Source organism: Urocitellus parryii, chromosome 11, assembly GCF_045843805.1.
Source record: "Urocitellus parryii isolate mUroPar1 chromosome 11, mUroPar1.hap1, whole genome shotgun sequence".
In the NCBI taxonomy this organism is placed as follows: domain Eukaryota; kingdom Metazoa; phylum Chordata; class Mammalia; order Rodentia; family Sciuridae; genus Urocitellus; species Urocitellus parryii.
This window is the reverse complement of record NC_135541.1, coordinates 122,566,788-122,677,041: the sequence shown is the minus strand read 5'-3', so window position 1 is coordinate 122,677,041 and position 110,254 is coordinate 122,566,788. Positions and strand designations below refer to the sequence as shown.

Here is a 110,254-nt window from a genome sequence, read left to right as displayed (position 1 = left end):
GTGGCTTTTGGAATATTAGAAATAGAGAAAAGAAAGTACACAGAAATAGGAAAGGGCTTTAAGTAATCGTAATTAAAACGTACAAATCAAAGACACACCATCAGTGGACTGTAGGGAGTAAGTGATAGCTCACCTTCCAATTACCCCTAAAATTCTCCCAAACTGCCCCTCCCCCACCCCATGACTAAAGCACAAGCCACAGGGAAATTTAGAAACCATTCCTTTCTTTATTAAACATAGCTTGCAAGTGATAAATATTACAAAGTTTTTTTTCTTTTAATCCTTTCTCCAAAAATTAGCTTATTATTTGAATCTGTCACTGCTGAAATGATCAGCAGCATCTGAAACAGATGGGAGTGTATTTACCTTTTTTGAAAACCAGTTTCTATTGGTCTTAGATTTTTCACTTTATTTCCCAAACAATGCAGAAAATTAGAATGAGATTTAAAAAAAGAAATAAAAAAAAAAGAAAAAAAAAGGAAACAAAAAAAGGAAACTTAAGAGTTGTGCAAAAGGGTCTTGTTCCCCTCCCACCCACCCTGTTCAGGGAAGGCCATTTCCCATCCCACCTCCCTGCTCCCCACCCCCACCCCAAACCCCAATCCATCCTTCCACCTTCACCAAGGCCTCACCCATCATCCTGTACCTCTCCAGGCTTTACCAGCCAGGAAGTTAGAGAGTGGGAGTACTCAGCCCAGGCTAAGGGAAACTGAGCCCCTGAAGACGACAGACTGTGAAAAAGCTGCCTTTAGGGGTTCAGACTGGAACTGAGGGAAGGAAAGATGTGGGCTCTTGCATTTTGTCACCAAGACGACAGGGGAAGTTCAATATCCTGTAGCTCACAAAGGAAGTAACTAGACCAAACACTGGGCATCCAAGGTCAACCATCCTTAAGGGCTTTGTAGTTGGTTGAGATGGGCTTGGGGCCTGATCCCTGCTCTCAATTAGAAACACGAGGGCAAAGATATCACTGGTCTAACTGCCCTCCTGAACATCACTCTGCCACCTCTTACAAAAAAACTTAAAGCAAGGGACTGCCAGCTCTCCAAGGGCATTGTCACATATGTAACTACTTCAACATTAGTCGCTTTCATTTCCTCCCTATTGTCTCAGCCCAACATTTCCTTCACCTCAAGCTGATTTCTGTTTTTGGCAGGAGGGAAGGAAGCTCAGAATCTCAACACTGGTGGCCAGATGATTTCATCCTTCACAGATTAAAAAAACAAACAAAAAACTTGAGACCCACAAAAATAACACTACCAAAGAGCACACAGCCAAGTTAGGAGACCATAGATCTCCAGGCCATGTCACTCTTTGTACTGGTGTTTATCTTTACTTAATATTCTCCACAGTCCTGGACAAATCATTCCAGCATTCACAGGAACCCAACCTCACCTCAATTCATAGTCTAAAACTGTGCAGATAGCTGTGGCTCTCAAAAGGTGAGACCTCCTAAGGGGGTCCTTTCTTCCTACCATCCCCTGACAATTCACCTTCAAAGGTCCATTAGACTAGGTTCTTTCTTTTTGTGGGGGGGGGGGTGAGATGGGGGAAATCCCTTGCATAAGAAAGCTTGACACTGAATTTTGTTATATAGGTATATTGTATATATGCTGATGCAATCAGAGGGAAAAAAAACAGTGCAAATACAATTACAATTCATAATAATACTTGGTTTCGATGCCCCCGGGGAACTGCCCCATTCCTCGGCTGCCTCCCAAACCCCAGCACTTCCCCACAGTATCAACCTAATGCTGGGGGGCAGGGAGGGTGGGCAGGTTAGGGTAGGGAGTGGGCTCTGCCAAGGCAGTGCTGGTGACCCGGAGGGACTACTCCAGGGTGGGGAGGCAAGGCACAAATTAGGGGTGGGTGGTGGGGGAGGTGGCATCTCTAAGGAGGGATGGGGTTGGAGCAGCTGCCAGTCTCAGTGTGCTGGGCCCGGCCCACTCCCCTACCCACCCTCCACAGCCCTGCCTCCCTACCCCCTCCCCTTCCCCAGAAACCCTTTTGCACGGATCATACACAAACGGGCACATTACAAAATGACATAACACAGTTTCACAATATCCATGGCTAGGGCTTTTTTTTTTTTCTCTTTTTCAGGTTTTTTTTTTTTTCTACACAATGTACAATTCCTTTTAAATGGATCAAGAAATAGCTTATATACACGAATGAGTCCTTGTTATAACATCTCGGCAGCAAATATCATAAGCTAATGAAGATCTTGATGAGAGGGAAGGGAGCCTAGGACTGGGATGGGGTAGGGTGTGTGGAGAGAAGGGTTATGCCTTCGGGAGAAATGGGGAGAAAAGGGAATGGTTGGGGAAAAGGAACAAAAGTAAAATATCAAGAAGCATCTTTACAAAGCAGTTCTACAGCTAATTCCTTTCAAAGGGAAAAGGAAAGGTAACCAAAGCAGGAAAACATTTATCTGTGTCTTTAAAAAAAAAAAAAAAATGTCTACCATACATAAATCCAAAAATGTGGGGGAAATACTTATTCCAGAGATGGAGGGAGTCCAGATGCTGTGGTCAAGTGACAAAATAAAACTAACAAATAAGGACCTCTGTCCCCCAGTTTTACCCAAGTCTTACCACTAATCCACCTGTCTCAGGTTTCTAGGGAGTTAAGACACCATCCATGAATGAGTGCTTTTAGTGCCACTAGGTCTGGAGGAAGCCAGGCACAACTTGTGGGACCCTTACTCTAATAATACCTGGAAATTCAAAGGTCCAGGGTAAAGGACAACTCTGTGAACACAAGGTCTTTCCTCCCATCCTCAGGGCACAGGATTAGTGTCTACAAAGCCTAGGGATGCTAACAACACTAGACTTGGAGGGAACGAGACAATCAGATGAAAAAGCAGAGACTTGAGGAAGACAGAAGATGGGGAGAAGGAAGGTGGGGAGTGGAGGCTAATGCTTTACCATGATTAAGGAGAACTTGCCCCATCACTAATCCTTGGGAAGGGTATGAAGATGGGGTGGAGAGGGTAAGAAATCAAACCTCAGCAATTGAACAAAGGGTCACAGAGCTATACTAGTTAATAAGCAGCGTCTATGTAATCGACCCAGAGGGGATTAAAATAGGGAAGATTCTACCCTCTCCCCTATAGTCTCAGCACCTAAGCAGACATGGGACTATGGGCTTTCCTTCCCCACCACTCCCCATCTCTACACATCTTACTTCCAAATTCCATTTAAGGTGGCCTGGCTCCCAGGGCAGGGACTCAGCTCAGGGCAGGGACAGCCCCCAGCCAGAAGGTATTGCACATTCTCTGTTCCTAACTTTTAATCTCAACTGACAAACTTGGGCACCTTGTACCTCTGAGCACCTCTGAGCTGGGGGTCAGGGAGACATAACAGAAATGGCACTTCATCATGGGGGGGGGGGAGGCTGGACAGACATGCCACAAGGCAAAATTACTTGTAGGAAAAACATGAAGGGGAAAAAAAAAAAAGCTTCCAATTTTGTGGAAGAGAGAAAAGCAAAACCAAACGATTTATCCAGTGCTTTCAAAGCACAGAGGGCAAAGAAAAGATGTAAGAATATATCTTTATATATATATATATATATAATTTTAAAATAATCCCAGACCCAGTTCCATTAACCCCCCTCCCTCTCCCACCACTTACAGTCAGGGGTATGACATTCCCCAGAAAAATACTTGAAACGACCTGACACTACCTGGTACTAGCGTCTAGCCTTCAGATCATTTCACCCTTGGGGAGCCCAGACACTGGTTGTATCTCTGCTCCTTTATTAAGTGCTCAATGAAATTTGGGGGAAGGTAGGAAAGAAAAAAAGCCAGGATGGCCCGTAGGGCCAGTATAATCACCCTCAGTGGCACTGGGGTGTGGGGAGTAGAGGCCAGAGTGGGGGACTAAGCCTGATTTCAGCTCCTTTTCCCACCCTACCCCCAAATTTTATGGGGAAGATGTGCAGTTTGTGTGTATGTGTTAATTTTAAAAGTGCCTTTTTACTTTAAAAAAATTATTTAATTTTAAAAAATAAAAACGAGGGAACTTCCTCAGGTGGCTTTCAAGGGCAAAATATTAACTCCTCACACCACTCTGTTAACAGCGTCCCCAGCGCACTCTGGCAGCTTCTGGAGCTGGAGAGGCAGGTGGGTGTACACTACCGAGGAGGGCAGAAACCCTTCCTTTTAAGGGCCTTCCCTTACCTCAAAAAACAGCCTGGTCCATACCCCCTTCCCCCACAGTGTGGGCAAATGGGATGCTAATCTCCCTAATCCCCAGAACAGCAACATTGCACAATTCAATTCATTCTCTACATTAGTAGCACTTAAGAAAAAAACAAAAACAAAAGAGCAAAATTAATAGAATGGGGGGCGGGGGCGGGAGAAAGACAACATTTGTAGAGCAGAGGTCCAGAGTTGGTCTTGACAGTGAGCTGTTTGGCATCAAGCAGCTGGTTCTGCAGTCTGTGCAGCACAGTCAGGGCAGGACTCCAGGCTGATTAGGGCCCTTTCTCTTACCTCCCTGCACTTAGAGGGTGAAGGACAAAATGTATGACTCTCAACTGCTAGGAGAGAAATCTCTTCCTCTATTTTCAACTTTTGTCACTTGACTCATTCATACTCATATAACTTCTAGGACACCAGCAAAAAACAGCCTGGGAACAACCAGGGGCTGTGGTTAGCGGGGGAAGATTAGGATTTTTAAAAAGGGAGTGAGAGTGGGGTGGAGGGACAATTTTACAAAGGAAATTAGATGAAGCTATTTTGGGCTAGTTGGTTTGGAACAGACTTCCATACCCCTGGGGTCAGGAGACCAACTGTATTCCTCCAGCATCCAGAGGCCAGGACCTGGTCTCAGTCCTCCTTGGCTTGTCATTATGCTAACTATCATACTTCTTTCTTCTCCTTTCCTAAGTAAATTCCAGGGTAGTTGTTTTAAAGCTTCTCCTTGCAGGTTCTTTCCTTTCTTTCTTAGAGCCAAACATCAATACTAAAACACTGTCTCCTAAATTGCCCATCCCTAAAACACCCACAGCTAGGGTGTTAATCCTCCTTGCTTGATGCCACTCACCCCACAACTCAGGTTAAGTGCATTCAAAATCTTTGCCCCTAATACTCCCAGTCACGTCCTACTTGGCAGCTGAGGATCCTACTGCAATCTGCAATGCTCCTATCATTGAACTGAATGTCATTGTGTTTATTTAAAAAAAAAAAAAAAAAAAAAAAAAAAGAGGGAGGGAGGAAGGAAAAAGAAAAAGACTGGGGGGGGGGAGAGAAAGGTTTAACCGTCCACTGAACAAAGGGAGGACACACAGTATAATTAAAAATGATAATAATTGTAGCATAAAACAAACTTTAGAAACACACGTCAGAGGGCTTAAATTCTCCCCAGGACCTCCTTCTGACCTCTATCAGAGGCAAAGATCCACCTCACTGTTAAAAGAAAATCAAAGAGAAGATAGAGCGGCAGGAGAACAGATCGCAGCAGTGAATAAAGGGGAGGTGGCAGGGCAGGGCGTGTGTTTTCTTGTTGATTTCTATTTTTTGTCTTCTGTTTTTCAGTTTTGCTTTCCGTGTATGGTAGGCACCAGTACAGGCACTGCATGCGACGGAAGTTGGGGGTAACGGGAGAGGAAAGGGTAAAGGATTCAAGGTTGGGGTAGTACAAGTGGAACAGGCGTTATTTCTGTCCACTGATGGACTGCGATATAGACCGGGGAGGGATCATGTCTAAAAGGTATTCACGCTGTCGGTCTGCCAAACTGGGGGCTTTGTGTCCTCCAATGCCAGTGTTCAAATATGCAATGTTGACACCTAGACCCAGGAGAGAAAAATGGAAAGGTATTAAAAGAGGAAATGACACTGCCTTCAGTACTATACCTTGGGGCTGCAGATTTGGAGATGGGGAGGGAACACCAGAGTTTAACTACATCTATCTATGCTTGGCTAGCTTTATTTCTTTTCTTTCTTTTTTTTATATTTATTTTTTAGTTCTAGGCAGACACAACATCTTTGTTGGTATGTGGTGCTGAGGATCGAACCCGGGCCGCACGCATGCCAGGGGAGCGTGCTACCGCCCGAGCCACATCCCCAGCCCCTCTTTTCTTTCTTTTTGAATATTTTTTTTAGTTGTAGATGAACACAATACCTTTATTTATTTATTTATATGCAGTGCTAAGGATTGAACCCAGTGCCTCACACATGCTAGGCAAGTGCTCTACCACTGAGCTAGAGCCCCATCCCCTAGCTTTATTTCAATAGCAACTACCCTCTTATTCCAAAGCTTTAGGGAAAGAGATCTTCCTGAAATTTTAATTCTACTAGGAATAATGAACACATTCCTGATGACAGAGAATAGATTGATAAAACAGCGGTGAGAGAAAAATGATAAAGAGATGGAATCACTGAATCTGCTCTGATTTGGGGGCCAATGATTGTGAAGAAGCAACACTGGATCAGTTAAACAGGTTAGTTGGCCCAACTGTCTTAGCTAAGAGAAATCGATAACCACTTGCTCACTGAAGGCACATTAGATATTAAAATTTATAATGTTAGGGACTGTCGATTTCAACACCAAAACTGTAGTGTACCATGGCTGGAACATAATATAAATTTAGCAAACATCTGCTAAATAACAAAACAGTGAGGAGGTATACCCTAAGGAAAAAAAGGCAAAGGAAGGAACAATTCACCTAACAAGGCTACTAGAATTGTGGCCCCTAGGAATGTTCTCAGAGCAGCCCCTCTTACCTGGCATACCAAGGAGGCCACCTGGCACAGACAACTGGGGAGCCTGTGCAAAGTTTGAAAGCATGGAGCGGGCAGATGTGGGAATGCCACGCTGGAGGCTGCTCTGGGGCTGTGGAGCCTGCAACAACGAGGAGACAGTTAGTATAACCTTGTCACAGTGGAAAGTTAAGTAGGAGGAAAAGATCTAGGTATAGAGACAAAGAGTATGGTTTTTCTCAGAAAAAAGGACCAATGGGGATAAATGGCTGACAAACCCTGAGAGAAATCAGGATCAGGGGAAAGTTCCTCACCTGCCTAAGTGTATGATGTCTCATGATGGTCTCTTGTTTACTGACACTGGACACAGCTGGAGCCGTAGTAGGGGAAAGGGCTGCCTGCTGCTGTAATCGCTGTTCGATCTCCTGTTGGGAGTCATCAGACCAAGTCATCAGATCAAGCACCCAGTTTCCTAATCAGAACCTGAAGGAAGGTCTTATCGGTAATGTTTACAGTCAGATGAGGGAGATGGAAAAAGAAAAAGAGTTTGATGGGGTGGCTACTTTGAGATCTCTGGTGACACGCAACCTACATGTCTCACTTATTGAGGGAGGCCTCTCCCCAGGAAAGCTGGATTTCTGAGGGTAACTGGAGGAAGCTGGGTGGTGGCCATGGGCTGACTAATGTAGTTAAGTCTGATGAATTGCTGAGGTTTTATTTTTTAATTCTTGTCTATTTTCCAGAAGGTCCATGATGTTACCCAGACAAAGGACTCTGATGGGTGCTGGAGTGGGACGAGATAGTGAAAAGGATCTAAACTTCCCAACTTTCCTTTCCCCAAATATTCTTATTGTATAACTATGACAGGAGATGGTCATATATTCTAACACCACTACTCTTCACTGGGCTTCTTCATAATCTTTTCTTTCCTTTGTCAAGTATAGACCACAGATAATTAATTCTCTGAAGAGTGTTCTAGTACAAATATAAATCCCTCCCACCAAAATCCCTCCCTTTTTTGGTAGAGGGGATTGAACCCAGGGGTGCTTAACCACTCATCCACATCCCCTAGCCCTTTTAATTCTGAGACAGGGTCTCTTTAAGATGCTTAGGGCCTCATTAAGTTGCTGAGGTTGACCTTGAATTTGAAATCCACCTTCCTCAGCCACCCAAGTTATTATTAGGCATGTACTACCATGCCTGGCTAAAACTTATTTGAGGAGAAAATGAATTTGAGAATACAGAAATTTCTTTAGTGTTATGGAAAAATCAAGACTCTCTTTTTGCAGTGGGACCAGGGATTGAACTTAGGGGTACTCAACGTACTCAACCACTGAGCCACATCCCCAGCCCTAATTCGTATTTCATTTAGAGATAGGGTCTCACTGAGTGCTTAGCACCTCACTGTTGCTGAGGCTGGCTTTGAACCTAGGATCCTCCTGCCTCAGCCTCCTGAGCTGCTGGGATTACAGGTGTGTGCCACCATGCTCTCTCAAGCCTTCTGTTTCTTTCTCTTAACTTCAGCCATATGTTACTGCCCTTACCCAATCAGAAATAGTCAAATGGAAATGCGAAAGACAGAATGATAAAGAGGGGAGAATAAAAAAAAATTTAGGTCTCCAGGTCCAGAGGTTTGTGGGGATCACTTGGGTAATGGATAATTCCCCAATCTAGAAGCAACAACCCTTTGGGAAAAACAAACCTACAGGCGGTTGGTGAGTAGAAATCAGAATTCTTACCTGTTCCTGCTGTAGGGCTTTAACAAAAGCATTTTTCAGCCGGTTGGTGTGTTCAGCTTTTAGAGCCTTCTTCTGGTTGGAGGTCATACACTGTTCACACAGAATCTTACCATTCTTTTCTTGCTTCCAGTGAGGGGTGAAATCTGTGCGGCACTGGGCACACACAAAGGGTTCGACCCGCAGAAGTGAGGCACAGCTTTTGCCTAGATGTCAACAAAAATAATAATCAGTGGTTTCCTATTTCCTATCTCCTCTGTTTCTCTTCATCAAATAGATCTTTTCCAGTTGTTTTTCTGCTGAATTAAAGATGTGTCCATCTACAACTAAAAAAAGTTTTTATTTTATAAAAAATACAATTTAGAAAAACTTATTTCACTTAACTGTAACATCACTTTATAAGGAGTTTAGACAGTACCACCCTCGTTTACAAACAAGGAAACTAAGGCTAAGAAACACAGCTCCTTTTGGGGCTGGGGATGTGGCTCAAGCGGTAGCGCACTCGCCTGGCATGCGTGTGGCCCGGGTTCGATCCTCAGCACCACATACAAACAAAGATGTTGTGTCCGCCGAAAACTAAAAAATAAATATTAAAATTCTCTTAAAAAAAAAAAAAAAAAGAAACACAGCTCCTTTAACTGACAGAGCTGGGATAAGAATCATGTTTTCTGATTTCCTTGTATATTACATTGAGAAGAAAATGCAGTGTCAATTCAGAATCTAAGTACTCCATCTAACTCAACCAGTACTGGGGCTCGACTTTGGGCCTTGCACTTGCACAAGCACTCTACCACTGAGCTTCAACTTCAGCCCTTTTTTAAAATTTTAGTTTGAGACAGGGTCTTGCTAAGCCGAGGCTGGCCTCAAACTTACAATCCTCCTACCTCAGCCACCCTAGTAGCTGAGTTTATAGGCTTGTGCTACCCAAGCCTGGTTTAACCAATACTTCTTGCTTCTTAGCATCTCCTTACTTCATAGTGTACTTGTTCCTGTTTTATATACATTTACAATTTTGAGTTATCAATGTGCATTGGTCACTTCATGATCTGTTTAGAGCCAATACTGAGTCCTCTAGGTACATTCCACCATTCTAAGGTGTCCCCATAAATACATGTTTGGAAATTTAAGCTTAATAACTTGTTACTAGCTACACTAATAGAAGTTCTACTCATCACATTGTGCATGTGTCATGATATGATATTAGTAGGCTGTTCAGTACTGCCTTATAGTTTTATGTGGTCATATTTGGTTATTCACATCAGTGTGTATATTTCCTCAACTATAAGCATTCAAAAGGCAGGAACCAAATAATTCAGCACAGGGCTAAGGATGTAGCTCAGTTTGCAAAGTGCTTGTCTAGCAATGCACAAGCCTTGGGTTCAATCCTCAGCACCACAAAAACAAAAACGAATGACCATTTGACCCAGTCATACCACTCCTAGGTTTATAGCCAAAGGACTTAAAATCAGCATATTTCAGTAACACAGCCATATCAATGTTTATAGCAGCTCAATTCACAATAGCTAAACTATGGAACCAACCTAGGTACCCTTCAACAGATGAATGGATAAAGACACTAGTATATATATACACAATGGAATATTACTCAGCCTTAAAGAAAAATAAGTCATGGCATTTATCAGTAAATGGATGGAACTGGAGAATATTATGCTAAGCAAAATAAGCCAATCCCAAAGAACCAAAGGCCAATGTTTTCTCTAATATGTAAATGCTAATTCAAAACAGGGGGTGAGGGAGAAGAGAGGTATTTTAGACTAGACAGAGGGCAGTGAAGGGAGGTGAAGGGGTGTGGGGAATGATAGAACGAATCTGACATTATACCCTATATGCATATATGATTACAAGACCTGTGTAACTCTACATCACGTACAACCAGAAGAATAAGAAGTTACACTCCATTTATGTCTGATGTATCAAAATGCATTCTACTGTCATGCATAACTAATTAGAACAATAAAAATAAATAAAACAACAACAACAAAAATCAGCACAAAGCCACACTAATAGAAGTTCTATTCATCACTTTGTGCATGTGTAATGTGAGGTATCTTTTATTTTTGATATGTGGTGCTGAGGACTAAACTGATGGCCTCAGGCACTGCTTGGCACTGCTGAGCTATACCCCTGTCTAGCTAGGCACCATTTCAAGATCTAAATAATACACTGAAAAAATATAAAAGATATATAAATGGGCTGGGGTTGTGGCTCAGTGGTAGAGTACTTGCCTAGCATGTGTGAGGCACTGGGTTTGATTCTTAGCACCACATATAAATAGATAAGTAAAATAAAGGTTACGCAAAAAAAAAAAAAAAAAAAAAAAAGGATATATAAAATACAAACACACTACATGCACACAAAGCTCTCTGGATACTGTTCCCAAACAATCTATAAGTGATGGCAGGTGGTTTGGCAATAGTAAGGAAAGATTATTTAACATTACACAGTACTATGTGATACTCTGCCTATGCCAATCAGGCCTGGCAACCTCTTGCTTAGATAGAGACTGACCCGAGGAAACAGTCTTACCTTGGCTGTCAATGACACTCTGTACGACTTCTTCCAAGCCTACCATGTAGATGAACTCACTATTGGCTGCACTAGGCAGGAAGTGAAGCAAGGGAGCAGGAGGTTTTGGAGGTGGGATCTCCAGGAGTGTCTTTTCCAGCTGTTTGCGAAGGGCCAATTTGGCTGCAGCCTGTGAGTTGGCAGCATCGGTCATGGCGCTGGGGCTAGGAAGTGGTGAGGACACTCTGTTCACGGTTCCTGGCTGGATATGGGAGGCAAGGTTCATATAGATGGCAGAGGATGTTGTGCGCTGACAGGGAACAGAAGAACTTGACTGCTGAAACAGATTGAGATGATGTATCAGTGACGGTTGGTATGTGGGAGACCAATTCTTGCTTTTTATCAAAGGATAATATCTGATCCTCGTCTGGACTGCTTCATTTCCTCAAAATACAAAGTATTCAACTTATTCATTGAAAGAGAACTTTGGCATATAGGAAAAAAAGGATGATGATGTTTATGAGCTAAACTGACAAAAGAGGAAAAAATGGGATTCTGTCATGCATCCTTGTGCTTTTTATTACCTAGGTCCATTTCTTTCTCTTAACCAGATTTTTCGCTAATTCAGCTCTGCTATATAAGCTATCTTTTTTTCTCCACTACTATTTTCATAACTCCTCAAAGCTTCCACTTTGGGGAATGAATTCTATTCAAGCTCCACCTAAATCAACCTTGTTGTCCTAGTTTCTCTATGTACAAAAACTAAAAACCTTTGGCCCATTCAACAAGAAAAGCAAATAAAAAATTTCTGTTTCCACATTAGGTAGGGCTCTTTCTTACCGGTTGATAATTGATGGCGGGATTCATATTGGGTGTTGTGGTACGTACAAGGCCAGGCTTAGGCGGCCCCCGTTGACCCTGTAGCTGGGCTGGATTTGGTGCAATAACACGTTGAGACATCAACATGTGTGGAAGGGTGGTATTGGTCGCTGAACGGATGACACTATGACCCTAAAGGAGAAGATGAGGAAAAGAACCAGTCACAGGTAGTATAATGCTCCATAAAATGCAAAAGGGAAAATACAGTCTATAATTCAAAACTGAATAAAACCATTGGAATGTAAGACAGACTTGATAATTTCATCTAAAGCTTTATAGGATAAATTTATCAACTCTCTAAATGCTCATTAGTGGCTAGAAAGTCCTTGGCTGTTTGGTATAAACTAATTCTATATGGCTGGACAGTTAGAAAAAGTATGAACCCTCTCTAGAGAAGTTAGAGATTCTCTAGAGAAGAAAAAACAGAAGAGGATAGGCAGGGCACTCCAACACTAAGATCCTACTATGTGTCGCATACCTGTAATGTTCTCAAATTTTGAGGTTCCCCTTGTGCTCCAGGCCGGGAGGGAAGCTTGGATAAGCCCTGCTGTCCCACATGTGCAGGAGATGGCTGAACAATAGATGCTGCATTTTGTACAACTGGAGTCTGGGAGAATGAAGAGAAAATAAGACTGCAGAAAAGGACAATAATCAAAAATTGACTTTGGTGCATTTTTTAGACTTTTAAATTTCCTTTTCAGTACAAAGCTCCTGTTGACCAGGAGGAAAAACAGAATTCACACACACACTACTCCTAGAGACTAAAACCTGTGGAACCAGAGGATAATGAGCCACAAAGTTAAATCTACCAGGGCTAGGTAGTCTACTCTCAAACCAGCTTTTCTTCTTCTTTCCCCTAGTCCTTTATTTCTAGGGCACAATACCTTTTGGACTACATTCTCTTTCTGTAGCTGACTCTGTCTCAGTTTCTTTAACAGCACCAGTCGGGCTTCTTCCAATCGTAGCTCATCCCTCAGCTGCTTGATGAGCTGCTGCCGTTCCTCAATGCCTTTCCCCTAAATAAACATGGAGACTGTTAGAGTAGCAGGTACCCAGAATCCTTTTCTGCAAGAGATAATTGTACTTCTCAGGTCTGAAACTTTCATCTTCTGAAAGAAGCAAATGTAGTAATGGGGTTGTTATCTTTGTATCCCTGGGGAATGCATAATTCCTGGCATTCAGTATGTACTCAAAAAATGCTTATAGATTGAAAGGACAGACCATGTATAAATGCTAATCAGTCAGATTCCTGGCAAAATAGAAAGACCAAAGGGAGACCCTGTTTTCCTTTTTTTAAAAAAATATTTTTTATTTTTAGTTTTCGGCAGACACAACATCTTTGTTTGTATGTGGTGCTGAGGATCGAACCCAGGCCACACGCATGCCAGGCGAGTGCGCTACCGCTTGAGCCACATCCCCAGCCGGAGACCTTGTTTTCTTTCAACATGTTTTCTAAAATCTAAAAGCCACATTTCTCTAAGAAGCTCTTCATATTCTGAGATTCTAGATGAAGTATAAAGTGTATTCCCTTCTAGCCCAGTGTTTATGTGACTTGATTGTAAGGTTTTGTTTTCATTTTCCAAAAATGAATCCTACTGAGTATAATGGCTTATATATACATGCTTTTTCAAACTATCTTCTCCACTTGATTATAACAGTTCTCTCTTAAAGGGCATACCCCTGAAGTTCAGTATCATCTCAAAGAGTTTCCATCAATAAGTAGTTATTTACATTTAAAAAATAAACAGTGAAAAACAAAAGTAGGGCCAGGAGTGATGGCACATGCCTGTGATCCCAGCTACTCAGGAGGCTGAAGCAAGGAGATCACAAATCTGAGGCCAGCCTTGGCAATTTAGCAAGCCCTGTCTCTAAATAAAAATGAATAAGTAAAGAAGGGTTGGGGATGTATGTCAGTGGAACAGTACTCCTAGGTTCAATCCCTAGTACCACAAACAAACAAAAAGAGAACTAGGACTCTTATGGAATTAAAGAGAATAGAAGGAGCCGGAAATAAATCTTTCCTTTTACCTTAAACATCTCCAGGTTTGCTGCTTTGAGTCTTTCTTCCATTCGGGAGCTGGAACGAGGACTGGAAGCCTCATTGTCAGACAAAACAATGATATCTGGAGAGGGAGTTAGCCTTCCTCGGTCTGGCTCACTAGACAAGAAAAGGAAAAATTACAGCATTTTCAACATTGAAGGTTTAATAAAAAAGTTACCAGATTTTTTTTTTTTTTTTCCTACACTGAACAAAAAAAATCCAAGAGAATCCAAGGTCTGGGACACTGAACTCCTAGGATACCAAAATGTGATGGCAAAAGGGGCTAGGGTTGTAGTTCAGTGCAAGAGCACGTGCCTGGCATGTGTGAGGCAATGGGTTTGATTCTTGGCACCACATATAAATAAATAAAATTAAGGTCCATAAACAACTAAAAAACATTTAAAACAATAACAACAACAACAAAAATCTTAGCAAGGCATTTTCCTCATCTAAATTCCTCATAGAAGGGGCTGGGGCTGTGGTGTATTTGCCAGGCATGTGTGAGGCACTGGCTTTGATTCTCAGCACCGTGTATGAATAAATAAAAAATAAACGTCTATCAACAACTACAAAAATTTATTTTAAAAAATTCCTTATAGAGGATTAAGGCACAAAGATACAAGGATCAGGTATAAGAGATAAATGTTTTTGTCACAGATTTTAATTTTAATCTAACTCTTCTTTGGGCTATTGTGAGTTACAGGGAGGCTCAAAATGGAAACAGTCCTACAGGGAAGACAGTGGAAAGATGTTAGAGCCTAGCCATCTATTATGGGTACGGATGATAGCTGATAAGGAAGCAGCTCATTATATCAACAACATGGTCCTGGCTAACCCAGGGCTTACAGGAAAGGAGGATATGTGAAAACTCCAACGACAGTTGTTCGTGGCTTAAGAATATGAACACTGCCGATTATAAAGTCTACAATCTTCTGGGAAAGGACCGACCCTCCAGAAGTAAATACACATCAACTTTCTAGAGTATTACGTAGCACTCTCCCCCAGAAAGAAACTGACCAGAAATTACTTTTGACATTTAAATCTTTCACATTGGCTCATATTCCTAACCCTATTTCTTTCTGTTTTTTTTAAAATATTTTTTAGTTGTAGTTGACACAATACCTTTATTTTATTTATATGTGGTGCTGAGGACGGAACCCAGGGCCTCGCACATGCCAGGTGAGCGCTCTACTGCTGAGCCACAACCCCAGCCCCTAATCTTATTTCTTAGACAAGCTGGAGTTAGCCTTTTTTCTGTAAAGTAATGAATAATGGCACTTAGTGCTCAACATCTAGCTAATACAAGAATCCTGGAATCTCTTGATTGCCTTAGATCCAAATTATTGACTATATCTTCTAACTCTCTTCTCATTTCCAAGATCAATTCCCAGACTCTACTTTTTGAGACTGTCCTGGGAGCACATAGGTCTATAGCAAATTTTAAAATTTGTTCTAATTAGTTATACATGACAGTAGAATGCATTTTGACACACCAGACATAAATGGAGTATAATTCTTATTCTTCTGGTTGTACATGATATAGAGTGACACAGGTCATGTAATCATATATGCATACAGGGTATAATGTCAGATTCATTCTATTATCATTCCTACCCCTATACCCCCTCTTCTCTCTTCACTCCCCCCTGTCTAGCCCAAACTACCTCTATTCTACACACCCCCACCCCATTGTGAATTAGCATCTGCGTATCAGAGAAAACATTTGGTTCTTTGGGATTGGCTTATTTTACACTTAGTATAATATTCTATAGTTCCATCATTTCTCTGTGATTTCTCTTGTCTCAGTTACTTTTGGGATATGGAAGCGGTGTTTTCTGTATTGCTGGGATTGAACTGAGGGCCCTTTTCAAGGAAGGTAAGTGCTTTGCCACTGAGCTATGCTCCCAGCCCGTGGAAGTCTTCTGAACAAAGCATATCTGATAGAATGAGCATTTAATTTCTCAATAGGATACGTCTGATTAAAGTCAACCAAGTTTAGATGAGGAAAGAGAACAGGAGGACAGAGTGAGAATAACTATCTTGTGAACTATTAAGCCTGGATTGCTTTCAACTACAAGCTGAGAATGCAGAGTTACAGAGAAAGAAGCCACTAGAGGGAGAAAAGAGCTTTTCATTTTCTAATCCCAAATTCTTGGAGTAATGGTCAGTCCTAAATAAAGTGCTCAAATTCATTTCTTTGTGTGATTTATTTATCATTTCTATTTTGGAACCATGGATTGAACCTGGGTGTGCTCTACCACTAAGCTGCAACTCCAACCATTTTTTTTTGAGACAGCCACCTAAGTTGTTCGGGCTGGCCATGAATTTATAATCCTCCTGCCTCAGCCTCCAGAGTTGCTGGAATTATAGGGATGTGCCAAGGCATAGCATCACTTATTGTTTCTATATTCCTTCCTACCCTTACCCCTAAGATTAAAATGGGTGAATTTTGAGTAATGGAAGAATTCCCATTCTCTCCTTGATTTGCCATCACCAGTAAGTAGCTTCTCCCCCAGACCCGGTTTCTCTATATTGGCAGATATCCTCAAACTTCTGAGCTCAAACAATCCTCCTGCCCCAGCATCTCAAATAGCTGGGATTGGAGGTGCATACCATTCAATTCAGAAGACTTAAAAAACCGTGGCCCTAAATCAAGTGTAGTATCACACACGTGTAATCCCAGCTACTTGGGAGACTAAGCCAGGAGGATCCAAGTTCAAGACCAGTATGGGCAACTTAGTGAGACCTTGTCTTAAACTAAACATAAAAATTCTGGTTCTGGCTAGACACAGACATTACAGAAAACTGTTTCTAAGAGTAAAACAATTTTCTTTGGATAGAGGATGTAGATCAGTGGTATAGTGCTTGTCTAGCGCACGTATGAGGGCTTTGCTTTGATCCCTAAGCACTGCAAAAAATAAAAAATCAATATTCCTTGTTCAAATCAATGTTAATGACTATTGACGAGACTGTTCATTCCCAAGAAAGGCAGAGACATTCCTGGACGGAGATTTTGAAATTGTATGACATTATCAGAAAGTTACATCTGAGAGCCACCCAAAATGATATTTATTCCCAGATACAATCAGACTTACATTAGATAATACAGACAAGGCAAAGCCCAAGTCAGGTCTTGTTCCTCAATTTTTAAAAAGTTTCACCTGGAATTCTAAGCACATTTCTTAAAACATTCCAGAGAAAAAAATTACTTTGTTCCTTTCCTAAATGTATCTATGATTTATAATATTTGTTTTTTATAGTGTTGGGAATTATACTCAGCACCTTATGCATGCATCCCCAGCCCTATTTGGGTTTCTTAAGGATGAAATCTTCCGTATTAGTGAGAGATTATTCAAAGTCCAAGTTGCTAATGAACTTCACTTATGACTCAGAAGCTATAAAGCTCCTAATTCTTACCCCATAGTAAAACCAACTAAAAAGAAAGGGAACTGTTGTTTCTCTAGCATTCCAAAATATGTATAGTACTGGTTTCACAAATATTTATAGATATAAATATAGTTACCTATAAATCCACAGATATTATAACTTGTCCAACTAATGGCAAAATAATATATGCAGGCAGTTATGACATAACTCTCATGTTAAAAATTTCTCCTTCCTTCTGCTTTCAATTTATTTCTTCCTTTTATCCCATAGTTGTTCTTCCTGGGAATTGATTAATTTTGTTCATTTTTATAGAACAGCTTGGAGCCAATGGAAATAGCTGTCCATATACCTGGAATCCCCAGCTTTTAAAGGATTATGTTTCAAAAGTTCATCATTGGAAAAGAAAATTAATACAATGGTTGGGTTTTCAAGAACAATTCCATTTTCTTTCTTTTAGATGCTCTATTATTGGTCTACATCCTCAACCCCCAAGTCTTGACTTTTTAACATATAATGTATATATAATACAGTTTAATTCCAACAGCCCTAAGATTTTACCAAAATCTGTCTATGAAAATGCACTTAAGGGTTTCAGTTTCACATGTGAGGAATCTACCTAGCATTTTGCCTCTTCTTCTTCCCTAATGAAGTGGATTTTAGCCACTTATTCCAGAAGAGTAAGGATGATTAAGGGCAAGTGAGTTGTTCAGTTATATGATCTCACTCACCCAATTCCTTTTGTTCCAAAGAGCTAAAGATTAATCTACTTAACATAATATTCCACTGATACTACCTATAACTTTCAAGGACTTTTCTCCTATTCCAGAACCATTAGGGAGTTTATCTGAGGTTTACAAAGGGTTTTTAATACTATTACCAAGAATAATATTCCCTTAAGTGATGTGGTTTAAAATACAGTCCTGGGACAAGACTTACAAGTAAACATTAAAAAGCAAAGAAACACATCTAAGGTTATAACCAGTCCTTTCTTCTTCCATCTCATTAGTCCACCTTCTAAAAATCTTGCTTTGCATCAGTCTTGAACAAAGTCAGCAAGACCTTTTGGAGGGCAAGTCAACATTGAAGAGGAATTCTCATGTCTATTAGCTGTTTCCAAACTTTTTTCTTTCTTCTTGCTACTGGGGACTGAATCCAAGGATACTTTACCACTGAGCTACATTCCCAGTCCTCTTTATTTATTATTTTAATTTGGGGGAGGGTGTAACTGGGGATTGAACCCAGGAATGCTTTACCACTGAGTCACATCCCCAACTCAGTTTATTTTAAGGCAGGATCACGCTGAGGCTGAACTTTAACTTGAAATCTTTCTGCCTCGGGCTGGGGATATAGCTCAGTTGGTAGACTGCTTGCCTAGCATGCACAAGACCCTGGGTTCGAACCCCAGCACCACAAAAAAAAAAAATCTTTCTGCCTCAGATGCCTGAGTTACCAGGATTACAGGGATGTACCACTGTACCTGGCTCTGCACTAAAAATACTGAGTGTAATTTATTAAAACAAGTTGAACTGAAGCCAGGCATGGTGGCGCACACCTGTAATCCTAGCAGTTCAGGAGGCTGAGACAGGAGAATTGAAAGTTCAAGGCCAGACTCAGCAAAAGCAAGGTGCTAAGCAATTCAGTGAGACCCTGTCTCTAAATAAAATATATATATAAAAAAATAGGTCTGGGCATGTGGCTCAGTGGCTGGGTGCCGCTGAGTTCAATCTTGGGTACCCCTCAAAAAAGTTGGACTCAGAAAATCAAAGGTTCAATGTTTTCTCTCATATATGGAAGCTAGAGCAAAGTGAGGGGGAGGAGAGGGGTCAATCTTATGAGAATAGAGTAGGAGGAAAATGAGGGAGAGGGTGGCAGGACAAGACAGAAAAGGCAATGCACAATGAGTCTGACAAAATTATGCTCTGTATATGTATAAATATACTATGAGGAATCTCACTTTTATGTACATCTATGAAGCACCAATTTAAATAATGTACTAATAAAAGCATTAAAAAAAAAAAAAAAAAAAAAAAACACCCGGGCTAGGGATGTGGCTCAAGCGGTAGCACGCTCGTCTGGCATGCGTGCGGCCCGGGTTCGATCCTCAGCACCACATACCAACAAAGATGTTGTGTCCGCCGATAACTAAAAAACTAAATAAATATTAAAAAAAAAAAAAAAAAAAAAACCACCCTAAATATTCTTAAAACTAGGGTTGCCAGCATAAGGCCCTGGGTTCAATCCCCAGCACCAAAAACAAAAACAAAAACAAAAACTAGGGTTGCCTACTCTGTGATCCACTGTCCAGGCTGACTCAACACTCAGCCAGCTCCAGGTAATTTCCCTTAACATGTGCATTAGTGTCAAGTAATCAACCTTGACAAACACCAAGAAAAAAGGTCTGTAAAAGTGTTTGTGTGTGTAACAGAGCTAAAGTGAGAATATGAGTATGTGTGTTTAAAGGAATGTATATGCATAGGAATATTTAGAAAATGGGAAAAGTGGCACAAAGCAAGAATGTAGAAACTTACCACATGAAGATTTTCTGACATAAGAAAAGCCAGGACCATGCTTTTTGATGTAACAAAAGCTGAGACTCCATAATAAAAAGATCCTAAAACTTCTGGAATGATCTGAAGGAAAGACTGCTTTTTTCCTTCTTATACTGCCATAATTAGAATGAAGGTGTATATTAATTGGGCTATCAACTCTCTAGTGCTCCCTTTCATCCAGAAATGACCATTTTAAAGGTAAGAACTATGATCATCTCAGCATGGTATAAGTAAATTTGAGATACCTAGGTTCATTTACAAAAAAGCGGAGAAATTCTGGTAAGATATATCTTCTTTTAAGAGTTGTGGGATGAAAAACACCCTCATTTGAATTCATTCTGTTTTCACAGGCTTAGTTTATGAGAATACCCTATCTCTGGAGGCTGCTAAACTGAGCCATACCTCCGTCTAGCACTCATATCCACAGGCTCATCATTGATGTTTTCTTTGCCTGGCCTTCCAGCAGTCCTGTTGTCTCCATGAGGCCTGAGGTTCCCATTGAGTTTTTCTTCATAACCCTTGACACCACTGCCATCCTGTTTGGTGGGTAACTCATGTGGCACCTCAAGATTTGCCAAATCCTTCCTTTTGAGCAGTGCCAACATTTTCAGACGTTCCATGGCCTCATGCCCCTCCATTTTCAGTCGTTTTGCCAGGACATCATCTCGCTCATCTGCTGGGTCCAAGCTTCGCTTCAAAAGATTCAGTCGAAGAGCATCTTCTGTCATTCTATCCATTCTATGGAAAGAAAAACACAAGTGAGATCAGAATAAAGTCCTTTAAACAGTCCATAAGGGAAGAGAGTGGAGTGGTAAAATTATTAAGAAGAATCTTTTTTCTTTGGTGGTGCTGGGGATCAAACTCATGGCCTCATAGAGGCTACGTAAGAGCTCTATCTCTGAGCTACACTCCTAGCCACCATTCCTAAAATGTACATATATGTGTAAATTCAAAAGTTAACTGAGCTAGCTTCCCACACTATACTGTCTTGTAACATCTATATTACCGCTGAGTCACAACCCCAGCCCTAATTTTGATGAAGTCCAATTTGTTTCTTTGCCTGTGTCATTGGTATATATCTAAGAAATCATTGTCTAACTTGAGGTTACAAAGATTTACTCTTTTCATTTTAAGAATTTTATAGTTTTAGTCCTTACATTTAGGTATTTACCCCACTTTTACTTAATTTTTGAATGTGGTGTGAGATAGATGATCCAGTTTCATTCTTCTGCATATAGACAGCCAGTTGCTGTCCTTTCCGTGATTAAATTATCTTGGCATTCTTTGGGAATCAGTTGATAAATATTAGAGTGTATTCCTGGGCTCTAAATTCTATTCCATTGAGCATATGTCTAACTTTATGCCAATACCACACTTTATTTATATCCACTGTATTTTTCATCTCAGACACTAGTTTTTAAGCTTGCCATGAATCTTTCTGTATATTTTCCACTTCTCTACTTGACATTTTGAGTATCTGGAATACAGTCACAATATCTCTTTAAAAGGCCCTTTAATTTTAATAAAATTAATTCTAAGTAAGTAGATTTCTGTTGCTTGATTTTGTACCTCATGGATCATGTTTTGCTGTTCTTTGCATATCTGGCAATCTCTGATTAGATTCTGGACATTGTTAATTTTATATTTTTGGATGTTGGATTTTTTTTAAATTCTTTTTTTCCCCCCTGGCAGGAGGTGGGGTACTGGGGATTGAACCCAGGGGTTGATTTACCAATAGCTACATACCAGCCCTTTTTATTTTTTTGAGACACAAATGAGATTTCTCCAGTCAACTTTAACAATGAAAGTAAACTTCAACTACACTGTAGTTATCAAAACCTTTCCTGTAACAGACACTTAGAGCCAAACTCTAACCATCACCATGATGGTCCATAGGAATCTTATAACTCAAAAAAAATTAATACTGAAAGTAACTCCGCATGCATACTTTAAGTCAGATGCTTCTGTTTTAGTTTTCATACCAAATTTTTCTTCTGGAAAAGAATATTATTTTTTAAAAAATATTTTTTTTAGTTGTAGATGGACGCAATATCTTTATTATTTATTTTTATGTATGCTGAGGATCAAACCCGGGGCCTCACACCCATGAGGCAAGCACTCTACCACTGAGCTACAGCCCCAGCCCCCTAGAAAAGAGTATTCTATGACTGGTAAGTTCCTTAGTTCACCCAAGCCTATCTTTGATAGGACTTTTTTTTTTTAAAGAGAGAGAAGAGAGGGGCTGGGGATGTGGCTCAAGCGGTAATGCGCTCGTCTGGCATGCGCGGGATGCTGGGTTTGATCCTCAGCACCACATCAAAATAAAATAAAGATGTTGTGTCCACCGAAAACTACAAAATAAATATTAAAAAATTCTTAAAAAAAAGAGGAGAGAGAGAGAGAAATTTAATATTTTATTTTTCAGTTTTTGGTGGACATAATATCTGTATTTTTAAAATATTTATATGGTGCTGAGGACCAAACCCAGTGCCCTGCGCATGCCAGACAAGTGCATTATGGCTTGAGCCACATCCCCAGCACCCCACCCCTAGCTTTTTTTTTTTTTTTTTTAATTGATGACTGAATCCAGAAGCACTCTACCACTGAGCTATACCCCTAGCCTTTTTTATGTTGAGATAGGGTCTTGCTAAGTTGCCAAGGCTGGCCTCAAACTTCCAATCCTCAGCTTCCCCAGTAGCTTGGATTATAGATATGCCCAGCTAATTGCCCTATTTTAGGGGTGGAGAAATAGGAGAAAGATGAACTAGACAAAGGGCATCTACTGGGAAACCTTAGTTGTTTGGATATTCCAAATACCAGAAGGGCCTGTTGTTCTTTGTCCCAGTTCTATATAGATAAAAATTCAAGGGCTAAGGATACTGCACAATGGTAGGGAGCTTACTTAACATGCTCAAGGGCCTGGGTTCAATTCCCAGTAACCCCCCCCCACACACACACAACACACAAAATACAAATTCAAAATCTTAAGACATTTTGCTTTTCTTAATGAAGAATTCCTGCACTTAGTCTGTTAAAAATATTTTCTCTATTCACACAGCAAAATTATTCAAGGCAAAATTATCATCACCTTCCATTTTCTTTCTTATTTTTTTAAAAAATTTTTTTGAAGTCGTATATGGACAGAATGCCTTTATATTTTGTTTATTTTTGTATGGTGCTGAGAATAGAACCCAGTGCCTCACGCATGCTAGGCAAGCATCTGCCACTGAACTACAGCCCCAGCCCTCTTTTCTTATTTTGTACTAGGGATTGAACCCAAGGGCACTTAACCACTGAGCCACATCCCCATCCCATTTTTTATTTTTGAGACAGGTCTTGCTCAGTTGTTTACAGCCTCACTAAGTTATTGAAGCTGGCTCTGAACCTGTGATCCATTCTCCTGCCTCAGCCTCTGAAGGTGCTGGGATTACAGGAGTGCATCACCACACCTGGCTTCATTTTGATTTTCTTATACTAATAAAATCTAAATGCAGATTTAGATTTTCTCCAACATCTTCAAATTTTGGGCTATTGTCCTTGTAGAAAATAGCAATGATGAACTGGGAAAAAAAAACTTTTTGAGTGATAAAAACAGGTTCAAACTGCTACTGAATTTTACCAGGTTAAGTTCCTTCCCTCTTCAAGTCTCAAATTCATCTGTAAAAATGGAGTACTTAGAAGGTACTCAACAAAATTTGATTTCTATGCCCTAGGGACATGCCTTTCACATGTGAGTTATGAGATGGGTTCAAAAATTCAGACTCAAGTAGCAACAGGACAGAAAAGACTACCAACATTAACTGGTTCTCTTGCAAAGAAAACTGTAGTTCAAGGCAAAATAAGGGCCAATTCCATCCCCCAAACCCCTGTTATAATGGGAGGGGAAAAAAAGGATAAACAAAATTTCTAATAAGAGAAAATATATCTTCTAGAGACCAGATAAAAAGTCAGGAGGCTAGGGATGTGGCTCGGGGTAGAGTGCTCGCCTAGCATGCATGAGGCACTGGGTTTGATCCTCAGCACCATATAAAAATAAAGATATCAAGCCCTCTAAAATTAACAAAACAAAACAAAACTCAAACTGTGAATCTGTGGGTAATATTCACTAATTCCCTCTTTTGAAGAATAGCTTTATCAAGGTATAATTCACTTCCATACAATTTACTTAAAGTGCACAAGCAGATGATTTTTAGTATTTTCACACTGCAAATATCACCACAATTTTAGAACATTTTTAATTATCCCCCCAACGCAACAACAACAAAACAAACCCCATGCCCATCAGTAGTCACTCCATTGTTCCCTCACATTACCCACTCTAGACCTAGAGAACAATGAACCTACTTTCTGTCTCCATATTTGCCCTTTCTGAACTCTTCATACAAATCATAGAGTACACAGTCTTTTGTGAGGGGCTTCTTTAATTCACCATTATGTTTTCAAGGCTCATTCATATTGTTATTAGAATTATATTATTACTATATCCCTCCTGCCCTCAAGTACTGGGGATCAAACCCAGTAGAGCAAGAGCTCTACCATTAAGATCTATTTCCTTTTTTTAAGTCTAAGTAGTACTTCATTGTATGACTATCACATTTTATCTGTTCATCAACTGGTAGACAAATGGGCTGTTTTCACTTTTTGCTATTATGAATAATATTGCTCTGAACATTCATAGATAAGGTTTTTTTAATTGGGGGGGGCACTGAGGATTGAACTCAGGGGCACTCCACCACTGAGGCACATTTTATGTGTGTGTGTGTATATATTTTTTTTTTAGATGCTGAAAACCTTTATTTTATTCACTTATTTATATGCGATGCTGAGAATCAAACCCAGTGCCTCACACATGCCAGGCAAGTGCTCAACCACTGAGCCACAATCCCAATCCCTTATTTTCTATTTTATTTAGAGACAGGGTCTCATTGAGTTGCTTAGCACCTCACTTTTGCTGAGGCTGGCTTTGAACTCACAATCCTTCTGCCTCAGCCTCTCAAGTTGCTGGGATTACAGGACTGCACCATGGAGCTCAGGCATGGATAAGGTTTTTGTGGACATAATATTTTCAATTCTCTTGAGTATATACCTAGGAGAAAAATTGCTGAGTGGTATGGTAACTGTTTTAACCCATCATGTCCCATTATCTTATATAAGACACATAAAAACCTGTAAACTTGCAAGGTGCGGTGGCGCATGTCTTAGGTAACTCAATCAAGATATAACTGAGAATAGAATAGGGAATTGCAGAGGGTGAGCAAAGACTGTTGCTCAACTGACTAGACACCTAGATGCAAAAAGTACTTTTAGAAAAGCACACAGCAAGATATACAAATGAAGGGTCTGGGGTTGTGGCTCAGTGGTAGAGTGTGCCTAGCATGCATGAGGCACTGGGTTTGATCCTCAGCACCACATAAATATAAAATAAGGATACTGTATTTACCTAAAACTAAAAAATAAATGTTTTAAAAAAAGGAGAGGGGCTGGGGATGTGGCTCAAGCGGTAGCGCGCTCGCCTGGCATGCGTGCGGCCCGGGTTCGATCCTCAGCACCATATACAAAAACGAAGATGTTGTCTCTGCCAATAACTAAAAAATAAATATTAAAAAAATTCTCTCTTTATCTCTCCCTCTCTCTCTCTCACTCTCTCTTTAAAAAAAAAAAATCTTAAAAAAAAAAAAAAAGGAGAGAGAGAGAAATGGAATGAGTCCAGGTGCGGTGGAGCACACTTGTAATCCCAACCTGTAATCCCAGTGAGTGACTCAGGAGGCTGAGGCAGGAGGATAGAAAGTTTGAAGCCAGACTTAGTAATTTAGCAAGGCTGTAAGTAACCTAGTGAGACCCTGTATCAAAATAAAAAATAAAAAGGGAGGCGGAGAATTGTTGATTCAGTGGTAGAGCTTGCCTAGCATATATGAGGTACTGGGTTTGATTCTCAGCACTACATATAAATAACTAAATAAAACAAAAGTCCATCAATAACTGATAAAAATATTTTAAAAAGACATACAAATGTAAATTAATTCATTACAGTGTTTGTTTTTGCCATAAATTATATTCATGAGCACAGAATGTATATAATAAAACAACAAAATAATAAAATAACTGGCATGGGGGCTGTAGCTGTGGCTCAATAGCACAGCATTTGCCCTGCATGTGTGAGGCGCTGGGTTCGATCCTTAGCACCACATAAAAATAAATAAAGGCATTCTGTTCATCTACAACTACCAAAAAAACAAAAACAAAAACAAAAACCTGGAATTAAGTTTGGGTTGCCATTATTACCCTAGCTTCTTGAACTAGTAATTATGCAAGCAGCTGAAAGTAGTTCAAATCATTTCCCCTCATGCTCCAATGGTACAAGGAGGAAGCTGCTGTACTTCAAATTAAGAGAAACCAGAATCCAGATACTTTAATGTCTGAAGTAAGTAATCTTTCCCAGCTGATGGCTTGAGAACCTTGACCAATTTTCCCATGCCTACTTTTGTCATAACTGAGGTATCTCGGCTTCATGCACTCAGTCATAAATGCCTCAAAATCCAATGTAACAAGGATGAATGTACAGTTTCACTTAAATAAAGTACGCAGAGTTAAAAAGTAGAATACAAGTATCAGCTATTGGGGTGGTAGTAGGGAAATAAGGAATTATTGTTTAATGAAAACAGTCCCTGGGATAAAGAAAAAGTTCTGGAAATGGATAGTGGTGATAACTACACCACACTGTAAATGTACTTAAAGCCCTGAATTGTATATTTAAAATGGCAAATTTGATGTTGCATAATATTTTAATACAAAAAAATTGGGGGAAAAGCTAGAAAACAGTGATCAATTACAAATGGGCATAAACAATATTTTCAGAGTGATAGAAATACACTAAAACTAGATTGTGGTGATAATTATACAACTGTGTAAATACACTTTTAGAAAAAGTATTAATTCTATACTTATATTCTACCCCAACCAAGCTTAAAACTTCCTTAAAACTTCACAAAAATTCCTCCCCAAGGGCTGGGGATATAACTCAGTTGATAGAGTGCGTGCCACTTATGCACAAGGCCCTGGGTTCAATCTCCAGCACTACCAAAAAGAAAAAAAAAAAAATCTTCCAAAAAATAAAACAAATATTATGTAAAATGAATACTGATGTTCCCTTTAAATGCCTGATATGTAAGGAGAGTGGAACTGCCAAGAAAGAATGAATATATAGTTAGAGGGCCAAGGATAGAGTCTAAATTTAAGGATTAGTTGGTCAAAGAAAACTAAGACACTAGGGGGGAAATTAGGAGAGCATGACATTTCAAGAAACTAAAGGAAATTTTCAAGAGAATAATTAAAGTGTCAAGCAAATGACCAAGAAAATGTCTAGCTTTAAATTTACTGTTGACTGCTGTAAGAAATAATAACGGTCAAATGATAATATAGCTCTAGACACACATGTGTCAAATTTTAAACTCACTTCCACACTAAAATCCAGATCTGCAGCAAAGACTACCAAAAGGTAGAGAATGAGGGAACAGAGAGGGTGAAAAAAAATGAATTAACATTTATTAGTGTTTGTATTGCCTTGCACTACACAATACACAAAAGTCCTTTATATTTGTTCCCCAATTCCATTAAACACAGACAATTAAGAGGAAAATATAAATTGTTAGGTGAGAAAACCACTAATTTTCAAGAATGATAAAATTTAAGCCTATAGTTTATTATATGTATATATAATGACTTTAAAATTTAAACATAGTCTTTTTTTTTTTTAAAAAAAAGAGAGAGAGAGAGAGAGAGAGAGAGAGAGAATTTTTTAATACTTATTTTTTAGTTTTCGGCGGACACAACATCTTTGTTTGTATGTGGTGCTGAGGATCGAACCCGGGCCGCATGCATAGCAGGTGAGCACGCTACCGCTTGAGCCACATCCCCAGCCCCTAAACATAGTCTTAAGATCGCAAAATGTGTTGACTTTATAGAGCTCTCCATATTTATGACATTTTAAATTATCTTAAATATATCACATACATTTATTAACTTATAAGACACAACAGTCCTTACAAAATGGTATATAACACATAAAAAATAAAATTAAAAAAGTACAGTTTCAAAATCCTAAATAGGAATGAAAATACTTTCTTTATGTGGTGCTGAGAATTAACCCAGTGCCTCACACATCAGGCAACCGCTCTACCACTGAGCCACAATCCCAGCCCCTTGTTTTTAGTGAAATAAAATATTATAGATACAGTTGAAGCATCCTCTCTGTAAATTCATTCCCAATTCATTCTCTATCCTCCCACCTCCTTCCCTTCTCTGACAAAGACAGTAGGATGGGATTATTGTTACCATTCTCATGAATAATTTTCTAAGGGTAATGTGTAGTTTGTACATTTTTTATTTTACTTTATTTTTTGGTACTGAGGAGTACTCAACCACTGAGCCACATCCCCAGACAGGCTGTCACTGAGTTGCTTAGTACCTCACTGTTGCTGGGGCTAGCTTTGAATTTGAGATTCTCCTGCCACAGCCTCCTGAACCGCTGGGATTACAAGCGTGCACCACTGGACCCAGCAGTTTGTACTTTTTTTTAGTTGTCGACAGACCTTTATTTATTGATACATGGTTCCGAGAATCGAACCCAGTGCCTCACACATGCCAGGCAAGTGTGCTACTGCTGAGCCCCAGCCCGAGCCCCAGCCCCAGCGTGTACATTTTTAGAAATTACTTTTTAAAAGGTAACTCTTGAGGGCTGGGGATATAGCTTAGTTGGTAGAGTACCTGCCCCGCATGTACAGGACCCTGGGTTCAATCCCCAGCACCACCACCAAAACACACACACACACACACACACACACACACACACACACACACACACGGTAGCTCTTGAACATATCCTTTCTTTTAACATTAAATTTTTTATATTTAAGATTTATCCAAGTAAATGCGTAAAGCTCTAGTTCAATTGTTTTAAATACTGTGCAGAATGCCACTTTCCAAATTATTATTATATTCATGAATTCTCTAATTCAACACTGATATATCAATTTGTTGATGTTGAAACCAATGCTACAGTTTCCACTTCCAGCCAAACTGATGTACACGCCAGATTTACCCTCCCACTTGAAATAACAAGAACAAAAATCTTCCAATAGAATTTCCAAGACAATGGACATCAGACAATGAAGGACAGTGATCCCACAACTGCTCTCACTTACTGCCTTAGGACATGATTTAGGACAGGGAGCCTGAGGCAGAGTCTGACAAACTCCTGAGTTGAAGAGATGGGAGCCGAGAGTATGGTGGGACAATGATAGTAGCTAGATTTCAAAGGACAGAATATCATGTAACAGATAGTTACAAAAAGGAACCCAGGGATCTGCAAAACACTACTCTCAAATACTGAAGGAATCAGAGAACTGATTAGTATATGCACATGAGGAAACTATTTGAAAGAACTATTAGAAACCATCTGAAAGGAATACTGCCTAGTATCCACACACAGTGTCAGTAACAGCGCCGTTCTTAATAACCTGATTGGAAAAACTCATTATTTACCTGGCACTGGGTAGAGTACTGAGGAAAGTCTTACCTTAGTAGTAGTACAGAATTTTTAGTACTGCTTCAGAGTGGCCTGACAAATCCTAAGACAGACCCAAAAGGACCAGAGTTTTAATCACACTGACTAAATTGCAAAACAAACTTCAAGAAGATTTATTTTAAAAAGAAAAGAAAAAAAAAAAAACCACATGTGATACTACATATGTATAATCTCAACAGCTCAGGAGGCTGAGGCAGGAGGATTGCAAGTTCCATGCCAGCCTCAGCAACTTGGTGAGAGGCCCTAAGCAACCTATTAAGACTCTGTCTCAAAATAAAAAATAAAAAGGGCTAGAATGTAGCTCAGTGGTAAAGCAACCCTAGGGTTCAATCCCCAGTACCCCACCTCCTGCCAGGGGGAATAAAAAAAAAAAAAGAATTTAAAAAAAATCCAACATCCAAAAATATAAAATTAACAATGTCCAGAATCCAATCAGAGATTACCAGATATGCAAAGAACAGCAAAACATGATCCATGAGGTACAAAATCAAGCAACAGAAACCTACTTACTCAGAATTAATTTTATTAAAATGAAAGGGATATTGTAACTGTATTCCAGATACTCAAAATGTCAAGTAGAGAAATGGAAAATGTACAAAAAGATTCACAGCAAACTTCCATAGATTAAAAACTAGTGTCTGAGATGAGATGAACAATACAATGAATATAAATAAAGTGTGGTACTGGCATAAAGATAGACATATGCTCAATGGAATAGAATTTAGAGCCCAGGAATACACTCTAATGTTTATCAACTGATCCCTAAAGAGTGCCAAGATAATTTAATCAGGGAAAGGACAGCAATTGGCTGTCTATATACAGAAGAATGAAACTGGATCATCTACCTCACACCACATACAAAAATTAAGTGAAAGTGGGATAAACACCTAAATGTAAGGGCTAAAACTATAAAATTCTTAAAATGGAAAGACTAAATCTTTGTAACCTCAAGTTAGACAATGATTTCTTAGATATATACCAGTGACACAGGCAAAGAAACAAATTGGACTTCATCAAAATTAAAAATTTTTGTGCTTTCAAGGATACCATCAAGAAAGTGAAAAGATACCAACAAAATGGGGAAAAAGAATTGCAAATCTTACACATCTATTGAAGAACTTGTATCCAGAATACAAAAAGAACCCTTATGACTCAACAATAAAATGTCAAATAGCCCAAATTTAAAATGGGCAGTGTACAAGGCATTTTTCCTAAGAAGAATACAAGATAAGCACACAAAAGATTCTCAATGTCATTAGTCACCAGGGAAATGAAAAATCAAAAGCAAGAGATCTAACTTCATACCTACTATTGATGGCTATAATAGAAAAGACTGATAATAACAAGTAATTGGGACTCATGAAAAAACTGGAAAGCCTCATATACTGCTGCTGGCAAAGTAAAATGATACAGCCATTTTGGAAAAGAGTTTGGTAGTTCATCACAAAGTTAACCATGGAGTTACCATATCACCCAATAATTCTCTTGTAATATATATGCCCAAGAGAACTGAAAACACCATCCCACACAAATACTTTGTCCACAAGTAATATTTATAGTAGTACTATTCACAATAGCTAAAGCATGGAAACTACCCAAATGCCCACTATTTAATAAGATAAACAAAATGTGGTATATCCATAAAATGGAATATTAAAAGCCAAAAAAAGGTAATGAAATGTTGATACATGATAAAACATAGATGAATCTTGAAAACATTATGCCAAATGAAAGAAGCCAGTCACAATAGGTTATATATTTTACATTAACAGTACTCTTACCTTTGGTTTTGCTTTCCACGATTTCAGTTATTTGTGGTCAACTGTGGTATGAAAATACAAGTGGAAAAATTCCAGAAATAAACAATTTCTAAGTTTTAAATTACATGTTATTCTGAATAATGTGATGAAATCTCACACCACCTCACTATGTCCTGCCTGAGACTTGAATTCTTTGTCCAGTGTATCCACACTGTACACATTAATTGCTTATTTGTTACTTGGTGACTACTCTCTATTATCAGAAGACTATCATTATCTTGCAGCATTTATATTTAAATAACCTTTATTTTATTTAATAATGGCCCCAAACCATAATAGTGATGCAAAGGAGGCACCAGGGCATGAAATATGGAAGGGCAGATTAACTCTGGCACTATGTGGCAATGTGTAGAGCATATAAGAAAAACCATTGTATACAGAGGATTCAATACTATCCTTAGTTTCAGGTATCTACTGGAGGTCTTGGAACATATCCCATGTGGATGAGGGGTAATTACTGTATATGAAAAGTAAAAAATAAGTAAAAATCTATAAACAGAAAGATTAGTGATTGCCTAGGGATAGGGGGAGGGCAAAAAGGGAATGGACTGCTAACGAGCAGGGAGGTTCTTTACATGAAATGCACTAATTTTAGGTTGTAGTAAGGATTGCACAACTCTGTGAACACATAACTAGTGAATTTGTGGACTCTAAATGGACAAATTATATTGCTATATTAACCTCAATGAAAATTTTTTTAAAGTTATGAATTTCAGCAGATTAAAAAATACCCATATATTTGCAGAGCAGAAGGTACAGCAGTTAAAATTATCCAAAATAAAACAAAAAGAATAAAAATAAGAGTGTCAAAGGAATAGGGACAACTTTAAACAGTTTAATATACAGACAATTCAAGCCTCTCAAATACAAGACAGAGAAAGAGTGGACAGAAAAAAAAATAAAGAACAATGGTCAAAATTTTACCAAACTTTGTGAAAACAATAAACCTATAGATCCAAGAAGCTTAATAAATCCAAAGTACAATAAACATAAAGAAAATATCACCGTGACATAATGAAATTGCTCAAAACTACTATAAAAAATCTGGTGTGGTAGCAGACACCTATAGTCCCAACTACTTAGAAGCCTGAGGCAAGAAGATTACTTGAGGCCAGGAATTAGAAGACAGCCTAGGCAACAGGCTGTCCTGACTCTGGAAACAACAATAAAGTACCATAACTCTTAAAAGCACTCAGAGGTGGGAAATACAAAAGGCATGTTATATAAAGACAGAACATTAGATTTCTCATTTGAAACAACACAAAGGGAGAAGAGTAACATTTTTAAAATATTGAAAGAAAACAAAAACTAACAACTTGGAATACCATACCTGCCAAAAAACACTTTTCAAATATAAAAGGTTAAAATAATTTTAAATTTCCCTTTTATACGCTGGGTAGAGTGGTGCACAATCTTCTCCTTTACAATTTGCACTTAGTTCTATCTTAAGAAGTTTCCATAATATATTTTTTGGCCTTAAATCTCATTTTATCTTCATATTAATATGGGGACATCAACTTTCTGGTTAGCATTCAAATGGAACACTTTTTTTCATTCATTCTTTGCTGTGTGTGTGTGTGTGTGTATGTGTGTGTGTGTGCGTGCGTGCTGGGGAATAAAACCCAGGGCCTATATGTGTTGCTCTACCATGTTATCATCTCAATTTCAACTTTAGTGCCTTTATGTTTTCAACAGTGTTTACCTGAATATTTTATTCAATCTGATGGTTTTTAAAAAAACTGTTCAGTGCATTTTTTATCATGATTAGTAATGTTTAATTTTTTATTTTATCATAAATATTTAGTTTCTACTTTCTTCTGTTCATTCTATTTACCTTGCTTGTTTTGTGTTTTTCTTCTTTTATGCTTTCTATTGGACTAATTAAAGTTTTTGTTATTTTTTCACTATTTCCTGTCTTGTTTTTAGCTCCTGTCAAATTAGTCATTATCAATAATGTATTATATACATATAGTCAAAGCAAATTTAGATATATCTACAATTTAAAAATTTTGCCCACTATTTTTATTTTTTTTCCTGACATATGTCCTTTATTAGATTTTTTTTTTTGTGTGTGTGTGGTGGTGCTGGGGACGGAACCCAGCATGTGAGGTAAGCACTCTACCAACTGAGCTATATCACCAGCCCTTATTAGTTCTTTTAACAGAACTAAGGTGTAAACATGATCAGGTCTTTGAACACATTTTCATTTCATTACCACTCCAGAATAAGCAGAGTTCTAATTGCCTTATTCTCTTAGAGCAAATAATTTCCTGCCGTGTGTGTGTGTGTGTGTGTGTGTGTGTGTGTGTGTGTGTGTGTTTGTTTGTTTGCTGGGAATTGAACCCAGGGCTTTGTGCATGCAAAGCAAGCACTCTACCAATTGAGCTATATCCCCAGCCCTTCCTGCCTTCTTACTGGTGTTGAGAAGTTTTGAGTCTGGTTTTCACCTTTTTGGTTGCTTTCATGAGCTCTTTGGTTTCGGTTCTCTACAAAACTATATCCAGTATCATTTATCCTTTCAGGATTCAATGTTTTTTTCCTAAAAATTAAAGATTCATATATTTACACTGGGGATCCTAATAAGATATATTTCATGTTTGCATAAATATGTCAAAATATACTCTACTGTCATGTATAACTAAAAAGATAAATTAAAAAAAGATTCACACAGGCTGGGGTTGTGGCTCAATGGTAGAGTGTTTGACTAGCATGTATGAGGTACTGGATTCGATTCTCAGCGCTGCATATAAATAAATGAATAAAATAAAGGTCCATCAACATTGAAAAAAAATTTTTTTAAATATTCAGGAGCTGGGGATATAGCTCAGTTGGTAGAGTCCTTGCCTTGCATGCACAGGCCCTGGGTTCAATCCCCAGCCACACACACATACAAACACAAACACACAAAGATTCACATATTTAGCATTTCTAGAAAATTCTCTGCCATTATCTCTTTTGAGTACTGCTACTCACCATTTTGGACCATTTATTCTAGTTTCCGTCTCAATCTTTTTTTGTGGGGGGGCGGGGGGGGGGACCAGGAATTGAACTCAGGGGCCCTCGACCACTAAGCCATATCCCCAGCCCTACTTTGCATTTTATTTAGAGACAGGGTTTCACTGAGTTGCATAGCACCTCAATTTTGCTGAGGCTGGCTTTGAACATGCAATCCTCCTGTCTCAGCCTCCCCAGCTGTTGGGATTACAGGTAGGCACCACCACGCCCAGCTCAATCTTTTTTATTCTTCACATTTTCTATTTTTTGTTATTTTTATGTTGCAGTCAATGTAATATCTGCCTATTGTTACCTTCTCTTCATCTGTGTTGAATATACTGTTTAAGCATACAGTGAGATTTAAATTTCACTCATCTACAAAGAACAGATCAACTTTGGATGCACATTAGAATCATAGAAGGAACTCTTAATATTGATACCATGGACTCAACAAAGATTCTGATTCAAGTGATCTGCCATGAAACTCATGCATTTGTCCTTTTATTGGGGGGTGGGGGATAATGGGGGTCAAATCCAGGGGTGCTCTACCACTGAGCTACACCTCCAATCGTTTTATTTTGAGACAGTTTCACTATGTTGTTGAGACTGACCTTGAACTCATAATCCTCCTGCTTCAGCCTCCTGAGTAGCTGAGATTACAGGTGTGTGCCATGGTGCCCAGAGCATCCATCCTTAATAAACTCCCTCTCATGTGATACCATTATTCAGCCAGTGTTGAGAATCATCCAATTCCCATATCAACTGGCACATTATTTCTCATCTTGAAAAAAAATCTGTCTATGACCTTCTGTCCTATTTCAGTTACTGCTTCATTTGCCTGAACCCTTAAACAGCAAAAATCTTTGAAATAGTGGGATACTCAAAATCTTCCTCCTACTTTCTCTTGAAACCAGTTCAGTTCAGATTTTGTTCCTATTGATATATAGACTACTTTTTTCCAGGTCAATTAACATCTTCTTGCCAAATTCAATCACTATTTATCAATCATCCTACCTGAACTTTCAGTGGCATTTAGCCACATTAATATTTCTTCCTCTTCCTCTTCCTCTTTTTATGGTGCTAGTACCTTGCAAATGCTAGGCAACTACTCTACTTCTGAGTTACACCCTCAGCCCAATATTCCTTTCTTTTTGAACTACTTTTTCAGTTGGCTTTCAGGACTTCATACATCTGGGTCTCATCCTTCATTCATATTTCTACTCATATTCCTATCTTCTAACTGTAAAAGTGGAGTGTTCCTCTGGCTGTAAAAAGCATATATAGGGGGGCTGGAGTTGTGGCTCAGTGGTACAGCACTTCCTGGCATATATGAGGCACTGGATTTGATTCTCAGCACCACATATAAGTAAACAAATAAATAAAACAAAGGTCCATCAACAAACTTATTTGTATATTTACATTATATATCTTTTTTAAAAAAGCATCTATGTTTATTACCAAATTTATATCTCTCACTTACATCTCTCCTCCAACACTATTTCTCTTTCTGTTCAACTGCCTAACTGACATCCCCATCTGAATATTGTCTTAGTCTGTTTAGTGCTGCTATACTAGAATACCTGGGTAATTTTTAACTTATAGAAATTACTGACTCACAGTTCTAGAGGCTGTGAAGTCCAATATCAAGGTATTGGAATCTGGTGAGGGGTCTTCTCATTGTATGGGAACATGACAGAAGGGCAAGAGAGACAAAAGGGGACAAAGGGGGACATTAAGCTCACCCACAAATAGTCTTCATGGCCTGATCAACTCTTGCCTCTAAGTACTATTAAAATGCCAATAAGGGGCTAGGGTTATAGCTTAGTGGTAGAGTGCTTGCCTAACATGCGTGAGACACTAGGTTTGATCCTTAGCACCACATATAAATAAATAAAATAAAGGTATTGCATGGTAGTGCATGCCTGCAATCCCAGAGGCTTAGAGGATCACAGGTTCAAAGCCAACCTCAGGAATGGCAAGGTGCTTATTAGCAGCTCAGTGAGACCCTGTCTCTAAGTAAAATACAAAATAGGGATGGAGATGTGGATCAGTGGACAAGTACCCTGAATTCAATCCCCAGTACTCCCAAAAAATTAAAAATAAAAAAATAAAAGATATTATGTCCATCTACAATCAATTTTTTTAAATGACAATTAAATCAGAACATGAGTTTTGGAGAGGTAAAATAATCAAACCAGAGCAGATTATCTAACATGCATTTTATAATCATATGTCTAAAACTGAATTCCTGAAATCTCCAGATTAAAAACTTTCTCAAGTTTCTGCTATCAGTTGGTCAGAACTGGCCAGGGTTTGTAGTCCTGAAGGCACAGGATACTACAGAGTGATGACTTAAATCCAAGGTCATGGCAAAACATCTGAAGTTCACTGCCCAGACTGTGATAAAGGAAAGGAACATGGAAGGTTCACAAAGGACCCTAAACAGAATCTCACCATGAATGGGCTCTCTGAAGACATTAGGTAAAGAAGGTACTGTGAGATACCTTGCCACAGTGACAGTGGGAAAGCTATGAAACCTGCCAGTGTATCTACAACATGAAAATGGCTTGAAAGATCAACTTGTTGATGCAAAAGATTCAGGTAGATCTGTGGCAAAGCTGCTCAGGCCTGGGCAGGTGTATGTGCTTGTAGTCCCAACACTTGAGAGATTGTGTCAGGAGGATCACAGCATCATTTCTGCTATAGAAGGCCCCACATCCAGTTTGTCTCCACTTCTTTTCTTTCTGTGTCCTTTCTCTACAATAAGGTCAAATCAACCAAAATGCGAGAAGACCTGCATATATAGAAGCAACCCCACTGGTCAGCCGTAGACCCTCTCTCTATTAAGTGAAAGAGAAACTGAGTCCAAAAGTAGAAGTAGAATGGTAGAAGTCAGGAGACAGGGGAGGGGGCAACTAGGAAGACTTGTTTAATGGGTACAGATTGTCAGTTTGCAAATCTGAAAACATTCCAAAGACAGATGGTGGTGGTAATGGTTGCAGAAAAATGTGAATGTGCTAAATGCCACTGAACTATACACTTACATAGTTGAAATGATAAATTTTGAGTATTTATAATAAAAAAATTAAGTCTAGCAAAGGCAAGGGAAATTTCCAAAATGTGGAATATATCTACCAATTTCTACCCAGTTTTATGAACACTAAAGCAAAATCATATTAGGAAAGCATCTATTACATTTTACAGAATTACCTGCCCCCTCCATGTAACTGTCAAGAGAAGAAGTATGTATGTATTTGAAATACTGCTTTTAAAAGGAAAAACAATAACTTTCTCTTCCCCTAGTGTTTTCCACCTCAAGAAACACCACCACCATTCAATCAATTGCTCAAAACAAACACTTTGAAGTCCTTTTGGTTCTTCTTTCTCACACCTTACATATATTCCATGTGTAAATTCTATCAGAACTACCCCCTAAATATATTTTAAATTTGCCTAGCCAGGCTTGGTGGTACACACCTATAATCCCAGTCTCTAGGGAGGCTGAGGCAAAAGGATCACAAATTCAAGGCCAGCCTAGGCAACTTAATGCAACCCTATCTCAAAATAAAAATGGCTTGGCATATAGCTCAGTGTTAGACCACTCTTGGGTTCAATTCCCAGTGCCACAAAAACAAATCTTATCCCTTTATTCTCATGTTATCACCTTAACCCAAAATATCATCTCTAGCCTAAACTACTGCAATACTTTTTTTTTTTTTTTTTTTTTTTTTAAAGACTGGCTATCACTGTTGCCCTGGTTGGTCTCAAACTCCTGGATTCAAGTGATCCTCCTGATACAATCTCTCAAGTGCTGGGACTGCAAGCACATACACCATGCCCAACTTGCAATACTTTTGAAATCTGTTCCTCAGAGAAACTAAAGTTGTCTTTAAAAATACTTGTATGCTCAAAATGCTTTAATGGTAGTTGTGGCAGTTTAAAAACAGTCCCCCCAAATTCTCTGAAATGTCTTACATCAAGTGGTCAGGCAGGGCAGGGTGGCACATGCCTGTAATCCCAGTAGCTCGGGAGATTGAGGCAGGAGGATCACACAAGTTCAAAGCCAGCCTCAGCAATTTAGCAAGGCCCTAAGCAACTCAGTGAAACCCTGGGGATGTGGCTCAGCAGTTAAGTGCCCCTGGGTTCAATCTCTGGTACCAAAAACCAAACCAAAACAAAAAAGAGGTTGGGTCTGTGTTCCCTTCCCTTAAATCTGAGTGTATCTGTGACTGCTTAAACTGGTGGAGTATAGCAGAAATGATGCTGTGTGGTTTTTGAAACTGGGTCATAAAAAGCAATGCAGCTTGTTTTATTTGCCAGAACACTCAAGTTTAGAGCCCTGAACTGTTAATAAGTGCAACTATGCCAGGAGTGGTGGTGAAAGCCTACAATCCTAGTGATTTGGGAGGCTTAGGCAGGAGGACTGTAAATTTGAGACTAGCCTCAGCAACTTAGCAAGACCCTTCTCAAATTTTTAAAAAAGAACTGGGGATATAGCTCAGTGCCCTTGAGTTCACTCCCCAGTATAAATTTTTTAAAAAGGGCGGGGGGGGGGAGAAGTACAGACTGTTCTATGTTAAGAAATACATAATCAAGTATACAAAAGTTTGATCTTTGATTGGACCTTGGTTTAAAAAGAGCTTCAGAACATTCACTGGAGAAAAGACAGTCTATTCAACAAATGGTGCTGGCAAAACTGGAAATCCATATGCAGCAAAATGAAACTAAACCTCTCTCTCTCACCCTGTACAAAAATCAACTCAAAGTGGACCAAAGACTTAGGCACTAGAACAGAGACCCTGTGCCTAACAGAAGAAAAAATAAGCCCAAATCTTTACCATGTTGGCCTAGGATCAGACTTCCTTAACAAGACTCCTAAAGCGCAAGTAGTAAAATCAAGAATCAATAAATGGGATAGATTCAAACTAAAAAGCTTCTTCTCAGAAAAAGAAACAATCTGTGAGGTGAATAGAGAGCCTACATCTTGGGAGTAAATCTTTACCCCTTACACATCAGATAGAGCACTCATCTCTAGGGTATATAAAGAACTCAAAAAGCTAATCACCAAAAACAAACAAACAAACATACAAACAAATAACCCAATCAATAAATGGGCCAAGGACCTGAACAGACACTTCTCAGATGATGATATACAATCAATCAACAAATATATATAAAAAAAAATGTTCATCATCACTAGCAATTAGAGAAATGCAAATCAAAACTACTCTGCGATTTCATCCCACTCCTGTCAGAATGCCAATCATCAAGAAGACAGGCAACAATAAATGTTGGCAAGGATGTGGAGAAAAAGGTATACTCATACATTGCTGGTGGGAATGCAAATTGGCGCAACCATTATGGAAAGCAGTATGGAGATTCTTCAGAAAACTGGGAATGGAACCACCATTTGACCCAGCTGCCCTACTCCTTGGTTATACCCACAGGACTTAAAATCAGCATACTAAAGTGACACAGCCACATCAATGTTTATAGTAACTCAATTCACAATAGCTACACTATGGAACCAACATAGGTGTCCTTCAATAGACGAATGGATAAAGAAAATGTGGTGCATATAGTCAATGGAATACCACTCAGTTTTAAAGAACAGTGAAATTATGGCATTTGCCAGTAAATGGTTAGAGTTGGGGAATATCACGCTAAGCGAAATAAGCCAATCCCACAAAACCAAAGGCCGAATGTTTTCTCTAATATGCGGATGCTAATTCACAATAAAGTGGTGGCGGGCAGGGGCACTAGAGAAGAACAGTATTACCTTAGATTACATAGAGGGAGGTGATGGGAGGGAAGGGAAGGCGATATGGGGATAGCAAAGACAGTAGAATAAAACAGCACTATTACTGTATGTATATATGTGACATGACCAATGAGATTCTGCAACATGTACACAGAGAAAATGAGAAATTATATTCCATCTATGTATGATATATCAAAGTGCATAAATGCACTCTACTGTCATGTATAACTAATTAAAACAAACTTAAAAATGTTTAAAATAATAATAAAAAGAGCTTTAGGGGCCAAGGTTGTGGCTCAGTGGTAGAGCGCTTGCCTAGTATGCGTGAGGCACTAGGTTCAATCCCTGGCACCACAAAAAAAATAAAATAAAGATATTGTGTCTATCTACAGCCAATATTAAAAAAAAAAAAGAACTTCAACTACAACTCAGATGATTAAGAATTTCCTAATAGAAAACTCTGCTGTTTTAATTTTTTTATATATAATTGTGATAATTAGCACATTGTAAGACTAGAAACCTTTGCTCTTAAAGTTTATTTTTGCTATTTCTTTTTCACTGTTTATCACACCACCATTGGTTTCATAATGTAAATACTATACATTTAACAAATTAAATGTCAATTTTTTATTACTATAGTTCATGTTAATAGTGGGACTTTCAGGTGTTTAGGAATTTCTATGATTAACGGTCATTGCAAAGTATTAGATGGTGTATAACTCTAGAGTTGAATTTCAAGGGATTCCCTTTTGTCTGAAATAATAAATAAACTATAATCTTAAAAGTGCCTGGAAAAAAAAAAAAAGAGGTTCAAAACCTGGCATGCTGGTGTGTATTTGTAGTCCTAGGAGGAAAGGTTAAGGTTGGAGGATCACTTGAGTCCAGGAATTTAAGACCAGCCTGGGCAACACAGTAAGACCCTGTCTCAAATAAGTAAACAAAATAAAAAGAGCTACAAAGATATTAGAAAGAATAAGTAAATTTTCAAATGGACTGGGAACATTAGGGAATTATTGTTAATTTTGTTAGTTATGATAATGGTACTGAGGCTGACTACACTGTCCATATGTTTCTTTGAGAAGCAAATGCATTGTTCTCCATGACTGCTGTAATAAATTATAATTTAGTGGCTTAAGCAATATAAATTTACCTTTCAATCTGGAACACACAAGTCCAAAACAGGTCTCACTGAGCTAAATTCAAGGTATTGATAGAATTCCTAAGTTTTCTTCTGGAGTCTCTTGAGAAAAATTCATTTTCTTGCCTTTCCCAGGTGCCTGCTCTCCTTGGTTTATGGCTGCTTCCTCCATCTTCAAAGCCATTAATGCCTGGCCTATACTTCCCCATGTTACCATTTCTGTTTCTTTTGCCTCCCCTTTTTAAGGATCTTGTGATTACATTGGGCTCATCTGGAAAATCCAGAATAATCTCCATGTTTTAAAGCCAGCAAATTAGCAACCTTAATTCCATCTACCTTCATTAATTACTCTTTGCCATGAAACTGAACACATTCACAGGTTCTGGGGGTTAGGTTGTAGACATCTTTGTGGAATGAACACTTTTTGCCTACTATTACCATCTTTTTTTAATAAGGAGAGTTCTGCTGGGCATGGTGGTACACACTTGTAATCCCAGAGGCTTGGGAGGCTAAGGCAGGAGGACTGCACCTCAATAACTGAACGAGGCCCTAGGTAATTTAGTGAGACCCTCTCTCAAAATAAAATAAAATAAAAAGGGCTGAGGATGTAGCTCAGTAGTAAAGTACCCCTGGAGTCAATCCCCCGTTACCTCCCTCCCCCACTAAAAAAAAGAAACAGGCAGGCAGGCAGGCAGGCAGGCAGGTACACATACATGTACACACACACACACCTACAACACATACTACATTGTCCTGCCTGAACTCTTGGGATTGAGGGATCCTCCTGCCTCAGCTTCCTGAGAAGCTAGTACCACAGAAAAACATGACTGCACCTGGCTTACCAAAGCAATCTTAAGTATTCAAAAGTGAAGTCTAAAACTTACTTTGAAGTGGTTTAGAAAAAAATGTTTATGTCCTATATCAAGGAAGCAAATGTTCATTGTTGACTCATGTAAACATTTTCAATTAAAAAACCCCCTTTTTAAAACCTTTATAAATTTCCTCTCCCAGTACTGCATATCAGACACAGGGTCTTGGAAATGGTTGGAAGCTATATCCCTAAGCTTTTATTAAAAATTTTGTTCTGGCTGGGGATGTGGCTCAAGCGGTAGCGCGATCATCTGGCATGCGTGCGGCCCAGGTTCAATCCTCAGCACCACATACCAACAAAGATGTTGTGTCCGCCGAGAACTAGAAAATGAATATTAAAAATTCTCTCTCTCTCTCCTCTCTCACTCTCTCTTAAAAAAAAATTTTTTTTTTTGTTCTAAGACAGGGTCTCGCTAAATTGCTGAAAGTCTTGCTAAATTGTCAAGGCTGGCCCCAACTTGCTATCATCTTCTCTTAGCCTACTGAGTAGCTGGGATTTTAGGCATGTGACACCACACCCATTTTGATTTTTTTTTTTTTAAAGCAAAATAGAGGGCTGGGGATGTGGCTCAAGCGGTAGCACGCTCACCTTGCATGCGTGCGGCCAGGGTTCGATCCTCAGCACCACATACAAAACAAAGATGTTGTGCCCGCCAAAGATTGAAAAATAGATATTAAAATTCTCTCTCTCTCTCTTTATTAAAAAAAAAAAAAAAAGCAAAATAGAATGAACTACTTTTTCACCTTTAGAAAAACCTTTCCTCAGCTTGACACCCAGAAATGGAAAGTAATGTGGCAAAAGAATACGAACAGTATGGGAGATTTATTTATTTATTTTTCCCCCATCAAAATATATTTTATTATGATAATTTGAGTTATTTCACTCTACTATACTAGCAGATGCTATATTTCTAGATGGCCTTTCTCTACCATACTTTTTAAAGTTTTTAATTTGTTCTTTTTAATCATATATGACGGTAGAATTTATTTTGACATATCAAAACATACATGGAGTATAACTTCCCATTTTTGTGGTTGTACATGATGTAGAGCTACACTGGTATGTGGGAGACTGAAGTGAGCATAATAAGGTGAATAGCATGTAGCTTGCTTGATACTATGGGTTTGTTGGGTCTGAATGGCATTAAGTCACTCTTTACATGCAGATGATAGGGGCCCACCTAAAGTGTCAGATCATTTTCTGTTTACTTCTTTGGGAGAAAAAGGCATTAGATATGAAATGTGAGCTCCTGTCTTCTTTTAATATTTAAAAAAGAATAAATAAATAAATAAATAATATCCTTTGTTTCTTCTTTGTGGCAGGGCTGGAGAATCAAGCTCAGGGCCTCAAGCATGCTACTAGCCAAGCACCACTATTGAGCTATACACCCCAACCCTGCTTTACAATTCTTCATAAATATAACTTTAAAAATCACGTTGCTTTGGTTTGCCTTTCCTACATCATCCCTTCACAAAAAAGATTTGTCTTTGAGCTGGGTATGGTGGGACACACCTATAACCCCAGTTACTTGTTTCAAAATAAATGAAAAGGGGTCAGTGGTAGAAAGCTGACCTAGCATGTATGAGAACCTGGGTCTGATCTCTAGTACCACAAAAAAAAAAAAAAAAAAAAAAAATTAAAAAATAAGATTATCACGGGCTCGGTGGCGCACACCTATAATCTCAGTGGCTTGGGAGGCTGAGACTGGAGAATCGTGAGTTCAAAGCCACCCTCAGCAAACTCAGTAAGACCCTGTCTCTAAATAAAATATAAAATCGGGCTGGGGATATGGCTTAGTGGATGAGTGCTCCTGAGTTCAATCCTTAGTACCAAAAAAAAAAAAAAAAAAAAAAAAAAAAATCTTTCTATTGTAGGCACTATTTAAACTAGTGGCATGTGATATAATTTTCATGTTGACAAAATATATAAAAGTCACTATATTCATCCCAGCAAACAGGGTAGTAAAAAGGAGAGAGATTTCTCTGGAATATTCTTCATATTAAGTCTGTAACACATTATAAACAAAAATGCTGAAATCATCAAACATTTTTACATATGAAAAAGAGGTACTTGTGGTTTGCTTTCTGTCAGGGGAACACATTAACCAGGCAGAGGTCTGCAACCTGTTTACTGGCATGCAGTACTTTAAATATCTGACAATCCAATTAAGATGGAAGGTTGGAGGCAAAGAGAACCTCCACCTTATTATTAAAGGGGTCAAATGAAGACTATCCTGAAATCATTGTTTTGAAATACCTACGATACACATATTTAGAAATATAAATAATTTGAGGATGAATTTAATAACAATATAAGTAACTGGAGAAATCTGAAGATGTAGTTCCCATTAAATAGAGAAGTGTCCTAATACACAAATGTAGATGACTTCAAGAATAGAATCTGGGTCTCAAACAAGATCTGATCTCCTTCTCATTCCTAAAAGGTTCTTCTTGCTTCTGCTTGGTGAATTAAAGGAAGGAAAAGATACTTCCTTATACCCCCCCTTTTTAAATTTTTATAGTAGATGGACACAACACCTTTATTTTATTTTTATGCGGTGCCGAGGATTGAACCCAGGGCCTCACGTATGCGCTCTATCAACTGAGCCACCACCCCAGCCCCTTACATCCCTTATCTACCTTATTTCTCTTCTTATATTTCATTATTTAGAATAACGATACCATAATTCCCTAGATAAGTTAGGAACACTGAAGTCACATAAAATGACTCCTTTCTTCCTTAGTTACTCATTCAATAATAAAATTTTCATAGATTTATCTATGGTACTGGGGATTGGACCCAAAGGTACTTTACCACTAAGCTACAGCACCAGCCCTTTTTATTTTGAGACAGGGTCTCATTAAGTTGCTGAGGCTGGTCTCAAACTTGGGATCCTCCTGCCTCAGTCTCCCAAGTCCCTGGAATTACAGGCATGTGCCACCACACCCTTTTTAAATTAGAGATTTATAATTACACACACACATTATTTTCTCACATTTTAAGCTGATATCAGAATATGTCATATAATCAATGGCTTCTAACAACTGGCAGCATTTTTTCCCTCTATTGGTTCACAACACACTGATGCAACTTAAAATCAATGGCATCTCAGGTTCAATGAAATAAATACATTTGAGACGCATACTATTTATTTTTAGCACTATTTGAGGAACTGAGGATACTGAACTAACTCTCCACCTTCATGGACTTATGGGGGGGGGGAATAAAACAACTTTGATTTGTGTAAAAGTAGTTTTAAGTATCATGGGGGGGGGTCAACATGCAAAGGGGACAGAAGTAATGTTATGGTAGGGACATAACCTATTTAAAAAGTATGGTGAACAAAGTCCTGTCTGAAAAGATACCATTTGAGCCAAATACTCAATTAAGTGAAGAACTGAGCTATACATGTATCTGAGGGAAAACAAGTAGAGGGAACAGCAAGGATGTTACTTGAGATATGTTGATGTTTATTATGTTTAATAAACAGTAAAAAGATAAAGATGAAATGTTTTATCCAAGAGGGAGAGTGGCAGGAAATGAGGCAGGACAAAGAATTCAGGGGCCAAATGGTGTGGTTTTGTATCACAAGTACCAGTTAGAATATATGTTGAAAGAAGGAGAATAGAAATGTTGATGTACTGAGCAATATCTCCAGTCTTTTTCTTATTTTGAGACAGGGTCTCACTAAGTTACCCAGATTGGCCCTGAATTTGCTATCTTCCCATTTCAGCATCTTCAGTTATTGGGATTACAGGTGTGTGGCACTGTGCCTAGCATTTTCATTTCCTAAAAAACAACACTACTTAAAGTGGCCCACAGACTCATGTTGATCTGTGAATTCTTTGTTATCACTCTTCCATAAGATAAGCTCACAAAATGAAAGTAAGCATTTAGAAACTTTTTTTTTTTTTTAAGAGAGAGTGAGAGAGGAGAGAGAACTTTTTAATATTTGTTTTTTAGTTCTCGGCGGACACAACATCTTTGTTGGTATGTGGTGCTGAGGATCGAACCCGAGCCGCACGCATGCCAGGCGAGCGCGCTACCGCTTGAGCCACATCCCCAGCCCCAGCATTTAGAAACTTTCATGTTAATTTGACAGTAATTTTATGTCTGGTCACTCTAACAATACAAAAATACTGAGCTTGGATTTTAGGTTTCTTTTTGTTTTTATAGTAATTTATTCCACTGTATTTATAATAGTATTAGTCCACGCTATATTACAAAACAAAACAGAATAAAAAATTAGTCCTTTATCTCAGAAAGTCTGTGGAGAATTATCACTATAAAGGATAATATAGACTGATGTGTAACCCATGGATGGAATGCAGAAAATTTAGTCTTTTTTTTTTTATTTTAAATCAATGTCTGTCATTTTAGACCTCCTACATCAGAAACACTTCAGCTCTATTTTAAATGCAGTTTCCTAGGGCCATTTCACAGTAATAAATGTGTCACGGTGGGCCAAGGAACCTTGATACTTAAAACTACTTTTACACAAATCAAAGTGGTTTTATCCCCACCCCCACCCCCCCCCCCGCATAAGTCCCACCATTTTACCAAGCTCTCCTGGTAATTATTAGACACTCTATAGTTTGTGTTTTTAATTTCTTTCTTTCTTGTGTATGTATGTGTGTCAGTGCTGGGGATCAAACTCGGGGCCTCACACATGTCAGGCAAGCACTCCACCACTGAGCTACATTCCCATCCCTGATGCTATAGTTTTAAAAATGTGCTTAGCCAGGCACAGGGCACACTCCTATAATTGCAGCAACTTGGGGCTGAGGTAGCAGAACAACAAGTTCCAGGGCAGCCTTGTTAACTTAGCAAGACCCTATCTCAAAATAAAAAATTCTGGGGATGTAGCTCAGTGGTAGTGTGCCTAGCATGTGTGAGGCTCTGGGTCTGATCCCCAGTAGAGGGGGCAGGGGGAAGTGCAGGGGGTCTCACAGAAGAATCAGGCAAATAAGGAATCTAAGCATATCATTCAATAAAGGAATAGTAGTTAGCTATATTCTTCTAACCTTCTCCAACACATTATCTTTACTAATAACAATGGGTGCAAGGAGAGATGAATTTAGAATAGTTGTGGATCTTTCACATTGCTTTAAAAAAAAAAAAAAGAACTTAGCTGGGCGTGGTGGTACACGCCTGTAATGGGACTGGGAGGCTGAAGCAGGAGGATTAAGTTCAAAGCCAGCCTCAGGAACTTAGCAACTCAGTGAGACCCTGTCTCTAAATAAAATATTTAAAAAGGGCTGGGGAGGGCTGGGGTTGTGGCTCAGAGGTAGAGCACTTGCCTAGCATGTGTGAGGCACTGGGTTCGATCCTCAGCACCACATTAAAAAAAAAAAAAAAAAAAAAAAAAAAAAAAAAAAAAACAGGTATTGTGTCAACCTACAAATAAAAAAATAAGAAAAAAAATGTTAAAAAGGGGGGGGGGGGGCTGGGGATGTGGATCAGTGGTTAAACATCCCTGGGTTCAATCTGTGGTACAAAATAAACTTTTAAGACATTTACTTTCCCATATCACTAATCATGGATTATAATTTTATATCTGCTCAGGAAAGTAGCATTACTGGGTAACTACAGCATCCTGTGGAGAACTTCAATGTTTGGTCACTGTGATGAGCTCTTGGGTTTCACAAGTACCACATGTCCTCTTTGAAATGACTTATATTACACTGCTCTTGAAAAACATGCTCTCCTATTTACATTCTGTACATACATACACAGGAATGCCTTCTCAGATAAACCATTTTCCAATGACATACTCATCAAACAATAGTTAGAGGAAAGTTCATACCAAAAGGAAGAAAAGTAAAAGGGATGTATTAGGGGACTGGAGGAATGGGAAATAGGAAAGAGGAGATCAGCTTTTGAGTGAGAATGCTAAATACCAGAACTGTGAGTTTAAAAAAAAAAAAATCATAGAAAAATTACTCATTTAATTATCAGAACATTCCTATGAAGTTCATATTACTCCCAGCCTATGAAAAAAGAAACTGAGTCAGGAGTGGCACACACATGTAAACCCAATGGCTCAGGAGGCTGGGGCAGGAGGACTGCAAGTTCAAAGATAGCCTCAGTAACATAGTGAGGCCCTAAGCAACTTAGCAAGACCCTGTCTCAAAATAAAAAAATAAAAACAATTATGGATATGGCTCAGTGGTTAAGTGTCCCTGGGTTCAATACCCAATACCAAAATTAAAAAAAGATCAAAGAAGAAAGGAGAAGGGGAAGGGGAGAGAGGAGGAGGGGAAGGAGGAGGGAGAGGAGAAAGAAGAATGGAGGCTGGGAGATACTAGATAAACCTGCCCAGGATCATACGACAGTGATGATTAAAAATCTATGTCTGGGCTGGGGATGTGGCTCAAGTGGTAGCGTGCTCGCCTGGCATGCGTGCGGCCCGGGTTCGATCCTCAGCACCACATACCAACAAAGATGTTGTGTCCGCCGAGAACTAAATAAATAAATAAATATTTTTTAAAAAAAATCTATGTCTACTTCTAATGACCAGAATACTGCCCCCTTCTATCACAAGGATGGTAAATGGGTTTCAACTCTCAGCCAATTGTTGCTCATGCTATTGATGATTACCTGTAACATTGTTTCATTAGTAAAAAAAAAAAAAAAAAAATTAGCCAATTATTGTATGACACAGATACAATAGAGGAAGACAGCATGCATACATACACACACACACACACACACAGACAAACCATGTATTTAACACATCACTCTCATAATCAGATCAATAATTCTAGAGGCACCTAAATGCAGCAGTCTATGAGGGTAACCACATTTTATACTTTATAGAGATATAGGAACTGGGATGTGGTCATGACAAGGAAATGGCAGCCATTTAAACCTCAGAAAAGTCTCACAAAATTTCTCCAAAATATCCCTCAAGAATATTCATAGCTCTGTATATTAAATTAGTCAAATAAAGAATAATGTTTAAGTATAGCTAATCCAGTAGTAGCTGAGCTAGAAAATTTATTCCAGAAAGAGTGGACCTTAATACAGTTTCTTTAACAACAACTTGTATATTTAAAGTGGACAAAATAATTATCCAAATAAATTCTATCTCAAATGTGTTTCAGAGATTAGCTGACCTATGCCCTCTACTTGTAACCTTATAGGAAAATAAAAGATCATTTGTCTTCCAACCAAACTGGAAACAAAAATGTACTTCCAGGTCCTAACAAAGATCACAGAACAATGGTCTCCTTTTTGTACCATCTCCCACCTACCTTAATGCAAACCACACAGTTGAGCTCCTTTCAAGCTATCTAATGTACTGACAATCATTTCTAGCATTTAACTCTGTAATTCCCAAGAACATCATCTCTCCATTTCATTTTCCTAAAGGAACTTACAAAACATACAAACCAAAATACAAAACAAATTCCTCAAATGATATAAAAGCCTCTGACAGAAAGCAAAATAGCTATAGAACAAGTTTCATTTTAGAGGCTACAAAGAGTGAAATTTAGTGGAATTACTTTGGAGGTTGCTTTCATACCATCCTAGAAGTACAATCTCTGGAATTTAGCAACTGTTAAGAGTGAAATACAGACATGCGCTTGAGAAGAACATAGGCATCACTGTGGGTATCTGAATGCTGTTAACTATTTCTCATTAAGAAGAAATTTAGATACCTGTAATCCCAGCAGCTCAGGAGGATACGGCAGGAGGATCAAGAGTTCAAGTACAAAACAGGGCTGGAGGTGTGGCTCAGTGGTTGAGTGTCCCTGAGTTCAATCCCCAGTAGCTCCTACCACCACCACCAAAAAAAGAATATTAGGCAGGGTGTGGTGGTACACATATGCAGTCCCGGTAATTGGGGAGGTTGAGGCAGGAGGTTTGCAAATTCAAGGCAGCCTGGGCAGTGTAGTGATACTCTATCTCAAAATGAAAAGTAAAAAGGGCTGGGGATGTAGTTTAGTTATAGAGTGCCCCTGGGTTAAATCCCTGTATTGCCCTTTAAAAAAAAAAAAAGTCTCAAAAAAAGTTCATTGCCAGGCATGGTGGTGCATGCCTGTAATCCCAGTGATTTGGGAGGCTGGGGCAGGAGGATTGCAAGTTTGAGGCCAGCCTCAGCACCTTAGCAAGGTCCTAAACAACTTAAGTGTCTCAAAATTTAAATAAAAGGGCTGGGGATGTGGCTTAGTTGTTAAGTGGCCCTGGATTCAATCCTCAATCCCTCCCCCAACCTCCCAAAACGAATACACTAAAAACTTTGAAACTTTTAAAAGTACTCCTTTTCTAACTATAAGACCAGATTTTTTTTTCAAGTAATTCAACCAAAATATATCACACCAGACCAAATGCAGAATTAAGGAATTTGTAAAAATATTAAAAAAAGCCACTATCCTTAGTTATTTTTCATAAACAGAACGATTTATTTTTCAAAAACAATATTGTTAAATGTGGAATGATTCTGTTATTTGTTAATGAATTGATATTTTTTAAAATTCTGTTTCTACTCTGATGACTACTTTAGTTGTGGTCCACACAGCAAAATCTCTTTGGTGTCCCTTGAGTTTTAAGAATGTCCTCTTAAAGGGATTCTGAGACCAAGAAGTTTGAAAACCACTAGAGTATGTCTAATAGCTCCAACAAAGACCCCAAAATACAACTTTCTGAAACAAGATAGAAAGTATTTCTTTTATATAATTGACCAACTTTTAACAATTCCTGTTGCTGTATTATTCAATGTAACTGAGGAACTCCAGCTATTTTAGACTGATTTTTTCTGCTAATCCCTACCATGGTTCTCACATTTTAGTGCTTACTAGAACCATCTGAAGGGCTTTTAAAAACAATTCCTAGTTCTTATTCCCAGAATATGTTTCAGTATGTCTGGGGTAGGATTTAAAAACCTGTACATGGGCTGAGGATGTGGCTCAAGTGGTAGCGAGCTCGCCTGGCATGCGCAGGGCACTGGGTTCAAACCTCAGCACCACATAAAAATAAAATAAAGATGTTGTGTCCACCGAAAACTAAAAAATATTTTAAAATTCTCTCTCTCTCTCTCTCTCTCTCTCTAAAAAAAAAAAAAAAATCTGTATATCCAACAAGTTCCCAGAAATTGCTCATGCCACTGGTAGGAGAATCACATTCCAGGGCACTATCATCCTTTGCAAGGTCAAAGCTGGGTTGCAGTCAAAAGGAAAGGGGAAAGAATATGGAAGTGTTGGCCTACTGTTTTTCAGTTCTCAGCCAAGAAATGGCACATCACCTCCTCTTTATTCCCTTGTCAAGAATTTAGCCTACTTCTCAACAAGGGAGGCTAGGAAATATGCATTTTTTTGAAAAACAATGTGGAAGAAAGGGAGTTAATTTTGAGGGCCAGTAAGCAAAAATATCATTAGGACATCAGGAGAATAAACACGAGGGAATATATTTTATCAGATAAAGGACAGTTATTTATGTAGATGCATGGGAAAAGAAGGTTTAGAATGGTGGTGTGTGCAAATATAGAACTGAGACTGTTTTAGGGAAGACTGGGACAAATTAGCTTGGTTAGGAGGGCAGAGCTGGGATGCCAGGCAAAAAGTAACTCAATACTTAAATAGAGCAGGGTTTATGTGAAAAGGTTAATGACCCTTTGTTTTTAGTGTGGATCAATTTAAGTAGGACCATGATACTATACCTAAGAAAAGCCTGAGACAAATTGTAATTCAGTGTCCTAAAATTTTTGCAACTTTATTTTAGAGAAGTATGATTTGGCTCAGAGAAAAGTTGGTAAAGTGAGTTGTACTTCTCTTTGAACCCCAGCTTTCTTCTTTGCAGACTTGATAACTTTACCTTATAGCACTACTAGTGATGTTTATAGTAATCTGTCAGTGTCTTCCATACTTGTGTCAGGTTATTTTCTCTAATTTGCCAAATTTCTCCCTTTCTTGTGATACTAGGATTATACTGGAGACCTCATTCACATATTTTACCACTGAGCTATAGATCTAGCCCACCTAATTTCTTTCTTTCTTTACTTTTAAGTGCCAGGGATTGAACCCAGGGGCACTTAACCACTGAACCACGTCCCCCGCCCCTTTAATTTTTTATTTTGAGACAGGGTCTCAATGAATTGCTCATTAGGGCCTTACTAAATTACTAGCTTTGAACTTGTGATCCTCCTACCTCAGCCTCCTGAGTCCTGGGATTACAGGCATACACCACCACACCCAGCCAACACCTAATTTATTTCTAACCTTCTGGCTAATATCCTTGATATATTAAGTGTAATTAGCACTTTTGGTCTGATATGTTTGATAACATCCTTTGTGTTACTACCTTATACAGAGATCATGGTGGTTTCTTGTTTCCTTGTTAAATAAATCTCTTCTGCTGTTGCTGCTTCTTTGTCCCCACCTCCCTTTTTTTGTGGTGCTGGTGATCAAACCCAGGGCCTCACACATTCCCCCCAATACCTTTTTTGATACTGGATATTTGAACCCAGCGGCGCTTTACCACTGAGCTACATTCCCAGTCCTTTGGATTTTTTGAGACGTGGTCTCACTAAGGCTGCTGAAGGCCTTGCTAAACTGCTGAGGTTGCCCTCAATCCTCTGATACTCCTGCCTCAGCCTCCCAAATCACTGGGATTAGCAACAGCACCCAGCCTTTTTTTTTTTTTTTCCTTTTTTGACAAGGAACACCACTATGTTATCCAGGCTGTCCTCAAACTCCTGGGCTCAATTGATTCTCCTGTCTGTCTCCTAAGTAGCTGAACCACATGAGACCATGCCCAGCTAACAGAATTATTATTAAGAGTATATTCTTTTTTTTATATACATTTTATTTTTTATTTATGTTTATGTGGTGGTGAGGATTGAACCCAGGGCCTCTATGCAAGGTGAGAGCTCCACCGCTGAGCCACAATCCCAGCACCAGAAGAATTATTGAAACCAAGAAACAGTGTTGATATACTAGTATTAACTACTCCACTGATCTTACTCAAATTTCACCAGATTTCTTACTAATGACAGAACCTACAACTCCAAATTGCATTTAGTTGTCTTGTCCCCTTGGTCTCCTTCAATCTTTGGTAGTTTCTTGGTCTTTCTTCACCCTATTTTTTTTTGGGGGGGTGGTGGTGGTGGTATTTTCTCAGTACCAGGGATAAAACCAGGGTCTTGAAAATGCTGGGCAAGCACTGAACTATGACCCAGCCCTTCTTATTTTTATTTTGAGACAGGGTCTCCTTAAGTTACCCAGGCTGGCCTCAAGCTTGTGATTCTCATGCCTCAACCTTCCATGTAGGTGTGGTTGCAAGAGTGCACTACCATGCCCAGCTCACCTTAATTTTGAAGATTAACGGCCAGTTCTTTCGTAAAATATCCCTCAACTTGGGTCTGACTTTTAGACTGAGGTTATGCATTTTGGGCAAGAATATCAAAGAACCGATTTTGTGATCATCTCAGTGTTATTTTTTTTAAAGTATTTATTTATTTTTTAGTTATTGGCGGACACAACATCTTTGTTTGTATGTGGTGCTGGAGGATCGAACCCGGGCCGCACGCATGCCAGGCGAGCGCGCTACCGCTTGAGCCACATCCCCAGCCCCATCAGTGTTATTTTATGAGCAAGTACATGGGGTCAATACAGACAATCCTGATTTACAACTGGTTCTTTATCTTTATTATGGTGTGAAAATAATACACATTCAGCAGAACCATACTTCCAATTTTTTATCTTTTTCTGGATAGTGACATGTGGATGATATTCTCTTGTGACATTGGGCAATGGCAGTGAGCCACAGAGCTCCAGTCATCTGTGAGATAACAAGGGTAATCAACCAATCTGTAGTGTATTGTGTTGCTAAGCTATGATGCTCAGTAAATTAGGTGGAGTTGTTTTGTTTTGATACCTGGGATTGAACCCAGGGGTACTTTACCACAGAGCCACATCCCCCAAAGTGCTCATTTTTTGAGACAGGGTCTCACTAATTTGCTTAAGACCTCGCTAAATTGCTGAGGCTGGCTTTGAACTTGTGATTTTTCTGCCTCAGCCTCCTGAGCCACTGGGATTACAACTAACCTGCTATCACGCCCAGCAGGTTAGGTGTTTTAAACACATTTTGACATGACATTTTCAGCTTATGATGAACTTATCACTTACATAACCCCACTATTAAGAAACATCTGAATACTGTATTACTTGTGATAGTAACTTAAACCACTTGGGTAAGTTTATCTACTGAAATATTGTTAAGGAGAGACACTTAGAAGCTATACAAATATCCTATCTCCCATCAAACTTCTGTCTACTAGTTTTATTACTCACAGATACTTACTGCTTACAAAAATTCTAATTATAAGCCAGGCACAATATACTGGGAAACTGTCAAATTCATGGCAAAGTATATAAACTTTAAAAATTCTAGATTTTGGGCTGGGGATGTGGCTCAAGCGGTAGCGTGCTCGCCTGGCATGCGTGCGGCCCGGGTTCGATCCTCAGCACCACATACAAACAAAGATGTTGTGTCCGCCGAGAACTAAAAAATAAAAAAAAAAAAAAAAAAAAAAATTCTAGATTTTGTTCAAATTTTATTGCTGTCTACATAGCTGTTTTCCTTGGAATTTTTCAAAAAGTTTCCCAAAACTCAAATCAAACACACCATAATCAGTCAGTTGTTCTTTCACCAAAAGTGTTCTATGAAGAAAGCAACTAGTTAGCTTGCGACCCAAACAATAATACCTTTTCCTTTAGACAACAATTGTACTTCAATATACAGCAGGAAGAGAGAAGCTCCCATTTTATCACTCAATAATATTTAAAAGCCCTGTATAAAAAGATCAAGATTAAATAAAATGAATGTTTACTACATCATCAACAATATTCTTAAATAAGGGGCTGGGGCTCAGTGACAGGGCACTTGTCTAGCACTTGTGAAGCATTGGGTTCGATCCTTAGCACCACAAAAAAATAAACAAGCCAGGCATGGTAGTACACACCTGTAATCCTGGCAGCTAAGGAGACTGAGTTAGGAGGATCGAGAGTTCAAAGCCAGCCTCAGCAAAAGCAAGGCACTAAGCAACTCAGTGAGACCCTGTCTATAAATAAAATACAAAAAAGGGCTGAGGATGTGGTTCAGGGGTCAAGTGCTCCTGAGTTCAATCCCCTCCCCCAAATGCTACATTTATTTTATTTATTATTTTTATGTTGTTGTATTATGTTATTAGTTTATGTTTATTATTAGAATGTAGATGCTATCCATCTATAACTACAAAAAAATCTTCAAAAAAGAACATCCTCAAATAAAAATAAATCTGGATTATTATTTATTTTTAGATGGGCTATCGCTATGCTGCCCAGGCTAATCTCAAACTCCTGTGTTCCAGTGATTTACCAAGCAAGTATTACAGCCATGCCCCCACATGCCCCAGGCTAAATATTTTAGGTTTTGTTTTGTTTTTCCTGTGGTGCTAAGGTTTGAACACAGAGCATTGAGCATGCTAGGAAAGCACTATACCTCCAAGTCACATCCCTAGTCACCTCTCTCTTTTTTAAACTGCAAGTTTAAACTGTACAGCAATGAAAAATACGGTGACTAATAGTACAGTTTGGTACTACTGCTTTAAGTTTCACTAAGGTGCCAGGTGTTTTAATCACCAGTGCATTTGCATCAGTGAAAAAGGCAATAATTAATACCTTTGTGTTATTATGAAAATTGTTATGATTGCACAGGCTCAAGAAAGAGTTTTAGGGATTACCAAGTTCTAGAGACTACTAACAAACTTGAAACCTACATTGAAAACTACTAACCTACTCCAACAGACCTGAGACCTTATTTTCCAAGTTTAATGCAAACTTCTTGGCACAAAACCTTTCTTCCTTGTACTCTTCTTTTATACTATGATGAAATGCCCCTAATATACTACGTAAATATTATTAATGTCTAACCAACTCCCAATAGTACTTTTCTTCAATTAATATTAGCCACATCACGGACCCTCTTCCTATAAAATCTTACTCCTAAATCCAGGCTAATCTCAAACTCCTGTGTTCTAGTGATCTACCAAAATCCTATTCTGAAAAACCTGAAAAGATATTCCTTATGGTCCATTTAAATCTAGTCTATTTGAATTACTTCCCTTTTGATTTCTAGAACTTGCTTGAGTGCCCATCCCAAGAAAAATGACTATCTAGAGCAAGATCTTCAAAAATTTTTTTCTGTAAAGGATCAGATAGTAAATATCTTAAACTTTATGGGCAAATTACTAAACTCTGCTTTTATAGGCAAGTACGTGTGACTGTACACTAAGAAAATTTTATTTACAAGAACAGACAGCAGTTTGTTTTTGTAAACAGGTTCCTAACCATAGATTAATCAACACAAAATATCTGCCAAGAATAAAAAATGGAAGTGGCTACACACTGGCTTAAAGAAACTAAGAACACTGGAAACAAAATCAATAGATAGGAATATTAGAAACAGAGGCTAACATTCACTGAGCTCTTACTATTTGCTAAGCACTGTGCTAAAATGTTTTACAATGCATTGTTTCATTTAAGCCTTTACAAAGAGGTAAATAATTATCCCCCTTTTAGAGAGGAGAAAAGACTAACTAATTAATTTCAAGGTATCAATGTGTAAATGGCCAAGTCTGGTTAAAATACAGGTCCAGAATCCATGTTCTTTTTCTTTCTTTTTCTTTTTTAAATACTTCTCAGTTCTCAATGAACCTCTATTTTATTTATTTATATATGGTGCTGAGGATCGAACCCAGTGCCTCACACATGCTAGCAAGCACTCTGCCACTGAGCCACAATCCTAGCCCCTCTGTTAAAAACAAAACAAAAACCCCCACAAAAAACAGGAATTGCATGGGAGGATTAGACAAACTCTAGATAAGGCAATAGGGCAAAGGGGTGAGAGGGGAAGAGACGGGCATGGGGGTAAGAAGACCATGGAATGAGATGGACATCATTACCCTAAGTACATGTATGAAGACATAAATTGTGTGACTCTACTTTGTGTACAACCAGAGATATGAAAAACTGTGCTCTATACATGTAGTATAAATTGTAATGCATTCTGCTGTCATATAGAACAAATCAGAATTAAAACAAAACAACAACAACAACAAGAAAAATAGGATTTGAACCCAGAAGTTCTTAACCACCAAGCCACATCCCCAGCCTAGTCCATTTTACTTTTTATTTTGAGACGGGGTCTCACTAAGGTGCTTGGGGCCTAAACTGCTGAGGCTGGTGAAACTTGGAATCCTCCTGAGCTGCCAGAATTATAGGCGTGTGCCACTGCACCCAATAGAGTCCATGCTATCTATATTGTCATTTTTAAAATAAACTAGACTAGTTTAGACTAATTCTAAACTAGTTTAGACTAAGTCTTTATCTAAACTAGGCATGTTGGTACAATCCTGTAATACCAATGACCCCGGAGGCTGAGGCAGGATGATCACCAAGTTGAAAGCCAGCCTCAGTAACTTAGTAAGACTTTGTCTCAAAGTAAAAAAGTTAAATAGAGCTGAGAATGTAACTCAGTGGTACAGTGCCTCTGGGTTCAATCCCCAACACACACACACACACACACACACACACACACACACTCATGCACTAATTCTAAACAAAAATGAACAGATCATTTTTGTTTACTTGCTATTTATTGTATTGTCTTTTTTTATATCATTTAATTTCCTACTCAAACATTTTGCTCACATCCTTTTTTTTTTTCATTATTTAGAGAATACTTTATTGGTTTCTGTAATTAAACCCACGTAGATAAGACCTTACATATTTAATACAGTGCGTTACCCCTGTACAAATGGAAAAAAAATTAAGTTTAATGTTTCTAGACCAATATGGCTGTTAATTTCTGTACAATGCCAACTCAACACGGTAAACTTGAATACTTTTTCCAAAGTTGACAGCACAGCTAAAGTTTCCAAAAATTCAAATTATCTATATGTGTGTGTGCATGTATTTGTGTGTGTGTGTATATATATATTTATATAAAAAGACCAATAATAGCATTATGTTCTACATCAGCAACAGCGTTTCCAGGTTCTGTAGTCATCTGAACAGAATCATAGACACACCCAGCACACTCCATTTAAAAAAGGGAGGAAAGTAAAAAAACAAAAACAAAACAAAACCCAAGAAAACAGCAAAGTTCTGTTACTGTTTGCTCACATCTTTGAATGGAAGAATCTGAGTGACTTTTATAGTAGGTGACATACTTTTTAGCAATATGCACTAAGGATCATAAAGGCCCCTATGCTTAAATGTGACAAGCTAGGGGGCTGGGGATATAGCTCAGTTGGTAGAGTTTGCCTCACAAGCACAAGGCCCTGGGTTCAATCCCCACCACCACAAAAAAAAAAAAAAAAAAAAAAAAAGTAAAAAAGTGACAAGCTAGGTAGGATATGCAGTTTAAAAGCTAATGGATAGGACGTAAACAGACCTCTCCCATATCACCTTGTAATAAATTAACACAAAAGTTCTGACAGAACAAATATCTGCCAGATACCAATTAGGTGGTATAAAAATGAAGGGAACAGAGGTGGTCAAAGGGCAGATTTTATATATCCTTCAAAACTACTCTTCGGACATTTAAAAAAATTTTTTTTGGTCGTTGTAAATGAACAGCATGGCTTTATTTTATTTGTTTCTTCTCATGTGGTGCTAAGGATCCAAACTAGTGCCTCACCACGCAGGATAGGCAAGCACTCTGCTACTGAGCTACAGCCCCAGGCCCTCTTTAGACATTTTTAAATAGCAACCTAGGACTTATTGAGAGATTTAAAAAAAAAAAATTAAGTATAAGTAAACATTAATAGATTGTATAGCTTATAATAGAATGTATAGCTTATGCTTCACTGATTATGACCACATAATCACTAAGATTGGTTCTAGCAACCCAAAGAAAAATTAAAAATAAAGAATGCAAAAGCCTTAACTGAAACCCTTAAGATCAGAAAGCAAGCATCCCAGAATCTTAAAGAAGATGGTAAGGAACAAAATAAGCCTTACATTTCCCTTTGATTTATTGTAAACCCACATAACAGATAAAACATCACCATGTCACATATGGATAACTTGTAAGATGGCTGGTTTCCATGGAGAGCATTACCACACAATACTGAAAAAAAATGATATCAACTCAAAAAGTTAATTACTCTAAAGGCTAGGGAATCCCACAACTCTGTATAAATCTTGATCTGGTCTCAAGTTTGAGAAACTGGAAAATAGCTGGAATGTTGCTATTTTCTTTCAGTATTCAGCCAACTGGGAAACACCTTCCTTAATTCATTTATGAAGGGAACATGGATAAATGGGTTCTAGCAATTGGGGCAGGGAAATAACTGGGCAGTCTGAGAGATAAGCAAGCAATCATTCTAGTAGGTCCCATCCTGAAATCCTCAAAAGTATAGCCTCACAAGCAACTCCAACAAAAGGAAACAAGAATAAAACTTTACACCAAAGCTCATATATTTAAAAACATTCAAAGATTGTTGCTTGTGAATATGTGGCAAGAACACAAATTCACAAGCTTTAACAAAAAGATATAAGTTCCCAATGAAACTGAGGAGTTTCTTTTAGCCTGTAACTTGACAAGCCCTTATTATAGGATGAACTGGTACAAAAAATTTCCTTCATTCCAAACTTACCCTACCCAATCCTTGTACTGCTCTGCGTTAATCTTGCATTATTCTGGTCAGACAGAAGCAAAAGTAATCTCACATAAATCCTACTATAACACTACAACCCTCTCTTGATCAACAAATATAAATTCACATTTTCATCTAACACAAAGCTGCTTCATGTTACATCACACCTAGAAAGCACATAACGGAGATTAAGAAGAAAGGCACCATAATAAATTGAAAAAATGAATTATAATTTCTAACTGATTGTAGAAATCCATGGCCAATGGAAGACAATCATCAATGAACCCCAAAATTGGAACAGCTGAAATGTTCAGATGCTTGGAACAATCTCAGATTTTTTTCCTTCCTTCCATGTGCTATTTGACTTTCCTTTTGTACAACTCTAACTCTGCAGCAGATGGCAGGGTAAGAACACATTTTTAAAATACACTAAAGAGAACAAGAAGAAATAAAAAAGGAGGGAATTCAAAGGGCTAGCTAATAGGATATTACCTGCTTTATTTTCTATCTTTTTGCTTCTCCTTAAAAGCAATTCTTCTCATCACCAACCCCTGTACCCATGGCAATTCTGAATGATTAGAAACAGTCTGGCCTTCCCCTACCCTCATCCAATAGTATCTTAACAAATCACAGCTGTTAAGTCCAGGAGGCATTTCTCTTCTAGTCACCAAAGGGTACACACACCTCTGATTGGGGGCAGAGACCCAGAAAAACTGCTTCACCTCCCCAAGATTTACTGTTTCCACTAGGAACATGGTCAATAGTGTTTGCACACTGAAGCTTTCTCACACACAGGAACACAAAATACCTGTTGTTTTTTTAAGACAGCAAAGATAATAGTGCTGTGTGCGTGCGCGCCCAGGCGCGCACACGAGAAAATTTTTCTTGCTCTAAGCTTCCCTCCTCCTTCTCCCTGTCCATCAGCCCAAGCAGAGATGACGTAGACTTCCTTATATAATAGCCTGTGATTTCCTAGACTGCAGGCCTTTCCCTTTGTGTTCTGTATACACTTACACACACGAGCGCGCGCACATTCTCATTGCTTTGCAGCCCCTGGCATGATGCCAGCACTCAGTCAGCTGGTTGACTCCATTCACAGAGCAGGGCTGGAGATGACATGGAAAGGGGGGGCAGGTAGTAAGGGTACCGGGAGCTAGAACCATCATTGCTACAGACAAAAGAAAATTTTAAAAACAAACGAAAGAAAGAGAGACAGAACTTTAACATAACACTAAGCTTACAGCTTCAGCTTGAAGACTGGAAGCCAGAGACCCTTTACCACTACAGCAAATGGATGAAGCAAAGAGGAAAAGGATCCAAACTGAAAGAAGCTTTGCATAAGAAACAATTATTCTCTAACAGATTTTTTTAAAGCAACAGCATTTATTACTTCCATTCCATCAGAAACCTCAGCCTTATCATTTACTACACAGGATCAGGAAATTGCTCTGAAGAACACAAAGCAACTGAATTTTTGCTTTTAGATAAAGAAAAAATAGGTGGGGGGAAAGACAGTTAAAAGTAGTTATAGGCATATATTTTCCTGCTCCCTCCTCTAGCTGCCAAAAAAACTGGAGATGAGAAAGGGGGTAACAAAAACATTAAAAGGAAAAAAGGAATAAGAGATGAATTTAGGTTTTTAATTTTGTTCCCCTGCCCGCGAGGGTCCTTTTCTCTATTATATCTTTCCTATCTTGAGAATCTCCTTCTGTAGCCCAGGGGTGCTCCCATGCCTGCCAGCCCCCTTAAGAGACCTGCACAAACTCGGTCTCCAAGCGGGCACTGGCGTACTGTTATATTAAACAAAAGAAACAGGGGGATGCTTACTTTTACCCATGATGCCTAGCGGGGGCAAGAGGGTGGAGAGAAAAACCAGTTAAAGCCGGTTTATAACCTTAGGACACGGAATTATCTCTTAATTTTTAAAAGTCCTTTGTGGTACAAAAGTCAGTCTTCCCCACTCTAACTAACCCCCATTATTCTGGCCTAGTGCCAAAGTTTGCCTTCATTCATGAGAGCTAGTTTCCTCTCAAAATCATGATGCTTTAACTATTTAGTTTCCAAAGCCAACATACAAGACAGGAAATCACAGAATCAACACCAAACAAATTACAACAAAATGGAGACATACAGTCTAAGCTACTTTTTTTTACACCTCATTGCTAGTGCTAGGGAACAGTTACTAATAAAAAAGGAGATGCATTCATTTTTTTCCCTCAAGTCCCATAGGTAGTAGTATCTGATTTAGCCCTATCAACTGACACCATTCAAGGCAACTGGATCTACACCTAACACAAATCATAGCAAAGTTTTACAGCAAAGTAATTGTTATAGTAAATGCACACTCTGGCTTTGCTTTTTTTTTTTTTTTTTGGATGATGGTGCTAGGAATTGAACCTAAATCCTTGACTGAGCATACTAAATACAAGCTCTACTCCCGCAGCTCCCTAGCCCCAAGAACACTAAAAATGACATAAGGACAAGAAATGTGGCTCACAGAGAGCTTGCCTAGTATGCTAGAGGCCCTGGGTTAGACCTGCAGCACCCCCCCCCCAAATCTTAGGTCTTTGTTATGTGTATCTTACCACAACTCCACAACTTTGGTTTTATTCCACTTTACTATGTCACAGCTAGAACAGGCTTGCCTCAAACATCTCCATATCACTATATCCCATTTACCATATATATCCTATCCCACCCCCCGACCTTTTTTTTTTTTAAGAGAGAGAGAGAGAGAGAGAATTTTTAATATTTATTTTTTAGTTCTCAGCGGACACAACATCTTTTGTTGGTATGTGGTGCTGAGGATCCAACCCGGGGCGCACGCATGCCAGGCGAGTGCGCTACCGCTTGAGCCACATCCCCAGCCCCCACCCCCCAACCTTTTTTGTATTTTGTCATACATGGGGTTGAAGCCAAGGGTTCCTGCATGGCAGGCAAGCACTCTACTACTCAGTTACAGCTCTAGTCTTTTAAAAAGTTTTTATTTTGAGATAGGTTCTTGCTAAGTTGCCCAGGTTGGCTCAAAAACCTATGATCCCTCCTGATTCTCAACCCACCTAGCAGCTGAGATTATATGAATGTGCAACATCCTATGCCTGGCTACATCCTATGTCACTCTATAGACAGATGTGGATGCTAATATGTGAGTCTAGTCCCTTGATTACTGCTTCTTTTTCTGCTTTAGAGCAACTGTCTCCAATCATCTTACAAGGAGTTTCCATTTGCCAAAAACACTGATAAGGGGTCAGAAAGTAGTAAGGAAAACAGTTAGAGAAGGAAGGCAGTGGAATTGTTTTGGTGGCGATCTAGAGCCGAGCATCTTTGCTCACATCTTTTGCTCACATTTGTCTATGTGAGGAACTAAGTTCTTTACACATAGTAACAACCGGTATCTCCTATGGCTATACTATCTTAACTGCCTGTCTTATTTGAATCTCTGAAACTCAAATCATACTTACAGTGCTCTTCCATCAGAATCTTTCAAAAAGCCCTTATTTCTTTCAAATACTAAAGCTTCTAGAGTATAGAAAAGAGAGAAAAATAATCTACAACATACTCAAAGGTATTCATTTGTAAATAAAAGTTTTCTTGAGCAATATAATATTAACTTCAATTTTTAGAAAACGAGGGGCTGACGATATAGCTCAGTGGTAAGAGTGCTTGATTAACATGGGTTAAGCCTGGGTTTCCAGCAAGGGTGGGTTAAGGGCACAATGGCCTAATAATGAGCTAAGTTGAGGGCTGGGGTTGTGGCTCAGTGGTAGAGCACTTGCCTAGCATGTTAACAGGCACTGGGTTCGATCCTCAGCACAACATTAAAAAATAAATAAAATAAAGGTATTGTGTCCATCTACAATACACACACACACACACACACACAAACACACACACAGGGATTTGTTTAAAAATAATAATGAGCTAAGTCTGAATAAGATAGTACTAGTACTGGCCACTTCCATAAGGCATTAATAATTCACAAACTACAAGAAAAACCCTGCATCTACACCAACTTAAATATCAAGTACTTGATACTATACCATCTCAACTGTAATAAACTGTACTTAACAGGACCCCATCAGAGGTCTCCAGATGTAGGTACTGTTATCATTTAAGACAATAAGGGACAAGATGATGCCTGTGATAAATGAGGCAAGGAAAATAGATTATTTTTCTCGTTTATCACATTTCCACAAAAGACCAACTATGGGTTTCAAACTGAAGCTCACTAGTTAGTTATGTATTGATAAGGGTAGGGAAAATTGTCCAACCTTTCAGAGATCATGCCCACTTAAGTCTGTTGAATACATACAACTGCACTTTATACTGGCTAATGTTTATTAATCTTTAAGATAATACAATAGTCTCCACTTTATCCATAATTTTGCTTTGGGAGGCTGAACATTAAATATTGTAATCTTAGATTCAACAATGTCTTAGATATGAACACCAAAAAACAAGCAAACAAAATTAAATAAATTAAAATTTGTCAAAATTTAAAGTTTCTGGCCAGATGCAGTGGCACACACCTGCTACTCCAAAGGCTGAAGCAGAAGGTTGGCTTGAGCCTAGCAGGAATTCAAGGCCAGTCTGGGAAAGATACTGAGATCCTGTCTCAAAAATGAATAAACAAAAATAAAACTTCCCTGGCTTCCTAGGGGGAAAAAGGCAAGGGAAACTAGGAGCAGAGCTCAATGGTAGAGCCCTTGGCCAGCATGCTCAAGGTTCCAGGTTTGATCTCCAACAGAATAAAAAGTCATGTCCTTCAGGGCTGGGGGAGTATAGCTCAGTGGTAGAGCACTTGCACCCAGCCATATGCAAGGGTGTGGGTTGAACTCTCAGCACTAGAAAAAAAAAAAAAAGAAAGACAAGAAAAGCATCTACAGAATGAGGAAAAAAACAGCTGCAAATCACATATTTGTTGAGGAACCTGTATTTAGCATATAAAAGAACTCTTTAAATTCAACAGTAAAAAGTCAACCCAATTTAAAAACAGGCAGGGCTGGGGCTCAGTGATATAGTGCTTGCCTAGCATACATGAGGACATGGGTTTAATCCCCAGAATGCATGTATAAGTAAATAAATATTAAAAACAGGCAAATTATTGGATAGATATTTCTAAAAAAAAAAAAAAAATACTGACATGGCCAATAACTACATAGTTTCTCAATCAGAGCTGGAGGTTTGGTTAAGTGGTAGAGCACTTGCCTCGAGTGAGGCCCTGGGTTCAATCCCCAGTACCACAACACCTAACCAAAAACCTGGAAGAAATATGAAGTTCATATAACCAAACACTGAAAAACACTCAGCAATATCAAAAACAAACTGACAAAACCCACACAGTCATCCATCTTTGGTCTTCATAAATTTTGTTAGGTATCTTGCTAAACTTTCTGTGTCAAAATCAACATATCCTTGGATTTAAAGAGCAGGCACCTAAAAAGTACAAGTATGGCCAAGTGTGGTGGTACACACCTAAAATACCAACTACTGGGAGGCTGAGGGAAGGGATGGCAAATTTGAAGCAAGTATGGACAACTTAGTAAGATCCTGTCTTAAAATAAAACTTACAAAAGGGCTCTGGATGTAGCTCACAGGTGGAGTACTTGCCTCACATGTGTAAGGCCCTGGGTTCAGTTCCCAGTACAAAACAGAAAAAAAATAGTAATAACAACTATTGTTAAGGCTGAACAATAGCTTTATTTTTAAAAAGCCAAACATACCACAATATGGCCAAGTTTCTGGCCTACACAATTAATCTGTATAAAATTCACAAACTATTCAGAAACAAAACACCAATCTGGACGTGGTTGCACCCATAATGAAAGAAGATGAGGCAAAAGGATCACAACAAGTTTGAGTCAAGCCTCAGCAACTTAGTGAGACCCTGAGCAACTTACTGAGACCTGGATTCAAAAATAAAAAATTAAAAGGATGAGCCAGGTGCAGTGGAACACACATGGAATCCCAGCAGCTTGGGATGCCAAGGCAGGAGGATGATGAGTTCAAAGCCAGCTTCAGCAAAAGTGAGGTGTTAAACAGCTCAGTGAGATCCTGTCTCTAAATTTTAAAAAATGCAAAACAGCACTGGGGATGTGGCTCAGTGTTCAAGTGCACAGAGTTCAATCGCCAATACCAAAATAAATAAATAACACAAAGAAAACCATTGTGTTTTCCCAGTCCCTGATATACAAATTAGGGATTATATCTAAACCAATCAACTGATTTAGTCTTTGAAAACAGGTATTTTGTGTTCATTGGCTAAAATGAAATGATTTCTACAGAAAGGGGGAAAAATCAATTAGGAATTACAAATTAGTGATTGATAAATACATCTTCCTGGTTAGAGGTAGATCTATTAAAACTTTGGTTAAAATCAAACATAAATTAATACCAGTTTACCGCCCTACCAAACACGCACACTGAGGATTGAACCCAAGACCTCGCATAATAAGCAAACACTCTACTACTGGGCTACATTTCCAGTCCTTTTTACTTTATTTTGAGACAGGATTTTGCTAAATTGTCCAGACTATCCTCAAATTTGCAACCTCCCTACCTCAGGCTTCCAGGTAGCTGGGATTATAGACATATGCCACATCGAATGGCAGTACACTTCCTTATAAAGCAGAATATGGGCTAGGTCTTACACCAGTACAAGAGGAAATGAGATTCTCATTCCTGAGACAGCATTTAAATTAGAGAAGGGCAGGGAATGTAGTTTAGTGGTAGAGTAGAGTGCTTGCCTAACATGATGGAGGTCCTGGATTCAATCCCTAGCATTGTGCATGAGTAAAAAAATAAATAAGGGAGTAGCATGTTTCTCAAAGTAGCACTCCTTGGGCTGGGGATGTGGCTCAAGCGGTAGCGCGCTTGCCTGGCATGCGTGTGGCCCGGGTTCGATCCTCAGTACCACATACAGATGGGGATGTTGTGTCCACCGAGAACTAAAAAATAAATATTAAAAAAAAATTCTCTCACTCTCTCTTTTAAAAAAAAAGTAGCACTCCTTAGCATTCACTCATTAAGGACTTACAGCACATAAGATTGTTGTATAGTTGTACAGACTATCAAATACTGCAAATAAGCATAAAAAACTGTCTTATTCTTCCCAATAACTTAATCACCATATAGGAATAGAGGAAGTAAATTACATCAACTATTTCATCTTTCATGTGGCACAAGATGTTTCTAGAGTACTGGGAAATAAATTCCACTGCCTATACCTAGAAAAACAGAAAAATTAACACCATCTAAAGCATTAAATTACTATTTAAAATCATACAAACAAACCTACAAAATCATAATTTATCTCTTTCACAAGACAAAGCAACTCTAATGGAGTCCACAAGCTATCTAACTACAGTACTTCTAAATTCCTAACTTACTCTCATCCTTACTCAGCAGTATGTTATTGATTATGGACAAACAGGTATGTGAATACCTCTTTTCTTTTTTTTAGTTGTAAATGGACACAATACCTTTATTTATTTTTATATGGTGCTGAGGATCAAAGCCTCACATGCTCTGGAGAAGTACTCTACCACTGAGCTACAACCCCAGCCCCAATACCTCATTTCTTTCTTTTTTTCTTTTTAAATATGTAGCTGTAGTTGGACACACCTTTATTTTATTTATTTATTTTTATGTGGTGCTGAGGATTGAACCCAGCATCTCGCACGTGCTAGGCAAGCTCTCTACCACCGAGCCACAAGCCCAGATCCACTCATTTCTTAATACTTGACTGCTGACTTGATTTCATTCTTTACTTGTACTTTACCTCTACCTTTATAGAAGCATCAAGTTTTTAGACAAATCAAAAACAGTCTTGGAGTGTGTGTGTGTGGGGGGGGGGGGCTGTATCTCAGTGGTGAAGCGCCTGCCTTGCACATGTGAGGCCCTGGGTTTGATCCTCAGAACCACATAAAAACAAACAAAATAGAGGTATTGTGGCCAACTACAATTATATATATATATATATATATATTTTTTTTTTTAAATAGTCTCAGGGCTGGGCTGTGGCTCAGTGGTAGAGCGCTTGCCTAGCATGTGTGAGGCACTGGGTTCAATTCTCAGCACCGCATATAAATAAATGAATAAAAAAAAAAAGATTCATCAACATCTAAAAAAATATTTTAAAAGAAGTCTCATTTATCTGACAATAAAATTTAATTCAAAGTACCTTAATGGACTACCTCCTATCATCAACAAAGTATCACAAAGAAAAAAGAAAAGTAGTTTTGGTAGTCATATTAATTTGTTTTGCTACAAATTTTATAACCACTTGAATTCTATTTTGACCTATTACTAAGTATCTATATACCAGTGTTTTTGTGTGCCTCTCCCTCCTTTCCCAACAGTACAATTTTCCAGTTTAGGAAGTTTAATTTAGAACTTCAGATATTTTACTCCACCTTAAGCCTCATCTTTCACTTCTGTTGAAAAGGTTACAAACAACGCAAAAGCAAAACAAAAATAGCTACAGTCTACATATTGATGTTTGACTCAACCTCTAACATAAAAGAACCTCCAATTACAAGGAAAAATAAATAAATTTTTGTTGTTACAGTACTGGAGATTGAACCTAGGGCCTCAAGCATGCTAATAATAATACCACCACTGAGTCTTCCCAACCTCTTTTATTATTTTATATTGAGACAACACCATGCTCAATTACTGGGGCTGGCTTTGACCTTGTGATTCTCCTGCCTTGGCCTCCTACGTAGCCTCCTAAGTAGCTGGTATTACAGATATATGCCACTTCAATCAGCAATAAAAGGGAATTTAAGATAAGAAAACAAGTCATCACATCTATAGTCAATGACTTTCATAAATCTTTTAATCTATCCTCCCTTTAATAATTACCCTATCTTCAACAGGTTATGCTAGAACTAGATTTGAATATCTATCAAATATCAATATTATGTATAATTAGAAATCACTCTGGAACTGGGCACAGTGGATCACACCTATTAATACTAGTAACTCAGGAGGCTGAGGCAGGAGGACTGCAAGTTCCAGGCTAGCCTCAAAACTTAGCAAGGCCATAAGTAATGTACTGAGGCCCTCTCAAAATAAAAAATAAGAAAATGGGTTGGAAATGTACTTCCAGTGGGAAAGCGTCTCTGGGTTCATCCGCCGGTACCAAAAGGAAAAGAAAAGGAAAAGGAAAAGGAAAAGGAAAGGAAGAAAGGAAGAAAGGAAGGAAGAAAGAAAGAAAGAAAGAAAGAAAGAAAGAAAGAAAGAGAGAGAAATCACTCTGGAATACAGCCTAAATCCAGAATTCACTTTACTCTTTTATGACAATCTTGGTAGATTCATGAAGCATCCAGTTACCAGAATTTCAGAACAACCACACATTACTTCCTCATACTACACTAATGAGAAAATTGAAGGGACAAAATAAAAAGGAACATCTAGGGGCTGGAGATGTAGCTCAGTGGTAGAGTGCGCAAGCATAAGGTCCTGGGTTTGATCTCTTAGCACTGCAAAAAGTAAAAAAAAAAAAAGGGGGGGGGGAGGGCACACCCACAAACCCATATTACCAAAATCTGCGTTACCTTCAAAATGTTCTATTTTTTTAAAGAGAATTTTAATATTTATTTTTCAGTTCTCGGCGGACACAACATCTTTGTTTGTATGTGGTGCTGAGGATCGAACCCGGGCTGCACGCATGCTAGGCGAGCACGCTACCGCTTGAGCCACATCCCCAGCCCCCAAAATGTTCTATTTTCAACATTAATGTAAACAATGGCAACATTTTTCAATTTTGGTGGTGAATACATGGAATTTAATTATACTCTGTGATTGTGTATTTGAAATCAGAATAAAAAGTTAGAAATTTTAAATATGGAGGAAAGTCCTTTTAAGTTTATAAATGTCTAGACTATTAGTGGAAAGATTCCAAGAAACAGAAATGTTCTGCCTCCAGAGAGGTACCCCTTTTCTTACTGTAAACCAGAATGTGAATTTTATATCACACATATATAACTGGATACAATTTAAAATGTTACAATGGTGGAACAATGTAATCACACACACACACACACACACACACTCACAATGAAAATACAGTGTTCCCAGGCTTCATCAGAGGACATAAACCAATAACAAAACTCAACAGGAACAGACCTTGTTCAGCAAAGACTTCCAAAATTAAAGATCAGAGATCTATGGGCTGGGGTTGTGGCTCAGTGGTAGAGTACTTGCCTAGCATGTGCCAGACCCTGGGTTCAATCCTCAGCACCACATAAAAATAAATAAAGGTATTGTGTCCAACTACAACTAAAAAAATAATTTTAAAAAATTAGAACTGTCACTAATACATATCGACTCACACCAATTAATGTGCAAATGGTGAAGAAGTTTAAAAATCAGAAATAATGGACTAGATATTCCAGTGGAGAATACTGGACACTCATCACTCCCATCCAGCAATATTATAAATTAAGAATCTGGTCTTCAAAATGGATTCAACATTAGACTTATATTTTATCCAGTAGATGTGCAAAGAAACTTCTTTGCTAAAATGAAAGAAGAACAAACTCATGCAGGACTGGATCATGTGCTCTCAAATTGTACTTAAAGCTGGACAGGAGGATGGTGCATGCCTGTAACCCCAGTGGCTCACTTGGGAGGCTGAGGCAGGAAGATTGCAACTTCAAAGCCAGCCTCAGCAACTTAGCAAGGCCCTGTCTCAAAATGAAAAATAAAAAGGGGTAGGGATGTGGCTCAGTGATTAAGCTCCCCAGGTTCAATCTCAGTACCATTTAAAAAAAGAAAAAAAGAACCTAAATAAAGTCCAAGAGAAATACTCTCCCTGGTCTGCATTTCACTTAGAGCTTCTGGCAGATTACTAACTTAGACTGGCCTACTAGCCTTATGGAGCACATGAAAACTTACAGGAAAAAGGGTATTATAATCTTCTTCAGTTGGAAAGACATCCATCAAAATTTTAACTGTAGTCACCTGAATATAGATTACTGTCAGAAGGATTATAATTTTCCCAAGTGGTATATATTCACCTTAAGAAGTTAGTTTACCCTGGACCCCTAAAGTTCAGGGAATAATGCCAAGAGTTAATAAATGGGATGTCATTAAATTTAAAAGCTTCTGCACAGCAAAGAAAACAATTACAGATGTGAAGAAAGAACCTACAGAGTAGGAGAAAATCTTTGAGAGCTGCTCTTCAGGATAGAGGGTTAACGTCTAGAATGTTTTTAAAAACTCAAAAACCACCACCAATCCCAGAAGCTTTGGAGGTTGAAGCAGGAAGATTAACCAAGAAATATATGAAAAAAAATGTTCAACAGCATTAGCAATTAGGGAAATGCAAATCAAAACTACACTGAGATTTCACCTCACACCAATAATAGAGTCATCAAGAATACAAACATGGCTGGGGATATAGCTCAGTTGGTAGAGTTCTTGCCTCCCATGCACAAGGCCCTGGGTCAATCCCCAGCAACACACACACACACACACACACAAAGAATACAAGCAATAGCCAAGCATGACAGCACAGGACTGGGATCCCAGCTACTCAACTTAAGAGGACAGACTCTGAAATTTAGCAAGGCCCTAAGCAACTTAGTGCAACTGTTTCAAAATAAAAAGGGCTGGGAATGTGACTCTGTGTTTAAGCCCCCCTGGGTTCCATCCCAAGTAATGACCCTCCCCCGCCCAAAAAAGAATACAAATAATAATAAATGATGAAGAGGAAGTAGAAGAAAAAGGAACACTTATACACTGTTGGTGGGACTGAAAATTAGTACAATCATTATGGGAATCAGTTTGGAGGTTCCTCAAAATACTAGGCAAGAAACCACCATATGACCTAGCTATCCCACTCCTCAGTACTGATCATAAAGAATTTAGATAAACCAGATGTGGTGGTGAATGCCTGTAATCCCAGCAACTCAGGAGGCTGAGGCAGGAGAATTATGAGTTCAAAGCCAGCCTCAGCAACTCAGTGAGGCCCTAAGCAACTCAAGAGTCCCTGTTTCTAATAAAATATTAAAAAGGGCTGGGGATGTTGCTCAATGGTTAGCGTCCCTGGGTTCATTCCTCAGTACAAAAAGAAAAAGAATTAAAGACATCATACTATAGTGATACATGCATACCTATGTTCATAGCATTACAGTTCACAATAGACAAATATTACAGTTCACAATAGACAAAGCCTTGATGTCCATCTATGGATGGAGAGATAAAGAAAATGTGTATACTTTTTGTACACATTTGTATATTATGTACACAAAGGAGTGTTATTCAGACATAAAGAAAAATGAGATTAAGTCACGTGCAGGAAAATGCATGAAACTTGAGAACATTATATTAAGCTAAACAAGCCAAACTCAGAAGGTTAAGAGTTGTATGTTTTCTCTCACATATGGAAGCTAAAGAGGAAAAGAAAGGTCAAAGAGTGGGGAACTCATGAATATCAAAGGGAGATCAGTAGAGATAAGGGACCAGAGGAGGGAGGGTAGAGTAATACTGACCACATTATGTTATACTGTGTGCATGTACAAATATGTAATAATGAATCCCATCATTGTGTACAAATATAATGCACCAATAAAAAAGTGTGTCGGGGGAGTACATATACCCTTATGAGTTTCCTGAAAATAGGGATTAAAAAAAAAAAAATCACAGAGTCTTACCATCTTGCCTAGGCTAGCCTTGAACTCCTAGATTCAAGACTCCAGAGCGGCTGAGATTACAGGAGCATATCACTGCACCCAGCACCATATGAAGAATTTTGAAGGTTTCCCACAAAAGTTTTGAAAGCAAAATGGGTTTTCAACAATTTAATGTATCAATTATTGCCACAATCACTTCAATGGGCCCTATTAAACAGAATTTCTCAATATCAGTTCTATTAACATTTTGAGCCAGATAATCCCTTGTTGTGGGGAACCACTGTAGAATGTTTAGTAGCACCTCTGACCTCTATACACTAGATGACAATAATTCTGGGTTTTTTTTTGTTTTGTTTTGCTTTTTAGTTGTCAATGGACCTTTATTTTATTTATTTATATGCGGTGCTGAGAATCAAATCCAATGCCTCACACATGCTAGGCAAGTGCTCTACCACTGAGTCCCAGCCCCAGCCCCACAATTCTAGTTTTGAGAACCAAAAATGTCCCCTCTAACACTGCTAAATATCATCTGAAGGGCAAAATCTTCCCAGTTGAGAATCACTATATATATTTTTTTTTAAAGAGAGAGTGAGAGAGGAGAGAGAGAGAGAGAGAGAGAGAGAGAGAGAGAGAGAGAGAATTTTTAATATTTATTTTTTAGTTCTCGGCAGACACAACATCTTTGTTGGTATGTGGTGCTGAGGATCGAACCCGGGCCACACGCATGCCAGGCGAGCGTGCTACCGCTTGAGCCACATCTCCAGCCTGAGAATCACTATATTAAACAACACCAATACAATTTTACCCTCCAGAAGTCTGTGGCTATTATTTCCAATAGTCTCAACATTGAAGTTAAACAGAAATACTACCACAAGGGGGCAGGGGTTGTGTTTCAGCGGCAGAGCACTTGCTTAGCTTGTATAAGGCACTGGGTCCTCAGCACCACATAAAAATAAATATAGCAGCACATTCACAATAGCTAAATTGTGGAACCAACCTAGATGCCCTTCAATAGATGAATGGATAAAAAAAAATGTGGCATATATACACAATAAAATATTACTCAGCATTAAAAGAGAATAAAATCATGGCATTTGCAGGTAAATGGATGGAGTTAGAGAAGATAATGCTAAGTGAAGTTAGCCAATCCCCAAAAACCAAATGCTAAATGTTTTCTTTGGTATAAGGAGGCTGATTCATAGTGGGATAGGGAGAGAGAACATGGGAGGAACAGACAAACTCTAGATAGGGCATAGGGGTGAAAGGGAAAGAGAGGGGGCATGGGGTAACTAATGATGGTTGAATGTGATGATCACATTATCCAAAGTACACATATGAAGACACAAATTGGTGTGAGTATACTATGTATACAACCAGAGATATGAAAAATTGAGCTCTATATATGTAATAAAAACTAATACATTCTGCCGTTATAGATAAATTTAAAAAATAAATAAATAAAGATATTTTTAAAAACTACTACATGAAGTTAGAATAATGATTCTCTTTTGGTCCCCTGCCCCTCTGGTGCTGGGGATTGATACCTGGGCCCTGCACATGATACCCAAGCACTCTATCATTAAGCTAAACTCACTCCAGGCCCCAAAGATTCCCTTTTGTAGATAGGGAGGATAATGATTAGGAGAGAGCATGAAGATGATTTATGAGTAGAGCTTATTTTCTATACCTCTATCTAGGTGGTCAGTTTATAAAATCTTTTTTTTCCCCACCATATATACACTGTACAACGGGGGATGGTTAACAAAAACTGATAAGCAAGAAACTGGTAGTATTTCCTTAACCCAATGCCAATGGAAATGAGGTTAAGAAAAGAATTAAGGCATCTGACGGGCAGGGAGAAAAGCCACCGAACATTTCTTTTTTTTTTTTTTTTAAAGAGAGAGTGAGAGAGAATTTTTTTAATATTTATTTTTTTTTTTTAGTTCTCGGCGGACACAACATCTTTGTTGGTATGTGGTGCTGAGGATCGAACCCTGGCCGCACACACGCCAGGCGAGCGTGCTACCGCTTGAGCCACATCCCCAGCCCCCGAACATTTCTTGAGTATGCAATGATTAACCCTTGATTTCAAGATAGCTGGTGATATACAGGTTCCTCCATTATACAGCTACAGTTACCCACTCCTTTCTACTTATAAGGTTTTCTAAGCTTGATGGTCACATCATAGGTCAGGATTAAGTAAGTATCCCTGTTCTTTGAGACTTTTGCAAGTTTGACTTTGAAATAAGGCTCTTTAAAACGTGCCCTCCAACAAGGAAATCTCTCAACAGCATTAAAGAAAGCTGCATGCAATCAGGCATAATACAGATATTGGCTCCTTATATTAAGACAGTTGCCTATCCCCAATCAGAAGTGCCACTCAAATACTGGATTCTACATTCAAACAAGTGCAGCAAAAGGGATAATCTAAAACAAAATAGAAAGAGAAGGTACTATTAAAACAAAATGGTTTGAGAGCCTTATGGCGGAAAGGAGGGGTAGGGAGGTAACTCACTGATAGAGTACTAAACACTAGGTTCAATCCCCAGTAAAAACACACACACACACACACACACACACACACACACACACACACACACACACGTCAGGTGTGGTGGTGAATGCCTGTAATCCCAGTGGCTCAAGAAGCTGGGGCTGGGGCCGGGCTGGGGCCGGGCCGGGGGCCCAGGATATAGCTCAGTTGGTAGAGTGCTTGCCTAGCATGCACAAGGCCCAGAGTTTAATCCCCAGTACAACCGGGAAAGAAAAAAAAAAAAGAAGCAGCAGCTGGGGCAGGAGGATTGCAAATTCAAAGCCAGCCTCAGCAATTTAGTGAGGCCCTAAGCACTTAGTGAGAGACCTTGTCTCAAAAACTAAAAAGGGTTAGGGCTATGGCTCAGTGGTTAAGAGCCCCTGGGTGCAACCCTATTACCTCTCTACAAAAGTAAATAAATAAATAAATAGAGCCAGGTGTGGTGGCACAAGCCTGTAATCCCAGCAACTCAGGTGCCCTAAGCAATTTACAGAGGACCCCATCTCAAATAAATAGATAGGTAGATAGATAGGTAGGTAGATAGCTGGAGAGAGAGAGAGAGAGAGAGAGAGAGAGAGAGAGAGATATAAGAAGGGCTGGGGATGCAGCTCAGTGGCAAAGCACCCTGGGTTCAATTTCCAGTACCCCCACCCCCAAAAAAACAAAACAAAAGTAAATCAGTGGTAAAGCACTTTCCTAGTCTGTGTGAGGCCCTGGGTTTTATTCTTAGTCCTCACACCTACTCACCAAAAAGAAAAAAGTGCTGAAAAAGATGCACTTATTCACTGACTATGTAGGTTTCTAGGATCTTATTCTTTTGGTACTAGGAATTAAACCTAGAGGAGCTTTACTGCTGAGCCTTCTTCCCCAGCCTTTTTTTTAAATTTTGAGGCAGGGTCTTGCTAAATTGCTGGGGCTGGCCTTGAATTTAGGACTCTTCTGTCTCAGCCTCTGAAATTGCTGGGATTACATGTGTGCATCACAGTGCTAAGCCTACGTACGTTTCTGTGTCTAAATTATTTTGTTGAAAATAAATAATATTACCAAAATACCAATCTCAAATCACATAGTTCTGATAAGCTTGTGGGGGGGGGTACTGAAATTTGAACTCAGGGGGCACTATACCAATAAGCCACATCTCTCACCCTTTGTATTTATTTTGCAACAGGGACTTGCTAAAGCTATGGAAGCTGGCTTCAAACTTATGACCTTCCTGCCTCAGCCTCCTGATTTCTGCTGAAATTTCTGGTGGGGGCCACCACACTTGGTTCTAGCAAGTATTTAAAATTTTCAAACCTCCAAGGTGAAATCAGAATGGGGAACTTTAATAACAAGAGTGATTCTAGCACCAAAGTCGTGTAGACCAATGGTACAGAATAGAGGACACAGAATCTAACCCACATAACTTCAGTTATCTTATATTAGACAAAGGCATCAAAAATGTATATTGGAGCCTCTTCAACAAATGGTGCTGGGAAAACTGCAAATCCACATGTAACAAAATAAAATTAAACCTCTATCTCTCATCATGCACAAAACTCAACTCAAAGTGGATCAAGAACCTAGGAATTAAATCAGAGACCTTGCACGTAATGGAAGAAGTAGGCCCAAATCTCCATCAGGATTAGGCCTCAACTTTCTTAAAAAAACTCCTGTAGTGCAAAAATTAAAACCCAGAATCAATAAATGAGATGGATTCAAACTAAAAAGCTTCTTTTCAGCAAAAGAAACAATCAGTAAGGTGAATAGGGCCTACATCTTGGGAGCAAATCTGTACCACAAGCACATCCTAATCTCTAGGATATATAAAGAATTCAAAAATCTTAACACCAAAAAAAAAAAAAAAAACCCCACACAATCAATAAATGGGCCAAGGAACTGAACACTGAACAGACACTTCTCAGAAGAGGATATATAATCAATCAACAAACATATGAAAACATGTTCAACATCTCTAGTAATTAGAGAAATGCAAATCAAAACTACTCTAAGACTTCATCTCACTCTAGTCAGAATGGCAGCTATTAAGAATAGAAAAAACAATAAGTGTTGGCGAGGATGTGGGGGGAAAGGCACATTCATACATTGCTGGCTGCACCAATTTGCAATCCCACCAATCTGGAAAGCAGTATGGAGATTCCTTGGAAAACTGGGAATGGAACCACCATTTGACCCAGCTATCCCACTCCTCGGTTGATACCCAAAGGACTTAAAAACAGCATAGAACAGGGACACAGCCATATCAAGGTTTGTAACAGCACAATTCACAATAGCTCAATTATGGAACCAACCTAGCTGCCATTCAGTAGATGAATGGATATACATATATACATACACATACATACATACATAAGATATATACATACTTAAGATATATATATATACGTACACACACAGACACACACACAAAATGGAACATGACTCAGTATTAAAAGAGAATAAAATCATGGCATTTGCAGGTAAATGGATGAAGTTGGAGAATAGAAGCAAGCCAATCCCAAAAACCAAAGGCCGAATGTTTTCTTTGATATGCTGATGCAGACCCCTAATGGCGATTGGGGTGGGGGGGCATGGAGGAACTCTGGATAAGGCAAAGGGGAGGGAGGGGAAAGGAGGAGGCAAGGGGGTAGAAACAATGGTGCAATGAGTTAGACATCATTACCCTAAGTACATGTAAAAGACACAAATGGTGTGAAAATACTTTGGCACAACCAGTGTCTTGAAAAATTGTGCTCTATATGAGTAATACGAAATGAATTGCATTCTGCCATCATGTATAACAAATCAGAATAAAAACAAACTTAAAAAAATAACAAGTGATTCATAGGATAAAATATATTGAAATTAGACTTACTCAACAAAATTAGATTCCTACTGGGCAACCATTCTGAAAACTTCCATGAAAATTTTCTAGGTAATTGATTTTCCTTTGATTAAAATGTTCAAAAAGCACAATTGGGGGATAAATATCTCCATCTTACTACAAGTATTCACTAGTAGCTCATTTGTCCAGTCACAGCACCATTCATTTGGGACCAAAATTCATCTATGACACAGACGGCAAGCTTTTTCAGCAAAGGACCAAACAGTAAATATTTTAGGTCTTTGGGGCCTTACCACCTTTGTTATGACTACCAACTTTAACACTGTAGCAGCATAAAAGTAGTTATGGACAATATATAAACAAATTAGTGTGGCTGTCTCCATTAAAATTTTATTTATGGACATCAAAATATGAATTTCATGTAATTTTCCCATCATGAAATAATCTTAGTTTTTTCAACACTGTTCAAATCATTTATAACTTTTAGTTCATGGTGGACCAAAACAGGTTGCAAACAGAATTTGGTCTGCAGATCCTAATCTATACTATTATTCCAAATTAAAAAAAAAAAATAGAATAATGCTATAACCAACCATTTACTCATCATCTAGTTTAAGAAATAAGTCATCACAAATAAAACTGAAGTTCTCAGAGAAACTATTCCTATTTCACTTCCCTCCCTTTTTTCCCCTCAAAGGTAAACACTATATTATATTAGATTTAGTGTTTATTACTGCCATGATTTCTTCAGTACTTTTACTTGATGTAAGCAGGTGTACCTTTATAAATATTATATTCTTCTGCAATTTTTTAAAAATCTTATGGTACTTATATACTCCTTTGAAACTTTTTTCTTTAAAAAAAAAAAATAGTATATTAAAGAGTCCTGTCCCCAGCCCTTTCTACTTTATTTTGATACAGGGTCTTCTTATTAAACTGCCCAGCTGGCCTGAAATTTACCTTCCTCCTGCCTCAATTGTTAAATTATCCCCCCCAAACTTTTATCAGTTTACATTCACAGCTTATGAAGTTTCTAAAGCAATATAATTTAAATCTAAACTTGAAACAGTATGGCTGGCCAGTGGTTAAAAACTGTCTTTAAATGCCTTTTGGAACACTTAAAATGTACCTTATTAGTAATTCCGTTCTAAGGCATAAATACCTCTTTTGATTTTGATTTTTGACCATTGTAGGTTTAGCTCCACTGCTCTTCTTTTATTTTCTCTTATTTGACATTGGCATTTGGAAATGAAGAAAAATTTCTCCTTACTGGTGACCTGTTTATAGTATTAGAATGAATGAAGGCAAGTATGAAGTGGGTTGTAATCTTAAAATTTGATGCTTAAAGATTCTGGCATTTGGGGTAAAACAACCTGTAGTTTTTAAAAAAAAAAAAAATTTTTTTGTAGTTGTAGATGAACAGAATGCCTTTATTTTATTTGTTAATTTTTATGTAGTACTGAGAATCTAACCCAGTGCCTCATGCATGCTAGGCAAGCACTTTGCCGCTGAGCTATAGCCCCAGCCCAATCTGTAGTATTTTTAGCTTAACAAAAAGCATCTTTAGACTGGGCACAATGGCACATGCCTGTAATCCCAGCAGTTCAGAGGCTGAGACATGAGGATCAGGAGTTCAAAGCCAGCCTCAGCAACAGCGAAGCACTAATCAACTTGAGTGAGACTCTGCCTCTAAAAAAAATTCAAAATAGGGCTGGGGATGTGGTTCAGTAGTTGAGTGCCCCTGAGTTCAAACCCTGGTACCCTCTCCAAAAAAAAAAAATACCCATCTTTAACCCATTTTTTTTTTTAAAGAGAGAGTGAGAGAGGAGAGAGAGAGAGAGAGAGAGAGAGAGAGAGAGAGAGAGAGAGAGAGAATTTTTTTTAATATTTATTTTTTAGTTCTCGGCGGACACAACATCTTTGTTGGTATGTGGTGCTGAGGATCGAACCCGGGCCGCACGCATGCCAGGCGAGCGCGCTACCGCTGAGCCACATCTCCAGCCCCTCTTTAACCCATTTTATCACATTGTCACAGATGTGAAACACCTAAAGAAGCACTTAGTTCTAATTTGGTTATTTAAATTTTAGTTGTATTTTATGTAGCTGGCACAGTGACACCCATAATCCCACAACTCTGGAAGCTAATGCAGTAGAACTGTCTGCCTGGGCAACAAAACCCTGTCTCCAAACAAATAAAAACGGTCAGAGATGTAGCTCAGTGGTAGAACACCCCTGGGTTCAATCCCCAATATCACAAGTAGTAAACATATAAATATTGTATCTAGTAGTTATTTATTTATTTTTTAATAAATGGACACAATACCTTTATTTTCTTTGTTTTAATTTATTTTATTTTTTTGTGGTGCTGAGGATGGAACCCAGTGCCTCACATATGCTAGGCAGATGTAAGCCACAACTCCAGCCCTTCTAGCAATTATTTTAAATAACTCAAATCATTTTATCTTCGTATCCTCTAAAACACCTGTGTGTGTGTATATATGTTTTTTACATTAGAGGTATACAACAAATGACTATAGGATTTTTCAGGCCTTTTTAGTTCTCTACAACCAGCAGAATTTATAACAAAGTAAACAGTTTTCTCTTTATTTGCAACACTGAACTAGTCTAAGTCAGAAAAAAGCAAAGTGGGGTGTATACTCCAGGAATTAGAAAAGTAACCCTGTATTAATGATCAGAACCCTGGATTTTCTGACAGTTTGGGATCTGGAGGACTAAATAAAATTATAAAATAGACTTCATGAATAAGGCAATAAAGCATTCCTAAACTAAATTTAATGACCCAATAGTATTCAAATTGTTTGTTCAGTGCTAAGGGAATAATAGCAATGATAATCACTGAAGAGAAATATTTGTAGGCAATATGAAATGTACACAGCCAATGTCCGTAATAGGACATACTACTCAATGACAGAATATTCTTTCCTAATAAAGTTTTAATATCCATAAAAGAATTTTCACCTTTAAAACTTTCACTGCCAGGTATGGTGGCACACACTTGTAATCCTAGCTATTCAGGAGTCTTAGGCAGAATGATTCAAAGATCCAGATCAGCCTGGGCAACTTAGCAAGACCCTGTGTCAAAAAATAAAAAAAAGTGCTGGGAGTGTAGTTCAGTGGTAAAGCGCCCATGAGTTCAATCCCAAGACCAATGCCAAGATCATTGTAATGTCATGTGTAGATAATAATAAAAGAACATTTCAATCAAAATAAAAAATAGAAAAAAAAAGTAAAAGATCCATCTATGTGCTATTTAAAAAAAAAAAAAAAAAAGAGTTCAAGACCATCCTGGGGCAACATAGCAGCAAAACACTACCTCAAAAAACAAAACAAAAAAAAACCCTCTAATACATAAAGAAAAATACAGTGATCCATGGAACTACATAAAAAAAAAAACTCTAATTAATTGCCAAACTGTAATAAAAGGATCCCATTTCAATTTTCATCCCAATATAAAAAACATGAACAGAGTACCTATCCTAAAATTCAACCCCAAATAGCCAAAATAATCTTGAATAAAGAGAAAATCAGAGTACTCATATCTTCTGATTTTCAAAATAGTAATCAAAACTGTAATGTAGGGCTGGAGATATAGCTCAGTTGGTAGAGCTATACCCAGATACTCACATGTACAAGTGCCTGGGTTCAATCCCGAGCACCACACACACACACACACAAAAAAAAAAACACAACAAACTAATGTACTTCATAAACAGACATACAGACCAGTGAAACAGAAAACCCAAAATAAACCCTTGCAGACATCCACACACGCGCGCACACATGTATATACATGTAGATATATATACATTACACACAAAAATAAAATAAAATAAAATACTGGGATCAAACCCAGGGCCTTGTGTAGGCTAGGCGAGCACTCTACCTCTGAGCTACATTCCACCCAACAAGTAATTTTTTGACAAGGGTGCTAAGACCATTCAATGAAGAAAGGACAATCTTCAACTAATGGTGCTGGGAAAACTGAAAAAAATGAAGTTGGACCCTTATACCATATAGAAAAATTGACATAAAATAGAACAAAAAGCTCAAACTATAAAATTCCTAGAAGAAAACAGGAAAAACTTCATGATGCTGGATTTGACGACGATCTATTTTTTTCTTCTCCCCGGCCCTTTTTTTTTTTTTTGGCTGTGTGTGTGCGTGTGTGGTACTAGGGATCAAACTCGGACCCTGTGTATGCCAGGCAAATATGCTACCACTGAGGCACATCCCCAGTCCTGGCAATGATTTCTTTCTTTTTTTTTTTTTTTTCAGTACTGAGGTTTGAACCCAGGGATGCTTAACCACTGAACCACATCCCCAGCCCTTTTTATTTTTTTAATTTTGAAATAAGGTCTCTCTTAGTTGCTTAGGGCCTTGCTAAATTGCTGAGGCTGGCTTTGAACTCATAATCCTCCTGCCTCAGCCTCCTTAGCTGCTGGGATTACAGGCATGTGCCACCTTGCCTGACCTAGTATTGATTTCTTAAGACACCAAAAGCACAGGAAAATAAATAAAAATAGATAAACTGGGCTTTATAACTAAATACTTTTATATACAAAAGGATACTACTGCTGCCATGCCACCTGTGATCCCAGCAGCTTGGGAGGCTGAGTCAGGAGGATTGTGAATTCAAAGCCAGCCTCAGCACTCTAAAGTGAGGCACTAAGCAACTCAGCGAGACCCTGTCTCTAAATAAAATACAAAATAGGGCTGGAGATGTGGCCCAGTGGTCGAGTGCCCTGAGTTCGATTCCTGGTTCCTTACTGCATCCCACCCCTGCCAAAAAAAAAAAAAAAGAGCAAAGAATTTGAATTGACATTTCTTCACAGAAAATATACAAATGAATGATAAACCCTTGAAAAGAACCTCATCATCACTAATCATTAAGGAAACAAAAAACAAAATCACAATGAAGCCAGGTATGGTGGCATGTGTCTGTTATTATCTACAAGAGGTTCAGGCAAAAGGACTGCTTGAGACCAGGAATCACCACCAGCTGGGTAACATAAAGACGAGTTTTGTTTTTTCTTTTGTTTCTGTAATACTGGGGATCAAAGCCAAGGATGCTATACCTTCAATTATATTTCTATCTATCGTTTATTTTGAAACAGTCATGCTAAATTATTGAGGCTGTCCTTGAACTTGAGATCCTTCTGCCTCAGATTCTTAAATGTGTGCATGAGTTCACACATACATACACACACACACTCAAAATAAAATACTTCTTTATGCCTATTAGGATAGCTATTATAAAAAACAACCAAAAATAACAAATGTTGGGTAAGTATGTGAAGAAATCAGAACTCTTGTACGTCGATGATAGAAATGTAAATATATAGTCGCTGTAGAAAACAATTATGCCAGGCATGGTGAGTGGGGCACATCTGTAATCCAAGCAGCTGGGGAGGCTGAGGCAGGAAGATTGCAAGTTCAAAGGTAGCCTGAGCAATTTAGCAAGGCCCAAAGCAACTTAGCAAGAACCTGCATCAAAATAAAAATGAAAAAATAAAAAGGGCTGGGCTGTGGCTCAGTGGTTAAGTGCCCTAGGTTTAATCCTTGATAGCAAAAAAAAAAAGGGGGAAAGAAAGAAAACACAATAGTTCCTCAAAAACAGAATTATCAAGATCTAGCAATTCTAGGGCTGGGGATGTGGCTCAAGCGGTAGCGGGCTCACCTGGCATGAATGCGGCCCGGGTTTGATCCTCAGCACCACATACAAAGATGTTGTGTCTGCCGAAAACTAAAAAATAAATATTAAAATTATCTCTCTCTCTCAAAAAAAAAAAAAAAAAAAAAGTAATGGGTTTAACTGGCCATGAACTAAAACCTCCAAATCTATGAGTCAAAAAAATAAACTTTTAAAAAAAAAAAAGATCTAGCAATTCTAATTTTAGATATATACCAAAAAGAATCCAAAGTAGAGCCAGGCACAGTTGTATACACCTATAAATCCTTTGACTTGGGAAGCTGAGGGAGGAGGTTGGCAAATTTGAGGACAACCTTGGCAACTTATTGAGACCTTGTCTCAAAAAATAAAAAAGGCTGGGAGCAGGGTGTGGTGGTGCATGCCTATAATCCCAGCAACTCAGGAGGCTGTGGTGGAAAACTGTGGGTTCAAAGCCAGTCTCAAGAATTGAGCGAGATCCTGACAATTTGGCAAGACACTGTATCAAAATAAAATGTTAAAAAAAAAAAAAAAAAGGGTGGGGGCTGGGGATGTAGCTCACTGGTAGAGCACCTGTCTCACATGTGGAGCACTGGGTTCAATCCTCAGCACCACATAAAAATAAATAAATATTATGTCCATCTACAACTAAAATATATTAAAAACAAACAAAAAATGACAAGTCAACCACGCAAAGATAAGGGGGGAAAAGAGCATTCTAGATTGGGAAGAATGCAAAACTGAACAACAGAATGAGCCTGGCATAATTGAGAAGGTAAAAGGATTAAGCTGAAGGCAGGCCTGGGCAATTTAGAAAGACTGTTACAAAAAAAAAAAAAAAAGAAAAAGAAAAAAAAGAAATTCTTTTCTTTCTTTCAAGTACTAGGGATTGAATCTCCAAGCACTTCACCTCTAAACTAAATCCCTAGCCCCTTTTAACATTTATTTTATTTATGTATGTATGTATCTGGGCTTGAACTTCGGAACATTTAACCACTGAACCACATCCCCATCCCTTTTTCATATTTTATTTAGAGACAGGGTCTTACTGAGTTGTTTAGGGCTTTGATAAATTGCTGAGGCTTTGAACTCCCAATCTTCCTACCTCAGCCTCCTGAGCCACTGAGATTACACATGCACCACTGCACCAGGAACCTTTATACTTTTTTTTTGAGACAGCGGCTCACTCAATTGCTTGAGCAATTGGGTAGCTGAGGCTGATCTTGAACTCATGATCCTCCTACCTCAGCCTCCCAAACTGTTGAGATTACAGGTATGTTCCACTGTGCCTAGCCAAACTAATTTTTTTTTTCAGTTGTAGCTGACACAATACCTTTATTTTATTTATTTTTATGCTGAGGATTGAACCCAAAGCTTTGCATGTGCAAGGCGAGTACTCTACCGATGAGCCACAACCCCAGCCCCAAAATAAAAAAATTTTACAGGGGGCTGAGGATATAGTTCAGTGGTAGAATGTCCTTGGGTTCAATCCCCATTATTGAACTGGAATTTTTTTTTTTTTAAGTTGTAGATAGACACAATACCTTTATTTTATTTATTTATTTTTAGGTAGTGCTGAGAAACAAAATCAGTGCTTCACACAACTCATATATGCTAGGTAAGCACTCTACCACTGAGCCACATCCAGAGCCACCTAAAAATGAAATTTTTAATTATATATAAATAATCGGTGTGGTAGCATGTGCCCATAATCCCAGCTACAGGGAGGCTGAGGCTGGAGGATTCCATGTTCGAGGCCAGCCTGGACAACTTAACAAGACAATCTCTCTAAATAAAACTTAAGAAGAGCTAGGGTATCCATTACTCTACCTTGAATGAGTATTCTTTGCTTTACCCCACAAGAAATTCTCACTCCTGATATAGCTCATGTCTCCCTTGATGGGTTTCTATTCTAAATAAACCTCTGTCCTACTGAGGGGGGAAAATTGTGGGGAGGACTCGGGGAGGAAAAGATTGAGGGCTGGGGGTATAGATTGTTGATAGAGTGTTTGTGTGAGGCCTGGGTTCAATCCTCAGTGCCAATTAAAAGGAAGAAACATGGTCAAGCAGGTATCTATACACTCATGTTAAAAGCAGCATTATTTATAACAAACAAAGGTGAAAAACAACCCAATGTCACACAAAATGTTATACTTACATATAAGTAAATGAGAGCCTTAAAAGGAATGAAATTCTGACACATGCTACGACAGGGATAAATCCTGAATATATACTAAGTCACAATAAGCTAAACATAAAAGGATAAATATTGCATGATTCCATTTATACAAGATACATAGAGTAGTCAAATTAAAAAAAAAAAAGTAGAATGATGGTTGCCAGGGGGTGGACAGAGGAGAAATAGGGAGTGATTGTTTAATGGGTATAGTTTCAGCTTGGAAAAATGAGAAAGTTCTAAAGACAGTGGTGATGGATGCACAACAATGTAAATGTTGTGAACTGAATTCCATTCTTTAAAAACCTAAAACGACAGATCTTATCTTATGTACATTTACCCCCCCACACACAAACCTATATTCCAGTTTACCATTACCTTTAAAAGAATGACTGGCTTTCTCATTCAGTCTGTACTTTGCTTTACCATAGTACTATTGCAGATTTGTTGTTTTTCTGTATTTTTTCAAATTTGATGAAACTAACTAGTATTACTTTCATAGTTATAAGAATTGTTGCATGTATATATGCAAATTTTCTAAAATACTATTCTGTCTAAAAATGGACAAGGGCATCATGGTAAATTCATAAACTATTAGTGATGTTCACAAGGACAGAGCAGATGAACACTTGTCAAGTATGTGGTACAATGAAGTGAGAAGTTAGGCCAATAAAATATTTTGATTCATGGGAGTCTAAGAAATGGAATCTCTCAGATAAATGGAAGCATACCTGGTGTGGAAGTGCCTGCTCATAATCCCAGCAACTTAAGAGGCTGAGGAATAAGAATCACAAGTTTGACAGCAGTCTTAGCAACTTAACGAGACCCTATCTCAGGGGTAAAGCACCCTGAGTTCAATCCCCGTACCTCCCCCCCCCCAAAAAAAAAGAGGAAGGAAAAAAAAAAGATAAATGGGAGCATATTACCCAGAACAAGGATAAAGTATACTAGGGAATACCATGAAAAAGACCAAGACTTATTCTAGTTTAACCCACATCTTGAGCTTTTTTTGTTTGTTTGTTTGTTTTGAGACAAGGTCTTGCCTAACTTGCTAAGGCTAGTTTTGAACTTGAAATCCTCCTGCCTCAGCCTCCTGAACCACTAGGATTACAGGCCTGCACCACCACACCCAACAAAAGGAAAACCTTCAAGAAAATAAGTGGAAAATTGTAGGAGCAGTACCAGTACTAAACTATTTCCTCATATTCAGAGAATTCAATTAATGCACAATACTGAGAATATTGGGTTGTTTAAAAGAGCAAGAATACACAAACACAAAATACATACACTACAAAGCTTTTTAGAATAACCAGCAAAAGAAAGGGCTAATGTGGTACATAAGCAGCTCATGGAAAATATACTAAAGCAGCACATCAACAAAAATTAACAAAATTAAAATGTCCGTTTCCAAAGCCTTTTTCATCTAATTCAGAAAGCTATAAAACAATAGGTAAAAATCTCACTGTTCTTTCTATACCCTTCAATAACTCTTATTCAAAGTCTTTTCACATCCTCAACCCAACTGCATCTAGAACACAATATAAAAGTCACACAACTAGGGACAGAGCTGTGGCTCAGTGGTAGAGCATTTGCCTAAAATGTGTACCACATAAAAATAAACAAATAAAATAGAGGTATTGTGTTCGTCTACAACTAAAAAAAATAAAAGAAAAGAAAGAAAGTCATACAATTAGATACTTTTCAATTTCTTTTTTTTTTTTTTTCTTTTTGGTACCCGGGTGAACCAGGGGCACTTAACCTCTGAGCCACATCCCAGCCCTTTTTTTATTTAGTTATTTTATTCAGAAACAGGGTCTCACTGAGTTGCTCAGAGCCTTACTAAATTGCTGAGGCTGGCTTTGAAGTCATGATCCTCCTGCCTCAGCCTCTGAAGCTGGAACTACAAGCATGCACTACCATGCTCAGTTAAATTTCATTTTTTGATACTTCTATATATGTATATGTGTGTGTGTGTGTGTGTATATATATACACACACACATATATATATGTGTGTGTATATATATAGTATAAGCATAACTCATTAGATCAAGATCTCAAATTTTGGGGCTGGGGATGTGGCTCAAGCCAGGCGCTCGCCTGGCATGTGTGCGGCCCGGGTTCTATCCTCAGCACCACATACAAAGATGTTGTGTCTGCCGAAAACTAAAAAATAAACATTAAAAAAAAATTCTCTCTCTCTCTTTAAAAAAAAAAAAAAGATGTGTCCGCCAAAAACTAAAAAATAAATATTAAAAAATTCTCTCTCTCTTTCTTAAAAAAAAAAAAAAGATCTCAAATTTTGGGCTGGGGTTGTGGCTGGCTGAGCGATAGAGTGCTCGCCTAGCACATGCGAGGCCCTGAGTTCGATCCTCAGCACCACATAAAAATAAATAAACAAAATAAAGGTATTGTGTACAACTAAAAAATAAATATTTAAAAAAAAGATCTCAAATTTTCACCACTAATTATCAGGAGAATTAATATTCCTTTGAATCCTCAAGGAAGATGCAACTTTGAAGATGCAACTGTTATTTCCACAATGTTCCTGTCGACTGCAAAACATAGCTGTAAAAGAGCCTTTTCTAGCTAGGTATGGTGGTGCACAGCTGAGTGAGGAGGCTGAGACAGAAGAATTGCGAGTAAAAGCCAGCCTCAGCAAAGGTGAGGCACTAAGCAACTCTGTGAGACCCTGTCTCTAAATAAAATTCAAAATCGGGCTAGGGACTTGGCTCAGTGGTTGAGTACCCCTGAGTTCAATCCCTGTACCATAAATAAAATAAATAAATAAATGTATTGTGTCCACCTGCAACTAGAAAATAAATATTTTAAAAAAAATCCTTTTCCAGTCACCCATACTCCTTGAAAGCATTCAGTTCAATATTAATACATTATTAAAAAAAAAAAAAAAACAGGGACTGGGGTTGTGGCTCAGCGGTAGAGTACGCGCCTAGCATGTGCTAGGCACTGGGTTCAATCCTTAGCACCACATAAAAATAAACAAACAAAAATAAAGGTATTGTGTCAAACTATAACTAAAAAAACTTTTTCTTAAATAAATAAACATGGGGCTGAGGTTGTAGCTCAGTGGCAGAGTGCTTGCCTAGCATGTGCAAGGTACTAGGTTTGATCCTTAGCAACACATACAAATAAAAATAAAGGCAGTCTGTCCATCTACAACTACCAAAAAAAATATAAATAAATAAATAAATAATAAATAAAAGGGCTAGAGATATAACTCAGTGGTAAGCTCTTGCCTAATAATGTACAAGGCCCTCCATTGCACCCCCAGGACTGCAAACAACCAATTCTAAAAAGGCAAAATTTTCTAAATCTCAATAAGCTCAGATGAGGGCTGGGGATGTGGCTCAAGCGGTAGCGCGCTCGCCTGGCATGCGTGCGACCCGGGTTCGATCCTCAGCACCACATACCAACAAAGATGTTGTGTCCGCCGAGAACTAAAAAATAAAAAAAATTAAAAAAATAAAAAAAAATAAGCTCAGATGAGAAACTGAGCACTCTTTACTACCTGAATTACAAAGTAAGAGAAAATGGCATCAGTGTGACACTATTTATTTATAGACAATTATAAATCAAAGAGTGTCATGCTATTCACATATCAAACTCCCATAGAAAATAATAGCTCCATATTCCAAGGGTCTTCTAGACAACCTGTCCGTGGCAGTAGGAACACACATTTCAGTAGAGGCAAATGTTTCAATTCCTCTGATAGCCATACATCGATCTAACCATATATATGCTAAAGAGTGATTGAAGATGTCCCTCTACCTCCAAAATTTTGTTAGTCTATTAAGGAACTCTTCTTAATATTTTCCACTGGTTAGATAAGTGTTTCACCCTACTAAATAAAAACTTGAAATCCAGAAGTAAACACCATTCAGGTGTTTATGCCTTTAAATGATACAGGGCAATTAGAGTTCCTTTTCTTCACTGATCCACAGGTGTGTCCGTATGCCTCACAGAAAAAAAATAATGATAGGCTTTATGGCTTTCTCTGTGATACAACTATCTTTCCAGAAAAGAAGAATTTCTTGCACCTAACTTAAGGATTTCTGTTCAGTCACAATGTTGAAAGCTTATAGTCTTGTTTCTAGTACATTACATAAAAGGTGGGGCAACAGCTCAGTTACAGGTCTTCTCCTAGGAATATACTGAAAGTGAAAGCCAAGTTGGTTGAACTGCACCATTTGCCTTAAAAAACTCTTGTGGGGGGGCTGGGGATATAGCTCAAGCCATAACGCTCTCACCTAGCGTGCGCGGGGCACTGAGTTTGATCCTCAGCACCACATAAAAATAAAATAAAGATGTTGTGGCCCACCAAAACCTGAAAAATAAATATTGAAAAAAAATTCTCTCTCTCTAAAAAAAAAAAAAAAGGATTCTGGGAGCACTGGGGATGTGGCACAAGTGGTAGCACACTCCCCTAGCAGGCGTGAGGCACTGGGTTTGATTCTCAGCACCACATAAAAACAAAATAAAGATATTGTGTCCACCTAGAACTAAAAAATAAATATTAAAAAAAAAAGATTCTTGGGGAAAAAATGACAGTCCACATACCACTAAAGTTTCTAAAAAGCATCTTTTTTTAAAAGGGGGTGGGGGACTGGGATTGTAGCTCAATGACAAAGTGCTTCCCTAGCATGTGTAAGACACTGGGTTCTATCCTCCGCATCACATAAAAACAAATGAAATAAAGGTATTTTGTCCATCTACAACTAAAAAATAAGATAAAATAAAAAATTAAAGAACATAAATGCAGTTAGTTCCTTTATTCCAGAATGACAAACTTGAAAAAAAAAAAAAAACACCTCAACACAACACATAGAAGAACTATCAGGAAGGGCAGCAAAGTGTAGTAGTCTCAAAGCATTCAGTGAGATGACTAGTGCCCCAGGATTCTCTTTTCTTTTTCTTGATTTTTTTTTAATATTTATTTTATTTTTTTTAGTTTTTCGGCGAACACAATATCTTTGTTTGTATGTGGTGCTGAGGATTGAACCCAGGCTGCATGCATGCCAGGCGAGCGTGCTACCGCTTGAGCCACATCCCCAGCCCCAGAATTCTTTTTTCAAAGTCAAATAATTTTGAGAAGCACTGTATCTTTTCTTTGAAGGGGGAGGTGAGTACTGGGGATTGAACTCAGGGGCACCCTACCACTCAGCCACATCCCAAGCCCTATCTTGTATTTTATTCAGAGACAGGGGTCTCACTGGGTTGCTTAGCACCTCACTCTTGCTGAGGCTGGCTTTGAACTTGCCATCCTCCTGCCAGCCTCCCTCAACTGGGATGACAGGTGTGTACCACCTCGCCTGGCAGCACTATATCTTTTAATCATTCTTTTCCACTCCCAATGTATAATATGTATATTTAGATATGCAGGGCTTTGGAAGTCATGTCTTAAAATCTGGGGTAAGAGATTTTTCTTTTTCAAAAACCCATCTGACCATGTAATTACCACTAACGTACACTTATTTCACATAAGACCTTATTGAGAAAACCATTTTTGAAAAAGATTAAAAAAGGAAAACCAAACCTCTTGAAGAAACACTAGAATTTTAAGATTTTTTTTTTTAGAGAGAGAGAGAGAGAGAGAATTTCTTAACATTTATTTTTTAGTTTTCGGCAGACACAACATCTTTGTTTGTATGTGGTGCTGAGGATCGAACCTGGGCCACACGCATGCCAGGCGAGTGCGCTACCACTTGAGCCACATCCCCAGCCCCAGAATTTTAAGATTTTTAACTTTTGGAGTCAGACAGAGTTGCAGAGTTGTTCAAATTATGTTGGATTCACTATTGTTTTTTTAAATCTGTGAGATTCTAACAAAATGACAACCTCCCCAGTAATTGAATTTTTTCATTTGTAAAATGAGTACCTTCCTCAGTTACTTGAAAAATTAAAGCAGCACAAACCATTACACAAGAAAAGTACTCAACAAATTAGTTTACATTTTTAAAATTATTTTTAAGTTATGAAAAGCAATTTTTTTTAATCTAAGGGGGAAAATCACAGAACTCAAGATTGAGGGAATCTTTATTTTTTTAACTTTTTTTTTAGTTGTAGATGGACACAATACCTTTCTATTTATTTATTTTTAATGTGGTATTGAGGATTGAACCCAGTACCTCATGCTTGCTCTATCAATGAGCTACATACAATCCCTGCCCTGAGGGAATCCTTGAAAAACAACTTCCTAGAATTTTTGTAACCATTTTTATCCACTGAAATATGAGGAAAGCCTTAACTTCAAGCTTTAGGACAATATTCAGGTGCACAGCATGCCTCCTGATGAAAATAGATATGAACAGAACAATGTTATAGAATATTTATGGTTTTAAAGATAAAAAGAAATGGCGCTTAACAATATGTTTGAGGAAAAAAACTGAGTCAAGTTGTGAGGGAAGTTCAGCCTGTTTCACATAACTATACGACACATATGTTGATATACAATTAATAATTATATAGTACTTTACAATTTATAAAGCACCTCTCCATGCATAATTTTATTTAACACAGAAACCTAGTGAAATAGACAAAGCAGTCACTGACTCTCATTTCTTAGTTGAGGAAATTAAGGCTCAATGACCTGAAGTGACTCAATCAGGGTCATACTCATAGTAAATGACAAAACTGAGACTCCAACCCTTTTCTTCTTCTCCCAGAATAACAGAAGGGGTATCTTCTAAATATGTGTGGCATTTTCTCAAACCCCCTTTATTCAACAAATATTTTTTAATATCTTTTAGGTGAAATGCACCATGCCAGGCACTGGAGATAGAACAGTTAAAAAAAAAAAGCTACCTTTTGCTTTCAAGAGGCTTATAGATCACTGGAGATAAACAAGCAATGGTTAGAAAGTATAGTGAGATCAAAGAAGAAAATGCATCTAATCTTTTGGGGCAAGTAAAGGAAAGCTTTTCAGAGGAAGTAGCATTTGAGAGATGAGATTTGGAAGCTGATCTGGGAACTAAAAGAACTATATTTGCTCATGTATTAACTAAAAGGTGGAGAAGTGAGTCTGGAAAGGAAGGCAAAGGCCAAGACCATAAAGGTCTTTGAATACTATGCAAAGTTTAAGTTTTATCTTTTTTTTTTTTTTTTTTTTTTTTTTTTTTTTTTTTTTTTTTTTTTTTTTTTTTTTTTAATATTTACTTATTTATTAGCTATTGGCGGACACAACATCTTTGTTGGTATGTGGTGCTGAGGATCGAACCCGGGCCGCACGCATGCCAGGCGAGCGCGCTACCGCTTGAGCCACATCCCCAGCCCTAAGTTTTATCTTTTAATGACTGGAAACTTGAATACTTGTAAGAAGGTGAAGAATAATATTCAGATATCTCTAAGACTATTTTGAAGACAATATAATGAGAGTTCAAAAGGAAAAAATATGAAAAACTGCAAGAAATTATGGCAGGCAAAATTCCAAAAAAAAAGTTGCTGTGGGTCTGTTAAGAGACTAGCAGTGAAAATAAAGAAACTATAGTTTGAAAAGTGACAGGCCAGGCAGGATGGTGCACACCTATAATACCAGCTACTTAAAAGGCTGAGACAAAAGGATTTTAAGATCCCATGTTATGCTTATTACATTTCATATTTTGTTATAAACAAACATGAGGTTAGGAGAACAGGTTATTATTCCTATTTGATCCACAAATATTTATTAAGTATTAACTGTATGCTAGCACTAAATAAAATACCAAAATAAATGCCATGGATATGAATCCAAGCTTTTAAAGGTTTTATATCATAGAAGAGGGACCAACAAGCAACAAATGTAACAAATAAATATATTATTAAATGCTATGGGACAAAAATAAAAGCAGGGAAGGACTATCACAGGTGAAATCTAGACTTAGGTACAATTTTAAAGCCTCATTGAAAAGGTGACTTTCGCTGGGCACAGTGGCGGATGCCTGTAATTCCAGCGACTCTGTAGACTGAGGCAAAAGTTCGAGGCCAGCCTGGGCAACTTAGACCCTCAGCAACTTCGCGAGATTCTGTCTTAAAAAGTAAAAAGGGCTGGGGATGTAGCTCAGTGGTAAAGCACCCTTGAGCTCAATTCCTAATTACTCACCCCACCACCTACAAAAAAGTTTTGAACAGGAGACTTAAAGTAGGCCTTCCAGATTCAGATAACCTGGATTTTTTTTTTATATTTTTAGTTGTAGATGGACACAAAATCTTTATTTTATTTGTATGTGGTGCTGAGGATCAAACCCAGCGCCTCACCCATGCTAGGCAAACGCTGTACAGCTGAGCTACAACTCCAACCCCACGGAATTATCTTTTAAACGAAGACTGTAGCATTTGTAACCTCAGCTACTTGGGAGGCTGAGACAGGAGGATCACAAGTTGGAGACTAGCACTGGCAGTTGAACAAGGACCCTGCCTTAAAACAAAACAAAACAAAACAAAAAGGCTGGGGATTGTAGTTCATTTGAACTACATCCTGGGTTTAAGCCCCAATACCATTATTAAAAATAAATAAATAAATAAATAAATAAATATGCTAGCCAGGTATGAAAAGCAACAAGAAATGTCTCAGGAATATAAAATTATTATCATTTTCCTTAATTTCTTTCGCAGTTCACTTGTTAATATAAATAATTAAGTCCAGATGTTGTTAAAAGGATGCTTCTGTGATTACTATGATTTTTGGAAGATTTGGCATTTGAATATTTCATACCTCAAAAGTAACAAAATATGTGTCACTTTTCATCTGTTGCTTTTGGTGCTACATCAAACTCTTCATAGCTGCTTTCCAGTTGATAGCAAGTTAAGACAGTGGCATAGGTTACAGGGGTTTGAGGGAGACACCAAACATTACTGAACCACCATCTAAGAAACACTTCAGACAGGTTAAGCCCTAATGACCATGGATCATGCTCTCCTGCTTGACGAACTCAAGCTGTACAGCAATATTTTATACATCCACAAGGAAGAAGGTAAAAGGTAGAAAATGAGAAGGAAACCATTTCAAATCAGACCTATGCTTCAGAAACTTTCATCACCACTACACAGAAATGTAATTCCCTGCCTTATGGATTCTGCTTATGGATTCCCCAAGCAGCACCTATAGAAAAAGTGTCACAGACTACTGGGATAAAACAAACAACAGGGCTAACAGAAGCTTCCTCCCCGCAAAAGCCAGTCCTTTTCAACAGAAACAGAACTTCCTCATGTATCTTTTCCCATGCTTAGCCAACAGCAGGGGAACTGCAACTTTGTGTGGCATTGTCTGATAGGTTGGATTTTTCTCCAGCAAGAGGTGGACAGCTTTTCCCCAGGGTTAGATTTATAGCCAACTGGGTGTGTGTCTCCCCCCCCCCTTATTTCCCTCCAAACCTCCCCAGAAAATGTCTGGCTATTGGGCCTTGAGATGTAATGATGCAAAGCTTTAAGTACTGCAAAGGTCTGGAAAAGAGAGTCCCTGGGTCGCAGTTATGGCTCAAATCTTACAATTTCTCTAGCAGTTGTTTTAATCAACCAAAGCTGGTTTGGCTTTTCTCAATGAGCCAAGCAACATGGGCCTTCTGACTAAGTGCAGAGGGGTTGCTTGTCAGCATGACTCCCAATGGGGTGGCTAACATGGAATAAGCTCCAGAGTCTAGAAACCAGGACAGCACAGCTGCTGTTTCCCTACACATACACTTTCAGCTTGGTAGGTGAGGGAGAAAAGGAAGGAAAAATCAATCAGTAAATTGAAACAAGAGGCCAGCTATACATACAATATATAAGACACACTGCTTAAAGCTAAGATAAATCCAGAGGTCCCAGCATATGATCAGGATACTTTCATGGACACACGGACACACACGGATACCTCTTCCATTCTGCTATTTTCTAACCAAAACCCAACTGATTGGTCTAGCCTGGCCCAGCTGGAAACACTCTCCCATCCCACCCCACCCCCAAAAAAGGTGGGGGGTAGATTCCCTTTTGAAAGTACCTCAAGACTACGAGGTTCAGAAAAAATTCCTCACACTTCTCCCACCACCCTATGAACCTATGCTAAATACAGCATTTGCAAAAGTTACTGCCAGTACTTAGATTTGAAGGGTGCATCAGGCAACCTGGTTAACATTGTTTCTAGATAAGTATCTGAAAGCAACCTCTATTCAGACCATATTTCCAAAGCCTCTAAACAGGAAGTTAACAGACATCACACACAGTCAGGGGAGGCAAACCACAGTGTCATAAAGATGGATGCTGCTGTCAACCAGAAATCACTCTCACCTCATCAAGTATGTTCTCAACTAAGGATAATAGGACAAAAGTCTATAAACCTCTTCTCAAACTGGGTCACTCAACCTATAGGTTGAGCCTTCTGATTCTTGCTGATTAATACTTACATACCCAATTCGTGATGACTATCACTGTCTCTAGCCTACAAACTATATTTCCTCTAAAAACTGACAGCCCTAGCAGATCAATACTCCCTGTTAACTAATTAACTCACCGTTAACTAATTATTCATACAACTGATCTACTTAAAAAAGCCCAAGGAAAGCATATCCTCACCTAACCTATCCTCAACAGCCAGAGACTGGGTATCAGATGTGGGGGCAGGGGGGAAACCATCACCACCAAAAAAAAAAAAAAAAGAGAGAGAGAGAAAGAAAGAAAACCATTTCCAACAGGTGTGTGCCTTCCCTCAAAATATACTGAAACCCTCCATAGCACCACTTTTACAACTCCAGAAGCAGCCTCCTTCCCAAGAAACAAAAATGATACTCTAGTACAATATTCTTATCAAGAATGCTTCAGCATCAAAAAATATGAATCCAAGTAGTTATCAGACTTCAAGGGAGAGTTTAGGTCAGTACAGTAAAGAAAGAACAATAAAGTTAGCACTAAATTCCCACACAGGCTAATTTCCAACATGCAGATACCATAGTGTTGCTAGAAAATACAGAAATCTTGCACACTAGGAGAGGACTGGCGTGGTGCAGAACAGGAGGAGGAAAGGTTTGATTTTGTACCACATGCATGCTCTATCTATTCAAAATATAATTTAGAAAGGTTCTTAAACTACAAATGCATCAGTTCTTCTCCAACTAGGATCTGTAAAGCCTGCTTTACTCCATCAGTTACCAGTCCCAATCTCTTCTTTTGCAGTCTGGACTAAAAACACTGCTTTCTCTTTGCTAAAATATAGTAAGCATCCCCACTTATCTCACACACACAAAAGCCCTCCAAATAATCATTTATCAGATGAGAAAACGTTCTCAAGAGGCTACCTGATTCGCCAGAGGACAGCAAAAGAAGACTGATCTCTAGCTCAGCATCCACAGGCCACCCACCATCAATGCCCCCATCTCCACCTTAGCGCCATCCCTATGAGCTAACACCTTGTGTTTTGAGGAAAGTTGATGCTGGGCAAGAACCCAAAGAAGCTACAACACCTTTATGAGAGAAGAAGGTTGCCCTGGGTCGCAAGTGGCATCTAAACCTCCGCATAAGCAAAAGTAGCTAGCACCTTGGCGCAATTAGGAGCCGGACGGCAAAAAGTACTCCAAGTCCCGGTCGGGCTGGGGAAGGATAAGTTCTAGCTTCCTGGACCCTCGGGCACTGCACTGGGGAAGAGGTCCGGCGTGTCCCAGCAGCCAAGCCGAGAAAACGGGTGGCTTAGTCGCTCTAGAAGATAAGTATCCACACAGGCTGAGACAATTCCCTCCTACGGGACGGCGAGGAAACGGTGGACGACGAAATAAAGGGTCAGGCTCTGCGCTCGCGATCCCTTTCCCTAAATAATGAGGATCACCCTTTGCTTCCTTCACCCTTAAGGATCCCCCATTTGTCCCAGTCGCCGTCACACACAAGACCGAGAGCAGGGAGCGGCCCCCGCACCCTGAGGGCACCACTGGGGGTGGAGAGAGTTAAAAGGGGGGGCGCGCTAGGGAGGAAAGAAGGGGAGCATGGCGGGCATGAGGTAGTGAGTGAAAGCGGGGATGGCGGGGGAAACGGGGCGCGAGGGAGGGGAGAAAGAGTAAAAGGAGATGAAATGAAGGGACACGAGCTGGGGGCGCGCGAGGGCGAAGCGAAAGACCGGGGAGCGCGCGCGGAGAGGGGGAGGGGATGAGGTGAAGGGGGAGCGCGAGGCGGGGGCGCGCGGTGCCGGGGTGGGGGGAGGGGGACGCAAGGCGGGGGCGCGCGGGCGGGCGTCGGCTCGCGGGCGCTTCCCCTCCCCCCACCCCTCCACCTTTCCCTTCCCCCACCTCCGCCACCACCGCCTCCTCCCAGCCTCCCTCCCTTCCTCGCTCCTCACCGCCCCCGGGCGGGCGGGCGGCCAGGCTGGCCTAGGCCAAGGCTCCTCACCTGGCGGTGGCGGTGTAACTCCCGGCTAGCTCGCCTCCTCAGGCGGCGGCGGAGGCGTCGAAAAAGGAAAAGGCGACCGCACAGTGGGCTCCGGATCCCGCTGACGGGACGAGGGACGGGGGTGGGGGAGGGGGGCGGGCCGGACTGGGGCAGGCGGGCGGAGCAGACACTGCGGTACAGACGGGGGCAGCGGCGGCGGCGGCGGCTGCACCGGCGGCGGCGGCACCACACAAACAAGGACGCTGATTGGGCAGCTGCCAAGCGCCTCGGCTCCGCCTTACCCACACGCCACGACGCCCATTGGACGACCTAAGCCGGCCACTCCGCCCCTTTCTTCTTCGCCGTACCAATAAAAAATGGGATGCCTAGACTTTACCCCACCCTTGAAGAACGAGTGGCTGGAGAAGTGATGACTGGCGTACCTAAGGCCCAATCTTAGACGAAGGAGGGGGATGGTCTAGCGGGGGCGCGTTAATGGGTACCTCGGCCAGTCCCAGACACATCCGGGTCTTCGACAGCCCATTAAGTGTCGGGGGTCAAAAAATCGCTTCAGGCTGCAACTTTACCTTAGAGACGTTTTGGTCCCCAGGCAGCCGCCGTACCCTAGTCTCCCAAAACCGGGATTCCCCTTTGGCCAGCTCTCATTCTTTCATTTCTAAAGATGGAGACCGGCGATCGGTGCTAGGCTCTACGTTGAGCAGTGTTTCATCGCGACAGAATTCAGGAATTTCACGATAGAAGTAGCTTTAGGCGCTTGGGCCTTGCTGTCTCTTTGGGGCGTGGCCTGTCTCCGTCTGCCAAAGGCCTTGGGCTTGCTGGTGTTGGTCGGCCTCTGCTCGGTCCTGTCGTGACAGCCACGACAGCGGGGGGGGGAAGGCAGGTGGCCAGGTTTATGGAGGACCTACGGTGTGCAGAGCCAGCGAAGCACCCTTTCTCGGGATCTCCTGGTTTCGTGAGGTTCTCAGTGAAGAAAGAGCCTCCCACCCCACCTGAGTCCAGCCCATCACCTCGAGGCCCACTCCTCCGCCAGCCCGGCCACTTCCCCGGCGCAGTCAGGCCCACACTCTTAGCGTGCTGGGGCACCTTAAGGATAGGGACCGAGTGTCACAGGACGGTATGTTGAGGGGACGATCCCACCCGGCGCTCCCGGGAAGGCTCTGCGGGCCGGGCAGCGTGCTCAGAGCTTTGCGTGCGGCCCGTTTCTCGTGACGGTCGCTCCTGTTTTGTGAGTGAGGCAAACGAGATACAGATCCATTGGGTTTTTCCCCAGAGTTACGTGTTAAGTGGCAGAGCCAAAATTTGAACCCAGGTATCGCAGGAAACCAGGTCAGAGAGTTTAAACAATGTGCCAGAGTCAGCGAGCTAGTGACCAAGCAGCGGTTTGAACTGGTTCCAGAGGCAGAACATATTTTTCAAATCATGCAGAAGTCATGCTGGGCAATAGAAATGAAATTGTAATGGAGGGCACAGTCATGTAAGGACAGAGGGAAAAAGCAAACAAAAAGACAGGTAGACCCTGAACCCACCCACAGGCATGCCTCCGTTTTTATTTTAAGTGAATAAGAGACCTGTTAGCATGCTAGGATAGTGTCCAGGTAAAGAAAGAACATGGTCAAGCACAAGCACTCAGTTGAGTGCTTGAGTTTGAATCTTGGCCCTTTTATCACTTGGGTGCTTTGGATGCAAATTAATTAACTTCTGGGTGGTTGTTTTGTTGTTTGTTTGGGAGGTAGGGGGTTTTTTGTTGTTGTTTTGTTTTCATTTTTGCTTTTGTTTTGTGGTACTGGGGCTCAAACCCAGTGGCACTGTATGTACTACTTACTGAGCTACATCCCCAGTCCCTTTTATGTTTTATTTTTAAACAGGGCCTCTTTAAGTTGTCCAAGCTGGCCTCAAACTTGTGATCCTCCTGCCTAAGCCTCGCAAGCCAATGGTATTATAGTCATGCACCACAATGCCAAGCTTAACTTCTATTTTCTTTTTTTTAATATATTTTTAATTGTAGATGGACACAGTATCTTTATTTTTTTTTTAATGTGATGCTGAGGATCGAACCCAGTGCCTCATGCATGCCAAGCAAGCAAGTACTCAACCACTGAGCTACAACCCCAGCCCTTAACTTCTATTTCAATGCCTTAGTTTCCCCATCTGTAAAATGGGAATAAGAGTGCCTAACTCATAAGGGAATTGTAAGGATTACAAATAGTACATTTAAGTGATTGAGGCAATAAGCACTCAATAAACTATATAAAATGGTAATAAGGGTAACTACTATTGAGAATTTTCCTTGCTTTTCCAACAATTTCACCCTCTTTGTTCTAAATTCAACCTTCACTGGTCTTCTCCCCACAGTACCTACCTTGTACTGCACTGAAAATTTCCCCAGTCCCATTATCATAATGCTTTCACTGATTCTTCTCAGTCATTGATAAAGCACCCATGATATTACCAGTCACTCCCATTTGCTGGGGATACAGAAGTGAACAAGATAAAGCCACTACCCTCATGGAGTGTACATTCCTCTTTTCCTAAACTGCCATCCATCATAAAACCAGTGCATTCTCTGCTATCTAAAAAGCTGTCCTCAAAACTTTGAGAAAACATGAGAAACAGTAGTGGAAGAGACCCACCTGAAGGAGACTCTGCAAGACCTGAGAAACTGGCTCCCAACAAAATAAAAATCAGGCTTTGGAAAGGGACTTTCAAACAGGAGCCATCAAGCTCTAAAGAAGTGAGGCCAGTATTGTAGTGGACATGACTTTTGCCCTACACAGGCTCCACCACTGTTTCCTCTTTTTTTTTTTTTTAATTGGTACTGGAGATTAAATCCAGGAGTGTTTTACCACTGAACTACATCCCAGTCCTTTTTATTTTTTATTTTGAGAAAGGGTCTCACTAAGTTGAAGGGTCTCACTGAATTGCTGGGGCTACCCTCAAACTTGCAAACCTCCTGCCTCAGCCTCCCAAGTTGGAGGAATTACAGACATGCACCACTTGCCTTTTTGAAGCTAACATTTATTGAATGTACTTAACATTTCATATGGATAATATAATTAATCTTTAAATGACCCCCTCCCCATTTTCAGATGAGAAAAAAATAAGGCATAGCAGTTAAGTTACTTGTCTGACACCAGAAGATTAGTAAGTAGCAGAGACAAGATTTATACTCTGAAGTCTGGAAAAAGAAACTGACCCAGGCAATTTAGACATATCCTTTCCCTCATACAGCTCCCTAGGCCACAGGACAGATATCAGATGTTATGGTATCATAAGTTGCTATCGGAATTCCCAGATAGTCTGTAGTTATGAAATTCTGTAGTTCTCTTATCTAACTTCTCAAAAATGAGAGGCATAAGCTGGAAGGCAGAGTTTTTACTGTGGAACCAAAGGGCATGCTAGACTAGTAAGATAGTATGCTCTACTTGGGCAGGGACTGGACCCTAAAATTTTCTCACTATAGTTAAGTGCAGCACTGAGTATACTATACCCAAATTAATTGTAAGAGGGCAGGTCTGTAAGCTAGGGGCATAGCTCACTGGTAGGGCACTTGCCTAGCATGAATGAGGCCTGAATTTGATCCCCAGCATTACCACCACTACACACACACACACATACACACACACACACACACACACACACACACACAGGCAAGTCCACCCTTACTAAAGGTCCTTAGGCCTTAGGGACAAAATAGGGAGGTCAATTCTGGTGAGTGGGGTCTAATCAGAAACTAGGGTGACCTCTGAAGAGATCATCATCTAGCAAGACAGATGGTGGCATTTCCTAAGCCCTTTGGTTTCCTCCTTTGCAGCTCCTTTAAGGACTGGAAAAGCATCAAGGCAGGGTCCTCTGGCATGAAGGTCCCGGCATTCAGAAGTAGTACTTCTCTCTTCACCCACTGATCTCCATCACCCAGGGATTTACACTAAACATTAATGTAAGTCACTTCCCCCATTGACACTGCAGCCCTCCTTCCCAAGGCATTTGTTTTGTTAGCTGACTCCCTTTGGTAAATGGTTTTGCAGCTCCGTTAGGAATTGTTTCCTGTTTATTTCTTATATAGGAAAAAAAGGAGAGCGTTGAGTGGGCCAAGGGATTAGAAAAAATGATGCCCATCTCCCTGATGTTCACAGCACAAGAAGCCCCTTTCTTTCCAGTGCTGTCCCCAGGCTGAGACCCTGAGCAGAAGAATACTGCCTGCAAATAGAGCAACTAAGGAGGACGAGAATGACTGAATGCCAAGTCCCCCAGGACACGTGAGGGCCGCCAACACCAACTACTGGGGAAAGGGTTGTCATCTCTGTGGAGGTACTGGAGAAGTCGGGGGGCAAGTTAGGGGAGAGGAAATAAGGCAAAGATGAGCTCAAGGCCCCCAGAGAATGGAGCCTTTGTGTGGGGTACAGATGAGGGACAAGGGGGTGATTGTGTGGGAGGGCTGGAAGTGCCACACAGACTGGCACTGCCATAGCAGCACCAGATTCCCCCCCATCCTGCTCTAAGAACTCTCTGTGCCCCAAGGGGCCAGCACCAGACATGGCCAGGAGAAGCAGGGTATACCTGAAGGTTGCAAAGGACAGAGGTGGAAAAGAGGACGGGTGGCCAGGAGAAAGGCGCAGCATAAGCATCCCCCACTATCACCCGGACCCAGGAAACGGGAGGCAGAAGGAAAAAGACAGAAGCAGCTTTTACTATATTTACATACAACAAAACTTTGCAGGGGACAATTCTTATTGCACAGGTCAGGGCCCTGGGTGGGTGGGGCGCTTCCCAAGATGGAGTGGACAGGAAGGATCAGGACTGCAGGAGGCACCAGTTCTTCCTCTGGGGGGCCTGGGGCTCCCCTGGCTCCCACTGCCTGGCTTTCAGGGAGCTACAGACCTCGGTGCCCCATTTCCCTTCTCTTTCTCACTCTCCATAAGAGCCTTATTAGCAAGGGGGCTGTGGCTCCAGAATAAATAACTTAAAATAAAATACAAACACTAAGGTAGAAAGGCATGGAGAGCCTTGGGCTCCTTCAGCAACGCCAGGGAAGGGGGACCACCACTGGTGGGATGAGATCCCCCCTCTCATCTGGGCAAAGGCTCAGTAGCTCTGTATCTTTCCAGTTGTTTTTTAAAACAAAAACTTCTAAAGTAACCAGGGCAGTGCAGATCTTGGTGCCCTGGGTGAGAGTTCCTGGAATAGGCTCGGGGAGGGACAGAGCTGCACCGGCTCCCCAGCTCTCCCCAACACTGACATGAAAGGGTTAGCAGGATGGAGACGGGGGAATTGTGACTTTTGGTAACAGTGGGTCCCCCTTTCTGCTGGCCCCACTTGGAGCCTATGGCTGAACAGGCTTCCCAGCCTGTTCCCAAGTCCTCTATGAAGGGAACAGAGAAGCAGTTTGTCTATAGAATCCTTGCTGCCTCGCCTCCCCACCATAGGCTGGAGAGGGAAGCTCAAGGGTCCCTAGCATTCCAGAGGTGCTCCAAAACATTTTCGGCAATCAATGGCCTTGGTAGTGGGCATCTGTGCCCGCCGCTGCCTCAGTTCCTCCTTGCCCATGCTGCTGGCCAGCTTGTTGAAAGCGGATTTGTACTTCTTGTCGAAGGCCACTAGGGAAGAGGGTGGGAATCAGTGCACTAGGACCCCAGCCTCTCCTGGCCCAGGGTCCTTAAACTCCTCAGTCCCCCACCTGCTCCCTCACCTATGTCCACATGGTCCTTGCCCATGGCAGCCATTGTCAGGAATAAGATCTCGCGGTAGATACCCCTGTACAGAGGCAGAAGGGTGTAAGCCAGAGAAAAGAGGTGTGAAGCTGGTGCAGGCCAGGGACCCTCAGATGAGCATCGTACCTCTGCAGGTGCAGGCCAGCAGGAGGGGGCCCTAGAGTCTCCAGCAAGAGCCCCACAGCCTTGTGCACCTCATTGAGCCCAACATGGCGCAGCACTGACTCCAGCAATGCCAAGCTGAGACACGCAGGTACGGGGCCTGGCCACACCACCCGCTGAGGGATCTGGCCTGGGTGAAGGAAGAAAGGTCACCAGGATGACTGAGCCTTCTAGGTGTGGGACTCACCCCTCCCATCCCTATGTCAGATACCAGACTCACTGTGGACCCTCCAGAGCACATAGAGAGGTGGGCAGCTGCTAGGGTCAGGAGTCAGGATATCCCACAGCAGTCGCACCTGCACAGAGGCTGGATCAGGCATTAGCCAAGGAGACGGGGCCTGGGGGAGCTGAGACAGGAGAGCCAGTCAGACTCACAGAATGGAAGGCGGTGTCCAAAGAGACAGACAGACATTACAGGACACACCAAGCAGAGGGAAGGACCTACTCCCATGAGAATGTAAGCTCTGTAGAGTAAGGATGTGTTTTGAAATCTGCTACGTCTCTAATGCCTGAAAACTGTGCCTGGAACCTAAAAGATGGAGTGAGTAGATGAACATTAACGAGTGATTTCCTAGGTACCAAGCGCTGCACAAGGTGTCTGTGCCACAGCCCTGTGATGTCACTGCTTATGACACATGAAAAACTGTGGCCCAGAGTGGTGAACTGCAAGGGCCAGGAGTCGACCAGACACAAATACTCCACAGTCTGGGCTCCTTCTTTAGTGCCAAAGACACAGAAGACGAGGACACAGAGCTGGGAGACAGGAAAGGAGGCCACATAAAAATACTGACCTGGGGAGGCGGGGGCCCATCACAGGAGGCCAGCACCAGGCCTGGTAGAATACTAGGCAGGCGTAGCCGTTGGAAATACCACAGAAGGTTCCAGAAGATGATGGGGTGTGCAGCAGGCAGTTCAGGCAGTGCCAGAACCTCGCTGCCCTCATTCTCTACCAGAGACTCCAGCTCCTTCCGCAGCACCAGGGGACTCAGGTATGCCCAGGCCCCACTCTCCACGCGCCTAGAGGCGCCCTGTCAGACACAGAGTAGAAGGGCCCCATCCAGAGCCCTGACTCCCACCAAGCCATTATCCCCAGTGGCTTCTGGGAGGCCTCTTGCCCTCAGTACCACCTATTTGTCACCCTTCCACACAGGCTATATGCTCCCACTCCCTGTGCCCCATGGGCCCAGCCCTTACCCCCGTGTGCCCGTTGCAGAGCTGAGGCTCATCCAGGGCAAGACAGAGCCTACGGTCGCTGAGCACAGGGCCAGGACCCCCAGGAAGAGGGGCGTCTTTGCTGCTACTGGCACCAGCAGGGGCAGGGTTGGGGCTGGGGGCACTGCAAGGGGACAGCAGAAGGGGTCAGCTCTTGGACCACTGCCTTCCTGTCCCACCCACGGCACTTGCCCTGATTTGGGCACCTGGGTCGGGAATCAAGGGTCTGAACACTGAGCAAGGGCACAAAAGGGCAGGCGCAGAAGGGGCAGGTTGTGTTGAGGTTAGAGTCGTCGGGTGCCCAACCAGCCATGATTTCCTCATCGTACACCAGTGAGTCACAGGCACGGCACAGGGAGCAGCTGGAGAGCAGAATCTGTGGACAAGGAGACCCCAGGAAGTAGGCCTGGCTCAGCCTTCAGTGCCCCCTCCTGGCCCTTCCACCTCCAAATCCCAGCCAGCCCTCCTTGACCTCCTCCCCACCCTGCCTTTCCCGGGAAGACTGCAGTGGGGCGGTTATCCTCACTTCCAGGGAAGGTGGCTGGAGGGATCCAGGGGTGTCACTGAGGCGCTCTGAGGAACGACGGAGGCTCAGGCTACTGAGAGAAGACTCTGAGAGGTCCCACTCACTGCCCAGAGAGGCTGAGCTCTGCCATCACACAAGGAAACCCTGTCAGCCGGCTCCGCGCTCCTCTCCGGCAGGGATGCCAGCTCTAAGGACCCTGCAGGCCCCTCCCCGGGCCTCCTAAAGCTGCGGGGCTGGCTACCTCCGATGCAGTGGATCCAGGTCGCTCCCGGGGCCTCAGAAGACTCTCCATTGGGCTGCGACGGGCAGGGGGAGGCAGGTCAGGGGGCATCTCTGATGGGGAAATGCGGGCAGCAGGGGAGCGGCGGGAAGGAGTGAGCAGCTGCTGGAGGCGGGCACCCAGCCCTCGCCGGGGGGTGCCTGCCTCATCCTGACGCCCACTAGCCTTGGGCCCTCGCACACTCGGCCCTTCCAGGGCCTCAGTGGACTGGGCACTCAGGGCCAAGCCTGAGCCGCCTGGACTGCCTCCAGGTGCCAGCTCCTCCCCTGTCAGGCTCAGGTCTGAGAGACTTCCATCATGCCAGGGCACAGGTGATCCCCGGGGCTCCAGGACCCCTAAAGCCTCTATCACTGCAGGACAAAAACAGAATCAGGGAAGGTGGAGGCCAGCCTCTCCTCCAGCTGCCTGCTTCTCGAGTAATACAATTCCGGCTGCGTGAACTCTGACACTTGACCCACCACGACATTCTGACTCCTCAGAGTGCACAGTTACCCACCACACAGGCCCACTTTTCCAGAATTCTGGCCCTGGTTCTTCTCCTTTCTTGCAAGTGGTTAGGAAAACTGACTGGGGAAGAGAAGAGGAGGACCAGACAAGGGCACTTACTGTGGGCCACACCGGCCTCTACAGTGGGCTGGGCTCCTCGGGCACTGCCCAAACTGCCACTCTTCACCAGGCGCCCAGTGGGTGAGGCCGGGTCCCTCAGACTTCGCCCAGCCCAAGTCGTCTGGCGCTGAAGGGGACGGGTCGGGGAAGGGCGTTCCAGATAGGACTCTGGAGGACAGAGAAGGGATTTAGAGGCCGCTAGCTAGAAACCCCAACAGACCTCCGCCGAGGGACCTGGCTTGGCAGGGTTCCCCTCAGTTGAGTGTAGCTTAGCTATTCTCTGAAAGCCCATGCCGACCGCGAAGCCAGCTCTGGCTCTCCAAGAGCCTGCTGCCCCTCCCTAAGCCTGCTCACCACTCCCTGCCCACCTGTCTGGGAACTGCCAGCCTCTTGGTGTGCTGACACCTGCTGCTGCTGCTGCTGCTGCTGCTGCCGCCGCTGCCTGTCTCTCAGAGGCTGACGGAATTGAGCAGCCCCCAGGACAACATTCCGAAGCTTGGCCCAACGCAAGCGTCCACCTGGTGTACCAGATGGCCACTTGCTTTCCAGCACAGCCTGCCAAGTATAGCGTCCATCAGGGTGGCCTCCTTCCAGCACCCTGACCCCAGCCTGATGCCCACCTCCTGTCCTCGAGCCCCAGGGACCACCTTATCTCCACACATCCTGCCTAGGACTGCCTGACCAATGGCTCAGCCAGGAACAAGGGTAACTGGGAGCCACTGTCCTGAGAGGACCTGCGAGAAGCCAGAGTGATGGAGGAAGTTCTTAGTCAGACTCTACTACTTAAAAACTGTGTGGCTTTGAAGAAATCATTTCAGATTTTGGTCATTAAGTTTCCTCATCTGAAAAGCAGGAGATAGTTCAGTATCATGCTGAAGGGGCTGAATTTGGGAAATAGGAATATGCCTTTGCTCATATTCTAACTCCCCAACTCGTCCACTATGGTACTTTGGGCAAGTTATGAATTTTCTGTAACTCATCTCCTCATCTATGAGACAGGGGTGATCCTCCTACCCCATGGGGATGGTGAATATAAAGTTATTTAAAATGTATAATGTGAAGTTTTAAAAAATGTATGATGTATTCAGAAGAGTGCCGGACACACGGCCAGTACTATGAGCTACAGTCAGGGCTGTTGCAATGGGGAATAAAAGAAGCTAAGATGAAAACAAAAAACCCAAAAAAGCCATTTGCTGGTGCCTAGGCTACAAGAGGCGGCGACGGAGGACAATGGTCCCAGAACCCAGTGGAGCTGCACAAGCCCAGTCTCCAAGTTGGGGAAGCAGAGGTCAGGGAACGGCGTCCTCCCCACGCACACCTGGTCCAGCCTGCCAGCCGTCCTACCCCAAACTACGTACCTTATTGTAGTAACCATAGGTGATGGTGTTGGGCACGATGCCTGCCCGTCGCATCTCCAGCATGACCCGCACAGACAAGACGGGCTGCCCGTAGTAGGAGCAGAGCTGCATCAGCACCCGGTAACACACCTAGGCCGAGAGGCACGGAATGGCAGCAGCCTCCCTCCCAGCCCGCCCTCCAGCCTTCTCAGTTCCTGCACTCCTCACTGGCCCCTGCGGCTCTCCTGACCCTGCTACCCTGCAGTCCCCTTAGTGAGTGCTGATGTGACCGCACTCACAGTGAATGCTGAGGAGCATCTGCCCAGCCCTGGGCTCCCCATCTACCCAGCCCTGGGGCTCCCCATCTGCCCAACCTTGGGCTCCCCATCTGCTTTCTTCAACTCCCACAAGCTTCCCTCTCGCAGCCCCTATGGCCGCATGGTAAATGGCGCCCACCTCATCAGGGAGCACCACCTTGCGGCTCTCCATCTCACGCAGCACATGGTAGGCTGTGTGCAGTGCCCGCACCCGGGAGGGTGCTGACCGCACATAGGCCGGAAGACACAGGAACCACAGCCCGTAGCAATGGCCCAGCAGGCACCGGGCCCACAGCTCGGGCACTGTCGCTGACTTCTGTGCCATCCGCTGGGCCACCTTCATCTCCTAGGTGGGGCAGAGGACACAACAAGGTGAACACGATGCCAGGGAGGTCAGAGAAGCAGCGCCTCCCCTGAAGGACGCTCTGTGCCTGTACTGAGGAAGTGGCTGTACTGACAGGCTGTGGCTCCTGAGCACCGGCAGGGGCCCTGGACTGAGCCACCAGCCTCTGGATTCCCAGAAGTGACGATGGGAGGGTGCTGGTGATGACAACCGCAGAGGTTTGTGCGCCACTTCTCATGGCCAGGCACAGTGAACTCCCTCCGGTCTACGGGAGAAACGAAGCAGCCGCCCTCGGCCTGAGCCAGGAGCTGCTTACCTGTTTGGTACGGCGAGGCGCAGGACTGCTGGGGGCGCTACGGGATGGGCCTGGCACAGGCAGGGCCCCTGGTTGCTCTTGAGGAGACTCAAATAGCTCAGCCCGTAATTCTGGGAACCCATCGTAGCTGGAGGGGCAGAGAGAGCCAATATCAGGGCAGTCAATACAGGGCCAGGCACCTGAAGTGGACCATCCAAGGGTCCACTTGGGACACAGGAGGGGACGAAATCTCTCACCAGTATTGGGGAGTGGATTCACTGCCCTCTGGTGCGGGGGGCTCCTCAGGGGGGGTGATGAAGACAGTGAGCTCGCTTCCCGAGAGTTCTTCCAGCTCCACTAAGGGCGCCGTCTCGGGCTTCTCCTGCTCGGGGTGGACCTGAACAGCAAGGGGAGCGCGCAGCGTCAGGCGGCAGGCACGGCAGGTGCAGGGTGCCATGCAACTTGTACCCCAGTGACTTGGGAGCCGAGGCAGGACTGAAAGTTGAGGCCAGCCTTGGCAACTTAGTATGACCCTGCCTCAAAATGAAAAATAAAAAGAATCGGGGAGGCAGCTCCGTGGCAGAGCACTCGTAGGTGCGATCCTCAGTACCGCAAAAAATGAAATAAAAAGACAGTGGGCCTGGAGCATGCCAGACGTCCGGAATATGGCATCTTCCAGGAAAGCACATCCGCAGGGAAGGAGTCCTGAAGACCCGGCTGGGGGACAGAGTGAAAATGGGACGGTACTTCGCAGAGGACGCCAGCGGCACACGCTGTGTGCTCGTGACTCCAGGGGTGCCCACAGCTGAGACATGTTTGGGTTTACAGTGGCCTGTGGGCAAGAGAGAGAAGCAGAAGGAGAGCAGAGACCACTGGGCACATAGAGAAGGGACATACTCGATACCTTGTCAACACAAGAGTCAAAGAACTCAAGGGCAGCATGCCGAGCAGAGCCAAAAGAACACTCTTCGATGAACTGTGAGAACATCTGCGTGTGCAGCAGCTGAGAGTAGAGCTTGTGGCTGGGGCGTTCCCGGGACTTGAGGAAACCTGAGGGGACAAGAGTGAGGCAGGGAGGGGGGTGACCAGGGCTCTCCTGCAGCCACCCTGCCCTGCCCTGCCCTGTTCTGGGCCCTCTGCTTTCTCAGGAGCCATGCCCACCGAGGCCGTCACCTCTCGGCCCACTGACACATACCCCTGACACACAGAGGGACCAGCTCAGCTCCATCCAGCACCAGGGCCCCAGAGTCCTTCCTTTGGTCTACCTGCACCCACCGTCATACGCTGAGGGCTCTCCAAGGACAGGTCCCTCAACAGAGCTTTGCCCATGGGGGCTGCTCACAAAGGTCACTGTGTCCACTCTATGCCCAGGGCTCCCAGAGAGCGGGGCCCCATCTGCCTCATCTTTGAACCCTGACTTCCTCCAAGACCTCAAGAGTGGATGGCTCAAGCAGGTGCCACCAAAACACTGAGTGAGGGAATAAGAAACCTGGCGGTCCCCAGGCCACCCCTCCCACGATACCCTTTCTAAGCAGAGACAGGCTCACGTTACCCTGAAGATAGAAAAGGTTGTCAACGTCACGAGACCCCTCAGAAGGGGCCTGGGTGAGGGGGCGCAGGAAGTCCCGGTAGC

The 110,254-nt window shown here is 40.5% G+C and overlaps 2 protein-coding genes across 5 annotated transcripts in view; both read right to left on the bottom strand.

The window, feature by feature from the left end:
* Positions 1-2,010: 2,010 nt before the first annotated feature.
* Positions 2,011-97,954, bottom strand: Gatad2b (GATA zinc finger domain containing 2B). 2 transcript variants are annotated; one of them, XM_026412944.2, is made up of 11 exons: positions 97,836-97,954; positions 20,227-20,562; positions 13,876-14,005; positions 12,732-12,863; positions 12,326-12,454; positions 11,809-11,979; positions 10,990-11,305; positions 8,446-8,648; positions 7,021-7,131; positions 6,731-6,848; positions 2,011-5,794 (listed from the first exon to the last, which is right to left on the bottom strand). In XM_026412944.2, the coding sequence occupies exons 2-11, from the start codon at positions 20,559-20,561 to the stop codon at positions 5,661-5,663; spliced, it is 1,779 nt and encodes a 592-aa protein (XP_026268729.1). In that variant the 5' UTR covers position 20,562; positions 97,836-97,954; the 3' UTR covers positions 2,011-5,660. The 2 variants fall into 2 exon arrangements, with proteins under 2 accessions (XP_026268729.1, XP_026268730.1); XM_026412945.2 differs by having other exon boundaries at positions 10,990-11,302.
* A 4,546-nt stretch (positions 97,955-102,500) lies between these two features.
* Dennd4b (DENN domain containing 4B) overlaps positions 102,501-110,254 on the bottom strand; it is a 14,364-nt gene continuing 6,610 nt past the window's right edge. For 2 of the 3 annotated variants that reach the window (XM_026412923.2, XM_026412922.2), the window contains exons 12-28: positions 110,174-110,254; positions 109,526-109,671; positions 108,879-109,018; positions 108,643-108,769; positions 108,123-108,329; positions 107,688-107,816; positions 106,698-106,884; positions 106,330-106,497; positions 105,685-106,073; positions 105,444-105,566; positions 105,124-105,293; positions 104,900-105,041; positions 104,497-104,733; positions 103,926-104,052; positions 103,670-103,835; positions 103,522-103,586; positions 102,501-103,429 (exon numbers count right to left, since the gene is read on the bottom strand). The exon at positions 110,174-110,254 is cut by the window's right edge and continues 135 nt beyond it. In XM_026412923.2, coding sequence (XP_026268708.2) covers positions 103,284-103,429; positions 103,522-103,586; positions 103,670-103,835; positions 103,926-104,052; positions 104,497-104,733; positions 104,900-105,041; positions 105,124-105,293; positions 105,444-105,566; positions 105,685-106,073; positions 106,330-106,497; positions 106,698-106,884; positions 107,688-107,816; positions 108,123-108,329; positions 108,643-108,769; positions 108,879-109,018; positions 109,526-109,671; positions 110,174-110,254 — 2,750 coding nt within the window. In that variant the 3' untranslated portion in view covers positions 102,501-103,283. The remainder of the gene's footprint in view (positions 103,430-103,521; positions 103,587-103,669; positions 103,836-103,925; positions 104,053-104,496; positions 104,734-104,899; positions 105,042-105,123; positions 105,294-105,443; positions 105,567-105,684; positions 106,074-106,329; positions 106,498-106,697; positions 106,885-107,687; positions 107,817-108,122; positions 108,330-108,642; positions 108,770-108,878; positions 109,019-109,525; positions 109,672-110,173) is intronic. The other variant, XM_026412924.2, reaches the window with a different exon arrangement.

Coding starts and splice junctions, on each gene's coding strand:
- Gatad2b (XM_026412944.2), bottom strand. CDS start 20,561: ATGGATAGAATGACAGAAGATGCTCTTCGACTGAATCTTTTGAAGCGA. Junction 8,649..10,989: donor GAGTGTCATTGACAGCCAAG/GTAAGACTGTTT, acceptor GTTGACATCTAG/GCAAAAGCTGTGCCTCACTT. Junction 6,849..7,020: donor GACATCATACACTTAGGCAG/GTGAGGAACTTT, acceptor TCGTTGTTGCAG/GCTCCACAGCCCCAGAGCAG.